Here is a 140,408-nt window from a genome sequence, read left to right on the forward strand (position 1 = left end):
TCCTGTACCTTGTATCATATTCTTTGCTTCAAACAGGCTGTTTGGCCAGCTGGCACAATTTCAGTTTTAAAATGCCAAAATCAATATTTTACAAGGAGAGTTCATTAAAGGCGGGTTCAGATCAGGGCTCACAGAAGTCCACCTAGCCAGTGACTCAGTGTTATTTAATAAAGTAAAATATATTGTATTTCAGCATGCCTTTGTAAACACAGGTTCAAATACCTGAATGGCCTATATTAGGTGTGAATTAATCCATCATGTATGTTTACTGTGTGCTGTGAGGAGTGAATAGGTCAGTTTATCACAGGCCTCACATCAAACGCCACACAGAAAGGCTCCTGTTGGAAGGTGGATTTGAAACCAGAACGCCACAAACATAAATGTTGCACAAATGTATATTTAAAGTGATATTTTCATTATTTCATTATTCATTTTACAACAAATTATAGAAATGTACTTTTCTTGTATTAGACCATAGAAAAAAAAATTAAATCCAGAAATGATATAAACACATATTAGTTGCATTTCATGTAGGGATGCTGCTTTTGGTTAAGTCCAGCTCAACGTCACAGAAAGCAGGATTAGTGCTGCCAAATTTCTTCTCTCTGTCCCTCGTCAGGTCAAGCTTTCCTGATCGTCTCATGACCTCAAAACGGGGAGAGCACAAAGCAGAAAGTCAGCAGCTGTTATCAGTCTGTAGCATTCAGTGTTGTTTCACTGCTGCGGCACTTACTCTGTCTTTGAAAAGTTTGACCAGATGATAAAGAGTTCAATTCAATTCAATTCAATTTGTATAGCGCCAATTCATAACAGAAGTTATCTCAGGACACTTTTCAAATAGAGCAGGTCTAGACCAAACTCCTTATAACAACAGTTGTGTCCTCTTTCATTAATGTGAGCTTTGATTCCACCTTCAGCTTCCAGCCTCCTGAAATACACATTACGTATACTCTACTGCTCTACTCTGACAGATCTCCTCTACCTGCAAGATCCCTCCCATGAGTGAAGCCAGTCCAGCCATTCCAATACATAAAACCCCATATATGAGACCTGCAAACAACACAGGGGAAGAATTTGAGGTTCTAATCATTAATTAACACCTAATAGTGTTAGTGTTCAACGATCAACTCATTCAGCTGAAATACTGAGGACAACCCACTCACTCAGTCCTTTTGAGGTCCAGGACCTTCTCAGACATGTTGATGTACGGTTTGATCAGGTCCTCTACTGTCACTGCAGCAAGTGCATTAATGCTGGAAGACCCTGTGCTGGAGTGGATATAACATCAAAATGATACACATTTTACTCAAAGAAGGACCATGATACACATGTTTTTTTCACATGTCAATCCCACTTTGTAGTAAATTACTGTATTAACCTTAGAGATCCACTGTAAGCAGCTGCAACAAACAGTCCAGGAAGGCCAGGATAGTCTCCCAAGATGTCCATCACCAAATATGGCATCAACTACAGAGGAAGGGTGACACTGAATTAACATAATGTGATCAGGAGGGTTGGGGTCTCAAAATGGATATGACACAGTACAACTGTATCTCTTCTACAGTGCACGAATGTCTGTATATTCCAAAAAATATACTATTATATAGAATACTGTCATGTCATTCTGACTTGAATAATGTTTCTTCCCAAGCTGGGAAATGTGACTGAAAACTGCTGGGAAAATCAGTGCAGAGCAGCTCCCACCTGAAATTCTCTGCCTTTGACCCTCCTGCACTATAAATTCTAACCACGAGATGGCGCTAATTTAATTCATATTATTGAATTCCATCCTCTGTTTTATGATACAATTCAAATACAACCTCAGAGCTGTTAATATGTGGTAACATTTAAACAAAATAGGACAACAAAGTGGCACAGACATACTCCAATTTATCATTACGGGTGGACACACTTTTTATCTGAATCCATATGGGGATATGAGTCCTTACAATCTTCTCTGGAGCTCATTTAGCATAGTTATTGTATTCATTTGATGTAGATTTTATTTGAGTTTCTCTATTTGTCTTCTTTTTAATTCAACTTACTATCATTACAATATTACTACCATGCCTAACGTTTGTGATTTCCTTTCTTATTTCTGTATTATTTTCATTCATTTAAATTATTTATTCATTATTTAATCAAATAAGCAATTTAGATAATTATTTTTGAACTTTTTATACAATTCTCTGTATTATGTTTTCTTTATTTGAACAATAATACTTGTTATTGTTGTATTAGCTCATTGGTATCATTGTAATGTAATAGTTCCCATTATAACAAACTTTCAATCTACAATACAGTATGTTTTGTATGTAACTGTACATATTCCTTGTAAATCAAATGTATTTTTCCTTTTGTTTCTTCCTTTAGTGCTCCTTGTATAAAATTTGTTTTATGGCATGAATTATTATTAATAATAATATTAATTAGTATTGTCATTATTTTAATATCTGTTTATACGTTTTCTGTGTGTGTGGTATGGAGTGGGCTACAACTGCATTTCACTGAAAATGACAAATCACAAATGGGGTTTGGTGGATTTGCAGTGACATGTTTCTCAGTAACTTGTTACTTCCACCAGATGGCAGTCTGGAGCCAAGAGTATGTGACTCTGGGCTTTTATTATTCTTTGAAGAGATTAAGTATGAAACATGGTATTATTATTTCTCTTGATATACCTCTGATTGAGACAAACACCTCTCTGATAAACTGATAAACTTTGGCTATTACATCACAGATTTGATTCATGTCTTTCACAATGTGGGCTAAGTGGTAATACAGGACACAGAGACCATGAAAACTGTGTGTCATGTTGCTTATTACTTTCAAGAGCAGAAGTCTGTTCACTGTTCAATGACAATAAAAACACTGTTTGTTGTTGTTTTTGTGCTCAAATGTTAAATGAAGTTCTATCAAGAGCTTGGTTAGAATGTTGAGAAGCTCGCACACGCCATGAGAATGTTCATTATTCTAGAATGCTGACACAATAATGAACATCTTGGTTGGAATCTGCAAAAACCTCATTTGCATCTGACGACCTGAACCGAGTACTATCTCTTTGTCTTGTGAGAACAAACCCTTCAAACTATTGCAAAATACAACATCAATCTACATCTACGGATTCAACTTCAACAACAACTATATCAGAAAGTGTTACAATTCTGAAACTCCAGTACAGTTTCAAGTTGAACTCCAACTGTAACAACTATCTTCTCTGCCACTGCTGTATCTTCACTGTGTCGACATGGACAGAAGATCTGGTACAAGAAACTTGGTAAGATTTTCTCATTTGACCCGGGCAGACTTTATTTAGCCCTCTCTAGCCCAGCAGACTTTTTCTTCTTGTTTTGTCAAAAGCATCAGTAAAACCTATTAAATCATTTGCTTGCAAGCAGATTTATATCCATACAGCTTGTTATGTTATGATATCCAGTAAGCCACACTGAGAAATACCTCTGATATCTTTTGAACATTAATAGCAAGGGATCATTTTATAATTGTAGTTGGGTTTCTTAGGCAAAAATGTGCCATATTTCTTCTCTCAGGATACCAAAACAGCTGCTATCAGTGTCGATTATAAATGGAAAAAAGTAGCCGTGCATGTGTGTAAGCCATGACCCAAACCTTACTTTAAGTTCCACCAAAATAATGTAAAAACACATTCACTAATTCACACTGAAAATAAATGTGGCAGCATGTCTTTGGTCTTTGGTAATAAGGTAATAAATTCATTTTTAATAGTCTATGGTCTAAGCAATGTTTAGTCTTCATAGAATATGTGTGTTGTTGCTCTCTGTTGAGGACTGCCCCAAGGAGTGTGGTCCTTACAGTAGATTTATCTGTGAGTTAGTGCACAGGTTGAGTTTCTTTGTGTCCAATGTGTCCATCACAAGACTGTACTCTGTGTAACACGCATGTTTCTGTCTTTCAGTCATTTGGCCCAGCGCATGTTGGTGCAGTCTCTTCCCAGCAGCACCCTGACTCCATCGTGCAGGGACTCAGAGAGGCCTTGTTCTCTGCTATCACTCAGATAAAGGCTCTTGAAGTCGAAAATAAAGCCCTGAAAGAGCAGGCTGGCCTTTTGGAAAGCAGGCAGGTGGAGGTGAGCCAGCTCCAAGAGGAGCTGAAACAAAAAGATGACCTCCTCAAAAGAGAAATCAAGAAAAGGCGGGCCAGAACCAGAGCCCATGTGGACACCTTGGTCCTGCTGACTCAGAAAGAGAAAGAGCTGAAGACGAGTGAAGAGGAGTGGAGGAGAACATGTGACGTTCTGGAGGCGAGCCTCATCTCTAAGACCAACCAGCTTCAGGTTCGCTGCCTCAGCTCATAATATTTCTTCAGAATGGTGACTTTGATTGTTAAAGCTGGTTTTAGATTGGTTCAGAAAAAAGAATAAATACTGTTTTTGTCTTTTCAGAATCTCACTTTGAACAAAAAGAAGCAGAAGCAGAAGCAGTGGGTGAAAAAAGTGAAGAAGGAGCAGGAAGAGGACATAATGAAAGAGGAGGAACAGGATGAGAATGAGAACAAGAATGAGAGCAAGAAAGAGAAAGGAACAATGGAAAAGGAACAGAAAGAAAAAGCCAAGCAATATGGGAAAGAAAGGGTGGAAAAGGAAAAGAAAGAAAAAACAAAGCAATATGGGAAAGAAAGGATGGAAAAGGAACAGAAAGAAAAAGCCAAGCAATATGGGAAAGAAAGGGTGGAAAAGGAAAAGAAAGAAAAAACAAAGCAATATGGGAAAGAAAGGATGGAAAAGGAACAGAAAGAAAAAACAAAGCAATATGGGAAAGAAAGGATGGAAAAGGAACAGAAAGAAAAAGCCAAGCAATATGGGAAAGAAAGGATGGAGAACAAACAAAATGAGACGGAGATGAAAAGGAGTGAAGAGAAAGAAATGAATGATAAAAAGAGTCAAAAAAGAGGAGGAGTAACAAACAGACGATGGGTGCAGACTGACAGGCACCAGTACAGAGGAAGAAACTGCTGGTTTAACTCCAGTCTGACACCAGCAGGAGATGCTTTCTACTGAACCCCCCCACCTTCTACTCCCTCCCTACCTTACCCTCTCCCCCTTTCCTACCCCATCCCTCTTCCCCTTTCCCCATCCCTCTTCCCCTTTCCCCTTCCCTATCCTTTACCCCTCTCCCCCCTTACCCTAGCCCCTCTCCCCCCTTACCCTACCCCCTCTACCCCCTAACCCTACCCCCTCTCCCCCTTTACCCTACCCCCTCCTCCCTTACCTAACACACACAGTCTTTTCTTGTGATTGTAGATGGTTCAATACATTTCTATCGAGCTGAATTACTTCTTTCGTTTGTTTCCATTTGTTTTTTTTGTTCGTCTTTGTCTGGTGACAGTCGGTCAGAAACAGCTGGATAGATCCAGTTCCTAAGGGCCTTAAATTGATACTTAACTCGCAGGAATCTTTAGAGACAAAGTCAGATAAATATTTCATATGCAACACCCACAGTCCATCACAACCCATCTCTCCACAAGATTTCTCCACTCCTCTGATGGTACCTACAGAATTGTTCATGTGCACATACACTCTCTGTTGTGATGTGGAGAGTTAGATAAATAAGTATGACGAGGATGGGCAAATGAACTTGAAATTGATAATAAGGTAACTCTGACAAAAATAAAACAAGTCAAAGTAAAATAAAGTTTTTGAAAATAAAAACTAAACAACGTTAATATGGAAACGACAGTTCAAACTGAAGGTTTACAGTATGGCATTGTCTGTCTATTGATCGGTCCACCAAAAACTACTGGATGGATAGACATTTGGTGCAGACATTTATAGCCCTGTAGGGATGTGCAGTTTATGACTAAATAACTGTATAACTATTAGGATTTTCTGTTAGTGATGGCGATGGAATAGGGTCAACATTATAACTGCTAAACATCAGCATGTTAGCATTGCCAATGATAGCATGCTGATGTTAGCATTTAGTTCAAAGCACCAGTGTGCCTACATACAGCCTCACAGTGCAGCATGGCTGTAGACTTTTAGTCTTGTTAGACAATATTGTAGGAACAGAATTTGTGATTTGCAGGGATGAAACAAAACAAGAAGCCAAACCTAAGCTTTTATCTGACAGTAAACGTGGAAAGAAGCTGTCAAATGTTACTTTCTTGGTTTTTATTTTTTCCAAGAGCCAGAAATACCTTTTTGACCACTCTTTACACATATGCCACCTTCACATCATATGGGATGGGTGGTAGAGATGGGAAAGGTTCTCATGTTAACAGTTGTATTATTACAGAGTTGGCTGTGTGAGGATTAAATATACTGTACGACGAAAACAACACCATATCCATAAAAAGGTTTAATTACATTGAAAAACATGAACTCCTTCTTAAACTGCATATTTCAGTCATTTACATATTTACTCATTCAGATTGCAGGTGAATGAAGCCAATGTATGTAAACAATTTTTGAAAATTCTAAATGCTATACAAGAAAATGAAACCCAATTTGTAACAACACTATATAAATATAATAGTGACGGTACATGTTAAAGGACAGTTGGTCAATCAAGCATTTTACAGAGCAGATCCTCTGCAGTTTACAGCAATTTCATGTTGATTAGCCATTTAAGGAAGACATACGAGCAGACTGACGGAAAATGGCAAGCAGTAACAGGGGGAAAAAGAAAAAGATGAAGGTGTGCAATTACTACACAATGTGAAGTCGGCCAGGAGAGAAGTCATTTCACACCCAGAGAGACGAGCTTTTGAAGTGTATGACTGAGAGAGAGTGTGCAAGAACTTGTGTGTGTGTCTGTGTGTTTGTTGTATCCACTGTGGTGTGTAGAAGAAAGTACCAGGTGAGTTGACATCCCAACTTCCTACATCACCAGTCTCAGAGGGTTAGGTTCACTGGCTGAGTCTAGCCGTTTGTGAAAAGTACGACAATGCAATAAAATGGAAAATGACATAATGATGGGTTAAGGTCAGGGATTATTATTCTTTGGCATAGGCAGTAATGGGTTCCTGAGTTAATTACTGGTTTAATGCACCACCCGGTGGGCACGCTAAGTGGTCTTAATCAAATGCACCCAAGATGATGCGTGACCAACAGGTGCACACTGGGTCTGGCTAAATGGTGAAATGCTCATGCTTGGATCCTCGTCAGCGTTCACGTTCATTGAAGAAATGGCTGACTGGTTATAGTGGGACAGAGAGACTGAGGGGACTGGTTATAGTGGGACAGAGAGACTGAGGGGACTGGTTATAGTGGGACGGAGAGACTGAGGGGACTGGTTATAGTGGGACAGAGAGACTGAGGGGACTGGTTATAGTGGGACAGAGAGACTGAGGGGACTGGTTATAGTGGGACAGAGAGACTGAGGGGGACAAAACCTGTGCATCTCTCTTTTAGCTTTAATATGTGTGTTTGTGGCAGTTTTTATTTTTTCTAAATATCCGTGTCGTCTGCCTTGGTGATGTTTTGTTCTGCTAAAGTGCCAGCTTATTTAATTTCTGTAGCCTAATAATGATTGTTTCCCCTTACTGCAGTGTCTGCAGCTCTTGTTTGGTCATTATTTTTTAATTTAGTTGTGTCCTCGTTTCTGGTTCATTTGAGTAAGGCTACACTAAGAAGGGCAGTTGTATAATTGATAATCAGTTGTATGCAGAGGCTGCTGAATGTGTTCTTTAATTTAATTAAGTCTATCATATAAAATTGTTCCTTATTCTTCCTCCACCCTCTTGAAAATGTAGGGTTTACTTATTAACTATTTTTACTTTAAATTAATCATTTCTTTAAAGTAACAGCACTTACTTCTATTTGTCTTCTTTTTAATTCAACTTACTATTATTACTATATTACTACTGCATAACGTTTGTGATTTCCTTTCTTATTTATGTATGATTTTAATTAATTTAAATTATTTATTCATTATTTAATCAAACAAGCAATTTAGATGAATTTTTGGGAACTTTTTATACAATTCTCTGTATTATGTTTTCTTTATTTGAACAATAATACTTCTTATTGTTCTATTAGCTCATTGGTTGTTTTCACTTTTCTAATTCAGGACAAGGCTGTTCAGCAGAGTGAAGGTCCTGTGTAGCTTGGGTTCATGTTTTCACCATGCCCTCAAAATCATTCTCAAAATATTTTGAAATGTATATCTTGATTAAAAATCTATCTTCACATTATAATGTAATAGTTCCGATTATAACAAACTTTCAATCTACAATACAGTATGTATTCTATGTAACTGTACATATTCCTTGTAAATCAAATGCATTTTTCCTTTTGTTTCTTCCTTTAGTGCTCCTTGTATATAATTTGTTTTAAGGCATTCATTATTATTATTAATAATAATATTAATTAGTATTGTTATTATTTTAATATCTGTTTATACATTTTCTGTGTATGTGGCATGGAGCGGACTACAACTGCATTTGGCTCTGGAGCCAAGAGTATGTGACTCTGGGCTTTTATTATTCTTTGAAGAGATTAAGTATAAAAACTTTTAAAATACAGGGACAGGCAGATTTCCCTGGAACATAATAGTGAATTCTGTAAGAATAAAAACCTTTATTATGCAAGACTTCTACTGTTCATACACACTTCATCATCCAGTTATATTGCACTGATGCAAATAGAGATTCATATTCATACTAAAGTTCCCCCATTTCATACTGTTATAAAAATGACCATTCTACTTTAGCTTACTGCTAACTTTTGTACTTGTAACATGCAGTCACTGTGGACGTTCTGATGACTGGTTTTACAGAACAGATCATATTAAATACCCTGGTTGGTTTCTCCATATGTCTATTAATGCAAACACACACTGTAACTTGTCCTGTGAATATTAGTTTATTAGAGTCCTTGAGAAAGACAAACCATGCTACAATGTAACTATCAAACATGACAAATGTAGCTGTAAGGCTGCTCATCTTCAGGACAGTAAACTGTCTTTGATGGTCCTGCTGGAGCTGATGAAGGGGACATCTGGGGCCGCTCGTCCACACTGGAAATGGATGAAGGCAGAAAAGGTGCAATAAGACTTAATTGCCCAACAAACGGAGTGTTCATCAATATATGAATTCTGATAATAACATGAAATAAATGTATATTTATCCTTTTAAATGAGAGGGTTCACAGTGCTCGCTGTCTCCTCTTCCCGTCTCCTCTAGACTCCTCTTCCTAAAGGACAAATGTCAAAGTTGTGTCAACTATCAATTAGTAAAGAAATCCTCATAAAACATATAATGAATGTATATTTACCTTTTTAGAGAAGAGGGTTCACAGTGCTCGCTGTCCTGTCTCCTCGCCTCTTGTCTCATCTGGTCTTTTTCTTGATTCCTCTTCCTGTTGTTTTCTCTTCTGTCTCTAAAAGACAGATGTCAGATAAGGAAGTTAATTATGAATAAAACAACATCAGCATTCAGAAGAACTGTCCATCTGTAGAGGATGAGAAAATAGATGATAATAAAATAGATAAAAATGTATACATATCTTTTTTAAAGGAGAAGGTTCACAATGTATGCCGTCTCCTTTCCCCATCTCTTCTGGATTCCTCTTCTCTTCCTGAAGGACAAATGACAGATAATAACTTCATCAAAATAAGAATTATTGATCAGTATAGAAAGAAACAACGTATGATTTGTCCTCTCTTTGTCTCGTCGGGTGTTGTTCTTGTTTCCTCTTCATGTCGCTTCCTCTCTTCTCTCTGAAAGATGTCTCTGTTCCTCGTCTCATCCAGACTCTCTTTCTGAAAGACAAACTGCAAAGAAGTGTGAACAACAGCTAATAACTTCAGATAAACAGAAGAAATATTGATCAGTCTGAAAATGAGATCAAATAAATGTAGAGTCATCAATTTCAATGGGAGAGCTGGTCGTGGGTGTTGTCTCCTCCACTCTTGTCTCCTCTCCTCTCGTCTCCGCCCCTCTCTTCACTTCTCCTCTCCTCTCCTCTCCCCTCATTTCCTCTCCTCTCCTCTGCTCTCCTCTCCTCTGCTTTCATCTCCTCTCTCCTTGTCTCCTCCTCTCCTCTCCCCTCATCTCCTCCCTTCTCCTCTCCTCTCCTCTCCCCTCGTCTCCTCCCTTCTCCTCTCCTCTCCTCTCGTCTCCGCCCCTCTCTTCCCCTCTCCTCTCCTCTCCTCTCCTCCCCTCTCCTCTCCTCTCTCCTCTCCTTTCTCTTGAAGGCTAAAAGCAGACAGGGAATGATAACAGTCAGTACCTTTGTTTTTATCTTTGATGTTTTCTGGTTACTGGATTACATTACAGCTACTGTCACATGTTTTCACTGGCTGACATTAACAGTAACATTAACTCTAGTTTATTATTGCTCCATACTGTAGGATTTAATAAGAGCTACTACACCAGAAACACATTTAGATTGATTGTAAAGAACAAATTACCTGTTTGTTCACTCTTGGTGACATTTCAGCCTTCCTTTAAAATAAAATCACAGCATTCTTCACAACACCCAAGTGTTTTCCTCTCTGTCCACCGCTGGCTGGTCTGGTTAACTGGGAGAGAGGCCCAGAATGGATTGATATCTTCACTGGCCTCTATCTGGCTGTTCTAGCCTGTTCTCCCTTGTCGACCTGCCTGCCTTTGGTGGATCAGCAGTGTTGTGACATCTGAAGCTTGCGATGGTAGTGATGAGTCATATTCATTATATAATGTGGGTGGGGTAAACCCTGGATAAAGAGAGCTCCTATCTCTAGAGATCCTCATAGCTCTCTCACAGTTGCCACCATGTCAGACACACAGGCCAGCACCAAGAAATAAAGAAAAGTGCAAGACGCACCAAAAACACTGACCTGTGTGCCACAACCATGGTGAAAGAAACTATTTACAAATGTACAATAACCCCTCAGTCAACCCTGCTCTTCATATGGGGCAGTATGTCTATATGGGCCCCCGGTGCAAGACGCTACCAGGGGCTGTCGCTATCCCTGCCAGACGCAAAGACCAGTTCTCAGGGGTCACAGTAATCCAGCTGGTTAACCTGCCAGATCCTGAATCCACAGAGGACCAAAAGCTGCAGCACAGCAAAGGACCATCACAGTCTTAAACATTTCTTTGGTGGTGACTGGCTGCTGCTCTCCTCTGTACGTTTCCTCTTCCCCTGTCTGACAGTCTGTGCATAGTCTTCATACATTTGGAAGAACTGACAATGGGCCGACATCAGAATGTTTCCATCTTTACTGTAATCCGTCACTCTCCAGAGGTTGGACACCTCAGTTTCCTCAGTGCTGTACACGGTGGAGATGACTCTGGTGATAGTTCTGCGATTAAGCTGCAAACTGAAGACGTGATTTCTGCGGTCGGCCTTCATAGTTCCGAGCTCCAACTTGTCAGGAATAACGGGAGTCAGAATATTTGGAGTAGGAGAGCGGGAACCCACAGTAAGTGCTAGTATCCCTGGTGCATCCGTTAAAGGAGATGGCACAGTGTTCTCCCTAGAGTTCTGCTTGATCCTGTCAAAGGAGGTCTGAATCAGTTCTCCACGGAAGAGTCCTCTGTATTCAATCAAAGGGAACTTCTTTGAACCTGTGATGAGGTCGTGGTACATGCTGATGATGGACTTGCTCATGGAGTCTACATTGCTCTTTTTCAGAGGACGGTTCCTCAAGTTTGTAAGAACCATCTCAAGGACACGTCCCGGCCTCGGCAGGTCGACTAAATGGAGAGAAAAAGAGTCACATTAGTCATGAGATATTTAAAGCCTGGAGACAGCTGCACTGTTATGACTTTAAAACACAGATCACATCACAGCAGGACTAAAAAAGCTTAAAGTAGGCCTACATGTATAAAAGACAACATGACTTTGACTAAAACCCTTTAGATCCAAAAAGTTTGTTAATTCATATTTTGTCGACACTAAACAGGTTCTGCTGATTGAGTTTGGCCCTTGGTACAAATATTCTTCAAATATCCTTCAGATTTGATATTTACATCGGAAAAATGTTACAAATAGTTTCAGAAATTATTCATTAGCTGCATTTGAATTAAAAACCTATGGGTAGCTTGAAACAAAATGTATATTTCTAGATATATGTTGACCTTTGTAGAGACTTCAGAGTGAATAATGTCTAAGCTTCATGTTTCCCGCTGTAAGAATTGTGACACATGATTTTAAATTTGGTCGCATTTATTGCAATTAGTCAAATTAATTTCAAAATAAAGGGGCTTTACTGGGAAACAGGCGTTTACATTGCTAGAGCAAGTGATGAGCTCCATATAGATTAGTAAAAGTATCATTTAAAATAAAATAATAGATTCTATATATTCTAGGTTGACCACACTGACGTCAGACGTCAATCCCACACTAGTTCCATTATCTTACGTCGTTTCCATGGCGCGTGCAATATAGACAACTTTTAGCATTTTCTAAAAAATGACCCAGTCGCCATCTTTGTCCTATAATTTACTGTTATCTCTAAGACACCTGTGCCCCCCCTCAAAATGGATGCGTTTCTCAATCACTACACTAATATTCAGACACTTTCCACCTGACATGTGCACATTTATAAAATGTTATCATCTGCAATCATTTTACTGTGAAATAACAGGTGAAACTCAGGTGTGAGGTGGCCTGGGGAAATAAGTTCACCCAAACACAATGGAATAACTCATATTTATAATATAATATATAATATTTAACCTGTATTATTACATAAGGCACAAGATAATATATATTTAGGCTTCATTTAATAATCAGCCTCTATAGAGAAATGAAGCTAATATGTGATGAACTGTATTTTACCATAGCGTGCATCCAGCAATCTGAAGATGAATGCAGTCAGCGCGTATTTCTCACGTCGAAACCTAGTGGAGACCATTTTTGACACTTGAAAGATGTTTCCTGTAGATTTCCACAGCTCTGCTCTGGTTTATTAATTCGCAGTTTTCACTGTCCAACAATTCCGCACTTGAAGAGTTTCACTTCTCAAGAGTTCAGCTGCTGTCTGTCTGTCTGTCTGTCTGTCAGCGCTCAGGTGCAGAAGGAAGGTAGAACTGTGGCCTCTGCTTTTATAGGAGCAGCTCAACACGTCAGTCCTCGTCGTCATGACCTCAGTGGCACGTTATCTGTGGCGTCAGGTGTCCTCGAGGAAAATATTAAACAATAGTTTTATTTAGGCATTTTATTTAATGCGAGCACTTGCCCAGTTATATTTTAAAGCATGCTTTTACTATTATCGTTATTTGTATTAGACTTAAAACAATCTGTCATTAATTGATTAGTCAATAAACGGAAAATTACTTTCATGTGTGATTAATTATTTGAACCACTTTTAATAAGGTCAATTTGCCTTTTTTGGGCTCTAAGAATAAGTGATTGACACTTTTTGACCATTTTTTAAGTAAATACACTAAATTATTAATTGACTAATCGAATCCCATTTTGCTCTTAATTTTTCCGATGAAAAGATTATTAAAATAATAGTTATTATTTAGTTATAAAGTTATTTAAGTACAGTTCTGTTGTTTTCACTCTTTTTAAATATTTACCTAAAGTATTTCTTTACAATGAACAGTTCATTCCATTCATGTTTAAATTATATGCTATTATTATTATTATTATTATTATTATTATTATTATTATTATTAAATGACTGTCCCTTTACATTTTTCCAGAGCGCATGCTGACGTCTTTCATGTTTTGTCCGAGTTATTCAGTTTGCAAATATAAAAAAAACTCTTGACAATCTTGACATTGGAACGGCTAATTATAAAAATGTCTGCTTCTTAATTTTCTGTAGACAGACAATCGACAATTCGTTTCAGCTCTAATTAGAATATGTTTTATCGCATCCAATCAAATTGTCTTATATGTAGAAACACTGAAGTTATTATGTGGAGTTGTAGAAATTAGGCATTTAAAGACATTGACGTATTTACTTTAAATTTAACTACCAATATTTATTTATGGGTTATTAACTGTCATTTTTCAACATGGGTTCATACAATGAATTGTAAGCTGTAGCCCTTTCATGCCACACATAAATAGAACATATATACATATATTTCAATTAGAATAAAATAAAAAATAATCTCAATAGTAATGTCCTAATTTAATAATTAAATGTCCTAATTTAAATATGTATTGAATTATTTTGTACGGAGCCCCTAAAGTCCCCAAAAGGAAATATTTTTGTCCGCACAAGTATAATTTACTTTAAATTCATATGCAAGTTTTATTTTAACCTCGGAATGTCATAACATGAAATTCTTGCTGCTCTTGCTGAAATCTGAATGTCCGCCAGATTCTGTTTAGAGGGGCATGGACACTTCGGTAAAACGGGTGAATAACAGAAAGCTATCTTTGTCAACTATCTTATCAACCAGCTCACCTCGCAATAACATAGCTAACTGACTGCTTAAATAAAGCAATGAACACAGCAATGTTTCAAACATAGTGGAGAAATCAGCAAACACATGCCTGTAAAGCCACAAGATAATAACTTGTGCCCACAAACCTTTTGAGACTTTAGGGACTCCGTAATTTTGTCCTGTTCATGTATTCTTTATTCTTTCTGGGTTTAAATGAGAGGCGGGGCTTGTCAAACAACCGGATAGATATTAGTGGCTGTGCGTAGGCTTTTTTAGTAATTTAGTCAACTGATGAGCCCTGACTAAGTGACTTATTTTATGGATATTTCATGTTATATTTAAAACTGTACAATAAACTCAAATCATAAACTCAGTAACTGTAAGAAGTGTGTGTAAAGTGAGTGATCTGGATGAATTTTGAGCAGATCATTTCCTGTTTAGGTAACATTTTATACAATTCAAGTCTGTGTTGTGTATTTTTGATCATTTTTAACAATCAAACCGACTTACTTGGGTTGTTTTTTGACAAATTAAGCGTTTTTTTGTCCCTGATGCTTGACCATTGTTCTATTAGACAATTTACATAATAATTTACTTTACATTTACTTTTCTTCACAAAACTGACCCAAATGCTGATATTTAAGCTTTGGCGACCCCTAGTGGGGGTCCCGAGCCCCAGAACACGGTTCACATTATGTATGAGATATGTTCAAGCTTTGTAACATATGATTACATCAACTATAGACTACAGACATCTTTAACACTTGAGTTAAATCCGTTTACCATACTGTATATCTCTGTAGCTAGTCTCTATCTCCTTTTAATCAGAGTTAAGATTGAACCAATAAAGCAGTAATGCATTAATTCTAATCACAATAATTATACAAATAATAATGAGACAGTAGTAGGCCTATAATGTTATTATCTATAATATTTTCTGCATTCAATGTAGTCTTCTTTCAGCCCACACAGTCTGTTTAAAACCACACCTCTTCTTTACTGATCAGAACTTAGGTATCTAATAATCATTAGACCTGAATTAGAATTGTTAATATAGTAATATTAAGTAATATAATAGTTAATATATTGCTAAATGCACTTTTTTTTAATTCAACAAAAATAAACTATTAAATACTATAAAGGATTTTAAGGGAGAACATGTATTTCAAAGTCTGATGTAACAAAATTATTATTATTAATTATTAAATTATTTGTCAAATAAACCTACGGGGCCCCTGGTAGCTCCTCTGGTAGAGTAGGTGCCCCATACAGGCTGAGTCCTTACCACAGCGGTCCAGGTTTGATTCCACCCTTCAGCCCTTTGCTGCATGTTATGCCCTCTTTCTTTCCCCCCTTTCCTGTCAATCTTCACCTTTCCTATAATAAAACCCCCAAAAAGCAGAGGCTAGTGTGTAACTTGTTATTCGAAAGTGAATATAATAAAGTAGCCGGTTGGACTTAAATGAGTAGTTGGCTGCTTGGCTGGCAGCTGGCATTTATGGAAGGCTCTGCATACTGTGCTTCAACTGGCCACTTGTTTTCTGTCATAGCTGCTTTAGTGCTTTGAAGTTCATTTCCTGCTGCACAGGACTCTCATCTGTATCAACGGGACGGAGGTTGAGCGTGTCGCCAGCTTTAAGTTTCTGGGTATCTCCAACACTTTGAAACCTGAGGAGACTGAAGAAAGTCCATCTGTCCCTTCAGATTCTGGTCAACTTCTGCCACGGCACCATCCAGAGCATCGAGACAGGTTATATGAAGTGAATGTCCTGAGAGCAGGCATTGTTTTCTTGCAACCACACACACATTAGGTACTCATTTTCTAGAATGTAACAGTATGTTTATTCATTTAAGACATGTATCATTTGTAGGACATTTCCTGTACCTTGTATCATATTCTTTGCTTCAAACAGGCTGTTTGGCCAGCTGGCACAATTTCAGTTTTAAAATGCCAAAATCAATATTTTACAAGGAGAGTTCATTAAAGGCGGGTTCAGATCAGGGCTCACAGAAGTCCACCTAGCCAGTGACTCAGTGTTATTTAATAAAGTAAAATATATTGTATTTCAGCATGCCTTTGTAAACACAGGTTCAAATACCTGAATGGCCTATATTAGGTGTGAATTAATCCATCATGTATGTTTACTGTGTGCTGTGAGGAGTGAATAGGTCAGTTTATCACAGGCCTATCACATAAAGACTCACAACTTACACAGACATGGAAAACATGCAAACGCCACACAGAAAGGCTCCTGTTGGAAGGTGGATTTGAAACCAGAACGCCACAAACATAAATGTTGCACAAATGTATATTTAAAGTGATATTTTCATTATTCCATTATCCATTTTACAACAAATTATAGAAATGTACTTGTCTTGTATTAGACCATAGGAAAAAAAATTAAATTCAGAAATGATATAAACACATATTAGTTGCATTTCATGTAGGGATGCTGCTTTTGGTTAAGTCCAGCTCAACGTCACAGAAAGCAGGATTAGCGCTGCCAAATTTCTTCTCTCTGTCCCTCGTCAGGTCAAGCTTTCCTGATCGTCTCATGACCTCAAAACGGGGAGAGCACACAGCAGAAAGTCAGCAGCTGTTATCAGTCTGTAGCATTCAGTGTTGTTTCACTGCTGCGGCACTTACTCTGTCTTTGAAAAGTTTGACCAGATGATAAAGAGTTGTGTCCTCTTTCATTAATGTGAGCTTTGATTCCACCTTCAGCTTCCAGCCTCCTGAAATGCACATTACGAGCACACCAACATTATAGTTCATTACAAAGCAGTACGGCAGTGAGATCTGAAGAAGTACTTATTTAGAAATGATCAATTATGCAGTGGAATATGTTACAGTACCTGTAAACAGGCTGACTAATAGTCCCACACTGATAGCTACTATGGTTCCAATAGGACTGAAGTAAAGGTAGGACAGAGAGTACCAGTTATCTGCCAGCAGAGGACTGGAGGTGGAGAAAATAGTGCATGAGGAGGGAAATCTTGCTCATAAAGACAACATTGTGACAAGAGATTTAGATATACAAGACATGTTTATTCTGAGTTGGGTAGTAATAGGATATTTGTAATAATAAGATCAATCAATCAATCAATCAATCACAGTCCGTTGCCAGTTGCACACTTACTTGCCGTCAATGTTGTGTAATGGGGCTGTGGTGATGGAGGCTGGTTCTGTTGGCAGAGCAGTGGAAGTCCAGTTGAGGCTGTCTGTAGTGGTGAAGTTACAGCCCTCAGTGGTCAGTGACAGAGGTCGGGTCATTTTGGGAGGGGGAGGGTATATCTGGGCTCCGATGCCCACCCACAGTGACACAACCAACCCTGACAGAAGGCCTGACAAAGCGCCCTAGAAAACATTTTAATCAATGTAAATGTGCTTTTCAGAGGAGCAGCATGTGTAAATATTATACAGACACTTGAAAGGGTGGAAAGTGAGAAAGTGATGTGATGTATAATTTGGGGAGCTGTACTGCTAATCTATACATGAAAAATGAAGCAATTTCCAAACTGTAGTCAGTGTATTTTATAGGATAAATACTTTATACGGTAAATTATTATCCCAGGAGTACAACACAGGATTAATGTGTGGGTTACTGTATTCCCAAAAATAACAAACAACCACAGTTAAATGAGAAGAGGCTTACTTTTGAGTTGGCAAATGGACACAGGATACCCAATGTAAACAGGCCGAGTAAAGGACCTCCAATGACCCCAAATATGCTGATGGCTGCCTGTATAAAGAAGCACATATCAGTAGCAGGGTTCATTCCTACTCATGAACCCCTGACAGGGTCTCTGCTAAAGCTTACAGAACATAGTGTAATTAACAATTATATACGTCCTTTAATACTTTAGTCTTTGTTTAAGCAGAGAGAAACAGACACAGATCTACTCTACCTGCAAGATCCCTCCCATGAGTGAAGCCAGTCCAGCCATTCCAATACATAAAACCCCATATATGAGACCTGCAAACGACACAGGGGAAGAATTTGAGGTTCTAATCATTAATTAACACCTAACGTTAATCGTGTTAGTGTTCAACAATCAACTCATTCAGCTGAAATACTGTGAGGACAACCCACTCACTCAGTCCTTTTGAGGTCCAGGACAGGTGTTTCTCAGACATGTTGATGTACGGTTTGATCAGGTCCTCTACTGTCACTGCAGCCAGCGCATTGATGCTGGAAGACACTGTGCTGGAGTGGAAATAACATCAAAATGATACACATTTTACTCAAAGAAGGACCATGATACACATGTTTTTTTCCTGTCAATCCCACTTTGTAGTAAATTACTGTATTAACCTTAGAGATCCACTGTAAGCAGCTGCAACAAACAGTCCAGGAAGGCCAGGATAGTCTCCCAAGATGTCCATCACCAAATATGGCATCAACTACAGAGGAAGGGTGACACTGAATTAACATAATGTGATCAGGAGGGTTGGAGTCTCAAAATGGATACATAAATATAACCCTATAAGGCTTATAAAGCTGGCTAAGGTGTCAGTGGGTGGATGTTGATTGGGAACCGAAAATAGATTTCAAATCACCTCAGTTGACAGACTGTTTAGCAGCTATGCCTCTCTCCATCGTACCTGATCGGGAGCAGAAACCAGACCGGCTGTCCATGGGTCACAGTTCTTATAGACTGAGTAGAGGCACATTCCTGCAAACACTGAGCACAGCAAGATGGACAACAGACCTAACAGGTTGATGTACAGAGATCTGGGAAAACACACATGGAGTAGGAAAGCAGATGGACAAAAACATGTAAAAACATTGAACATTTTAAATAGAGACATGGATTTATTAACATATATGTATGCATGTATGCATATTAAAAATCATAAATTACAAATTAATATATTCAGTTTAAATATGCATGTTTACCAGCTATTATAAGTAAGACACAGTACAACTTTGTCTGTTCTACAGTGCACAAATGTCTGTATATTCTAAAAAATATACTATTATATAGAATACTATCATGTAAACATCTCTCCCGGTAAAACAGGACTCACAGTCTGGCGTGAGTGAGACTCTTGCAGGAGATGTATCTCTGAACCTGGGCCTGGTTGATCCCATAGATACTGATCCAGACAAATGTCCCTCCAACGGTTATGGTCCAAAAGGTGTGTCTCCTCAGAGGGTTTGTGTCAAAGCTGATGAAAGAGGGCAGTTTGAATTTCAGTTAAAACATGAAAGTAAAAGCTTTCCTATTGTTGCCAGAAATTCATTCATTCAAATGTAAAGTTGAAACTGATGGATTAAACTGGGATCAAACCTTTCAGCACCATGGAGAGAGACACAGAGGAACGTGTTTGAATGTCTTAGCACCAGAAACACAGCAGATTGTTTTTCATGGAAGAGATAGCACTGTACTTTTAGAACATGTACTATTATATAAATATTATAGTGTATACTGGTTTGCATCTAGTCTCATGGGGGCTTGTAATATGCCTGTCACTGTAGCTGTGTAACAAGTTATCTCTTCTATTAAATACAGATAATCATCTCTGACACATACTCACTCCAAAAAGTTGAGCCTCCCTCCTTGTTGTGAATCTGAAATTATGGGGAAGACTCCACCTTGTAAGACCACAGACCTGATGATGACAGACAGGAAGCCTGCAAGCATGACACCAAGCTGGAAGGGAAAATATTGAAAATAAGTTCCCTGATTTTTGTTCTAGTAGTGGTTCCAATTTCTCAGTTTGTTGCACTTAATAATGCATTATTTTGGTGTTTTGAATCAAATGTGGTTAATATGTAATGACTTATTTTTTTGTATGAGTGGAGAGTAGTTTCTTGCTGTGGTAGCTTACAGCTGTTGTGTATGAAACACTGGTGGTGTCATTAGCAACCACAAAAAGGTCTGACACATGCACGGTAATCCTTGACTTGAGCACTCTGAATTCCTTCATGAATCTGTCGAATTAGTTCCAGTAATACCAACCTGGAACACATCAGTCCACACCACTGCCTTCAGACCACCCTGTAACAGTGTAGACCACAAACAGATAGGTACAGATTTACTGTACATTAAAATCTGGGAATTCAAAAAATACAGGTCCTGGGAAAAGCATTTGCACAGCAGAGTCCAGTTGAGCAGACTTTGTTGCGTACCATTGTGCAGTAAAAGGTGCAGACCACGCCTGTGGAGATCACTGCACCCCACAGATCCATACCAGTTACTGCAGAGAGAGGGAGGGTTTCAGACACACTCGACTGATCAACACCAAGCAGCTGTAAGTGCTCTCGTGCAGGAATGTGTCATGAATCTGGCCCGCTGTGGACTGAAACCGACCTACCTTGGTTTAAAGCAAGAGCTGGGGCATAAATGACGATTCCAGTGTAGAGGATCTGTGACAAAGAGAAATAATACACACACGTAAATGACCCTCAGGTGTCAGATTTGCTGTTTTGCCCTCAAGACGTCAAAGCCCCTCATTATGTGTTGACTGGCTTCTTACTCACGGTCTGAACAATGAAGAGCACAGTTCCCAGCAGACGTGTTGCTCTGTTGAAACGCAGCTCCAGATACTTGACAGACACAGAAAAGAACAGACGATACAAAAGGCCAGTATCAAGAAAAATAGCATGAGAATTCAAGACGTTATCATACACTATTATCACACTCAAAATTAGTGACAGTCCCCCTTACTTTGGATCCAAGGGTTCATTAAGTAGCAGTGCGTGATCCTACATTCATCACTCTTTATCCATCGCTGGAGAGGATGGGGAGGGTTACTTTAAAAATGTAATCTGATACAATTACTAATTACCTGTATGTGGTCAGTAACCTCATTTAAATGTCACAATAATAATGTACTTAATAATTAATCTAACTTGATAAACTGATATACTTTGTACTCCTTTAATTAATTCCTTTTTTTCTATAGCTGTAAGGGATCCAGTATCCTGGTTACATAACTCAGTTACATGTAACTCCCAGGCCTACTTCTGGACCACTTCACCTTAACTTTACTGCCCAGAAATTCCAATAATTTTTATAGAAATAAAAAAAAGGACAATAAATCAGGGCTAAAACACACCTGAGCATCAAAACCATTCTACAATGCAACTTACTTACTTAGAGAAAAACACAACAAAAGAGCTTCCAATAAGTGATCAACTGATATTACAAGAGAGGAGGCTAAATGGGAAACTTAAAGCCATCCTTCCCTAGCCCCTTACCTTTACCTGACTCTATTTCAACACACTTTTTGGAGCAGAGCCATATCAACCTCAAGCTGGGCCAAACGCATGCACCTCAGCGTTTTCATTGTCATTTTTAACCACTCTTACACCAACCTTTTTGTTTGCACAGTAAGACAACAGCAGTCAAATATCTGCTCCAGTTCAAAAACAAAACATTTTACTTACATATTTCATGGCTTTGTGAATGTAACGGAACAGGAAAACCACATGAACGCTATTCTAAAAACCAAACCGCACTCACCTCATACGTGCTGGTGATGGCCAGCCTGTAAAATACTGGGAGGAAGACTTCAGATGTGACCACCATCGTCATTACATAGGAGAGACCATAAAATCCAATATTGGCTCCGTAGCGGTAAACCTACAGATGGATGATATGAATTAATAATGTTCTTTAGGATTTTGGAATCAATGAGTTGCCATTAATTTTTATTGCATTGGTGTGATGAATAGCCCTGCTTTTAAGCTCATAAGTTTAAGTCCCATGTAGGTCTCATTGTCTACCATTGTGGCTCAGATTCACTTGAGAAATCAGGGAAAATTATGCATCTCACCCCTCTAAAAAAAGTTTTCTTGTATTGAAAAATTCAATCTACAGACAGAAAAAGACCCAAAATAACTTTTCAAGAGAGTTCTTGAATTTGTTCCTTTGAATCTGCTTTGATAACCTTACCTCAGCCGGGTTGGACAGCACGGTGATGGCTGACATGAAGCTGGCAGTCAGGGACAAGGAGACAGGCAGGGCCGTTAGTCTTCGGCCCCCCATTAGGAAGTCCCCCGAGCTTCGCTGGCCCCTGTCCGCCCAGGCGTAGTAGACCCCAACAGCGGCGGACACTACGAGCATGAGAGCAAACACCACATAGTCTGCCACCACAAAGGAGCCAGACATCAGAGAGTCCCCTGACATTTTAGTAGTAATCAGATCAAAACTAGAAATCAAACTAAGTTACTCAAACTGTCCAAAGTGTTTTGCACTCATAAAGGAAAAACAGATAGTCCTCGATGAATGAAGTCCTGATACATCAACTTCTCGCTCAACACTGAGCTGAGAGCAGGACTACAGACGGAAAGACCTTTTATGTGTGTGTATGTGGAAGAGAGAGAGAGAGAGAGAGGGAGAGAGAGAGAGAGAGAGAGAGAGAGAGAGAGAGAGAGAGAGAGAGAGAGCATTCCAGGCAGGTACATGTGAAGTCAACAGGCGAGGACAAGGAATTGTTCACCTGACCACAAGATAAAAGCTATCATCAGTCCAGACTCCAGACCTTTACACACACACACACACACACACACACACACACACACACACACACACACACACACACACACACACACACACAGAAAACACACTTTTCTACAAGCAAGATCTAATTTGTTGTTCACCCATGACCTACAGGCACTCCTATGTTAATTTGCTCCATATGTTTGTGATAGCCTTATGAAAGCCTTTTAGAGTCCCTATTTTCCAAGTGTACAGTATCTTTGCAATATTCACACTTTTAATTTTACTTTTACACTTACAAAAAAATGTATTCAGGTGGAGTGATTCTAGATTATATGAATACAGATTTTGAAATAAATAAATGAAACAACAGCAGAATCAAAGAAGATTGTCACATCCCTGTACATTTTTACGAACTCACCATTTTTGTTTATTTGCTGTTACCTTTTCTGTGCCAGGCAATTGTCTCTACCATCTTTTTTTTCAACTGTCGTGCACAATAGACCCCGTACTGCAGTGTTATTCACTGCTTTTGAAATGTGTGTAGGTACCGATAAGAGACAGACCTCTAAAATTTAAACAATTTAGTAAAGCTGGCAGGAAGGGGAGGCCGCACTTAAGTAAACTGTGGTTTTATTAATCATTTAGTGAATGGAGGAAAAGGATTGAGCGGTTGTGAGACTGGATTATCTGGATTTAGAAGGAATTGGACTGCAGTCTATCAGAATCCTATCAAACAATTTGCCCTCTCTGCAGACATGGGGTGTTTTAGCTCTCGTGTTGTATTCCCTTTCGAATCAATTAACAATTTTTTCTGGGTTAAACTAACCTGGAACATACAGCACTCTGCATTTTCTAAACATGTAAATACTTTATATTTTTTTTATGTTTTTCTTCATTTTAGTGAACATAATAGATAATTTACATTTTCTGACACAGGGTATTTTATTTTGTTTAGGTATATGTAGTCATTTCTGTATGAGGTGTTACTAGTGCCTTCCCTGACTCCTCTATAAATGTATTTTTTCTGGAGCTGTCCAAGGTGCAAACAAGACATCCAGGGTGTTGTAAAAGACCATTGTAATGTTTTTCCATCTCTGTGTGGTGTCTGTTTTGTTCCTACCATGGTCAACTTTGTTTCCAGTAGTTGATGATGAAATCGTCTCCGCATATTCTCAATACATGTATTCCTTTTTCTTCCACCATGGCGACGATGCCTTTTTCTACCTTCAAGAATTTAACTGTTGTGAAAACAATTCATTATTCTACCATTAGTGGGTGGTAGAATAATAAAAGGGCTCACAGGAGATGTACCATATCTATGAAATGCTAAGAAAATAAGTGTTGTTTTAAAGGACCAGTGTGTAGGATTTAGTGGCTTCTAGTGTTGAGATTGCAGACTGCAACCAAAGAAGGAGTCAACCAAGTATGTCGGAGAAACTATAGTGGCCTTCAAACTTGCGAAAAATGCATGAGGACATATCTAAAGCCAGTGTTTGGTTTGTCTGTTCTGGGCTACTGTAGAAACATGGCAGTCCAACATGGCGGATTCCGTAGGACCCGCTCCCTCTGTAGATAAATATGGCTCATTCTAAGGTTTCGAAAACACAAATGTTCTTATTTTAAGGTTTTTATACACTAATGAAAATATACCTAATTATAATTATTATAATTATTAGTAATATTTATATTATATATAATATATTATATTCAATTTCTGCCAATAGATCCTGTTCAGATCTCCTCCAGTGTATGGCATGCCCACTGGACCTTTAACTAGCCAAGTCTGCTCTGAACTGGTGGTCATAACCAGCAAAGTAATCTTGCCTTTAGTCCATAAATTATAGCCAGCTATAGTAACAGTGTGAAATGCTTCTTTTTTAACGTATTTAAACAAGGTCAGGTGCGTTATCTCTCGCTTAGCTTCATGCTCTTACACGGTCCGAGGTTATTTAAAACATTTTTTATCTGTAACTGTAAACGAAGGCGGAAGTAAGGAGGCGCGAAGCCTCAAACGAAGGCGGAAGTGGAGGGGCGATTTCTCTCTCGCCCTCTTTGCTTCTCTTCGCATACCACGCGGAGGAAAAAAAAAATTCCCACAATGCTTTGTTCAGCATGGCAGCGCCCTGGTGTCGGCGTGTGTGTAAACAGTTGTAGCCAAGAGCAGAAACAGTTTGTAGTTTTATTAATGAGTCGTTTAAACCGCGCGGCCACCATTGGAATACAATTCATCTCTTTTCAACCGAGGAGGCAAAGATGAAGATTAAATCAAAGTCTTCGTATCACAAATCTGAGAACACCTACAGGGTGAGAGCACAGAACCTTACTACAGCATGATGCTAGTAGAGACAGAGGGCTAGAGTGGAGATAAAAACATATACTGATATTTTAGATGTAACGTTTGGAAGCAAATAGATAGATTCACTGTTAATTTGACCTGAGATAGTTTATGCTCATAAGTTATTGAATAGAAATCCCATTATTAAAGTCCCATTAGTACAGTATGAGGGTTCAGTGGGTTGTCTCCCAGCTGTAGCAGGTTATAAACCCTTCTCGTGTGTCTCTTTCAGTTTCTCACTTTTGCTGAGAGACTTGCCAATGTCAACATTGATGTCATCCACCGTATCGACAGGACTGGATCTTACGCAGAGGTTGGTACAGTCAGTGATCTTACATATTACATAATCTTCCTCTTATTTATACGTTGAGCTGTACCCAGTGTTTCCATGGTTTGCATCTGATTGGTAATGACTTTGTTTGGCTCCTCGTGCAGGAAGTAGAAACATACTTCTCTGAAGGACTGACAAAATGGAGAGACCTCAACTTGACGTTGCATTTTAGTAAGTGTAAACTATAAACGCATCATAAGCTGTAATATCACCTTGTAGTAAGACTTAACTACCATTAATCCTGCAGAAAGCGGCTGTGTGTTTGGAGCCAATGTTAAATGAGTTCCTTTCCTCCACAGCTACATTTCTGAAAGAGGTTTCCAACAAGAGCCAGTCCTTCAACATGCTGGTGTTCCATCAGACGTCCATAGTGGAGAGTCTGAAAACACACCTGGCTGTCAAGGACAGTCTGGCCTACCAGCCACTGCTGGAGTGAGTTGTCTTTAATTTTTTGCATGTGGCTTGTGTTTACCAGAGGAACAACATTGCTGATATACTAGCTGTAGAGTAAGTGTGACACATCCATGAACTCTCCTCTCTTTCTCCCTCCAGCCTGGTGGTGCAGCTGGCCAGAGACCTGCAGACTGACTTCTACCCCCATTTCCCTGACTTCTTCATCCTCATCACCTCGCTGCTGGACACCAAGGACACAGAGGTCCTGGAGTGGGCTTTCACCTGTCTCTCCTACCTCTACAAGTACCTGTGGAGGGTTATGGTGAAGGACATGAGCAACATCTACAGGTGAGAATCAGACTGTGGAGGTTTTACAGGTGAATGTGTTTTCCAATGTGGCGGATGGTATTACACGAACCCGTGGGTGTAAATGAACGCCTCTTTCCCCCACAGTTTGTACAGCACACTGTTGGCACACAAGAAAGAGCACATCCGCAAGTTTGCAGCCGAGAGCTTCTCGTTTTTGATGAGAAAGGTGAGTTGTTTGCATGTGCGCAGATGGCAAACATGAGCTTGTGCCCGGAAGTTCATAATACAACGATGTCTCATTGTACCACGCAGGTTCCTGATCTTGATGCCCTGCTCGGTCACGTGTTCTCAGATCTGCAGCAGCACCCCGACAAGGCAGAAGGAGCCGGTCAGCTGCTGTTTGAAATGTGCAAAGGAGTCAGAAACATGTTCCATTCTTGTGCTACAAAGGTGAGTTTATTTTCCAGAGAGTGTGCTTTTCTTTAGCACAAATACATTTTGTAAATGTAATTGAGTTGAAGACTAAACAGATTTACTCTTTCTCCTCACCCCTCTCTCCAGGCTCTCCCTGTAGCTTTACGTAAGCTGGGACCCGCAACAAACCCAGGAGTCTCTCTGCCTTGGGACACCGTCAAGGACGCTCTGGATCAGATGGCTCAGGCTGCAGCCGAGCACGTTGAAAGGGAACACTTCCTTGTTTTGTGGGAGTCCTTACAGGTAGGCGAGATGTCCAACTTGTTTAGTTTCAGTCAGAACATCCAAAACCTTTTTGCACTTTCCCCGCCTTGTGTCTGATGGTGGTGTGTCCCGTGTACAGGTCAGTGTGGTGGAGGTCCTGGGAGTCATGGAGGCGAAAGGAGAAGAGGCGGAGCAGGCTACAGAGCAGCTAGAGAGGCTGCTGTTCATTTTCCACACCCTGGTGTCCCACAGGGACGGAGCCAAGATCACCAAGCCAGAGGCTATCTGCCAGGTAAGAGGAGAACACTAAATTCCCTGTTGAGGTCCAGTGTGTGACATTTGGGAGTATCTATCGGAAGCTATGGAATATAATATTTATAGATATGTTTTAATTAGTTTATAGAATAATAAAGATAAGAATAGTTGTCAAAATGGCGTGTCAGTGTCAGTGTTTTCATTGTTATTATATTTTCTGCCTGCAGACGGTGTTGCGGCTGATTCAGAGCTCGTCTCTGTCGGCTTCTTGTTCCCGTCTGCTCCTCCAGATCATCTCCTCTTTGCTCCTCGGGGAGAACGTCGCCCTGCCCAAAGCACTCATCCAGGAGACGGTCCAGAAGGTGTGTGTTTTTTGCATTAAAGAGGAAGAACAAACGCATCTGTATATTTATGCATGTTTGTGCAGGGTGTATTTACGTGCCTCTCTGTCTTCTTCACAAGGTGTTTGGCAGCACAATAGGGCAAGATCTGATACTGGAGTTCACCAAGGAGATGTTCACCATGAAACAGTTTGAACAGGTGAGTCGCCGCTGCAGTGATACATCCAGTATTTTCTTCTGCTTCTGCTTGTGTCTCCTTCCTCTCTACAACTCCCTGACTCTGACTTTTCTCTCGCCCCCATTCCTCCAGCTCTTCCTCCCCAGCCTCTTGCGCTTCGCCGCCGGGTTGCTCAGCTGCGGCGACGCCCTGTCTCGCCACTGTGGCCTGGATGTGTTGGTCAGTCTGATCCTCGCCAAAGCCCCACCCCCCACAGACGGCTCCATGGCCTTTGAAACCTACCCACTGCTCTTCACCGGACAGACCACGGGGTGAGATGCTACTGTATACATGAATGCTTACATTTTACTGTGTTATTTTCAGGGAGGTAAACGTGTTTGTCTCCTCCAGCAGAGTGTTCAGCAGTAAGGAGGCCAGCAGCACATCATCAGAGCAGCCTGCAGTCCCAGAGCTGGTGCTGTCGCTGATCAAATTTCCTGATGAGCAGGACCAGCCCATCACCAACCTGTCACTGCCTTGGGCCGCCCTGGTGCTTCTGCCACACCTCAGGTAACACACACACACACTATACACTGTTACAGTACTCAGGGGCTAATACTGGTCATGAGTTTTCTTTTCAGAGGGATGTATTCCAGACAGGGAGAGTTGGGAAAGTTGATATATATACAATATAGAAAATCATAAATATATATGATATATTTTTTGTGGTTTAGAGTAGTTTGCCTCATTAAAAAAAATGTTAATAAAATGGGAATTAATATACGTTAAGTTTCTTATATGGAATGTCAGAGAAGAATAATGTGACATTGCAGCAGGAGCCTCGACTGTTACTGTGATCCTTGCCTTTGTTGTATTTATAATACTGATCTACTGTATTTACGTTTTTCAGGCCTATTGCTCCAACTAGTGTTGTTCCAGCTGTGACTGCTCTCTTAAACCACCTCCTGTGCGAGATTGAGACAGAGAAACTGGGAAAAGGTTGGGGATTTCTTAGGGTTTTGTTTTTGTTTATGTTAACACCATATGAAAAGTGTCAGAAACATAAATATATTCATAAATATTCATAGCAACAATGGTTGACTGAAGCCCTTTTGTCCCGCTTCACTTCTCCACCCTGCAGCTGGTCTGTTTGTAGGCAGACAGGCCCTGAGCTGCCTCCTCACTCTGGACGGCTCTACTGAGCTTCTCTCACTGATCACTGTGGACAAGATAAACGCCATCCTACGGTACTTCCGGCTATTTTTGTTGCTGAATGTAATGCTCCTCCATTTATCGCAGCAGATAGTGAACATCACTTCCACTAAAGGGTGCAAACTTGACCATTCTGATTACAGGAAGTTTCCCACCGACCTGTCTGCCCTGCTGCTAGGAGACCTGTACTACACCCGCCTGTCGCTCAGCGGGGTTTCAGAGCACCTATCCCACAGTGCATTGCTGGAGCTCTACCAGATACTGCATGTCAACCTCTCCTCCAACATCTCCAAGGTATGTCTGCAGCCACCTAAACGCACATTTAATCCAGAGTTTCACAGAATGTCTGACCTGAACTGTTTTCTCCCTCAGATCCGCCTGCTGACTCTGAGGATTCTCTCTCAATTTGAGGCAGAGCTCCCTCCACAGACCGAGGTACGACTGTCAGTCCAGATTCTCATTCTTAACGGTAAGAAACTATAAGCTTGTGTGCTCATTTGTGCGAGTGTGTGCCCCTTCTGTCCAGGGTGAGGAGAACGTGGAGGTGCAGCCGGTGTTTGCAGTTTGCCTGCAGGCTGAGCTGGTGCCGGCTTCAGTGCAGGACTACAGAGACAAGCTGCTCCACCTCCGGAAGCTGAGACACGACCTGGTGCAGCGCAGTCTGCCGCAGGGGCCGCCCAACACCTTCCAACAGGTACAGAGGAGGTTCTAGCAACACCATGATATGGATAATTTATTCTTGTGATGTGATTTTTGATATTATTGTCTGCAGTAGAGTTTTGAATGTATGAGATTTCTGGAGTTTAAAACTCACTTCTCATGCCACATTCTGTTGTGAAATAGTAGTAAGTGTATTGAAAGCTACGTAATCACGTCTCGCTTGTTTCCCTTCAGGTGCCTCTGCGCTACCTCATTGCAATGCTGTTCGTCAACTTCAAGCCACTGTGGGACGCAGTCATCGAACTGCTTGTGTGAGTAGAAAGAATCCTGCCTCCTGTAACGCAGCATGGATTGTTGGCGTTTTACTGTAGCTTTGAACACATTGGTTTTAAATGAGGAATGCTAACAATGCTAACCTGTCCGAATTGACTGAACAAATATTGCAAATATTGAACATGTTGAGGCGTCCGCTGATTACATTTAGCATTAAATGGGTCTCTTTCCTCTTCACAGGACTCATGCCAAAGGGATGGACAACAAGGACTTCTGGAAGGTCTACCATGAAAATCTAGAAATGGTGGCAGGGCTGGCTGGTAAGGGCTGAATACAATGCTGCAGGTTTCTGGTGCCGCATTTTTTTGTGTAAATTCTTTGTTTGGTGTCAGGTTTAACATGGTGCGACCCACAGCCATGGTGCTTCTGCTAAAAAAAACAACAAATCATGTTCATAGTATATTCATTTAGCAGCAAATGTATTGAACCACGAGGGGAAATGTGACTGAAGTCGATCTTCCTCTCTGCAGAGAAAGAATTGCTGGAGGATGGCGAGGATGATGAAGAGGGAGAGTCGGGGCTGGAGGGCGAACCGGGCTGCGATGTCATTGAAAGCGGGGACGTGGGGGTGCTGTTCCTAGAGCGGCTGAAGTTGACCTCTAACCCCAACGAGAGGACGGACTTCCCCAACTTCCGCAGCCTGCTGTGGCGCTCCATGGCCCAGTTTCCCGACAGAGTGGAACCACGCAGCCGGGAACTGAGCCCTCTGCTGCTCAGGTTCATCAGGTCAGTGTTTACAGTGCTTTTAGGTGGATTCAGGGAAATGTAACAGGTTGCCATCAGAGTGCAAGTACTATCTAGTCCTGATCGGGTTTTTTTTGTTGTTGCCAGGAATGAGTTTTACCCCGCCGACCTACTGGTGGCTCCCACTCAGGACTTGAGGAAGAGGAATGATGCTGCCCTGGAGGAGTCTGTGATGGCTGCGGAGGACGAAGAGGAGAAAGACGAGGAGAAGCAAGAGGAGGACGAGGAGGGAGGCAGACAGCAGAGAAAGGCACTTCCGAGGAGAGCCGCGGCCAAGTAAGACATCAGAATCACACACTGATTAACAGATATTACACAAATTGTGTGTGCGGTGTGGAGGGTTTAGTGGAATCTAGCGTGGTAGTTGCAGATCTCAACTCGCTCGCTTCACCCTCCCTTTTTTTTAAGGCTTTTTTTGAGATATATTAACATTACAAAACCCACATTTATTTATTTAACAAAAGCAGCCAACCTTATCTTCTGTTACACCTTGTCTAAACATAAGCAGTTGTTCAAGAGCTTTGCCCAAATAAATAGTAAGTTTAAATAAAGGTTTTGGTGGTTTCTTTGTATACTGCTGATACAGTCTGGAAGTATAATTGTGAATCCTATGTGGGAATTGTCTTTTTTCTCACAGACAGCTGATTACCCATCTGAAGGTATTCGCCAAATTCACCAACCCTCGCTCTCTGTACATGGAGAGCAGCCTCAGTGGGCTCTATAACCAGGTAATCCTAACACACACACATTTAGCCATGAATACCTTGGAGCTTTGATGTTTTAATATATAAAGGTTGAGTATTTTCCTAGGCACCTAACCAGTATGATATATTTCCTCTCTGTGTCTCCCTGTTTTCAGTTACTCTGCCATCAGGACCAGCAGATCCAGCGAGTGGCACTAGAATGTGTGTGTGCATACAAAGACCCCAACATAGTACCATACAGGTAAGGAATCTATCGTAACCACCCTAATTCATGGACAGGAAAACAAATGTACAGTAACATTTCTCCCCATTTCTTCTCTTCCCTCAATGGGCTCATTGTGAGTGTCCACGATAAGAATCAGAGCTCTCGTCCTCAACCCTCTGTGGTTACAGGCGGAGGAATGTTAACTTCCACCTCAGTGCTGACTCTGCCTGACATCATGCCCTCTACTGTCTGTTATCGGGCTATCCCTTTACCGTGCCTGCAGCCTACCTGCAGACAGATGTGTATTTCCTGGGAAGTTTTGCATTACAGATGATTGTGTGTGACTCTTTGTTCAGAATCAGGCTGCCACACTGACCTGGTTTCAGCACAGTGGCAGACAGCAGTAATATCTTAGAATGTACAACATGGCTTTTCACATTCAGTTTATATTGTTATTAACTGGTTATTAAATAGATATAGCATCATTCTGAGGCTACATTATGGGCAATTAGGAGTTTCTGGAGGAAATAAGTCGTACAAGACATTGAAGCACTACACGCTGCAGGGGTGATGCTCTGTGTCCCAGTGTTTGACCTTTGTTTTTGTTTTGTTTTCAGGGAGAATCTTGAGAAGCTACTGGATGACAAACACTTCAAAGAGGAGATTGTTCATTTCAACATCTCTGAGGAGACAGAAGTGGTTGATGCTTCACACAGAGCCAAACTCATCCCACTGCTCATGAGGTACTGTGTGTGTGTTTTCATTAGTTTTTGACTTTTGGGGAAAAAAATGTATTTTTGTTTGCAGCAAGGAGCTGAAAGTGTACTTCCCAAAATGTAAAACTTTGACTTGAATTAAGAACCACTTTTGGGAGTATTTTTATGGAACTATAAAACAAAAGCTGTGAGTTACATATTAGCTTATAAGACAGTTCATAGTTGAACTGCTTTTATCTGCTAGAAAGCAACAGCAGGCTTTTAAAAAATAGGAATGTGCTTTTATATACTCTGTGTCCCCAGCCAGTCTGTCTCCTACACTTCCATTGTTGACTTTTATTTTCTAATATTGGTTCTGCATTTCTTTCATCCAGTGGTTTGCATAGTCAGCCTTTTCCTCTGCTGCTGGCTGCTTGACGCCAACGTTTTCTACTCCTTTAGTCATCATTAATTAAATGATACAAACAATGAAAGATTACTTTTAATTATGGAAGTCATTTTTTACTACCTGATTTTTAATTACTTTGCCCCCTAAGCTCCCATTTTTGTGTCTGTGTTGTATAAAAATAGGAGGCCATTTTGTTTGTTTTTCTATCTTCCCAGTTGATAATATACCACAGCTTTACCAGAAGTAACCAACAATTTGATTTGATCTGTTTGCTGTTTCTGACACAGGATCCTGTTTGGCCGTCTGCGCAGTAAAGCAGGAAGCAAGTTTCAGGGGAAGGCGAGTGCCGCCTCCCGGTCCTCCATCATCCTGCGCTTCCTGGCAGGTTGCCAGGCGGAGGAGCTGGGAATATTCATCGACCTGCTGCTGGAGCCCGTCTGCCATTACAGCCAAGGTAAGGACGAGTCTGTGGTAGACAATCAAAGACACAAAGCTGCGTTTTTCTACCACAGACAAACAAACCTTGTTGAAGAAGCTATGGAAAAACCAACCAAAAATTGTCTGACTTTTAACCCTAGTCAACATAAGTTAAATTGAGTTTTTTTTGTGGGTATCTAAAACTGTGATTTTCAAATATTTGGTCAGCTTAAAAACTATTCTGTCTTTTTTGAATTAGTTCTTAAATGTGAGAAGAACATTTAATTTCATAAGATAAGATATTTTTGGCAGGTTTTGCTGATTTTAAACAATAATAAAGTTAAATATTTAATATTTGGGTTTTTTGGTGGTAACACAAAAAAAATAAACCATTTTTTTCATCTGGTAACCTGTGATGGGCATTTGTCTTTGTCTACAATTTTATAGACTGATAAATACATTTTATAGACTTCATCAGCAACCTACATGTACTGTACTCATGAACTAATGCTCCCCAAATGTCAGAAACAGCATTTTGACAGTAGAAGTTCTCGTGTCAATCTTCTCTTCGTCTGTTTCCCCAGGTTCCTGCCTGTCAGCGGTGGAAGGAGCGATAGCTGAGACAGACGTGGGCGCCGTCCTGCCGCTGGGCCGTCAGCACAGCCTGCTGAACATCATCAATGTGGTGATACAGAAACTGGGCCACCTCATCCACATCTACCTGCCTAAAGTGCTGCAGATTCTGCTGTGCATCACCGCCTCAGTGTCCATTGTCCTGGACAACAGGGACCAGGTAATCAGGATAGTGGTTGATAAGAATATTTGTTTCCTAAACAGATTTCTAATGATTACATTATTTTTCCAATGTTTACCCAATCAGGTTTGCCCTAAAATAGAAGGTGTCTTTGTGTCTTTGCATAATGTGTCTACAAGCCAGAGAAGCAGGCTTGTGTCTATTTCACATATTTGTAGGAAAACCTATATAACACCCCCCCCCATTGCTGCAAACCTAAAAGACGACTCTATGTCCCTGTTTTCTGCAGCTGCGTGCAGGTTGCATCAGTCCTCTGAAGAACCTGAGGCGACTTGGCATCCTGAGGATCCAGGACTTTTTTGACAGCTTCGACTCCTACAGCTTCACTGCAGACGAGCTGGACGCTGTATTTCAGGCTGTGGTCTGGCCTCAGGTACGTTTTGCAGACAACTTTTGTGTTTTCATTATGTTTATCTTATGTCCATAGATTTCTGGCTCACCTAAGAGTGTCTTTTTGTGCAGGTTTGTCGTCTCCCAACAGAGAGCCCTTACTCCCCCACCCCTCTGCTGAAACTCATCCATGTGTGGTGCAAAAATGCCAGGTTAGAGTCTGCCTTTCTCCTCCATCTGTCTTACTCCCATCACATTGCTCATCTGTCTACCAGGACATCTGTACGTAAGTTAATAGATTTTTTTTGTCCGCCCGCCTGTCAGGTACTTCCCCCTCTTGGCCAAGCAGAGGCCAGACCACCCGGAGTGCGATGTCCTCCTGAACGTCTTTGCCCTCCTCTCAGCCAAAAACGCTTCCCTAGTGACTATCGCCATGGTAATGGACATAGCAGAGTCCCTAGCAACCACTGCAGACTTTGTTGCCTCAGAGGCTGAGACCGAGCTGAGTGTCAACGGCTGTGTGTTCCCACAACCAAAAGAGGGCGCCCTTGTCACTGCAGGTTAGCAGAGTTAGCTTTTTACAAAATAATTTAAATATGGAGTGTTAAGTATTTTTCTCCAAATTCTTTGTCTGCAGTTTGCCTTCTTCATCTTCTAACTCCAGAGTCTGGAGAATTGCTGCCAAGTCAAGTGTGCATGTTGTTGTATTTCCCACAGACTCTTTAACTCAGGGCTCCAGACTGCTGCTGCCTCACATCTCCACCCTGCTGCAGTACCTCAGCGGAGTTGTACGCAACACTGACAGACTCAGGAAGAAGAAGTTCAGGCCACAAGTGGCCAAAGAGCTCAACATCCTCTCCAAGTTAGTGTTTTATTTTGATGAGAACATGCAGTGCACATTCAGTTTTTAAGCTTAACTGGATGTAAAATGTGTTTTTCTCGCTTATGAATGCACTTTTTGTCTCATCAAACACATTTTTAAATGTTTCTCTGTCAGGGTCAGTCGATTTGTGAGCGACAAGGAGCAGAGCTCTGTGCTTATCAGCCTGTTGCTGCCCTACCTCCAGAAAGCCCACAATCCTCAAGTAAGACTAATAACTTATTATGTGTCCATTTTCCAAAAAAATAAATAAATAAACTGGTCCAGATGAGATGAACCTAAATGAGTTGCATTTCCTAATGATCACATATTTGATGAAAATATGTAAATCTTTCTGCATTGAACAAAGCCTCCAAGGCTATGTGTAACATCTTTATCTACTACTAATCAAATAAGTTATGAATGGTGAACCAGCCATGCTCAAGGATTTTGGTTTTACAATTCTAGTAAAGAAGGTTGGGTTTCGAAATAACCAGAGAAGCACGTGTGCCTTTCGAGGCTTAACTCAGGGCTAATGCTGTTTGTGCCAAGTTACAAGTGTTCATACATCTTCATGCTGCCCATGAATGACCTTGCTGTGTGTTTATTTCAGGAGACAGAAATCGACATCCTGGCTACGGTGCAGAACCTGCTGCGGCAGTGTGTGCAGCCCTCGGCCTTCCTGCGACCGCTCAGCAAACTTTTCTCCATCATCCACAACAAGCTGCCCAGGCAGGCCCTCACTAATGTATTCCAGGTACAGCAGAGAACTGAAGAAAATATGTTTACAGATATTTTGTATTTGTAATCAGACACTGTACTCAACTGGTTGAATCTCACCTGTGGTAGCAGCCTGATCCATCCAGATACAGTAAGCAGAGTGATATATGTAGCTTCTAGCCTGTTCCCAGTGTGTGATATCGCTAAATATTCTGTAGCCAAAAGCAGTGACAGTGATCAGTTACAGCATGCCTTGATAGGCCCTGATACTGATCTTTGAGATCGGATCGGGACATCCTTATAAATGAGTCTTCCTCACTCTCAATCTGTGTGTGCTGCTCTGCTTTCAGACTCTGTCAGATCTGGAGCCTTCACTCTCGTACATCACTGATTTAGCAACAAAGGTAAGCTCATTCATTACATTGACATTAAATATACTATTATTATTATTTGCACATTTGCCTGGAACATCAGAGGTCATTTTCTTAAATCATGAATCTAACTCCTCTAGTGGGTCCCATCAACACTGGATTGATTCACAATGTTACTCATTACATCACTCATTGTTTCCTGCTCGCCCTCTCCAGCTTAACGCGTTCGACAGTCGACACTTGGATGAGGTCTACTTTGACGTGCGTCTGACGGCTTTCCAAGATGCCACCAGGCGAGTCAGAGACATGACGACTCTGGACCTGGACTACATCAGCACCATAATACACAACTGCTTCCATACCTATGAGGTACACACATAAATGATACAGATATACAGTCTAAACTAATAGCTATAGCCTAAAAAGATTTAATTTAAAGGTTTAATATCCTCCCTCCTTCTGGTGCAGATTGGTGACATGTCGCTGGCAGACAACGCCACCTTGTGTATGTCAGCAGTAATCACCCAGCTGGCAGCGGTCGGGCCCGGAGAACAGATCTACAAAGACATCATACAACACACCATCCTGGACGCTGTACACAAGGGGCTCCGCAGCAAGACAGAGGTAGTAACACACACTTCTCCTCCCATAAACTCGCTAGCTCAAGAGTAACTCACACACTCAAGAGTAACACTATGGAGATACAGAACCCCTACATTCACATTTCATCCTCTACTCTCCCAGAGTGTGCAGCATGACTACACCACCGTACTGGCCTGCCTGGTCAAGACCTTCCCCTTCAAGAAGGAGTTCAGAGATCTGGTACAGCTCACCAACTACAATGACCTCGAGTCTGACTTCTTTGAGCACATGAAGCACATCCAGGTAAGAGAGAAAACCATGAAACCCCATCCTTCTATCTACTTTCTTCCTTGTTTTATGTGTTGTAGCCCCCACAAACTGACATATGTGTGTTCAGATCCACCGTCGGGGTCGAGCCCTGAGGAAGCTGGCCAAGCAGCTGACCGAGGGCCAGGTGGTGATGACGGCTCGCTCTCTCCAGAACTACATCATGCCATACGCCATGACCGCCCTGCTAGACGAAAAGATGCTCAAGGTGACTTATGCACACGCAAACTTGCAGAACAATTTCATTCAAAACTATTTGTTTGTGTGTCTGACCTCCCCTCTCCTCACATACTGCAGCATGAGAACATGATATCAGCATCGGTGGAGGTGGTAGGTGCAGTGTGTCGCAGGCTCACCTGGTCCAAGTACCTCTACTACCTGAAACACTTCATCCACATCCTGCAGACGGCGCAGGCTGAGCAGAAACTGGCTGTCAGGTGGGGTTGTCTGTGTAGAAATCATCTTTTTTAAAACTGTTTTTAACCATTTCATTGCTTTTTAGTGAGCTTTTTTATTTTAATTCATGATACTTACTTAAGCCTGATTTGTTGAAACGTTTTGTAGACTCTATACTAAGAGACTCTCCTCCTTCTTTCCTTTTCTCTCTTGTGTTGCACCTCCCTAACTCCAGTTTGCTGGTCACAGTCCTGGAGTCTTTCCATTTTGACCATCAGACCCTCAGCAGAGAAATGGAGGCTGCCAAGGCCAGAGAGGGTAAGGGACCAATCACATTTCAAATTCTGTTTTTGTTTGGTCTTCTAAACTCTAATTGACTCTAATTGAGTCTCTTAACATTCTTTCAAACAACAAGATCTGATAAATGAGAAAACCTAATGTGTCTACTAAATAAACTAATAAAGTAACAAATCATATATACTCAAGCTCGCAGCATCGCAGTCGACGCAGAGGATGAAGAGCAACCTGCAGCCGACGAATCAGATGCAAGCGATGATGAGGAGGCAATGGAGGTAGACGGCAACACTGCTCCGTCTGACATTCCCATGGAAACGGACACCACCATTGGACAAAAGAATGCCGTCGCTAAGGAAGCAGCCACCACTGGAGTCCAGGGCCCAGCAGCTCCTCAACACACAGCGATAGCCAGCGGGCTGCCGCAGAGCACAGAGGAGCTGGAGTCTCTGATCAGCGCCATCCACAAGACTGTTAATAACAGCGTGCTGCCTCGCCTGCACAAGTGTCTCACTGCAAAGGTACAGTGCGCACACTCACACACATACAGTGTCAATCTGTTCTGAAAACCTGAAAACAGCAGTATAATAGTGGAAGTGTGTGTGTGTGTCTGTGTGTGTGGTCTAGGTAAAGCGTGATGAGGAGCACAAGGCTGTGAAGTCAAAGGACGTGAAGGAAGAGGAGGTGGCGAGGATACCGATAGCCTTCGCCATGGTCAAACTGATGCAGACTCTGCCTCCACACATCATGGAGGCCAACCTACCTGGGTATGTATCTGTGTATACGTTTACAGATACTTCACCGTCTTTGTACTTGTTTTGTGTCCTTTTTTATTTGGTTCGTTCTTATTATATAGCACAATTTTGTTCCCTTGTATGTTTATCAAGAGAATGATACTGAATTCTATGTTTGAGATCCTAACTTATATATGGATACGTACTTAAGATGTTGGTGTAATGTTACAACAAAATAAAATTGTTGCCATCCAGGATCCTGATCAAGGTGTGTGTGCACCTGAGGAACCGTTTCCAGGAGATCCGTGACGTGGCGAGAAATACTCTGGTGAAGATCATCGAGACTTTGGGCTACAAGTACCTGCAGTACTTGCTCAAAGAGATGGTGTCAGTCCTGGTCAAGGGCTACCAGGTAGGAGCGCACACACGGAGAACACACACTCATTTTTGCCTATTTGTGCAGGCTAAGGTTGGACAGTAATTCAACTTCAAAATCATTTATTGTCATAATTGATATCACAATAAAACGTTGTTGAGCTAATAAACAATGTGAAATGAATATATATATAAATATATATATATATATATATAAAGAATATTATCTTTAAGATCCTTAACAAAGTGAGAGATAAATGCTGAATATTTTACTGAATGGACAGTTTTATAAGTGGTTGTAGTGAAGAGATGTGTCAGCATTGTCCTAATCCTAATGTGTCTGCCTGTCTGTTTCTCTGTCCAGGTCCACGTGCTAACATTCACAGTGTACCAGTTGCTGACAGTCCTCAGTCCAACCCTGAAGAGTGGTGACCTGGACCCATGTATGAATATGCTCATCGATGTAAGAACATTTTACACCACAAACCCACATAGACTCCACTATGTCCAATGATAAAGATGGCCTAGCAATATTTACAGCCGTAGTGATAAGAACTACCATAGAGAATGAATGGAAAAGGTCCTTGTGCGATCACGAATGGGCCCCTGACAGCTCCTGGACCCCGGTGCACCATTGATATTTGCACCAGGGCTTTTACTTAGTGTTACCTTACTTAAATACAGTTTTGCATTACTTACGTATTTCAGTCATTCCATTTTTACTTCTACAAATCAAACATTTTGTTATATATTTTGCCCCTAACCTCCCCTCTTCCTCTCCTCCTTCCTGTTGGTCAGATCTTCAACAACGAGTTGTTTGGGGCTGTGGCTGAGGAGAAGGAGGTGAAGGGGATCGTCTCCAAGCTGATGGAGGCTCGACACAGCAAGAGCATGGACTCCTACCAGCTGCTGGCCCAGTTTTGCAGCAAGGAGAGCGTCACCAAGTTCATATTGCCACTGAAGGAGGTGACTTTGATTTTATCTATGGTTTTAAAAGACTCTAGATGTATTCAAACTCAAATAATAGTGCAAAGGGCATTTAAAAAGCCTTCAGTAGAATGATCACATGTCTTAGCGATGATGATGACAACAGGTTTTACAGGTCTTTCTTGCAATAACTGCCTACGGCTCTCTCTCACTGCTGTCTTTTTCTGTTGTGGGAAAAATAAACTCCATGTTGTTTTGTTAAAATGTATGCTATCCAAAATATACATAAATAATAATAATAATAATTACATGAATAAATAATATTGTTAATTACCATAAATAAGTAAAATGCGGTGTAAAAATGATCCTTGAATAAGTTGGTAACTACGAACTATACACACTGAGCTAAAGCTAGCTTTCAAAATTAAACTAACTACACCGTCCAGTGAATGTTAATCGTCCGTACAGTATGTACTGCTTACTGCTATAGAATCACTGTATAAACTTTGGAACAGCTCTGATAATTTAGCTAATGCTTCTTAGAGGTTCACAGACACCTTACTTAAATCTTCATTTTCAAATGCATCTCTTTTGTCTTCACCAAGGACAACACGTTTTTCTTTGAGTAGTCGACCGTAGCTAACATTACTAAGTACATGTAGTTTAAGATACGTTGTTGTGTAACACTTGACAGTTTTCCTCATTCTCATGCTAATTTGTCCTTCTTTCAGATCCTGGAGACCTCATCCAGTCTGAAGGTGTGCACCCGGGTGGGTGCTGTGCTGCGGCGACTGGTCCTGGGTCTGCTTGACAACGGAGGCATGACCTCCCAGGATATCTTACTGCTGTGCCACGGCCTGGTCAGCCAGAGCCTGCCGCTGCTCACCAAAAGAGACCGGTACACACACACACACACACACACAAGCTGACATCAATATACCGTATACCGTTTATTTCTAAATGTGTATGACACTGTATCTATGTGTGTTTGTAGAGAGAAAGCCTCAGCTAAGCCTCCCCCAGACCCCAGACTGCCCCCTCCCAGCTGCCTGCTCCTGCCTCCAACTCCAAAGAGAGGGGGTCAGAAAGCTCCGGTCAGCAGCCGAACCAACATGCACATCCTGGTGGACGCTGGCCTCAAGGTGCACATTGAAACACTCCTCAAGCAATAATCCGATATAATGTTTAATTATCAATTACATGCATAACATTTTCTGCATTGAGGTGTCTTATCCTTTCCTCTAATTAAAATAGATATTGCACATTTCCTTTACCTAGAGAAGTCAGGAATGCCTTGTTGAAATAGATTTGTGTGTGTAACAGTGTTTCTGAAGTGATCTGTTTATTTTCTCAGCTGCTCCACCTGAGTCTGAAGAAATCCAAAGTGACGTCGTCTGAGGCTTCGGCCCTGGAGATGCTGGATCCTTTCATACTGCTGCTGCTCGACTGCCTCAACTCCATGCACGTTAAGGTACTTGCATTTTATGTATACATGGGTACTTTTTATCACCCAACTTTGAGCGTCGGTCAATCAAATCCATTCTGATTCCTCAAATAAATAAAATGGAGATTAAAACTTGTACTCCACCCTCCCAGGTGATCACAGAGGCTCTGGTGGCGTTTACCTGGCTGCTGAAGTTCCCTCTGCCAGCGGTGGCGCAGAACGCCGACCAGCTGACCAAGGAGCTCTTTGTCCTGCTGAAGGATTACTCCAAGGCCGGAGCCGCCCGCGGGGAGAACTACCACCTGGTCCAGAACTGCTTCAAGGTACCACAAACAATAAATATACATATATGCACACACCTGAAGATAAAGGATAATACCATGTGTCAGTTAATAGTTAGAGGAAATTTAATCAGTTATTTTTTAAGAAATTACATTATGAAAAGTCATGCAAATGTCTTGGGCCTCAGTTGGTGGTGGTTGATGTTCATTCTGTGTCTCTGTCTCTCAGGCCATCACCATACTGGTAAAGAATGTGAAAAGCAACAACATCTCAGAGACACAACTGCAGGTGCTGCTTGGATATGCAGAGGAGGACATTTACGACCAGTCTCGCCAGGCCACCGCCTTCGGCCTGCTAAAGGTAACCAGTCAGATGTTGGCTGTTTGTGGTGCAGTGCAGGACTAATCCAAAGCTTAATGGCAAATTCTTTCAAGGAAAAAAAAACTGCCCCCTTAAGCTACAGTATGTTTACATGCGTATCTGTCTCCTCCAGGCAATTCTGTCCAGGAAGCTCATTGTTCCAGAGATGGAGGAGGTGTTGAAAAAAGTGGCCAAGCTGTCTGTCACCGGCAGCAACGCTATGATCAGAATCCACTGCCGACAGGTACTCACACATACAGAAAAACGGTCCGCATTTTTCCTCTCTGCTGAACACTGAATGACACAAAAAAAAAAAAAAAATCTTGTGCTTAGCCAGGGTTGATGCTTTGTGTTTTGCAGATCTATCTGAAATACCTGCTGGACTACCCACTGGGGAGGAAGCTGAGAGAGCACCTGGACTTTGTGGTGTCCCAGCTGCACTACGAGCACGATACAGGCAGGGAGTCCGTGCTGGAGATGCTGGCCTACATCTTCCAGACGTTCCCTCAGGTGAGCAGAGTTTTCTCACAACTTCACCAATGCTAGTTGTTGTTTTGGCATGCATTATCATGGCCCCTCAGGATAGTCACACCAGATTGTTTTTCCACTCAGAACCTACTGTTGCAGCACAGTGGCCTGTTCTTCGCCCCACTGGCCCTGGTTGTGGTCAACGATGACTCAGCGCGCTGTAAGAAGATGGCCGCCATGGCCATCAAGGCCCTGCTGACCCAGCTGGACCTGAACCACCAGAACACCCTGTTCTCCCTCGTCAACACCTGGCTGAATGCAGAAAAGGTACGCACACATTTCTAGGGCAACGATTTTACCCAAAAAGTGAATTCTGAACAGCTGGTTTTTGTAATTGAGATTAAAGTTTTTAGTATTTTGTGTACTTGTGTGTGTTGTACAGTTCTGGTGACTTTGGTATGTTCTAATTTCAACCTCTGACCTTTCCCCTCTGCGCTTCCAGGCAAGTCTGCAGCGTCTCGGGGCTCAGATCTGTGGTCTGTTCGTGGAGGTGGAGGATGAGAAGTTCGCCCGCCGCCTAGACGATCTGCTGCCTCTGCTGGAGAAAGAGATAAACCCTGACAACTATGAGGATGTGAGGAGACACATTTGGCCTTTTGGCCACAAGATTGAAACCTTAGGGAAAGAAAGCATCTTAACTCTGTCTTTTCTTTCAGATCGAGGAGGAGCAGGATGAAAAAGGAGCAGACAGGCTGTTGTATAGTTTCCTGACTCTCATCACCAAATTGAGCAAACACTGCGGCCTGCTGGAGCTCCACAAGCCTCACGACACACTCTATAATATCTGGGGTAAAGGGCTGACACACACTTCCTCTCCATCACTTACACACACACACATTCCACACACACTCACTGAATTTATTCCTTTACATGTGCTCCTGCAGGTCACATTGAAGCCCACCTGCGGTACCCTCACTGCTGGGTGTGGCTGACTGCCTCGCAGCTTTTTGGTCAGCTGTTTGCAGCCCATCAGGCGGAGCAGCTGGTCGCTGTTTGGAGAGGAGAAGGAGGAGGAGGAGACGGGTCGCCACAGTCGACGGCCACAGACTTCATCACCAACAACCTGGACAAGAAGGTGAGGCCAGGGACAACTTTTCCTGCAGCGATGTCATTTCTCCATCTTGTTCTGACTGAATTTTCTTTTTTTGGCCTTCTTTATGACATTTAGATGAGAGAGCTGGCGTTATCTTTCTGCCATCAGCTACAATCAAAGTTCCTCGACACGGCATCAGGAGAGCAGGTGCCCATACTCACTAACACATTTCAGTCTAAGCCAAACTTAAATCACATATGAGATTTATTGACAGGCATGTCCCGCTCCGCCCGCAGGTGATCAAGAACCTGCTGTTCGTCGGCAAGGTGATCTACCTAATTTCCCCCGAGTCTGATGTCCCTTCCCCTGAAGAGGAAGTGAAAGAGGAGGAGGAGCAGAGGGAGAACGGAGATGAAGAGGACGAAAATGGAGAGGAGAGGGAAGAAAAAGAAAAGGAAGAGGAGGAGGAGGAGGAAGAAGAGGAAGATGACAAGGATGATCGGCCTCCTTCCCTGCTGTGGTTGATGAAGAAGCTGTCGCTGATGGCCAAGAGAGAGGCAGCATTCTCCCCCAAAGTTCCCCTGAAGGTACACATAGAAACTAGGAGTTATATGTTCAGCAGTATCTTATCCAGACACTCTCTCCGCCGACTGTAAACAAAAGAGCATGACCTCTTAAAGTCTAATCTCAAGGCAGGGTGCCAAAAATGTATTCATCACAGATCAAAGTTAGTGACTAACTGGTGAATGTTGTGGAGCAATTAGCAGCAACAGAAACCCTCAGGAGGTCGTGGAGACTGAAACAGAGCTATAAGGAGTCGAAATATTGACTTGAATGAATGCTAATGGTGTTCCAGATCATCTGTATGTGTAAATAGACAAGCAAAGCAAGAGAGAGCATGTCAGTGTTGTGTTCACAACAAAAACTCCATTTAGGGTTAAAGAATAACGTAAGACCAAGCTGAAAGCGTCGATGCTGGCTTCTTTTGTCAAAACTCACATTTCTAAGTCAGCCTTTGTCAGTTAGAAAAGATATTTTCGTTTTCTTCACCTCCGCAGAGAACATGTGTGTTTAAGTTCCTGGGAGCGATAGCCATGGACCTGGGGAAGGAACGACTCGGCCCCTATCTGACCACTATCATCATCCCTCTGTACAGGGAGCTGGACAGCACCTATGCAGACCAAGGTAACTGCTCTTAACCTACCTTGTGGGAAAATGGCTGAACAGTGAAAAAAAACCCTGAGACTTCCTACAAAAATTGATATTGATTCCACTGAGCCCCGCTCTGTCTTTATCCAGATCCCACACTGAAGAATCTGGCCCAGGAGCTGATCGAGCTGCTGAAGAGACAAGTGGGTCTGGAGAAATTCTCTCTGGCCTTCTCTGCTGTACAGAAGGAGTTTTCACAGAGGCGAGCGGCCCGCAAACGACACAGAGCTATGCAGGTATGATGGACACCAAACCGCATACACAATCAAGAGCAACTTATTCCTACCATTCAATTTACGTTTGTCTGTTTTCCCAGGCGGTGGCTAACCCGGACATCGCAGCCAAGAAGAAACTCAAGAAGCACAAGAACAAAATTGAAGCCAAGAAGAGGAAGATCGAGTTCCTCCGGCCCGGATATAAGGCCAAGAAGCATCGGAGCCATGCGCTTAAAGACCTGGCCATGGTGCAGTGAGCCACATGGGTGGCTACACCTGATTATTAGGACGTTATGTGTGAATGAAAGCTGGCCAGGTGCCCAATGGAAGTGGATGGGTTGGATTTCATGGGCAGGTACTAGTTGGACATGTCCAGGATCTTGTGGGCTAACTGGCTGCAGACTCCACAAGTCACACTTCATGTTACATAATGACTATCATACATATTGTAACTATTTTGTCAGTTGACAAAGCAAACATCATGTTGGGCCAGGAGAGAGTTTCTTCCTGGAATATGAGCTGATCTGTCTCTTCTGTTAGGCATCCAACATCGTTGTGTGTGTTTAAAGTAATGAGAATCATGTAACAGCCTGATTCTCAGCAGGATGTCTCTGTATCACTAATAACATCAGTTCATAAGAATTGAAGAATTATTTTCCTGCTGTGAACAAAGTGTAGAATTGTCTTCAGATTTATATCCCGTGCAGTTACATGTACAAGTTTTTGTAATTAAAAAAAGATCTGACATTTTTACAACTCATCCATCTTCTGGTATCACAATTTGAAAATCAAACAGCCTTAACACAACCTGGTACAATCACTGATAGCAATCTTTACTGAGAATAATTTTCACTGTACAAGCAGATATAAATATGGAACCACAGAACTTTGAGCATACAGTTAGTGTTCAGTAACTAAATGACTAATATGCCAAACCTGTACTCAAGGATTTCAATGGAAAAACGGCTTTAACCACTAGATTTAAAAAAAAAAAAAAAAAAGTGGGAACCACACAAATGAATGTAAGGGAACAAACAATATAAATCCATGACATTACATCTGCCTGAATCTATAGTACAAAAACAGCCTGGGCTGCAGTAACACTTGGCCAGAGGACATATAGTAGATGAATACTTTTTTTTTTTTTTTTTTTAACTGTTTGAGGCCAGATTTGCAATTTCCTAAAGTAAAACAGAACATTTCATGCAAGCCAGCAGAAAGGTATGTTATCCAAATTTGGATTTCATACTTGCTGCAATAAACAGAGATTCAGTACAGTATAGCTAGTCCAGCACACTATTAAAAAATGTCTAATGACTTGGCAATCAAGCAGCTGCTTCTCCATGGTGATGATGTGTCCTCGTCTCTGGTTGCTCAGGTCAGGCTCTGATGGGGAAAATGCGGCCTCCCGGCGGATCTTCATTGCTTCCTTTTGCTGACATGAGTGCCCATCACTTACTTACTGATCTTCAAGCTTTACTACATGCGAATGACTCCTCTGATTTCAGAAATGCTACAGAGGGTCAGAGTGGATGGGCTTTTCACAGTCTTATTTATTGATTCCTTCTAATCCATGATAAAGTGTGTGACACTGTTATATTAAATAGATTGGTAAAAATTGCATTTCCAAAACGCACAAAAATGTAGTTACTAACTTGTTGCACATCCATCACTGAAGTCATACGGCTCTCTAAAAGCTTCACTGGTAGAGATGGGACTTAGTGTGTTTGTGCCCAGTCCAGACGTTACTGCAGCCGTCGCTTCTAAGTCCCAGGCTTGAAAGGCGTTAGGCATTGGGAGGGCTTGGCCAAGGCTTCAGGTGGGTTGGAGGTGGGGAGGAGTGCAATCACTGGTCCAGTGAAAAGTGGGATGTGGGGAAGGGAGTCAGTCACAAGGCTTCATACAGAAGGGTCAAAGGTCAGGTGTATATACAGAATGGGTGGGGGCCTTTACTGTCGACTCTTCAGGGAATCCACCAGCCTGCAAGGACAGAGAGCAAATACAATTCAGCCTCGGTAAACAAAGAACAGAGAACACGTTGGGCAATATGAACCAATACTGGAGAGAATGAGTAATATAGTGTGGTCTCTACACTGTCTTCTGTTTTTAAAATGGCTGGGAGCTTTTGACAAATACAGATGTGAATCTGGATAAAAGTAAAAATCACATTATTTCTCTCCGTACAGAAGATATCTACTTTAATTAATGTCCTACCATTCCATTGCCTCATCCAAGCCTGTGCCCTTTGTGGCCGAGGTCTTAAAGATCTGCCATTTTCTGTCTTTGAGGGCGGGAAGGCCCAGGGCGTTGGCCACCTCAGTGGGCGTCATTGCCTGGTCCATGTCCTGCTTGTTTGCAAATACCACCAGGATAGCTTTCTTCAACTCCTCCTCCTGGATAAAACACAGGGTCGCAAAATGACATCATGAAAAGCTTACATTTTGGGACATTATTTCTAAAAAAATCCACCTAGTAAAGCCAGAGATTCAATCAATTCATTTAATTCAATCCAAAGAAGTGGCAGCTAAAAATATCTGTAATTATTTGCACCTAAATGATATTTAACCACTCAAAGACTTTTTTTAAATACCACTTAATTTACAGTTTTGAAATACCTTACTTTGAAAATCATCCTAATTTATTTAGTTTGAATTTTCCTCTTTTACACAAAGTCATTTCAAGTGGTGCAAAAACTTGGCACCATGGATTTACACATTTGAATTTTGGTGTCTGGATTCGACCAAACACAAGTTGTAGTTTAGAATGTATATAAAACGTTGAGCAACTAGAAAATACTTTTTTAAATACTGGACACTTGGATTTTAAAACTTTGTGATTTGTGAAACTGAAAAATAAAAATAAAAACAAAACAAGTCAGTTGCACCACTCGAAATGACCTACTATATATTTTAAAGAAGGGAATAAAAGGCCCATAATTTCAGACAATTGATTTTCAATTTAAAATATTTCAGTGCTATAAATTCAGTGGTATTTCAATTTCAACTGTGACCCTTAAAAATATGTTGTGAAGCACCAGTGTTGGACTAATACATAATGTGACCTTGTGGTGGCAGTAAGTGATTAAGATTGATCCTCTGCAGACAATTATTATCACAGAAATCTGTCTAATATTTGGGTTATTTCACTTTGGACAAGTGGAAGTGTTATACATCTCTACAGCTCTCCAGCTAGCATGATGCTTCGAGGCTATGAAATAATGATATATCCTCACGTCAGTTCAATGTTTTTAGGTTGGAGCTGAGAATAAACTAGCTTACCTCCAACATGGCCACCAGCTCAGACTTTGAGATGCCCATCCTGTCGCGGTCACTGCTGTCGACGACGTAGATGACTGCATCTGTGTTTGAGTAATAACACCGCCAGTAGGGCCTGTCGAGCAGAGCGCAAAGGTTGTGAGACAGCAGAGGAGACCGGGAGGCAGAAAAGAAGGTTCGTCGAAGACGCAAAACGTTCAAACATTTGTGAGGTTAAAATAATGTAAAAACAGGAAAATCAAATTATATGATGACGAGATAAGGAGGACACTTTAAGATGTGCGCGAACAAGAGATGAACTTGATTGTAGTTATGTACAGCAACAAAACTGTGACATCTACAAAAACTTGATTTCTCTGTTAACACCATCTCCAAGATGTCAGCTGAGGCCCAAGCTATTTACAGTTACGCCTGTGTTCCACATACACACATTCACTCTTGGGAGCTCCACAGCACAGCACCATTGGCCAATACACCTACCTGATACTCGTCTGTCCTCCCAGATCCCACACCTGGAACTTCAGATTCCTGTATGTGACTGTCTCGACGTTGAAGCCGATTGCTGTGCGGAAAGAAATCCAAATGTTGGTATAGTGAGGGCAGAGCACACAAGCCTTATTCTTACCACAGTCTAATCTGCATGTACAGTGTGATATTTCTGCTGACTACAAGTTCAATTTCGATTCTCAGCCTTTGTAATAACGAGGAACTGTGCAATCGCAATTTTGCACACATGTCCATAGATGACCGGCATAAATGAAATCCCCATGTCTTCATCAGCAGGGCATACAATTAGCACCGTTTACCAGCCAGATGCTGGTAGAATATACAAGTGGCTGTTTGATTTCCTTCACTCACCAGCAAAATAACAATAATGGCAAGCTATTAAGCGGCTGGTAAAATTTGACCCTGGCCCCGCCATTTGGCCAGTGGACAAAACAGTTTTGCACCCTGTTCATCAGGTTAAAGAAACAGCATGTGTGTCCATACTCACATTTCAGTGTGTTTCAAATTATCACTACACTGTATGAATCATTTTACATTCTGATGGCCTTTTAAATATTTGTTTTTCTCCTAGTATCACAGCTGTCCATGCTGACAGCCTTGCCAACTGCTGCTGTGTGCATACTCAGTACAAAATGTATTCACTCTAATGAATTCAATTATAGCCAGGGTAACTTGTTTTTTTTTCCCCTCACCAGCTTCCCTCTAGTCCCGTGGTTCTCAAACTTTTTCTGGCATTCAGACGCCAAAAAACTCCCACCCCACACAATTTTTTTTTTTTTTACCAATGATAGGGAACTAATAATGAAGGATCCAGGTTGAATTTTAGTGAAATAAAGGTTAGCACAATAGCACCAGCAAACTCTCTCATTTTGTTTAACCTACATAAATCATATTTATTTAACCCCATATTTTTCCCCTGGTCATCCACACCCCACCTGCAGTGGCTCTATGCCCCACCGTCTGAGAACATTTGCTCTAGTCAAACACTCGTGTCAAAGAAGAATGCTGATCAGACTAGTTACCCAGGTTTACCCATGTAGCAACAGTTCCCTGCAGGATTACTGGTCGATGCCATTCATAATCTAATTACCATAAAGAGGGTTGTTCTCGTCACACTATGTTATAATGGTGTCCCTGACAAGCTGAGTTTAACTGATGTGAAATCTAAGGATGTTCTCTGAGGGGGAATAAACAGTAGTACGGAAATAGAGAAAGAGCAAACCAGCACGTACTGGGGATTGTAGTGACCACCTCTCCGACCTGCAGCCGGTACAGAATGGTTGTTTTTCCAGCGCCGTCCAAACCAAGGATCAAAATCCTCATCTCCCTGGTGCCAAACAGGCCCGAGAAGAGACTGGAGAAGAAACCACCTGAGGGATGCACACACACACACACACACACACACACACACACACACACACACACACACACAGGAAGGAATTAGTGCTGAGAAAAGTGACTTTTATTTAGCAGATGGACAGAAAATGTACCCTCTGGGTTCTAGTGAGAAATCACAGGCCTTTCTCATTGTTATGTCTTTGTATTCATTTATTTATGAACTCAAACAATCAAACTACAATGGCTAAACAAATGCCAAAGTTGTAGTTCATTCGAGTCCTTGAAGAAGTACAGCAACAGAGAGAAATGTGACAGTAACCAAATACATGAAAGTGAAGCTTCTTCTACACCTGGAGCTATCTAAACCCAATCTGTTTTCCGGGTTTACAACAATGGCCTCATTAACTGTCAATAGCACTCAGGTGGTGGAGCAACTTAGCCACGGTTAGCTTAGCGACACATGGAATTGAATACGTGCTTCATATTTTAAAGTTCCTTGACGCCAATATATGAAGATGTTATAAAAGCAACTAACACGGATAGCTGGGGAGGACAACCGTTTGGAAACTGTGGCCCACTCAAACACCGCGGATGAAAAACATACGGCATTCACTGTCAACAGCTAACGTTAGCGAGCTAGCAGGTAACAGTCGGCGCCGCGCGTCAAATGGAGATACAAAAACATACAATAATGGGTTCTAATCATTCATACGCACGTAGGCTACAGGCACTCAAAGGATAAATATACACAGCATCGACCAACAATTAAAAAAAACTCACCCATTTCGATAAAACTACGGTCCTTGTGTCGGCAATGCTGCTCGGTTGGACAGAGATCTGCTTCCGTGTGGCTGACGTGTCGCTGGGAGACGTCACCAACTGTCGCCGATCAACAGTTAACGTTAGCTTCTTCACATTCGACACATTCAATGTTTCGCTATGTTTTATATGAAACGGACTAAGTTAAAATATGTTCAACAACACATTTGATATATTGATAGTCTTTTAGGGTTTATAAACATGAATTGTGGGTGTGTTGCTTTGTAAAAACGTAGATATTTGACTCGAAAGTGCGGCTCGTGAAAGGAAGCGCTATCCCGACGCTGTGGTACAGGGGGGCATTCAAGAGGCCAAAACGGATACGCGTTGCCAAACGTTCAGCAGCTATTCTTAGTGAAGGGAATGTGACAGTAACTGGTGGATTGTTTTGAATGCAGCTCACATCAGACGAAGGAGTTGCCCTCTCTGAACAGCATCAAATTTATGATCACCTCACACAAGAAAGATTATAAAGATAGATGTGGATGCTGCTACGCGATTCGTGTAATTTGATGCAAAATGCAACCGTTCTGCACAGTTTAAAATAACTTTACAATGCGGGAACTGCTCTGAGCTGTAATTATCTACGGATGGACCTGGTTCCCGTCGGCTGAGACATCGTTTACAATCCGCGGTGAGACTGACGAGGCGGGACCGCCGACAGGATGGTGGAGCGGTCGGACCGAGCCCCTCTGCTGGACTGGGAGGAGGTTCCGTCCGCGGAGAAGCCCGGCGGAGCGACACCGCCGGCAGCACACCCCAAAGACCGACTGTCGAGCCCCTCCAACAGTCGTGCCTCACCAGGATGCTCCGCGCCGGGCTTTGGGTGGAGCAGCGGTCCGGGGGGTCCCACTCCCAGCAGGTCTGTCTCCAACGCAGACGGCTGCAGCGCCCCACCCGCGACCTCCAACAGCACCCCGGCGGCCACGGATGAAGCCCTGTGTCCCGACAGCGAGGAGCATCCCTCGGATTCAGGATCGAGGGAGGTGTCCCTGGAAGACAGGATGGTGAAATGGGAGGAAAAGGACCAGATTGTGTCGGTCTTTGTGGTTACATTCAATACCAGATCAGGTGGGACATAAAATATGCAACATGGATTTATCACTGCTATGTTAGATCGAATACAAAATCTTTACAGAACAGGGAGAGGATACTGTTTATAGACAGCAAGGGGGGGGAAATACATGAAGCCTGCCTCGTCTTGTGCAAGCAATCCCTGTGTCTGACGCCCAAAACGAAGAGCGCATGTTTGTACGAAGTCTGCAGAACCTTCTCCTACAGGTGTGGCTCTGTCTGACCTGGCCATAAGTTTAGAGACACGATTAAAAACCATGACACCTTCTGTAGTCTAAGTACAGGAAAGAAAATGTCAGGACGAGCTCTGTGATGGAAATCAATCAGCTGGCTGCAGAGTAGGCCTATACATTTTTAATGAGGGGCATGTTGAAGACAGGATGAGCCCCCTGCAAAATAGTAGCCAGTCAGGTTACTTACCTAGAGGGCTAATCTATTTAAGCTTCAGAAGATTTAATGTTTCGAAATGATAGAGAAACCCTTGTGACACAGGAGTTTCCCTACAGGGTGGAGCTGGGCACTATGTGATGTTGCAGTATGTTTGATTGACAGGACACCAGGACAATAAATAGGGTGATGAACAGGTTATAACAATGCTTTTTTTTTTTTTTTTAAATATCTGCTCAGTGGAAGGGTCATTGGTATCAGTACTCATAGTCTGATAGGGGCTTTGCAGGAAAGACCTCCATTTGAAGCCGACAAATAGGACTCCAGGTAGATTAGCTGGATCGATTCCTGCTCCATACAGTCAATATTGCTACCCTGGACTCTCCACGTTTCCTTAACACCAGAGCCAGGATTCACAGGGTAACTCATGACAAGATAAAACACGACACAGGTCTGTTCGCAGTACACCGGTTTCAGGATATTAACAGAAAATACAACAAGTACATGTATGATATGAAATAATACAAGCCAGTTGTGCTATGGTACATCATTATATGTGTACCTATAGAGGAGAGCATACCCCTTTTATTCCGTATATTAATGTGTTTGCATATTTGCTCAATGTTACAAACAACCAAGATGAAACAGCGTGTAACAAACAGCACAGAGCCACAGTATTTGTAACGCTCACACCAAATTATCCACAGTTTGTACACCCTTATGTTAGAATATAAAGGAAAATATACCTCTGTCTCAGATTCAAGTGGAGACTATGATGACAGTTCTGTCAGTGATTTGGCAAGTTATCACAAAACATGTCAGATATTGCAGCATCAAACATTTGCTCCATCTCTACTAACAGATAGTCAGCTCCACTTCTGCTTACTTAAAGGAGCAATCCACCCTAATACACTTAAAAACAGGTGTTCTTTTAATTCCCCTGATTCATGTAGATACATGGTTTAGGTTTTCCATATACATATATATGTTGGTTTTTTTTTTTTTTGGGGGGTGGTATCTTTAAACTTTCATTTGGAGTGAAGCAGAAATTAGGTAAGAGAGCTTTACACTAACAAAGAAGATTTAAAAATGTAGAATTGAATATATCTGAGGATGAACTAGGAAAGGATTAGGGCTCATTTTAGTATTTCATCTATGATAGTGCTGTATAAGGCCGACAGAACACTTAGATACAATATCGATTTGAGGATAGTTTCTTACAGGATTTAGTCAAGCATCAGGAACCACATGATCCATCATAAATCAGAGCAAAGCTGATTTTGTGCATTTGTCCACAAATAAAACATGCAATGAAAAAACATTGTGTCTCTACTGTTTTAACCAGTAATGAGCTTTAAATACTGGTCTGTCAGTGCAGGAAATAGCTTCAATTGGCACTTCGCACTGCATGATACTTAAAGCTAAATACTTCATGTCAATAACAGCTGTCAAAGTGAAAATAGAGCATCTTTGGTGTTTGGTCGCAGGTGCATTTTAGTCTCTAGTGGATGATACAGACCTGTAAACTCAATCTGAGGATCAATCAGGTCATATTTCTGCAGCAGCTCCACTGACTGATACATGTAGCTACTGAATAGACTGAAAACCACAGTGTCTGAGTCACCTTCTCTGTCTCCCTGCTCCTATCAGGCTGTATTTGCTCAGCTGCCGCTCGAGCGTCAGCGCCCAACCGGCACATAATGAATTCCAAGGAACGCAGTCGGGCTGTGTCACTGCTGTTTCATGAGCATGAAATGAAACGGTGATAATATATTTACCGTCTGGTCTTGTATCAGCATTTGTCTGCTTTGCCTGTGTGTTTTAATATTGTCTCTCTGTGGTGTGGGTGCGATTAGGGAACATGCTGGAGTGGTGTCTGCCCAAAGACATGGACCTGGAGGGAGTGGAGTTCAAAGCCATCGCCAGCGGCTCCCACCGAGTCACCACAGACTTCATGTAAGTGTGTGTGTGTGTGTGATGATCAGTATGCACAATAGTGGAAGTTGTTCACCTTCTTCAGAACGTGAAGGACACAACCAAGTGGAGGAGGCTGATTTAGAGTATTAGGATGCGGCCCCATGTCTTCCTCCTGGCAGGACAGAACGACAGAAAGTGTTGCCCGGCAAAAAAAAAAAAAAAAAAAAAAAGCCCAGCCATCTGGCAGTGCCTTTGCTTTTCGTGACTCATGGCTTCGTGTCTGTCTCCCTCTTCTCTCTCCCTCTTCTCTCTCCCTCTCTCCCCTTCCATCCTCAGCTACTTCCGGAAGGGCTGCTACTTCGGCCTCGCCTGCTTTGCCAACATGCCGGTTGAGAGCACGGTGGAGAGGGGGGCGAGGATGAAGTCGGTAGGGATCCTGTCTCCTTCCTACACCCTGCTCTACCGCTACATGAGCTTCCTGGAGCACCAGGTCAGGTAAGAGGAGCTGGTTCTGTGCAACAGAGTGGTCTGCTGGCATACATGGCAGGGGTTGTTAATGTCACTGAACAACAGACTTCTAATCAGGGCTGCAACTTATGGTCATTTTCATTAGTTCACAGCCCAAGGTGACGACTTCTAGTTGCTTGTTTTGTCCAACCAACATCCCCAAAACCCAAAGATATTCAGTCACCACAATGTCACATTTGGTTGCTACTTCGGAGCTGTTGATTATATCACACAGTCTTCCACAGTTGTTTCTGAATGTTCAACTGTTTTTTTTCTGAGCACTTTAAAGAATTCCAATGTTGGCTTTAAAATTGAGATTGAAAGTCAAAAACATTAAAGTTTATAAAACAAAAACACAACCTCAACTTAAATAAGCTGGAATCAGAAACGTTTCTGCCTTCATAAATTGCTCAAAATGAGTAATTAATGATCTATATATTTTTCAATTAATCAGTCAATTAGTTTTTCATGCTGCTATATTAATTGACTAATCATTGTAGCACTGCTTAAAATGAGTTTGGGTTACTGGGCAAAAAATTACTCCATACAACACAGTGTTATAAATGTTTGTTCATGAGGTAGATTCTACATTTGTGAGTGGGGCTAGGATACTAAACACATCTGAGCAATAGTTATTATAGTTATTATAATAAAATAATCAATAATGTAAGTGGCCAAAGTGGTGGACCGACCAAGAGACCGACTGGCTGTTAACATGGTTGCTTACATGTGACTGCTGATCCACATGACCATACTAGTGGTAGACCGGGTTTTCCAATGGTTGATGCTGATATTCAGAGAGTATGAAAGCAAAGAATAGTCATGTATAATTCCATTATTCCACACACATTACAATCTAATCAGAAGCGGTGCTTACCAGTAACGGTTTTAGATTAGATTTTCCGGCATTTAGGATGGGAGAAAAGTAAAGTTCAGGCATATGTTCACAGCAGGATGCGTAAGAGTTATAATACAGGCCTGGAAACTAGCTACTAGTAAGAGGCTTCAAGTATGGCAACAATAGTCCACAGGTAAGTTCAAAAACGGCCTCCAGGGGCCGCTAGTGGGACCTACTTCCTCTTCTTCTTTCTTTCCTCTCATCTCAAATAGACCACTTTCACTCCTGAACACAACTCTCTATATTCTCTCCCTCTCTCTCTGCTTTCCCCGATCCTCCTCTCTTCCCTTTCCACAGTTCCCACACTCTGGCCTCCAGTCACACAGTGGTCATGCTCCTTACTCATCATTCCAGATACCTCATCTGCTGACTCCTATGGCAGTTATATAAAGGGCTCACTGTTGGTCACGAGGTGGTTAAGATAGTTAGGAATTTATGGATACTTTCATCCTTTTCCCACTCTCGGTCTTCCCACTGTTTCTGAGTTAGTGGAATACTGTGAGAGGGACTGTGGTTAGAGAATAACTAACAAAGCTTTAATACAGAAAAACATAGCCATAGTCAGGGTCTAGCTATGTTGGGCAGATACACTTTTTTCCTAGACTGACATCCAGCCCACTGCATATTAGTGGCAGTTCAATTCAGTCCAGTCTATTGTTACTGAATGAGGGTTTCCAGGCCAAATGAATTTGTATTACAAAGAGCTGCAGCTGATCATTTGTTTCTGCACTAATTAGTGACTGTTAACCACATGCATTTCACATTTTAGCACTCCATTTTAAAATCAAAATGGCTCTCTGTGCTGAACAATGGTCCCAGTCATTTTTAAAATATACTATTTGGAGGAAAAATCATGGTATGTTTATATACCTAAAAACACGTTGGTGGTGTTTGTACTGTGTGTTACAAGCACCATGCACTTTTTACCCATTGTTCATATCACTGTGCATCATTTATTTATTAAAATGTATACTGGGATTAATTTGAATAGTTTGGGTTGGGATCATTTTACTAGGATTTGAAGTGAAGCTACATCGTGGTTGTAGCTAATCAGCTATTCCTTCCTAAGAGAAGCTGAAGATAAGAAGAAAAATCTGCTTGTATATTTGTGAAGATATTTCATTTGAAGGTTTAGAATTTCAACAGTTTTAATGTCAATTTTCTGGCCCCTGCTCCAGGCTCCAGCTTCAGTCCCCTGGCCACTACTCTCCCCTGGAGGCCTTCTACGAGGACAAGAGAGCACTTCTGCCACCCAGTGGTGACGGTGTTGTTACTGCATGTCCAGCCAATGCCTGGGGAGCTGCAATCAACCACAGCATGCACCCTGAGATGAAGGTAGGAAGGACATTTCCGCTTCTACGGCTACGTCAGCTGGTGTTTTTTTTACACTTTATTACTCACTAACCTTGTGCACCTCTGTGTGTGCTTACAGATCACCCACCCTGCAGGCTGCATGTCCCAGTTCATCCGCTTCTTTGGGGAGCATATCATGGTGCTGTGGAAACTGGCCCTCCTCCGCAGACGCATCCTCATCTTCTCCCCTCCGCCTGTGGGTGTGGTCTGCTACAGAGGTGAAAAACATCTGGATTTAAGTGTTTCAATAGAAGTTTAAAGGAATAGTTAGACATTTTGGCAATTGCATGCAATCGCTTTCTTGCCTAGAGTCAGATGAGAAAATTGATAGCACTCTCATGTCTGAAGGTGTCAAAAACTTGTTTTCTCTGGATTGTGGACAAAAAATATAGTCTAAACTGACAATTTGTTGTTGTTGAACTTTAGCCTTTATGCTAAGCTAACAGTATTACGGGCACAACAGACATCTAACTTTTTGCAAGATAGGTAAAAAGTGCACTTCACTTTAAATATCAAAATAAAACAAGGATTTTCATGTTTTTAAAGGTGTATCTTTTTCAGCTGTGAAACCCATTAAACATATTCATAAAACACATTCAGAAAAAGTTATTTAAGTCTAATTTAATGTATGAGTTTGCAGAATTTATATCAGCGTACATGCAGTCCCTTTCCAGCTAGTGTTGGACAGCCTACACGTCATGCACACATTCATTCACATCCTGTGTCGCTCTCTTCCTCTCCCACACTCATGCATCATTTTTCTAATTTCACCCTCCACCCCCTCTTCCCTCTCAGTGTACTGCTGCTGTTGCCTGGCAAACATCTCCATCCCCGGGATCGGCGTGGCTGTGCCCGAGTTCAGGCCCTTCTTCTATGTTAATGTGGCCGATATCAGCGCCCTGGAGAACGAACTCTCCTACGTAGCATGTAAGTGGCAGCTCGAAACATGTTAACATTTGTAAAAAAAAAAAATAGTCGGGTCTAATATGCAACTTTTGCAGGTATGATCAGCATCTCCCGTATGTCAATTCTTGTTTGTATTCTTAGGTACTACTGAGAAGATCTTTGAGGAGAAGAAGGATCTGTATGATGTGTATGTAGACAATCAGAATGTAAAGACCTGCAGAGACGGCCTGAAGCCTCTGCTCCGCCTCAGCACCGCAGATAGGGATAAATATCGCAAACTCACTGAACAGAGGTAAGTTACACTGTAAAGAACACTGCTTACGCTTAACAGTAATTTCCACTGGGATTTAAAGGTTGAGGCTGGTGTTGTTTTAGATTTTTCTTATTGTCAACAAATCCTCTAAAGATACCAAAACTACCAAAGAACTGAATCTACTAAAATGTATTTCCTAGGTAACCAAAGTGTATATATATATATATATATATATATATATATATATCTTATCCTCAGTGCCATAGAGCTCCATTGTTGCCCAAAAATGATTAAAAAACCATCAATGAGCCACACTGTCACACGTACTGACATGTTCCTTCATTATTATGAACATGGGCACTGTAGTTTTTTTTAATTCAGTCAGACATACAGCGTGCTGCTTAGGGCTGACTGCCTCAGACAGGGTAAGAAAGGTGGAAAGTACTAAAAGATGGGATAGCATATAGTTTGTTTTTGGTTTTGGTTTCATTGGACCCTTTAAAAATATACAGTAGCACCAAAAATATAGAATAAGCCAGTCTTATCGGTAACAAAATTGGACAAATGCAGTCTCCTACATTGCAATGTTTCTTTCTAAAGGGTATGATTGAGTAAAATTGATTTCCATGAATATTGAATGGATTACCATGGCATATTATGTAGACATTTAAAGCCCCTAAAGGATGAATTGCAATAGGAATGATGAACCCTACAGTGTTGATCTGGTCAAAATTGTGTCCACTACTTCAGTTTATGTACCTGCAAAACTAATGACATTCCCATCAGCCTCAGCTGCACACTGTGTTTAGTGCTAATTAGCAGAAATTAACATGCAAATTTGCATTGCAAATACACTTAAACTAGCTTTGATGGTGACCAATAGTAACCATTATACCTGCCACCGTTAGTATGTTAACATTGTATTAGCATTTTGTCACACTAACATTAACAGCTGGAAGCACGAGTAAAGCCTAACAAAGCTGCTAGCATAAACCTAACTCTTCTATATGAAAATACATGATTATTCATAAATAAGTACACATTACATATCAAATAGTGCAGGTTTTTTAAAGGAAGAGTCAATTTAAAGTGTGTCTCTGTGTGTGCAGGCAGATGTTGCTGTACTCCCAGGAGGAGAATGGAGACTGTGTGTCCAGCGAAGAGGATCTCTTTATTCTGTAAGTGTATGATTCATTCAACCAGCCGGTGGAGTGGTAACTACTGATTAACCACTGTATGCAGAGCTGACCCAACTTGATCTTTTTATGAGGATCCTGGGAAGAAACGTAAAATTTTATCAAAGAGGTAATGAGCCTGACAGAATCCCCTGACCTTTCTCCTCCTCTCACACTCGCTGTACTTATTAAATCTCACAAAGTGCAGATTTGTGCTATTTTTTTTAATGCTTTTCCCATGTTATCACTGCTACTGTTTAGCTTAGAGACATGGAATGAAAACCAGAGAAATGTGGGAGGAAAGCATAAAGGACAATGGGGAACAGAACAAGGGGTGGGGGAACTTTGTAGATAATTTTTTTAATGATTAGAAAATACATTTATTCAAATATATTTCAGTTGTGAAGCTACCATCTTCCTACCTTCTTATCCAGGTTTTTCCTGGAGCAGAACAACAGGATTTTCCAGACCCTCAGTGAGGTGGCAGCAAGCCCAGATCCTACGCTGACCCAGGAGAGTGTGAGGGCCATGGGTCTGGATCCCCATGGAGACAGGCTCTTCCTGCTCCACCTGCTGGAGATCTACGGCTATGACACCCTGCTAGTGTCAGAGCAGCTGTGCTGCAGTTGAGAGACAACAGACGGGCTAGCTTTCCGCCTTTCATCACTGCTTGTTTTAAAAGGGGGTTGAGCTTTGAGTGCTGCACTACTGGCTTCTATGAGTCTTCAGGACGGTTTGAGCCACCAGAAATTTCTCTGGTATAACTTTTATTTTTGTTGTACATCTCCCCGTGCTTCTTTTGTTCACCGTTTCTGCTCCCTCACAACCTGATGGCAAGACCAACAATTACAGTCATGTAATTCGGTCAGTTCTACTTGATACAGCCTCTCGGAGATAAACTCACCCTTAAGATGGATTACTCACCCACGGCTGATTCTCTGGATTGGATATAGCAGCAGTATTTCAACACCGAGCCGTGTGTGTATTCAGTGGATGGCAGGTCCAAACGCAAGGTGAAGATAGCATCAAATTAATACTAAAGTGGCCTGAACTGTACTTGGACATCAAGTTGAATGACAGAGCAAGACAATTCTGAAATGAAGCCAGCAATTTAGGAGATTTTCAGTGAACAAAACGTGTACTGAGGATTAATGTATGTAAGTGTAATAGAGAGGCAGCCTTCCTGTAAATAGTATTGCTCTTTTCCTTTTATGTACAGTGTGTCAGCATATGTGTGATATGGGGTCCGCCTCTCTGCCAGTGTTGCTATCCTTGTATCAAGTGCTGGATTTTAAACATCTAATTTTTAAGCCTCTATGTCCAAATCAGGGCCTCCTTCCTTGAAATCTAACTTATGTCACTACAAGCAGGTCAAACCACCTTTGTCTTCAAGAGCCATGTCTGTAAGCACTGCTGTTTAAGTGGCACTTAAAGCCACAAATGAGCAGTTAATGTCAAGACTAATTATTTTTGGCCTGAGCTGAGACCAAATCAGATTTTCTAATGATGTCCAACAGGCAAGGGTGATGTCCACGAGGACATAGAGGCTATCTGAAAAGGCTTATTTGCACCCTGGCTGTCAGCTGGGCCTGCGGTTCAGAAGAATAAGCTGTTGCACAATGAGCACCGTTTAGTCTTTACTGCTGTTCTTAAATGTCCAGTTGTGTTTGCAGCTCTAGTGTCAAGTCAAAGACGGGCCTTTAGGGGGAGAGTTCACAACTTCAGATGATTCTCTCAATATAGAGACACTGAGTTGATCTTTTTTTAACAGCTACCATCTCTAGAATAGATCATAGAGAATCGGTTAAGACACAATTCTGTAACTTTTAGGCTCTGTACATTTTGAAGCGTACCATAGCAACATATACTTTCAGCTCCGTCAACAGCAAAAACAGAGAACTCGCACTTGTTGGTATGTTATGTTGCATATTGCTGTTGATGCAGGAGGTAGTGCGTAGGTGACATGAAAGAAACATTAGACCCTGAGGTTCGTTGTTATTGGGAAATTAAGCGAGAACCTTAAAGCTGCATTAATCAAATTTTGGCCACTAGAGGGCATAAGAACTGACTACTACATCACTAGCTTAAGTTTTCAAAGGCCAACATGTTAACAATAATGGCCTAAATTGGATATAGCTGCTAGCTGTTCAACGTTCTTCGCTAGTTAGCTGCTAACTTTGTATGTCTCCTGTTTAGTGCTGGATTAGTAGCGTATAGTCAGTCTATCAAAACATTTTGCCAAAAGCAACAGTCTGTTGATGCTGTAAATATGGTCGAGTGGTTTGACTGAACCATGCAGTTAAAATGGACCGTACAACCAGAACTAGCTAAGAGGCTAAAAAAAAAAAACTCAGAGCTACAGAAATTTAGCAAGAATTCTCTGCAAGTTTGTCAATAACAGCGACCTTGTTGTAATTTGACTCTGTTAATATAAAAATACTAATTAATGTAGCTTTAAGCAACTATTCCCTTTTATGGGACATTTTCAATTTCACCCTGCATACCTCCATAGATCACATATAGTCTAGCTATTCATGTGGAACACCAATGTCAGTGTTTTGAGGAATTTCCTTTAGAGGATCCAGAACTACATAATTGCTATATGAAAATACATGCACTAAAGAAGAAAAATTAGATTGAAATAACAATTTAAACCTACTACAAGGAGCTTTTAACTGGTTATGAAACTCTCACGTTTCTGATGCCTCTTTATGACCTATATAAAACAAGACCATCAGTGAAAAGATTGGCTATTTCTATATTTTGTTATTCTTAATGCCTGCCACTGGGTCAAATTCAGTCCAATTTCCCTTGAAATCAGACGAAACACGGCGCTACCGCTTTTGTCCACAGGGGCTGCCAGAATCAACACTAAACAAAAGTTCCTTGTAGCTGCTTTAAAGTCATTTTTATTTGATGTTTCTTTCTGTTTGAGACATGCTGCACACCAAGCTAACCTGGTGCTTTGGTTACTCTATGGGCTTTGTACTACAACAAACTAAAGGTTATTATTCTGTCAATTTCTGTTTAACACTGATTGCTTTTGTCCTTTTTTTAAAAATGTATTTCGTTTAAGAGTTTGTTTAGCTGTAAATCGTTTTTAAGTGTAGATATTCAATTACTGTAACATTATCTGTGAAGAAATGGGATCAGTTGAATGTGTTTTATAAAGGCAATTAAGATCCCACTGAGCCTCTGTGAAACCCTCATGCAATTATGTGTTCAATTGTTCGCTGTAAGAAAACATAGCATATTTTCACACCACATCGCATGGCACCTTAGACAACCTGTACAGAGCTGAAGCAACCATGTTTGTAGTTGAAGAGATAGTCCAAATCATGTTAAAACACCTTCACTTTATTTATTTTACTGTAAATCATTTCAGAAATAAAGTGCATTGCCACTTATAAGGAAAACACATTTCTCAGTCTGAATATTATTTATCAACAATCTTTACATTCCTGAATTTCATTTCTACATTTCATTCATTTTATCAAAATGTGCAGTTCAAAGCTACCGTCTTATAATTGTTGCTGTATGTTCGTGTACATGCTTGTATTTCTTCCTTTCCATCGTGGCTAATCTCAAACATTCAGGAGTAGTTTTCTATGTTGCCATTGATGATAAATTCCTCACCACTAGAGACTCTTCCTTCATTCACGTCACCATTAATTCCACATCTGGAGCCATTTGTGGTGATGTCATAGCCACTGAGTGGCATCCTGCCTGTCACAGCAACTTTGAGAACAGTCAGCCAGCTCTGTTTGAGGTCCAAGCTATCGCAGGAGAATGTGTGGGTTGCTCTGGATTGGCTTAAACAGAAACAAGGCTGACCCTGGAGCTGTTGAGGGGAATCCTCCACTCTGCAGCCTAGCAGAGGTATACAGGACAGGGGCTTTACATCCTGGAGATATGGGGGTGAATGAAAAGGGATAGAAAAGCATGTGATGGATGTGAAGCTTGAAGCTGTGCATGGCGAGATTTTGTATGGATCAACAACCTTCTTTTGTCATCAGCAGGGCTGCAACAGAAAAGTGTGTTCTCTCCTTTCTAATAGAGGATATGCAGCAATGTTACTTATTTCACAGGCCACCACTCATTGCCAAAAAAAAACAGTCAGTGGTATGTTGACATTAAAAACTGTTTGTTTTTGGAGAATAAGGATATTAAGGTTTTCTGTGGATACATAATTAGTTTTATTTGGTTTCATTCATAATAGAAGCAGGTAATACTCTGTAGCCTCCGGCTTTCAAACTTTCAAAATATGTTTGTGCAGTTGATTGCACAACAGCTCTTCACAATTTTAGCAGCGTTTCCCTTTTTTCCCCCAATGCGAGTGCATGATTAAAGATGCTGACTATTAATGTTGTGACTGCGGTGACATATGACAACATCACATGCATACCCTCTAGAAACAGTGAAATACAAAACACTAATGAGTACATGGCATCATTACTCAAAAAAATTAAATCTAATAGTCTCTTTCATAATAAACAATGATACATAATAATACAGTAATATTGTGGAGATGCCTACCTGTGGAGCAGTGTACAGACAGAGGGTCGGAGGTTCAGTTCTGGTGATAACCGACCACACCTGTTGCCAGGTCTTGGGGTTGTCACCGTACAGCAGGAAGCCACTCATCAAGCCGTCACTGGACACTGGAGATGCCTCCAGCTGACACACAGAAGAAAACACAATGCTGTTAAAGACTTCCATTCGTCATATTGTATTTTGTGCTCCTAAAAAGTAAAAAAAAAAAAAAAGACTTCCATTTTCTCTGCAGAAGATACCACACTAGAATTCTTAATGTCACTTTTAAAAATGTGGGTTTAGTTGGTTTTATTCACCACTGCCAGCTGTGTAAAATGGGAAAATGTATACATGTTCAAGAACCAATAACAGAAATGACTTAAGGGTATAACTGTCTTTGATTTGAAAGGTAACCCTTGTCATAACCATAATACAAGGCTCACCTCCACTATTCGTCTCTTCTTTCCCTCCACCCTCTCCCCTCTCTGACCGGTCAGGATGGAGTAGCAGGCTTTACACACTTTGTTCAGCTTGTTATTGTCATACTCTAAAGCCACTTTATTGTCTGAACACTTCCAGCACACCACCTGGGGAGCAGAGAAACCACCATTGCTATATTGTCAAAAAGAGGTTTGGTCTGCAGTGTGTTTAGCACAAAGCTATCGCATCTCGTCACTCACGCAGCCACAGGCTCTGCAGTGGTGTCTTCTCCTGGTGAGCGCGTTGAAGGGTTCCTGGCATTTCATACACATGGTCACCTCGTTGTCCCTGATCCAGCGAGGGGCACGTCGGCCAAGTTCTTCAATCTAGAAAACACAAAGGTCGCAGATGTAGAAGTCCTTTTGTTTTGTTTTTCAGAATAGATTATAAATGTATACAACCCGCTTCTGATATCATCAAACTTACCGGTTCTTCTACATTTAGCTCCTTAGAAGCCAACTTGAAGGTTTCATTTTTCTTCTGAAACACATCAATGGCTTCCTGAATTAACTGGAGAAAAAAAAATAAAAAAAGACCATGAGTCTTTTCCTAATCCATTTAATATTTAATGTGTTGCTCCAAACGCTACTGTAAATAAATACCCCTTTACCTTTATCCACTCATCTCTATCTTGTTCAGAGCTTGAAAAAAAAAGAAACAATGAAAATTACAATTTAATTTACAAAACATTTAATGCACTTCTGCAAATGTACTGATGTTTAATAACACATAATTATGTTCACATACTACAAATATGTTGAGTAATTTGAAATCAAATCAAATACATCTACTTTCCAACTAGAACAGCTTCTACCAAAGCTGCACAATCCTCTCAATTTGTTATATAAACCTACTTCAAGGAGTTCTGAACTGGTTATGAAACAGTCTAAATTTAATACTGATGCCTCTGTATGATCTACATAAGCAAACAAGACCATGAGCATTGGCTCTTTCTATGTAATTATTTTTAATGCCTGCCACTGAATCAGATTTGACTGAATTCCCTTTGAATATCAATCGAACAAGGCTGTGGAAACATTACCGCTTTCGTCCACAGCTGCCAGAATCAACAAAAAATGTAACTTCCTTGTTGTTGCTTTAACATATTTATCTATTTTATTTTAGACAGACAACTTTACAAGGTGACAAAATGAGATGTCAGATGCCAACCATAAAAAAAAAACGCAGGCAAACACTGAGCTCAACTTGTTTGAGACACCCCACTTTTACAACTCACACACACCTGGCCTGCAGTTCAAGGGTCCTCTCCTTTCCAGAGACCTGGAAGGTGTATGGATGGCCTTCATTGGTGGTCTGCTGCACATGCATGCCATCCACTCCGATTCTGCAGCGGACAGTAAAACGCTGCCCAACAAGGCTGAACTTAGGAGTGCAGCACAGCAGAAAGTTGTTGAACTGTGGAGAAAAGTTATATGACCTAATTTACAATTAGACTCTTAGCTAGAGTGAATTAGAAAAGTTGCAGTTCAAAAGAACTACAGCTTACTCCATGTTAATAAAGATACAACAAACTCATATTAGAGGGGTAGATATGCACGTACAAAATTGTCTCAAACAAAAAGATCTAATGAGTCTGCATCTGTTTGCGTATATATATCAGTGTTCTAACCAAGAATAGATGCCTCTCCATGGCGGATGTGTTCCTGGCAGCAAGCTTGAGCAGGCGTCCCTCCTTGAGGAACTCGTTGGTTGGGTTGACCACTTCCTCCTCTCCAACCATCTCATAGATCTCCAGCAGCCGCTTCAGGCTCTCCTACAGGGAGAGAAATGGAAACCCTGAAACAGATGTGTATGGGCGCAATCATAGCTGTATATGGCAATTTTTGTCTCCACAATATATACAAAATATTTTTTAAAAAGACATTAACAATACTGGCTTTTTATTTAATTGATGTCAAAAAATGTGGCAAAAGGTAAATAATGTGGTAGGTAATGGTAACATACGGCTTTGTGGATGGCGCTGTTTGAGTGGGTGGCTGCCATGGAAATGGTCTGGAAGGACTCTGCGGGAGAGAAGAAAGGAAGAGGTTCATTCTACTTATTAAAGATGTAATGATCTCTCAGGGAAAGAGAGCAACAATAAAAATCTAACACATGCACAAACACACTCCATAAGCCAGCACATGATGAAGAGGTCAATAGTGTGCGATAACAACAGCACACATACTGTGAGCCGGCTGATAATCTGGGTTGTCCTCGGGCAGTTTCTTCAGGTAATCCCTGAGCAGCATCTCGTAACGTGGAACCCTCTGGACTGGCTCCAGCATGTGGTGCTGTAGGGTCAGGCTGCCACACACCTCCTGACTCTAAAAACAAGGACAACACACACAGAACATCCTGCTCACACCTCCATACTTTGAATAAGTGCTGATATGTATCTTGGTGAGTATGTTGAAGGTTTGAGAGGGTTACTTTAAATATGTAATTTGATTAAATTACTAATTACCTGTTCATGTTAGTATATTGTTCTTTACTTTATGGGGATTGTTAGCAGGATAACAATTTTACTCAATGTAACTATATTCTGATTATGCCTTTCTGATTCTTTTTCTGTAACTTTAATGGATTACTATAATTGATCCTGATTACTCTGTTACATGCAATCTGTTATTCCCCAAGCCTGAGTATGTCTCACCTGTACATCTTGGATGATGTTTCTGAAGGCAGAGGAGCGTTCGGTCCAGGTCCTCACTAGCTCCATTGCCTGGTCAAAGTTCCTGATGTAGTCGGCGTACATCCTCAGGAACGGCGCATGTTGCAGCAGGACATTACCCAGGCCCGGGCTCTCGAGCCTAGATTTGGTGGAAGTGGGGAGGTCAAGGGTGTAAGGGTCTAGGCTTATAGTACAGGCTGTCTGTAAGTATTTGGACAGTGACACCCACCAGTGGCTGATGCAGTTTTCCAGGTCAGGTAGCAGAAACTGGCTATGGAAGGAGTAGATAGAGGATATGTTGGAGAAGATATTTTTTATGACCTCAGGAGGGAATGAGCCTCGACCGGCCTCTTCTGTTAGGCGTGAGCAGAACACCTGTGGTGGGAGTTAGAGAGGGGCAACATAAGGGGATTAATTTGGACAGTTATTGATCTTCTACATAATACATGTTGTATCCCTCAAGACCAAAAGTATCTAACACTGCAGTAGCACATACACTTGAATAGAAGAAGTCTGTTGAGAATGTGGCAATAAAGGACATCCATGCCATCCATGACCTGAAGAGGCATATAGCTGTATCTTTTAGCACTAATTGCATTGTTTTCATAGAAGGAGCCCCAAATAGAATACCTTGTCAAGCAGGTGTAGACGAGCCACGTAAGCCCTCTCTGTCTGCAGGAGTTCATTGGCTATCTTGTACAATTTCTGCTCCGGCTTCTCTTCATCCTTTGGCTCGCCTCCTCCTCTCTCCTTCCTCTTCTCGTCATCATTCTGTTCACCTTTAGACTCCTTATGAATCCTGCCATCTTCTGCTGTTGCTTCATTCCACTGGCAAGAAAACTTAGAGCCATATCCTATTGGTAACTTGCCATGTTCCATTTTGTCATTTCTTCCCTTCTCGTTTACTTTCCCCTGCACTTTGCCATTCATTAGTCCAGGGGAATGCTCTTTGCCATTGCTTGACAGATGGGCTTCATTAGCGGAGTGATTGAGTCTGTGGTTAACTGGTGCTTTGATGGTGATGGCTGGCCCGTTGCAGTTGGGTGATTGCAGCAGTTTCAGTGGAGAGCGTTCACCTTTTTCAGTGTGAATCCTGCAGAAATAAAGTTCACCATCATTAAAAATTAAACTAATATTCAGAAATGATTGGATTCTATATTATTGCTATACAGGCTCTGGGAAGGTATTCTGCGGATCAAGGTGTAGAAATTAAAAATCCAACCTGCTCTCATCCAAGTAAACAATCAAGTCAGGTACACTCAGAGATTTCCCCCTTTTCTTCTCTTGTCCTTCCGACTTGCCGGCTGGGATTCTGTGCAGTCCTAGCCAGGATTTAGAGTACTTGGCGGGGCTGTAGCTCCCCATTCTCCGCTGCACAGGACTGGGGGTGCGTAGTATTCCTGCGAGAGGGCTTCTGTTCCTTGGGGACAGCTTAGCAGGGCTGTGCCCACCTTCCCTCAGTGAGCTGCAGCTCTGAATGCCTCTTTTGCCTGGACTTGGAGACCCGAAAACTGGACTGCTCGTGAGATTTGGAATCCCTTGAGTGTGTCTGGCAGGGCTGATATGTGCTCCAAATAATCCATTCAAAAAACTGTTCCCTCCTCCTCTGACAGGACTAGGGGAGCCTAGACACTTCTGTGCTGGGCTGACACAGGAAATAGAAACTACACAACCTCTATTAGGACTCTGATCTTGTTCTGTGCCATTAACGCATTGAGGTATTAATTTTCCTGTGGTGGGACTGTGGGCTTGAGCTTGTCCTGTACTCAGAGGACTCAGGAGGTGAGCTGGTTTAGGAGGCACTGCAGAGAGATAGAAATAATGATAATACTAAAATGTCTTGCAGGTAGAATATGTCTGCTTTCTCTTTAATATAATAGAACTAGACGGCACTGGGCTTATGGTGCCAAAAAATACCTGGTTACTCCAAATAATCCACACACCCTGTTGTGAACAGTTTCACGTAGGAACTATTTTCTTTCTACCGACCTACACCCACCAATCGTATCATCACAGAGAAGGAAGTGCGCATTTTTGAGCTAACCAACGTTACAGCTCGGCATGAGAGGACAGTGTTAATATTTACATCCTGCGCTACTGGATGTCAGCCTACCTTGTGGTTTGAAAGGTGATCCTATAGCGGGGCTTCTTTTAATGTCTTCCTCTGCTCCAGGTTTAGAGTTTGGTTCCGATCCACAGACGCTGTCACAAGCACGCCCACAGCTGTACGAGCCTCGCACTCCACTGCTCACTACAAAAAGTAGTACAGTTACTATTTTGAACCATATATACATGTTTCCACACACACACACACACACACACACACACACACACACACACACAGTCATAATACTATATTATATAACCGTTTCCACGTTTGTGATCTTGACTACTATTAAAATAAAATGTACTGGTTTTGACCTTTGAACTATGCTTAGCTGCAGACCATGCATTTGTTAGAATGCCAATTGATGCGTGTGTTTTGAGAACCTATTTTGCTGAGTCCTGGGAAACTGTATACAACATTTCTTAAACTTTGAGCCATTTTGAGGGGATGACTCAGAGGTTCCTGCTGAGGCCACTAACAAATACAATACAGTGTTTCTTCGGCACTTATAGTAACATTGTCCTGTGTCTTTTACTTCTATAAGCGCTGCAGGTTTTTACAGTACAGTATTATGCCTAGTCTCTTGCTGTGCTCTTTCTTCTGCGTATGTGGTCAATGGGATAGAAGAACCAGTGTGTAAGATTAGAGGCATCTTGCAGTGAGATTGCAGATTGCAACCAACTCGCTTCAACCTCACCTTCAAGCATGTAGGAGAAACTTCATTGGCTGTGAAAAGCCCTATCTAGACCCAGTGTTTGGTTTGCCCGTTCTGGGCTGCCTGGCAGTTCAACATGGCGGACACCCTAAAAGAGGACCCTCTCTCTGATCTCCCACTCTGTAGATAAAAACTTTCTAAAAAGGTAACAAAAAACACAATTCTTGTGATTATAGACTAATGAAAATATTTAAGAATATTATATTCCATTTCTGCCAATAGATTGACTGTAAGAGTTAGTCAGAAATTGCATGTTAAACACATCATAGTATTCACTGCTGTTTCACTGCTCTTTGGAAACCTATGCACTGACATCCTTATACTTCAACACAACTTACTACATTCAAACTGTGTAACGGTGTGTTTGCTTACCTGCAGTTCTTTTCCAAACTTATGGACAGATTATCCATTACTTGTGTAACAAAGTGAAGCTTTCCTGTTCATTCCTGACTCCGCTCAAGTGTTAACAGATTTGCTGGTCATGTGTAGATGGCTAAAGCCTACTTTCTCAACAATGTAATACTTCTGCTTTCTCACTTCTCTCTTCTTTCCATCGTGTCTAACCTTTGCCAGTGACGTTCAGTTAAGTCAGCGTCTGAGAGGCAACGTTCAATGCTTGACAACACAAACAGAGCATCACTACCACAGAGTTCTGTAGTTTTAAGACAGCAACAATCTCTAGGTGGAGCACAAAAGCTTGAGAGAAAGATGCATGTTGAAGGCTATAAAGGCGACAGTTATTCAAAAGTATCATTCTTATAGAAATAGTTCAGCAACACGCTTATTGATATTTCTCTGCTGGTCAGAAGTAACAGCTTCCAGCCAAGAATTAGTCCTGCACATCACACCCCATAAAACTACAACATGTTTTTTAATAGGGATGTCCTGATCCAGAGACGGGGTCTGTTACAATAATTTTGCGTACTTCAATTTTGATTATCCGACACATTAAACAGCCGTAGCTACAAAATCTGACCGACTTGATTCAAATATGAGGTCCTGGTTCAAAAATTCATTTATAAGCTTCACTTATTCATATGATGAATGATAGGTTAACTGGGAAAATGTGATGTATCACTCTGATGTAACCAAAGAAAAACAATAAAACCATTCAGACGTCTCTAGTTTTTACACTTTGGGTTTAAAAAGAACATTTTATTAAGTGAGATTTAGAGCAGCTGGTAGGCAAATCTTTCTAGCAAATTTCTAGCTCTCTGGAAAAAAGGGTGAATACATCTCTTTAAACTTAAACATAAAACAATCCCTTTAATGTTTCAACTATTTTTGAACTGACTCCAAAAAGGCACTACCATGTGTATCAATTTCTAGCCTCTCAGTTGAGATTTTAGCAGTTTTAACAGCAAAAAAGTAAATGATGTATTCATCTTAAAAATGAATAACTATTTAAAAGCTATATTTTGCACGTGTGGTTGTTTCAACAAGCCTGACATCAAGCCAAGGAATCATTTGCATTATATAAAGGGATGGATGGCACTGTAGAATCCTGCATCTGACAGTACCATAGGCGCAAACGTTCTTCTCTATTTTAAACAGATAGTACGACCTTAATGGGGGAACAGAGTGGCTTTGTGTGTGTCTGTGTGTGTGTGTTTGTGTGTGTGTGAGGGATTGACAAATGCTGGTCTCAAGACACACAGGCAAAGTCCAGGCTGAATCAGGGGAAAGAGATTTCAGTGCAGTAATCCAACAATCTAAGAGGCCGCCAGCCAACTATGCCTAACAAATTGTGTACACACACACACACACACACACATACACACATAGTGCTGCCCTGGTCACCCTCTTCCTGGGTGTTTCCACTGTTGATTTTCCTGACATATTGAAAAATAATCAGATTATGTTTGAACAGTGTAACAGTAATTCACACCCATTCGTATGAACCACTAGCCTTATGGTGACTGGACACATTTAAAGCATTTTAGGCTACAATTGGGGTTCTGCATTTGCTATATAATCTACACTGAATGAAGAAAACATTGGAGCCAATAGGACTACTATCTTTCTGTAGATTTATTTACTTTGGAATTAATACATTATGGCCTTATTGGTTCATACCTTAATATATACCGACCCATATGGAGACACAGGCAACAGAGATAAACTGAACATGTATAATAAATGTGGACTAAAGCGTTGGTGTTAAATGAAAGGTAGCTCACCTGTCTGTGCGCTGTGGCAGTCCACCGCAGCACCTTTGACCTTCCGTCTGACCGCCACTCGTCTGAACTCCTCCGTGTCGCGGCTGTTCAGAGTCAAACTGTTCCTCTTCTTCAAGTCAAACATTGTTACAGAGTAGCCTCAGTTCCAGCCTCAGTTCCAGCCTCAGTTCCAGCCTCAGTCCGCTGTTTCTCCCAGAGACAGTAAACGGTACCGGGAGGAGAGGAGGACAGCGACGTGCCGGTGGCCCCTCTGATGTTCATTAGCCCACGCGCTCAATCACAGCCACTAATATCTATCCGGTTGTTTGACAAGCCCCGCCTCTCATTTCAATCTCATTCAACCCACAAGCGCCCCAACGAGCCCGCACTGACCAATCAACGGGCACACAACCACTGTGGAAAAATGAAAGTCAGTGAGACTTTGACAAGATGTGTGCAGTTCACATGTTTATCACCTAAAGCCCGAATATCTCCCCATGAGCATCTGTATTACAGCGGCAGTTATGTCCATGTTTACATTATTTTATGTTTAGACTTTTCGTGTCATTTTTACTTTGGTCGAGCGTGTAAAAATGTCTGTTTTAATGTTTGAAAAAGTAACAAGGTAGCCCAGAGGTGTAGAGAACGAAAAACGACTTACGGCTACAAATTCTGAAATTAATAAATAATGTAATGATTAATACAATTATTTAATTACCATTACTTCCTTTGGATTTTATTCTAATCTAATTAAAATATTTGTATTAAAAACATCAAAATTAACCACCGTACACTGGAATGAACTTAAATATTTGTAGCCTTTACATGTGTGTGTGTGTGTGTGTGTGTGTGTGTGTGTGTCTATGTGTGTAGCATAAAAAGACTTACAACTTACTGTGTTGTAAAATTACAAGAGAGAAACCTTTATACCTTGAAATAAATAAATATTGGTCGTTAAACGCAAAGTTAATACATAAATGTTTTTAAATAATTTATAATCAAAACTCCACATTTCAGTATTTCTACATAAGGCAACTGGACTGGACCCGATAGTAATAGCCTAAAGCTGAGACGATTGTCAGTCAACAGAAAATTAATCAGCAACTACTTTTACAATTAGATTTTCTGTTTTTTTATATTTGCAAACTGAATAACTTTATAGGATAAAGCTGGACATTTGAAGACGTTACCATGCGCTCTGGGGAAATGTGATGGGCGCTTTTTGTTATTTTCCAACATTTTATGAACCAAACCACTAATGGATTCAGATATTTGGGAAAATAATGTGCAGATGAATTGACAATAAAAATAATTCAGCCCTATAATAATAACAACAACAGTAAGTACTTATTATTTAAATAAGGGTGTAAAATACCTTATACAAAAAGCAATAATTTACAAAAGAGTGAAAATAATGGAACTATAACTGAACAGCGATTATTTTAAATATTATGTGCAGATTATTTCTTCGATTAGTTAATTAATAATTTGCTCTATTTGCACAAAGAATGGTGAAAAATTGTCCATCACAAATCCTCAGATCCCAACGGCTCAAAATGAATGGATTCAGTTTACATGTAAGAACAAGGTGTATGTTGTTTTAACAACGGGAAAGGCCTACTTTAAATATAAATTGGCAACTGCTCGAATTAAATAAAAACTATTAACGTGTCACTGAGGTCATGATGATGGGGACTGACGTGTTGAGTAAATTCTACCTTCATTCTGCACCTGAGCGCTGACAGACGGACAGCAGCTGAACTCTTGTAAAAGTGAAACTCTTCCAGTGCGGAACTGTTGGACAGTGAAATGGCCTCCACTAGGTTACGCCGTGAGAAATACGTGCTGACTGTAGGCATCGTCAGAGTGCTGGATGAACGCTATGGTAAAATATAGTTCATCACATATTAGCTTCATTTCTCTATAGAGGCTGATTATTAAATGAAGCCTAAATATATATTATCTTGTGCCTTATGTAATAATACAGGTTAAATATTATATATTATATTATAAATATGAGTTATTCCATTGTGTTTGGGTGAACTTATTTCCCCAGGCCACCTCACACCTGAGTTTCACCTGTTATTTCACAGTAAAATGATTGCAGATGATAACATTTTATAAATGTGCACATGTCAGGTGGAAAGTGTCTGAATATTAGTGTAGTGATTGAGAAACGCATCCATTTTGAGGGGGGGCACAGGTGTCTTAGAGATAACAGTAAATTATAGGACAAAGATGGCGACTGGGTCATTTTTTATAAAATGCTAAGTTGTCTATATTGCACGCGCCATGGAAACGACGTAAGATAATGGAACTAGTGTGGGATTGACGTCTGACGTCAGTATGGTCAACCTAGAATATATAGAATCTATTATTTTATTTTAAATGATAGTTTTACTAATCTATATATATATATAAGGGAGAGTGGGGTAAGTTGAGCCAAAGGGTAAGTTAGTTGTACGAGACCACTTTTTTTGGACATGCTATATTATCGAAACAGTTATGTTTACACTCATTCTGTTTGTTTGAAGGGATGCACAACATCCTGAAATATATGCAGATAATTTATTAGTTAGCGACAAAACTATGATTGCCTTGATGTAGTGATCCTAAATATGAAAAATGGCTCATCTTACCCCACTCTCCCCTATATGGAGCTCATCACTTGCTCTGGCAATGTAAACGCCTGTTTCCCTATGCCAGTAAAGCATGAATTGAACTGAATTTGACTAATTGCCTTGTTGGTCAATAAAGCCCCTCATACTGTCATGTTGTTCCATAAGTCAGAGATAAATATTGTAATTTGAAATAATGTATCACACGTTGTTCACTCTGAAGTCTCTACAGAAGTCAACATATATTTAGAAATATACATTTTGTTTCAAGCTACCCATAGGTTTTTAATTCAAATGCAGCTAATGAATAATTTCTGAAACTATTTGTAACATTTTTCCGATGCAAATATCAATGTCATATCTCATGGCTAATGTGACTCTTTTTCTCTCCATTTAGTCGACCTGCCGAGGCCGGGACGTGTCCTTCAGATGGTTCTTACAAACTTGAGGAACCGTCCTCTGAAAAAGAGCAATATGGACTCCATGAGCAAGTACATCATCAGCCTGTATCACAGCCTCATCACAGGTTCAAAGAAGTTCCCTTTGGTTCACTACAAAGGACTCTTCCGTGCAGAACAGACGTACAACCCCTTTGACGGGATCAAGCAGAACTCTAGGGAGAACACTGTGCCATCTCCTTTAACGGATGCACCAGGGATACTAGCACTTACTGTAGGCTCCCGCTCTCCTACTCCAAATATTCTGACTCCCGTTATTCCTGACAAGTTGGAGCTCAGAGCCATTAAGGCCGACCACAGAAATCATGTCTTCAGCTTGTGGCTTAATCACGGAACTATCACCAGAGTCATCTCCACCGTGTACAGCTCTGAGGGAACTGAGGTGTCCAACCTCTGGAGAGTGACGGATTACAGCAAAGATGGAAACATTGTCATGTCGGTCCTCTGTCGGTTCATCAAAAAGTATGCACAGTATGCAGAGACTGTCAGACAGGGGAAGAGGAAACGTACAGAGGAGAGCAGCAGCCAGTCACCACCAAAGAAATGTTTAAGACTGTGATGGTCCTTTGCTGTGCTGCAGCTTTTGGTCCTCTGTGGATTCAGGATCTGGCAGGTTAACCAGCTGGATTACTGTGACCCCTGAGAACTGGTCTTTGCGTCTGGCAGGGATAGCGACAGCCCCTGGTAGCGTCTTGCACCGGGGGCCCATATAGACATACTGCCCCATATGAAGAGCAGGGTTGACTGAGGGGTTATTGTACATTTGTAAATAGTTTCTTTCACCATGGTTGTGGCACACAGGTCAGTGTTTTTGGTGCGTCTTGCACTTTTCTTTATTTCTTGGTGCTGGCCTGTGTGTCTGACATGGTGGCAACTGTGAGAGAGCTATGAGGATCTCTAGAGATAGGAGCTCTCTTTATCCAGGGTTTACCCCACCCACATTATATAATGAATATGACTCATCACTACCATCGCAAGCTTCAGATGTCACAACACTGCTGATCCACCAAAGGCAGGCAGGTCGACAAGGGAGAACAGGCTAGAACAGCCAGATAGAGGCCAGTGAAGATATCAATCCATTCTGGGCCTCTCTCCCGGTTAACCAGACCAGCCAGCGGTGGACAGAGAGGAAAACACTTGGGTGTTGTGAAGAATGCTGTGATTTTATTTTAAAGGAAGGCTGAAACGTCACCAAGAGTGAACAAACAGGTCATTTGTTCTTTACAATCAATCTAAATGTGTTTCTGGTGTAGTAGCTCTTATTAAATCCTACAGTATGGAGCAATAATAAACTAGAGTTAATGTTACTGTTAATGTCAGCCAGTGAAAACATGTGACAGTAGCTGTAATGTAATCCAGTAACCAGAAAACATCAAAGATAAAAACAAAGGTACTGACTGTTATCATTCCCTGTCTGCTTTTAGCCTTCAAGAGAAAGGAGAGGAGAGGAGAGGGGAGGGGAAGAGAGCAGAGGAGACAACATTCATGACCAACTCTCCCATTAAAATCTATTTAAAATAATATTTTAGTTTACTATATTTATTTTATCTTATCAGAATTTCAGACTGATCAATATTTCTACTATTTATCTTATTGTTATTAGCTGTTGTTCACACTTCTCTGCAGTTTGTCTTTCAGAAAGAGAGTCTGGATGAGACGAGGAACGGAGACATCTTTCAGAGAGAAGAGAGGAAACGACATGAAGAGGAAACAAGAACAACACCAGACGAGACAAAGAGAGGACAAATCATACGTTGTTTCTTTCTATACTGATCAATAATTCTTATTTTGATGAAGTTATTATCTGTCATTTGTCCTTCAGGAAGAGAAGAGGAGTCCAGAAAAAGGAGATGGCATACAATACATTAGAACCTTCTCCTAAAAAAGGAGGAATACATTTTTTTTTTTTTTTTTTTTTTTTTTTTTTTCCCCCTCTACAGATGGACAGTTCTTCTGAATGCTGATGTTGTTTTATGAAAAATTAACCACGGACATCGTCTTTTAAGACAGAAGAGGAAAAAAGAAAGGATAAAAGACAGATGAGACAAGAGGGAGGAGACAGGACAGCAAGCACTGTGAACCCTCTTCTCTAAAAAGGTAAATATACATTCATTATATGTTTTATGAGGATTTCTTTACTAATTGATAGTTGACACAACTTTGACATTTGTCCTTCAGGAAGAGGAGTCTAGAGGAGACGGGAAGAGGAGACAGCGAGCACTGTGAACCCTCTCATTTAAAAGGATAAATATACATTTATTTCATGTTATTATCAGAACTCATATATTGATGAACACTCCGTTTGTTGGGCAATTAAGTCTTATTGCACCTTTTCTGCCTTCATCCATTTCCAGTGTGGACGAGCGGCCCCAGATGTCCCCTTCATCAGCTCCAGCAGGACCATCAAAGACAGTTTACTGTCCTGAAGATGAGCAGCCTTACAGCTACATTTGTCATGTTTGATAGTTACATTGTAGCATGGTTTGTCTTTCTCAAGGACTCTAATAAACTAATATTCACAGGACAAGTTACAGTGTGTGTGTCTGCATTAATAGACATGGAAGAAACTGATTTTTTTCTGCTTCTATCTTTATTTAAATTACTGATTATTTTAATAATAAATTATCATTCTTTAATAATAATATTTTTCTTCTTTTGACCACAAGGAAACTGCTCCAATGAAAAATTTCATGTCAGAAGTGGGATTCGAACCCACGCCTCCAGAGGAGACTGCGACCTGAACGCAGCGCCTTAGACCGCTCGGCCATCCTGACTGATAGGACATGACGTCATAGCCCCTAAGTTTTGTTTCATTGTTTTACCATGGTAGATAATGTTCTTAAGGGGACATTTTTCAAAAGTGGTTTGTATTAGAGTTGACACGATATGCCAGTATTAATGCTATGGTAAAAGCATACGTCATGACGTTGTCCCACCACTGTGTGGCAGAAGTGGTACGTGGTTCCACCAGCGTAATGAGCACTGTGACTCTGTTTACCGTACACACACATCTTTTCTTCGCCAATATCACGTTAAAGGCAAAGCTGTCAGGGGGATTCAAAGAGCTCCTCCAAGAGAGATTGCAACCTGAATGCAGACCCCCCTGCAGATTATGCTTGCTTCACATCATTTAATCAAAAAAGCTCCCATAACCTTAAAATAAGATCAATCAATATAATAGAAAATATAATATACACACTATATGCAGTATGCAGTAGCCAGAATGGTGTATAACTAAAACTAAACCGTATGTAAGGTAGTAGCCTAAATACTCCACAGGGTGACACTGTTGCGCCCTCTATTCTTCTGTGAATACAGCAAAGGTTGAAGTTTGTCCCTTACGTGACACCGTAGTTGGGTTATTCATGCTGTGCGGGACGCCGTCTTGGTTAAATGTTTTCATGCATTTACTGTAAGGTAAGCAGTGTTAGTGGCGGCCTGCATCCTTCTAAAATATCTCAACTAAAATCACCCATCCGGTCACTATGTTCATCTGATGTGTTCATTTATATGTTAGTTTACATTTCGGTGTGGGTAATTTCCACTTCCTGTAATTTATCATTTCCAGTTGTAGAGTGTTATTTTGACACCATATGTTTGTTTATTTGCACTAGAATATAGTTTTTAAGAAAAAATTATAAAAAATGTTTTCATTCATTGTCCTGTAAGGGTGACGGAGCCAGCAGCCAGTGTAGAGGACCAGAGGTGAAAGCTCTCAATGTGTGCCAATAAAGTGTCTCCAGGTCTCAGCCACAATCCAGAACTCCTGTCTCCAGTGCTTCTCTTCCCTCCCCGCGCATACACCCTATCACAACCATGAACACAACGCAGAGTCTCTGGGTGTGTAGGGAGGCTTCAGCACGTCCAGTGGGTTACATGTACATTGGTAGACATAGTCTGATTTGTATGAAACCAAATTGTTGGGGCTGCTGTTTTCAATACTTAACCAATCAGTAGAGTTACTAGATCATATCATAATTTGAAGACACCCTTCTTTATTAGTAGGCCTAGAAGGAATCGGTGTGGACAGTGTGGACGAGCGGCCCCAGATGTCCCCTTCATCAGCTCCAGCAGGACCATCAAAGACAGTTTACTGTCCTGAAGATGAGCAGCCTTACAGCTACATTTGTCATGTTTGATAGTTACATTGTAGCATGGTTTGTCTTTCTCAAGGACTCTAATAAACTAATATTCACAGGACAAGTTACAGTGTGTGTTTGCATTAATAGACATATGGAGAAACCAACCAGGGTATTTAATATGATCTGTTCTGTAAAACCAGTCATCAGAACGTCCACAGTGACTGCATGTTACAAGTACAAAAGTTAGCAGTAAGCTAAAGTAGAATGGTCATTTTTATAACAGTATGAAATGGGGGAACTTTAGTATGAATATGAATCTCTATTTGCATCAGTGCAATATAACTGGATGATGAAGTGTGTATGAACAGTAGAAGTCTTGCATAATAAAGGTTTTTATTCTTACAGAATTCACTATTATGTTCCAGGGAAATCTGCCTGTCTCTGTATTTTAAAAGTTTTTATACTTAATCTCTTCAAAGAATAATAAAAGCCCAGAGTCACATACTCTTGGCTCCAGAGCCAAATGCAGTTGTAGTCCGCTCCATGCCACATACACAGAAAATGTATAAACAGATATTAAAATAATAACAATACTAATTAATATTATTATTATTATTATTATTAATAATAATTAATGCCTTAAAACAAATTATATACAAGGAGCACTAAAGGAAGAAATAAAAGGAAAAATGCATTTGATTTACAAGGAATATGTACAGTTACATAGAATACATACTGTATTGTAGATTGAAAGTTTGTTATAATGGGAACTATTACATTATAATGTGAAGATAGATTTTTAATCAAGATATACATTTCAAAATATTTTGAGAATAAGGGCATGGTGAAAACATGAACCCAAGCTACACAGGACCTTCACTCTGCTAAACAGCCTTGTCCTGAATTAGAAAAGTGAAAACAACCAATGAGCTAATAGAACAATAACAGGTATTATTGTTCAAATAAAGAAAACATTATACAGAGAATTGTGTAAAAAGTTCCCAAAAATTCATCTAAATTGCTTGTTTCATTAAATAATGAATAAATAATTTAAATTAATGAAAATCATACATAAATAAGAAAGGAAATCACAAACGTTATGCAGTAGTAATATAGTAATAATAGTAAGTTGAATTAAAAAGAAGACAACTAGAAGTAAGTGCTGTTACTTTAAAGAAAATAATTTAAAGTAAAAATAGTTAATAAGTAAACCCTACATTTTCAAGAGGGTGGAGGAAGAATAAGGAACAATTTTATATGATAGACTTAATTAAATTAAAGAACATTCAGCAGCCTCTGCATACAACTGATTATCAATTATACAACTGCCCTTCTTAGTGTAGCCTTACTCAAATGAACCAGAAACGAGGACACAACTAAATTAAAAAATAATGACCAAACAAGAGCTGCAGACACTGCAGTAAAGGGAAACAATCATTATTAGGCTACAGAAATTAAATAAGCTGGCACTTTAGCAGAACAAAACATCACCAAGGCAGACAACACGGATATTTAGAAAAAATAAAAACTGCCACAAACACACATATTAAAGCTAAATATGTGAGCACAGGTTTCCGTCCCACTATAACCAGTCCCCTCAGTCTGTCTGTCCCACTATAACCAGTCCCCTCAGTCTGTCTGTCCCACTATAACCAGTCCCCTCAGTCTGTCTGTCCCACTATAACCAGTGCCCTCAGTCTCTCTGTCCCACTATAACCAGTCCCCTCAGTCTGTCTGTCCCACTGAACCAGTCCCCTCAGTCTCTTGTCCACTATAACCATTCCCCTCAGTCTCTGTCCCACTATAACCAGTCCCCTCAGTCTCTGCCACTATAACCAGTCCCCTCAGTCTCTCTGTCCCACTATAACCAGTGCCCTCAGTCTCTCCGTCCCACTATAACCAGTCCCCCAACCCTCTCTCCCCACTATAACCAGTCAGCCATTTCTTCAATGAACGTGAATGCTGACGAGGATCCAATCATGAGCATTTCACCATTTAGCCAGACCCAGTGTGCACCTGTTGGTCACGCATCATCTTGGGTGCATTGGATTTAGACCACTTAGCGTGCCCACCGGGTGGTGCATTAAACCAGTAATTAACTCAGGAACCCTTTACTGCCTATGCCAAAGAATAATAATCCCTGACCTTAACCCATCATTATGTCATTTTCCATTTTATTGCATTGTCGTACTTTTCACAAACGGCTAGACTCAGCCAGTGAACCTAACCCTCTGAGACTGGTGATGTAGGAAGTTGGGATGTCAACTCACCTGGTACTTTCTTCTACACACCACAGTGGATACAACAAACACACAGACACACACACAAGTTCTTGCACACTCTCTCTCAGTCATACACTTCAAAAGCTCGTCTCTCTGGGTGTGAAATGACTTCTCTCCTGGCCGACTTCACATTGTGTAGTAATTGCACACCTTCATCTTTTTCTTTTTCCCCCTGTTACTGCTTGCCATTTTCCGTCAGTCTGCTCGTATGTCTTCCTTAAATGGCTAATCAACATGAAATTGCTGTAAACTGCAGAGGATCTGCTCTGTAAAATGCTTCATTGACCAACTGTCCTTTAACATGTACCGTCACTATTATATTTATAAAGTGTTGTTACGAATTGGGTTTCATTTTCTTGTATAGCATTTAGAATTTTCAAAAATTGTTACATTGGTTTCATTCACCTGCAATCTGAATGAGTAAATATGTAAATGACTGAAATATGCAGTTTAAGAAGGAGTTCATGTTTTTCAATGTAATTAAACCTTTTTATGGATATGGTGTTGTTTTCGTCGTACAGTATATTTAATCCTCACACAGCCAACTCTGTAATAATACAACTGTTAACATGAGAACCTTTCCCATCTCTACCACCCATCCCATATGATGTGAAGGTGGCATATGTGTAAAGAGTGTCAAAGGTATTTCTGGCTCTTGGAAGAAATAAAACCAAGAAAGTAACATTTGACAGCTTCTTTCCACGTTTACTGTCAGATAAAAGCTTAGGTTTGGCTTCTTGTTTTGTTTCATCCCTGCAAATCACAAATTCGTTCCTACAATATTGTCAACAAGACTAAAAGTCTACAGCCATGCTGCACGTGAGGCTGTAGTAGGCACACTGGTGCTTGAACTAATGCAACATACATGCTATCATTGGCAATGCTAACATGCTGATGTTTAGCAGTTATAATGTTGACCCTATTCCACTAACAGAAAATCCTAATAGTTATACAGTTATTTAGTCATAAACTGCACATCCCTACAGGGCTATAAATGTCTGCACCAAATGTCTATCCATCCAGTAGTTTTTGGTGGACCGATCAATAGACAGACAATGCCATACTGTAAACCTTCAGTTTGAACTGTCGTTTCCATATTAACGTTGTTTAGTTTTTATTTTCAAAAACTTTATTTTACTTTGACTTGTTTTATTTTTGTCAGAGTTACCTTATTATCAATTTCAAGTTCATTTGCCCATCCTCGTCATACTGATTTATCTAACTCTCCACATCACAACAGAGAGTGTATGTGCACATGAACAATTCTGTAGGTACCATCAGAGGAGTGGAGAAATCTTGTGGAGAGATGGGTTGTGATGGACTGTGGGTGTTGCATATGAAATATTTATCTGACTTTGTCTCTAAAGATTCCTGCGAGTTAAGTATCAATTTAAGGCCCTTAGGAACTGGATCTATCCAGCTGTTTCTGACCGACTGTCACCAGACAAAGACGAAAAAAAAATGGAAACAAACGAAAGAAGTAGTTCAGCTCGATAGAAATGTATTGAACCATCTACAATCACAAGAAAAGACTGTGTGTGTTAGGTAAGGGAGGAGGGGGTAGGGTAAAGGGGGAGAGGGGGTAGGGTTAGGGGGTAGAGGGGGTAGGGTAAGGGGGGAGAGGGGTAAAGGATAGGGAAGGGGAAAGGGGAAGAGGGATGGGGAAAGGGGAAGAGGGATGGGGAAAGGGGAAGAGGGATGGGGTAGGAAAGGGGGAGAGGGTAAGGTAGGGAGGGAGTAGAAGGTGGGGGGGTTCAGTAGAAAGCATCTCCTGCTGGTGTCAGACTGGAGTTAAACCAGCAGTTTCTTCCTCTGTACTGGTGCCTGTCAGTCTGCACCCATCGTCTGCTTGTTACTCCACCTCTTTTTTGACTCTTTTTATCATTCATGTCTTTCTCTTCACTCCTTTTCATCTCCGTCTTTCTCCTTTCTTTCCATTTTGCTTTGTTTTTCTTCTTTCCTTTTTCCTTTCCATCCTTTCTTTCCCATATTGCTTGGCTTTTTCTTTCTGTTCCTTTTCCATCCTTTCTTTCCCATATTGCTTTGTTTTTTCTTTCTTTTCCTTTTCCATCCTTTCTTTCCCACACTTGCTTTTTCTTTCTGCCCCACCTTTCTTTCCCATATTGCTTTGCTTTTCCCCCTTTCTTTCCCATTGTTCTTTCTTTCCTTTTCCATCATTTCTTTCTCTTTCTTGCTCTCATTCTTGTTCTCATTCTCATCCTGTTCCTCCTCTTTCACTGTGTCCTCTTCCTGCTCCTTCTTCACTTTTTTCACCCACTGCTTCTGCTTCTGCTTCTTTTTGTTCAAAGTGAGATTCTGAAAAGACAAAAACAGTATTTATTCTTTTTTCTGAATCAATCTAAAACCAGCTTTAACAATCAAAGTCACCATTCTGAAGAAATATTATGAGATGAGGCAGCGAACCTGAAGCTGGTTGGTCTTAGAGATGAGGCTCGCCTCCAGAACGTCACATGTTCTCCTCCACTCCTCTTCACTCGTCTTCAGCTCTTTCTCTTTCTGAGTCAGCAGGACCAAGGTGTCCACATGGGCTCTGGTTCTGGCCCGCCTTTTCTTGATTTCTCTTTTGAGGAGGTCATCTTTTTGTTTCAGCTCCTCTTGGAGCTGGCTCACCTCCACCTGCCTGCTTTCCATCAGGCCAGCCTGCTCTTTCAGGGCTTTATTTTCGACTTCAAGACCCTTTATCTGAGTGATAGCAGAGAACAAGGCCTCTCTGAGTCCCTGCACGATGGAGTCAGGGTGCTGCTGGGAAGAGACTGCACCAACATGCGCTGGGCCAAATGACTGAAAGACAGAAACATGCGTGTTACACAGAGTAAAGTCTTGTGATGGCATTCACAGAGAAACTCAACCTGTGCACTAACTCACAGATAAATCTACTGTAAGGACCACACTCCTTGGGGCAGTCCTCAACAGAGAGCAACAACACACATATTCTATGAAGACTAAACATTGCTTAGACCATAGACTATTAAAAATGAATTTATTACCTTATTACCAAAGACCAAAGACATGCTGCCACATTTATTTTCAGTGTGAATTAGTGAATGTGTTTTTACATTATTTTGGTGGAACTTAAAGTAAGGTTTGGGTCATGGCTTACACACATGCACGGCTACTTTTTTCCATTTATAATCGACACTGATAGCAGCTGTTTTGGTATCCTGAGAGAAGAAATATGGCACATTTTTGCCTAAGAAACCCAACTACAATTATAAAATGATCCCTTGCTATTAATGTTCAAAAGATATCAGAGGTATTTCTCAGTGTGGCTTACTGGATATCATAACATAACAAGCTGTATGGATATTAATCTGCTTGCAAGCAAATGATTTAATAGGTTTTACTGATGCTTTTGACAAAACAAGAAGAAAAAGTCTGCTGGGCTAGAGAGGGCTAAATAAAGTCTGCCCGGGTCAAATGAGAAAATCTTACCAAGTTTCTTGTACCAGATCTTCTGTCCATGTCGACACAGTGAAGATACAGCAGTGGCAGAGAAGATAGTTGTACAGTTGGAGTTCAACTTGAAACTGTACTGGAGTTTCAGAATTGTAACACTTTCTGATATAGTTGTTGTTGAAGTTGAATCCGTAGATGTAGATTGATGTTGTATTTTGCAATAGTTTGAAGGGTTTGTTCTCACAAGACAAAGAGATAGTACTCGGTTCAGGTTGTCAGATGCAAATGAGGTTTTTGCAGATTCCAACCAAGATGTTCATTATTGTGTCAGCATTCTAGAATAATGAACATTCTCATGGCGTGTGCGAGCTTCTCAACATTCTAACCAAGCTCTTGATAGAACTTCATTTAACATTTGAGCACAAAAACAACAACAAACAGTGTTTTTATTGTCACTGAACAGTGAACAGACTTCTGCTCTTGAAAGTAATAAGCAACATGACACACAGTTTTCATGGTCTCTGTGTCCTGTATTACCACTTAACCCACATTATGAAAGACATGAATCAAATCTGTGATCTAATATCCAAAGTGTTTATCAGCTTATCAGAGAGGTGTTTGTCTCAATCAGAGGTATATTAAGAGAAATAATATACCAAGAATGCTAGGCTATCTGATCCTGTTTAGTGTTAGTGTTAGTGGATCACTATAGTCATTAGGACGCATCATCTGGGAACCATGAATGTCTGCAATAAATTTTGTCTCAATCCATAATGTAGATATTGAGATATAACACTGAATACGTGAAAATGTTGACCTGTTTGTGGAGTCGGGATCACCATATTCAGAAATATTTATCCTCTGGGGAACATGAATGTCCACGTGAAAATTGAATGGCAATCCATCCAATAGTTGTAGAACTATCTCAGTCTGGAAAGACCAATCAGCAGACCAGCATCGCTATCCCTAGAGCCACACTGCTATCCTCAATGAAATGCTGAGGAGCTGCATCCAAACATTAGTATGTGTATTGAGCCAAGGACTGGATTCACACAAGACTTGATTTGCACTACAATACTGTATTGATGTTATTATGAGTTACTGAAGAAATAATTGTTATGCTGTTTACTACAACAGGCATAAATGCCAATCAATGCTCGTCATTATCAAAATAGATATTTCCCTCTTTGATGTTGTGTAGCCGTGTTCTAGGAGAGACTAACAAGATAATACGGATTAATTGGGCTACTTATTTATATTGTATGATTTATTCATAAAGCAGGATCATTTGAGCCTAGCTCAAACATTGTTCAAATAATAACCCAGTCATGGCACAGATGAGATTATGTAGGTGTGAGGATGGACTTGAAGACTGCAGAGGGAATTGTCTTGATTGAATAAACGGTGAGGGAGTGTCCAAGAGAGGATAAGAAAATACATTGCCTGGAAAGGGAATAACCATGGGAAGAATGGTAACTGAACTGACTGGATTGTTGAAGCGGAAAAGAATACACATTACTCTCATTATCATTGCATAGCTAATACAAACATGTATTCAGTTTCAGTCAGTGGCTATATCACTGTTATATGTATAACTCAACCTGTGGCCACACATGTATAATATTATCAGATGATTCCGATGAAAATTCAATTCAAAATCAGAAGTTTATGGTTATGGCAAATAAACTGTGGCTCAGCTAACTGTGTCCAGTAAACCTTAAAACAATATGAAATTACATTCTAACTTTTAGAAGAAGTATGAGACATCAGACAGCAATAGTTATAACATTTATTTTAAAACATGTAATCAGAGCACCTAAATACATTGTGAAGTAGTAATTAATTCTCATTTTGATGAAGTTATTATTTTTCATTTGTCCTTCAGGAAGAGGAGTCCAGAAGAGACGAGGAAAGGAGAAAGCATACTTTGTAAACGCTCTCTTAAAAAAGATACATATACATTTTTATCTATTTTATTATCATCTGTTTTCTCATCCTCTACAGATGGACAGTTCTTCTGGCTGCTGATGTTGTTTTATTCATTATTAACTTCCTTATCTGACATTTGTCTTTTAGAGACAGAAGAGAAAACAACAGGAAGAGGAATCAAGAAAAAGACCAGATGAGACAAGAGGCGAGGAGACAGGACAGCCAGCACTGTGAACCCTCTTCTCTAAAAAGGTAAATATACATTCATTCTATGATGTCTTATTTATTCTCCTGTACAGCACTTTGGTCAACTTTGGTTGTTTTTAAAGTGCTTAACAAATAAAGTTGGATTGGATATGTTTTATGAGGATTTCTATACTATTTGATAGTTCACACATTGATAGTTGACACAACTTTGACATTTGTCCTTCAGGAAGAGGAGTCCAGAGGAGACGGGAAGAGGAGACAGTGAGCACTATGAACCCTCTCATTTAAAAGGATAAATATACATTTATTTCATGTTATTATCAGAATTCATATATTGATGAACACTCCGTTTGTTGGGCAATTAAGTCTTATTGCACCTTTTCTGCCTTCATCCATTTCCAGTGTGGATGAGCAGCCCCAGATGTCCCCTTCATCAGCTCCAGCAGGACCATCAAAGACAGTTTACTGTCCTGAAGATGAGCAGCCTTACAGCTACATTTGTCATGTTTGATAGTTACATTGTATTATGGTTTGTCTTTCTCAAGGACTCTAATAAACTAATATTCACAGGACAAGTTACAGTGTGTGTTTGCATTAATAGACATGGAAGAAACTTTTTTCTGCTTTTAACTTTATTTAAATTACTGATTATTTTAATAATAAATTATCATTCCATAATAATAATATTGTTCTTCTTTTGACCACAAGGAAACTGCTCCAATGAAAAAATATTTCATGTCAGAAGTGGGATTCGAACCCACGCCTCCAGAGGAGACTGCGACCTGAACGCAGCGCCTTAGACCGCTCGGCCATCCTGACTGATAGGATATGACGTCATAGCCCCTAACTTTTGTTTCATTGTTTTACCATGGTAGATAATGTTCTTAAGGGGACATTTTTCAAAAGTGGTTTGTATTAGAGTTGACACGATATGCCAGTATTAATGCTATGGTAAAAGCATACGTCATGACGTTGTCCCACCACTGTGTGGCAGAAGTGGTACGTGGTTCCACCAGCGTAATGAGCACTGTGACTCTGTTTACCGTACACACACATCTTTTCTTCGCCAATATCACGTTAAAGGCAAAGGCTGTCAGTGGGATTCGAAGAACTCCTCCAAGAGAGATTGCAACCTGAATGCAGACCCCCCTGCAGATTATGCTTGCTTCACATCATTTAATCAAAAAAGCTCCCATAACCTTAAAATAAGATCAATCAATATAATAGAAAATATAATATACACACTATATGCAGTATGCAGTAGCCAGAATGGTGTTCAAAATATTTTAAGCAGCGTATAACTAAAACTAAACTGTACATTGGTAGACATAGTCTGATTTGTATGAAACCAAATTGTTGGGGCTGCTGTTTTCAATACTTAACCAATCAGTAGAGTTACTAGATAATATCAGAATTTGAAGACACCCTTTATTATTAGTAGGCCTAGAAGGAATCGGTGCCCAGCACATGTGACGGTAAAGTGTGAGTAGTAATTACCTTAGTTTTGTTTAGACTTTTCCAAGTGCTTTCTGGGACATGTTATTGCCACCAGTGGTGTAGGTGATGGTTAGATTATTGTGATTCACATTGTTGCAATATTTGTGATTTATACTCTATATATTTTTACCTGTATGATTATTAACTAGAATAGAAATATGTTTACTCGTACTTACATTGATTATGCTTACATTGATAAAGGGCTGTTAAGGGAATATTAGATGTTTGCATGATGTGTTATAGAATTATAACTTATTAATGAATATGAATAGCAGGCACAGTATAAGGGAGAAGAGTGTGGGTAGTTGCAGATATAACATGACATTCTTTTGGAGAGATCGCGGTAAACACGACCTCTGAGGTCAGTATCAGACAAAACAATGATGGAGCCAGACGGACTCCTTCCAGTTCCAGGTTGTGGCTACCCCAACAACACCATCCTTGGAGTTGAGATACCAAGTGGACGAGGGATGGAGATTCTACCATCTGGTGCTATGTGTGTTATCTGCAAAAATATAAGAACTGATGTTAGGAACAAGAGGTTGCTCAGACTTCGTGAACTGGCAGACCTTGTGCATGTCAGGTTAATCGTTGTTGAACCCTCTGTAAACTTTGCACATTCTACTGGTGTTAAGAATAAAGCTGATTATTGAGGAAACTAAATCTTCTCCTATTGCTTCATTAAAACGAACACGCGAGGAATGAGTTTTTGAAATACAGAAATTCCTCAACAACATATTTAGAGGAAGGTAACTTATTTCTAAGTATTGACATATTAACTAAGCTATGAAGAACAAATCTGAACAAACTATAAACCTAACAGGCTCTGTAATCAGCTCCCAAGGACTAAATCCCTAATGTCAAACCTTACAGAAACACCATGGCTACTGTTCTAGATAATTAGTAACTATTGTCTTTGTGTGTGGCCAGAAAACAATACCTACTCTCTGGATATTCACTTCATGTACCTGTCTGGAATTCTGAGACAAGAACACAAACATAAACAGAGATAAATGGTGTCATGGCTGTTTTGTTTCATTTCCTGCAGTGTTTTGTTAGAAGGTGATCCACACTGAACAGTCTGGATAACTTTCTCAGTAGTTTTATTTATAGTTTGGGTCTAACTCTCACCAAAATGTCAGGGGACTCTCTGATGTCTGGCTCCCTTGTGGTAGCAGACTATGTGGTGTTTGCTCTCATGCTGGTGGTGTCCGCTGCCGTCGGGTTCTACTACGCTTGGGTCAGCAGGAGCCAAGAAAGCTCCACGGACTTTCTCATAGCCGGTCGAAGACTGACGGCCCTGCCTGTCTCCTTGTCCCTGACAGCCAGCTTCATGTCATCCATCACAGTGCTGTCCAATCCAGCTGAGGTAAGGCTGATACAGTGTTTTACATTAAAGTTCTACTTGTTCTCACTGCAGTTTCCCTGGTTGATGATTGAAGGTATTTCATTGCACATTCATATTCTTTCAGAATGAAAAGACATGATTCCTTCTGTTTTCGACAATTTCATATAAAACGTTCCTGGCTGACAATATCCCTGTGTTGTAGGTGTACTGCTATGGAGCCATATTTGTATATTTTGGTCTCGCCTATATATTGGCAATGGTGGTCATATCTGAGGTTTTTCTCCCAGTCTTCTACAGGCTGGCCCTCATCAGCACTTATGAGGTAAGTGTGGTTTTGGTCTGATGAGTGTTTGTATGTTATGGTTGTACAGTAATCATATTGTGCATTCTATGGTTTAAAATAGTCTGTTTACCTACTGAATACTAGTGAACTGATCTAGATATTTGACTGTTATTGTTTAAATACAAGGTGGCTGTGCTACTGTGAGAGTTGATAAATTCATCATTCAAAAAGAAAGTTATAATTCCAACTGGACTCAGATAAAGGTAAAGTAATGTGAGTTTTAGAAGAATATGTCAGAGCTTCTGCTTCTTTAAACATAATGGGACTGTGTGCAGGACTGTAAGCTACTCAAAACTTCACCTTTCATGAAATAAAAAAAATCAAGAAATATAAAAAATATAATAGTGGTGGGGGAAGTATTCATATCCTTTACATATGTACAGTAAATATAATACTGCAATATAAACATCCTCCATTACAATTAAAAGTTCTGCATTGAAAATGTCCCTTAAGTACGTAAGTATTACTACAGTAGCAATATGTGCTTGGAGCATCAATAATAAAAGTACTCAATGCTTAATTGTATACTGGTGGGTCGTTTAATCCATAATGTAACCCTGATTAGTTTTATAGTACTGTAATTTACAGGATATTTTGAATGCATCTAGTTGTTTCTCGTCTGGCAATGGAACTTGGGTGCTACGCGTTGTGTGTGTGTGTGTGTGTGTGTGTGTGTGTGTGTGTGTGTGTGTGTGTGTGTGCGAAGGTGAGCGACAAGAAAAAAAAGAGAAAAAACCTCGTGCAACCGGGGAGCAAAGCGTCCTCATTCGGCGGCCAACCGATGATATTTTGATGAATGTTGTGATAGAACTGTCGTTAGAAAGTGAGTGTGAAGAGATACTTACCTGGTGGAAGTGCAGTCTATCACGGGAGCGACTCCGAAAGAGTGTTTCCTCAAGTTTTTCTGAACTATTCTGGCTGGTTTTTTGAGGGACGAGTTCTTCAATTCAGCTGTGATCCATATCACCCGCCATGCTGCATGGAGGCTCTTGGTTCATCGGGACCGCAGTGTGGACATCAGTGTGGTAGGACAAGGCTCAGTCCTGAAGAGTGACACATTTAGTTGAGATCTCAGTGTTTTTGGTTTATTTTTTTTATCTTTTGCTAAAAAACAAATTGACAAGGGAACCTAAAGAACTATTTTTCCTTGGAGGACCCTGAAAGACAATAAATAAACTGAAACAGACAACGGAAACAGGGAAAATAAGGACAATTGAACCCATTACAGGAGGGAAAGAATTTTTTTCTATATCGGTACTTACCTGGGTCAGCTAATTTTATTTCATACTGTGAATTTAATTTATGTGGAAAGAACTGCATTTCATTTAATGAGCGTAAGGCTGAACATTTTATGTTTGAGAAAAAATTGAATATTCGAATATATATATATTTATACCACATTTTGTGTTGTGTGTTATGTGGGCTGGAGATCAATTGCTCTCATGCTTCAGTGCTACTGCCAATCTACTTACCCGAACCTAGTTGATCAGACGGAACCCGAGGAGACTGAGAAAAAGGTTACAATAACACTGCATTATATTTCATAAGCTCATACTTTTAGCATGCAAAATCTTAGTAAGTACAAGTTAGTAAGTAACTAGTAAGTACACCTGTCAAATGAATGCAGTGAGGTAAGTTAAGTACATCCATTTTAATACAGAACTTGAGTAAATGTACTTAGTTTCATTCTACTGCTACATAGAGCATGTGTGGTGATTTACAAACAGAACAAAGATCAGTTTTCTACAGTTGATTCGGCGGTAAAAGGTGATGAGTAACAGTTCTATTTAATGTTTGATGGGGAAATCCCAACCTGCATCCTGAGTGCAGCTTTTTTCCTCACAAGACATTGCAACTTTGGTCACAAATCTTGATTGAAAGCAGGGGAAATATCAAATGTCAAAATCCTCAGTGGCTTTGATTCACATAATATGACTGTCTGAAACCAAATGATATATAAATGAATGGGGTTCACTTGCATACAGTAACAAGTGACAACAACCCTTTACAATATGTTCTTCTGTCAAGTATCTGGAGCTGCGTTTCAACAGAGCGACACGTCTGCTGGGAACTGTGCTCTTCATTGTTCAGACTGTGAGTAAGAAGTCAGTCAACACATAATGAGGGGCTTTGACGTCTTGAGGGCAAAACAGCAAATCTGACACCTGAGGGTCATTTATGTGTGTATTATTTCTCTCTGTCTGTCACAGATCCTCTACACTGGAATCGTCATTTATGGCCCAGCACTAGCTTTAAGCCAAGGTAGGTCGGTTTTAGTCCACATTGGTCAGTCAGGTTCACAATGATTACACTTAAGGCTGATTGGTTTGGTGCCATTTAGTGACTGCTGTGTTAAATCCTGCTCTCTCTCTCTCTCTCTCTCTCTCTCTCTCTCTCTCTCAGTTACTGATCTGGATCTGTGGAGTGGAATTATTTCAACAGGCATTGTCTGTACTCTTTACTGCACATTGGTTAGTAAAGAAATAGTTTAAATGAGTCCTGCTCTGTACAGTTAGGTAACATAATTAAATGGCAACAGGCTCATTCAAAGCAAGTACTTTAGGAATTGAAATATTGGTGAGTACTGTAGACACGGAAAAACTTTGTATACCTGGATTTGAATGGCGATATCATTGCAGCATCTATCTGTGGTCTAAACTGTTACAGGGTGGACTGAAGGCAGTGGTGTGGACTGATGTGTTCCAGGTAAGCCTCTGGATGAAATTGGCTGGCTGATATGGTTTGTTTCACTTAGAGTGAATATACTGAACACTAGCGTGTCTTACACAGCAGCGTATCTTACTACGAGAAAAAGCAGGAAAAGTATCACTAGTATTCAAAAGTAATAACAACCATATTTTGGAATAATACAGTATATATACAGTACATTATATGTAACCCATGGAAAATAGCTGAAGTGCAACAAACTGGTATAACCAGATACAAAAATCCAGGTAGGTGTGGTAATCAAATCTCCTATTTTACCTTCTAGATTGGAGTAATGCTTGCAGGTTACCTTGCTGTCATCATCAGGTCTGTGATCTCACAAGGAGGAGTCGTAACCGTCATTTCAGATTCACAACAAGGAGGGAGACTCAACCTTTTGGAGTAGGTATCTTAAAGAATCTGAATATTAAGTCGAGAGAGGACTAGTTTCATTCAAACATTGCAACTCAATTTTGAGCAATAGATGCTATTCTGGACAGGCAAGAAAATTATTCTCTGACCATAAAAAGCAGGACTATAATATATATATTTATATATTTACTGAATTGGAAACCATGTTTTTATTGTGTTTCACCAGCTTTGACATAAACCCTCAGAGAAGACACACTTTTTGGACCACTGTCATTGGAGGGACATTTGGCTATATCACAGTCTATGGGACTAACCAATCGCAGGTTCAGAGATACGTCTCCTGCAAGAGCATCACTCATGCCAGAGTGTGAGTCACATTTTAATAATTTATCAGGACACTGGATCAAACAAAGAGTCTTGCACTTCATGGAAATTATAAATTATTTTGTTTTACATTTTCTTCTATTACCGAGTAATAAGTATTACTGAGTCATAGGTAATAGGTAATTAAAAATAGTTCAAATCTGCATGTAGTGGCTTCTTGAATGTATGCATGTGGTAGGAAGGAACTGAGGAATATCAATAAGAGTGTATCAGCTCAACCAGTCTGTACAATGAAATCTGAGGATTTGTGATGAATATGATTATATCATCAGTGTAAAGTGATATATATAGTGATCATAGATGCTCTTTATCCCCCTCTGGTAAATGTACTAAATCTCTGACTGCCACCGCCATGGGATTCAGTCACAATGCTGAAGAAGAGGGTTCAGTATTAGGGTTTTTTATCGAAATTTAATTTGCTGCAATAATATATAGGCTCATGGATCCTATCAAATGTTTTTCCGCAGCCACAACACCACAATCACTGCGTCAGGGCTAGATGCTGACAGTACTGAATCATTTTATCATGAATCATCATCATTTTCCCATACTATAAATGTTTGTGTACATGTCTTTTGCCTTTGATTGTATTAAGTTTGTGTTACTTTCTTTTTGCAGAGCACTGTACATCAACCTGTTAGGTCTGTTCTCCTTCTTGTTGGGCTCAGTGTTTGCAGGAATGTGCCTCTACTCAGTCTATAAGAACTGTGACCCATGGACAGCCGGACTGGTTTCTGCTCCCGATCAGGTACGATGGAGAGAAGCACAGCTGAGAGTTATGGTTGTCAGTGTTTTAACACAACACACACATATACTGTATATCTGTACACACAAGGAAATGAGTGTATTACAATATACATGCTATGGTGTCACCATTTCTTCAATGTGTCAGCTTCTTTATCATGTACATAAATCCCTGTCATCCCTTCTCTACAGCTAATGCCATATATGGTGATAGACATGTTGACAGACTATCCTGGCCTTCCCGGACTATTTTTTGCATCAGTATATAGCGGCTCTCTAAGGTTTATACTCAACATTAAAGTCATTCCACTCCTCAGATCCAACTCACACACACACACAGCATTTTAAGCTGTGCCATGTTGTTTACTGTTAACCTTTAGGCAGAAGGTATGTACAGGAATATTATTGCCTAGCTCCTTTCTCACCATTGCTTACAATCTTTTGATACAATATATTATTTGAAGTAATTGATTTGATCAGCAGTCTATATCAATTGATTATAAGTGTCCAGTACTCTAAACTGACATCAGCTGATAAATACTTAAGTGAATAAATATGATGGTTCTTGCTTGTTTTTGTGTTGTCATTTAACCCCAGCACAGTGTCTTCCAGCATCAATGCATTGGCTGCAGTGACACTAGAGGACTTTATCAAACCATACACTAACATGTCTGAGAAACACCTGTTCTGGATGTCCAAAGGACTGAGTAAGTGGATTGTCCTTGTTTGCAGGTTATAGTGTATGTCAGCTGAATGATTTGCCTGATGAGCACTATGTGAAGGTATAACTCTGGTAACTAAATTATTAATAGGTTATTTCTGATACAATTTGGTTGCAGGTTTCTTTTATGGAGTTTTATGCATTACCATGGGTAGACTGGCCTCAGTCATGGGAGGGATGATGCAGGTAGAGTGGATCTGTTACACAAGCATCACAATTTCTGGATAAACAAAAACAGTAACCATGTCTTCTTAAACAGGCAGGTGTCATTGTCAGTGGGGTCATTGGAGGTCCTTTACTTGGCCTGTTCACATTGGGTATCCTCTGTCCATTAGCCAATTCCAAAGTAAGTCTTTTTGCTTTTTCTAGTGTTATTCCTTTAACTCATGCAAATATTTAATAACTAATAATAAATAACTTTTGATTGTCCTGCTTTACTTCTATTGTTCTATGGTGCTCACTCATGGGTTGTAGTATGATATTAAAGAATACAGAAAAATAGCAAATGTTGGCACTTGTGATGCTACAACCAGAAATTAAAGTTTGACAAAAAATGATAATATAACCCCAGTTTTATAAGCATAGGGGAGTCCACAACTGGATTTCCTCCAATCACACGTATGCCCACGGCATACAGCGTTGGATTGGCGGTGCTCATCAGTAGAAGGCTCTGCCTAATAGAACTAGGGTTACAATATCGTAACCTTTGTTCTACCTGATACCTGTTTTGATCGTGAGGTTGTTTTTCTATAGGGAGCTTTGTCAGGCCTTGTGTCAGGGTTGGCTGCATCCTTGTGTGTGAGCCTTGAAGCCCTGATGTACCCTTCCCCTCCTACAATGACCCGACCTCTGTCACTGACCACTGAAGGTTGTAACTTCACCACGACACACAGCCTCAACTGGACCACCACTGCTCTGCCCACAGAATCAAGCTCCATCACCACAGCCCCATTACAGAACAGCGATAACAAGTATGTGTATAACTTCCTCTGATGAATGATTGAATGAAATAGCTATCGTGAGAGCAATGGAGCAGTTAAGTGTGAAATGAGATGGCATGAACAGTTCTGCTGGTTTTATATTATTTTCCTAGAAGAAATACGAGCATTGTTAACTTTGAAGGATACAAATTAAGATTGTAAATGACAGCACCATGAGACCACTTAGCCATGAAGAAGAAGAAGAAGAAGAAGAAGAAGAAGAAGACGACTCTGGGGATGGCAATGACGATTGGTCGGTCAACCGACGACCCCAAACTACGTGACTTTTATGGGTTTCATATTATTTTCAATGCATAGCAATAACAGTACAGAACAACTGATAAACTGTACAATGAACTTAACCATAACCAACCATAACTGCAGGAAGTTATTCATCCAACAATTTGGATGAATTTTGAGCTGGTTATTTCTTGTGAATATTGCATCAGAGATGATTTTAGGAACTTGTTATACAACTCTCTGGCTCTATCGTGTATTTTTATTATTTCTAACAATCATACATACTTAAACTGCTCCTTGTTTTGACAGATTCAGTTTTTCTTCTCATTGTTCTATTAGCTCTTTTCTAATGTAGGACGAGCCTCTCTGAATAAAGCTTGTATTCAGGAGGTTAGATCTCAAATAATGACTTAAACTTAATAAATAAATTTAATTTAGTTTTCATTACATGATATGCTTAGATATAGGCCTACTGTGCATCATTTTCAAGTTGTCTTACACCCCTTAAAATCAATAAGGCCTCACGACCCCTTCTGATGCTTTGGAGACCCCCAAGTTGGGAATCACTGACTTTGGTGATCCCTTGACCTTTCCTCACCATGACATTCCCATTTGTGGTTTTCTGTGGAAAGTTTATAACCAATTACCTGCCAAACTAATGACATTCTCATCAGCCTTAGGTGTAGGCTACTTTCTTTAGTGCTAGTTAGCAAATGTTAACATGCTAATATTTCAACTATGATGGTGAACATTCATTCAATTTACATGTAATGAGCATGCTGACGTTAGTATTCAGCTCAAAACAGCTGTTCCTGCATGAATCTTTGTCCCAGATTTCATGGCAATCCTTCAAGTATTTATCAAGATCTTTCAATCTGGACTAAAGTGGTCAACCCTGCTGTTTAGGAAACAGTTAAGAAACTCTTATCTAACTGAAAACATTTTTCAAACAGGTTTTCTACTATAATGTAATTATTATATATATTCCATCATGAGTCTAAATTTCTGCCGGAGAGCTCAAATTAAACAGAACATATATAAATGGAAATGTGCGAGATTTCACTCCGGTTATCTTTGATTGAATATGTAATATTTTCTCTCACCACCAGACAACTGGCAGAAAACTGGCACTCTCCTTCCTACCTTTACTTCTGTCTTATTGGAGCTGTAACTTCTGTCAGTGTAGGAGTGATAGTCAGCCTGTTTACAGGTAAAGAAATATATTCTGTTGGCATTAGTTAATTACACTGGATATGGAAATCCGATATCACATTCTTAGTTTGTAATGACCCTGTTTTCTGCATTTCAGGAGGCTGGAGGGCCAGGGAGGAATCAAGGCTTTCATTTATGAAAGAAGACACAACTACTTATCACATATTCTTGTTTTTTAAAAACAGAGTAAGCGCTGCAGCAGGGAAACAATATTATAATAAAGCTACAGACTGATAACAGCTGCTGACTTCTGCTTTGTACTTTTCCCTCTTCAGGTCATGAGACGAGCAGGAAAGCATCACCTGACAAAGAATGGAGAGAAGAAAGTTGGCAACATAAATGCTGCTTTCTGTGACACTGAGATGGCCTTTACAGGCAGCATTCCCACATTCATTCCCTCTAATGGAAACTATTTTTTGTAATTACAAAAAAACAGGATATCCCTGTTTAAAAATGTACATCTGCATGTTGTTCTCATTATATATTAGCTATTAATTATAGGTCTGATGTTTTAAGGAATTATTTTTTCCAGTTGGAAAATGTGTTTGATCTCTCTCTTAAATGCCTTTAAATATTGTGACATTTCTCTTAATTAGTATGTTTGTTGCCCTTACTGCTTTTAACACAAAATTGAACACCTGCACAATAGCTTAAATATATCTCACAGCCAGAGGGTGCTGCTGATTTGTTATATGAGGCACACGAGCTCTTCCTTTGGATACTTGGATTTGAAGGGAGGTACCATTACGACACCTGTTAGTGGTCTGCATTGGTACAGGGGGCAGACTGATGTTTTCCTTCTGGATAGAAACAATGACGCAGTAACACCAGTACTACAAAGACAGATTTATGAAGGAATGGTGTTGTTTGACCATTCATGTTCATTAATTAAACTGTGTCATACACAGCAGTTGTAGGCCACCACAGCAAGGAAACATGACATATTGTATCCCATCGCAAAGAGAAAAACTGTAATAAAAAACCCAAACAAACTCAGCCATTTAGGTTATTATATGTCCTGACTGCTATTCTATTTTGACATTTGCCATAAATAACACTGATCTGAAAGTTAGAACATACAAGCAAGTCATACATATGGTTTGGAAGTCTTTACTTTATGTAATACTGTAATACTGAAGTAAGGATTACAACCCTCTCTACTGAGGTGAATGAGAACAGAACATTCATTAAAGGAAATGTACATGCTCTGTACTACCTCTGCTTCAGTATCACTGGAACCATTACAATGGGAATACATATTTGCATTGCATTTTCCTACTGTTTTGTAATAAGCTTCAAGGTGTTATGATACACTCTTTTGTGCTCTTAATGCACATTTAAGAAAGCTTGAATCTCAAAGTGAAAGAAGACAACTCTCTATCACCAATTCAAAGAGAGAAAGTGATGCAGCGACAAAACAACATGAGTGCTGATCTCTGCTTTGAGCTTTTCCCTCTTCAGGTCATACAGACAAACAGGAAACCTTGCCCTTACAGAAATCAAGGAGAAAAACTCTGATAACTCCACTTTATTATGACAGAGGACATCAATGTTTTAAACTTTGCTCTCTATCAGATAGTGCATTGATACATAGTCATGTACATTCAATGAATTTGACCATGTATTTACAAATATATACATTGAAATACAAAATACATTGAACAATATGATTCAGTCAGTCCGGTATCTGCAGCTTGTTATAGACCAGGTGCAGACCTGCAGCTGTTTTACCTACGAACCCCGACAGCAGTCTTAATCTGAACACCCATTTTAAAACGGACATTAAATTAATTCATCTTGATTGAGGACATGTTGATTCCTATTTGTGGAGGAAAATGTATGTACAATACTTGTGATTTAAAACCTGGCATTTAAGGTACAACTTGTGTATAAAAAACAGTTTCATTATCATCCCTTTGTGGCACTTCTTACAGGTGGATGTTCCATTTCCCTTGTGAGGCAAGACTACTTCTTATACAGAGACAACTGTTTTTAATTTCTGCTCAGTATTGTGGACTGCATGTGATAAAGGCAAATACTGACACTGTACTTTCCACACAGACTGCGTTTCATTTCAGAAGGGTACATCAATGCTGATCTATGAGTGTCATTATTTTTCTGGTTCACAATACCTCTTCTTCATGGCTCGATACTTCCTGAGGAAATAGAGAGCCTCCAGTTCCTTGATGACAAAGTCGCCACGGGCCACCAGCTTTTTGATCTTCTCGGGGTCCGTCACGTCTTTATTCTTCATGAACGCCGACTTCAGGCGCTCTCTGAAATACGCTGCTCCCTGGGGGTACTCACGGCCAAGATAGAGCAGCTTTAGGAGGATGAGAAACATACTGAAACCATACTGCAGCGCCTGTGTGTGTGTGTGTGTGTGTGTGTGTGTGTGAGACTAATTCACTTACGGTTTTGTAAAGCTTGATGACCTCCCCCTTTAAAGGGTTGGCCATGTCAGAAACCAGATGGCCTTTTACACTTCTGAAACGAGAGGAGTATGACCGTTAACTGAGGTGACAACAAACAAACAACAACAACAACAAACCTCCAGTGGGCGTCAGTGTGAGGAGCCAGGCAAACAACGGCATTAGCCATAAGCTAGCTACAGCAGGGCAGCTATGGCGTTCGTTAGCAGGTAACTATATTAATTACAGACTCTACAAACAACCACATTAAACAGTGCTTTCATATTTACGCGTGTTTTTTTTCTTGAGTGGGTTTACACAAGCGCTACGATACTGAAGAAGCGTCTCCTTTTCTTTGTCCTTCCTTTGGCTAACAGTGGACAGCCGTACGTCGTTTCGTTACGTCGCAAATAAAAACAGATAACCACGCATGCGTACGCGTTTCTATGGTTACCTTGACGCTGTAGAGCTTTTTAGTTTTAGCATGGTGAGTTGTTACACTTTCTTTCGACTAAAATACTCATTTGTCATATTAAAATTGTGGGGTTTTAACTATAGTTAATATGGAAAGTAAGGCTTAAGATAACCTACAAACTTACAGGACAGTGAAAGTAATTAAAGGTAGTTAAACTGCGTAGCTTTCGCGTTAGCAGGAAGATGCTCTTTCTTTTCTTCATTTCCTCACCAGTTTCTTACCCTGTGCCTTGAATCCGTGTTTTAAACCTTTTGTCAACTTTCTCTCTGTGTTTTTTCCTCTGAGTGATAGCCGCCCAAGAAAGGAAAGGTATGAGCAAAAGTCAGTCAGCACATTTTTAATGTTAATTCTACAGGAATGTGATTGTCACAGGTATGTATCTGAAGATATATGCAGCCAGGCAAAGAGTATACCATCCTACTCCTGCAGTCACACACTTGTATGGTCACAGTGTGTGTGTGACCTCAGTAATGTGCCCTTTTCCAACTACACACACTGCCTCTGTTAAACACTGATTTGAAATGTTTTGCTGCTTTCAAGTCATCCAAAAAGGGAAGTAAGCTGAGCAAGGCTCAGGCGGCGAAGCTGCAGCAAGAGGAGGAGGAGAGGAGGCTGCAGGAGGAAGGTGATCAAGCTATCTGATCTAAACATGGGCTAAAATGATGTAGTTGTTGGAAGCATTAGAATGGGGCATTAGGGGATGTGTTGAGCTACTGCATGTACAGATCATATGTGCTTTTGCCTTACAGAGGAAGCACGGCTGCAAGCAGAGAAAGACGAGCTGGAAAAATTGGAAAGAGAGAGAAAAGAGAAGGAGCTAGAAAGGCTTGAGTTAAAGGTAAGTTGTCCCTATGTAATATAATACCATGTGAATCTTTTTTTCTTGTGCAGATAAATTCAATCTGAAACTAACTGACTAAAGACCAGAACTACAAGTTATACAAATAACAGTGAATTGAACATTGAATCTTTTTGTGCAGCACTTTGTGTTTGTTAAAATCGTGCTATATAAATAAATTGGAATTGGATTGGATACAAATACTAAACTTAATAGCTCTTAATGTAAATACACAGTGGACTGTCTTGTGTATGGGCATATGGGTGTCTTTTCCTGGCAGGATCAAGAGCGCAGAGAAGATGAGCTTAATGAACTCCGCCACCTACTGGAGGAGAATCATACTGCAGTAACCAAATGGAAAACTGCTGCTATGGAGATGACCAAGGTGTGTGTTTCTGTCTGTGTGAGTTATTTAGCGGGAAGGAGAAATTAAGTGATGTCTGACACATGTATTGTTACCAATCAGCCTCCTGAGCAAACAAGTTAATAATCATTATAATGCAATACGCTTTCGATCCATACTCAAGCAGACTCCAGCACGGAAAAAAGACTATGATGTTCATAAAATGTTTTTTTTTTTTTTAAATGTAAATAACGTGATCAGACATTCTTATCTTTCTTTCAAAGCACCAGTAGTTTCTGTCTGTTTATGTTTTTCCAGTGGGAGAGATACATGCGTTGTGATGGGTCCCCAGACCCAGCAGTGCATCAGGATATTAACACATATATCTGCTTATGGAGAGACGACCCAGAGGTCAACATCACACCCGTGCTCAAGCAATGTAACCTTGCTCTACAGGTGTGTATTTTGATGTGTAAATGTGTATGTGTCGCACACTTAGAGAACACATCAGCTCCAGTTTTAAGGATCACTTAACAAAGTTATCAGAAATAGACCCACTTGCATAGATACTTTATTTGTGCTATGTGACATGTGTTTGTCTCTCTAAGTCTGAGGCAGTAGAGAAGATAAGTTTCAACTATTTTGATATAATTAAGTATTAATAAACTACCACTTTATCCCACAATAAATAAAAGTTTCCTTTAATAGTTTCAGTGCCATTTCCCCCTGGGATTATTAAAGTATTTCTGATTCTGATTCTGATTGCCATACAGTCCTGACACCTTTTAAATAGATGGCCTACAAACCCAAATATGTAATTGTTAAAATATTTATGATATGTTCTAGCAAAACCAAATGACTGATTGAAAATAATATCATGACCATTGTGCATTATTCCAAAAACAAAGACCATTTACAGAAATTGCAACATAGTCATTGCATTATAAACTGTCCCTTTAGAAATGGGGGATCAGGAGTGAAGCCATGTCCTATAAAAGACAAAGTCTGTTAAATGTTTTCTCTTACAGCTGATTGAGGAGCTTGAAGTTCTGCTCAGAGATGCTACACATCCACAAGAGGGCCAGAAGTACCAGGAGGCTCTCATAAATTTGCAAGAGCTAATCCACTTGAAACTCCACCTCACCACAGAGGAGATCTTCAAGGTACAGGAATCATAGTCATACGTGTGAAAGGTGCTATAGAATAAAAATGATGCATTATTGTGTAACATTCAAGACACTGTGCGTGTGAACCATTCCTGCTCCTCCCTGTACATAGAGGGCCAGTGCGAACATCGACACTGAGACAGGCAACATGCAGACGGTGATCAAAGACGACAATGTCACACTGTGTTTCTGGGCCAACCTCAAGAAGAATCCAAGGTTTGTGGAGGAAAGTGCCACAAATGGATTATATGGGTTTAATGTGGCAATAAAAGAAAGAGTGAGGTTTGCAGCAGTGGCTTATAACGTGTAGGGGAACCAATCTTTTATATTGTATATATATGTTACATTTGAAAACTAGTATGAAAATTTAAAAACAGAATAATAATATAATATAAAATTGGAGCACAGCTAGCAACCCTTTCCACTGGCAATGTGTAATTTTTGTTACCTTAAATATCACAACACTGAAATTGGAACATTTATATTTAGCAGGAAAAACAATATCTAGCATTTCTCTTTGTTTCTAATGGGTCCACTCAGGTTTAAAGGGTTATGTTTTGAAGAGGCCGGCCTGGGCTTTGAGCTTCCCAAACAGCTGGCTGTGAGCGATATCGCTGTACGGATCCTCCACACACGGTATGACCACCTGTCCTTGCTGGCCAGGATTGCTCACCTCAGACTACACAGCCACAGGTACTCATCTGACAGTGCTCTAACCACAGTAAATACAGCTAATACTGGCAATACTTTCACAGGAGTAATAATGCTGATAATACTAACCCTGTTCTCTTTGGTCTGTGTTCTTGTCTTTCCTCATCTGTTTGCTCCAAGGTCTCTTGCAGGCGGTGACGAGGCTCCGGCAGACCTTGGGGTGTCTGAGCAGGAGCAGACTAAAGCAGAGGAGGAGGTAAAGGAAGACAACGAGACGCAGCAGCACAGAGTGGACGAGGATGTGCAGTCCATCCAAGGGTCCGAAGGGCGGAAGGTAAGATGAAAGAAAGACTTCCTGGGCTGGGTTGCGAAGTTGATTGTGATGTTTTCATGCTCATTGTGTGTGTGTGTGTGTGTGTGTGTGTGTGTGTGTGTGTGTGTGTGTGTGTGTATTTCAGAGTGCAGCCAGCGTACAGTCGAGGAAAAGTAGTGTCCAACCTGCAGAGGGACAAGGGAGCCAAGTACAGACACAGATAGAGGCGCTTGGTGAAACGATGGCCAGCCTGACACTTCCTGACACTCTGACAGGTCTTGTGTTTTCTAATGTAGATTAAGATCTGTCTATCCATTATTGTGTAAAAATAGAAGTAAATTAAGTTATAAAGCTCTTCCTCCATCTTTTTTTCCCCTTCTCTTCAGATGAGGGGGACTTGAGTTCTCCCCCAGTGGAGTTATCAATGATGGACTGCGTCCAGGTGGTAGATTTAATGCAGTACACACCTCTGGGTGGGGTCCTCTTCTATGATGTGTTTCACCTCCCGCCACAAGCCCACCAGGCCAATGGCTGGGAAATTAGACAGGTAAATAGAAGAGGGGTTTCAGCGTTCTCTGCTTACACCAGACTCAGTAGTTTAAGTCAACCCTCCACGTCCATGTTTTTCCAGCTGCTGGACAAAGGGCTGCAGGTGTTCCCCTACCCTGTGGAGAAGTCTAAGGTAGATGACAACGAAAGCCTTACGTGCCCTCCTGTTGGTGTGTCTGTGACACTGCCCGATTCTGTCGTCTTCTTGGAAACTCCCCAAGTGGCTCGCTGGGATGCTGCAGGTAGGCATACTATATAAAACCCTCTCCAGCATGGAGGGGTGTGAAATAGAGCTATTTAGAAAGGTCATGGACATTGGTTGTTTGTCCAGGGAAGCAGTGGAGGATGGACGGTATCACTGACATCTCTTATGAGGAGGCAGAAGCCAAGATCTCCTTCAAGATGGACTCCTTCCAGGCCTTTGTGCTGATGCAGGAAACGTATGCCAACCTTCCCTTCCAGAGCTGGGAGCTCAGGCCATTAGGGCAAGACTCCGCTCTGTTCACTGTCAACGGAGCGCTCATCGACCTCAGTATCACAATCCAGGTAAGGGACTGGAGGGCACTGTACCCGCATAACAGAAGAATTAATCAGAAGATGTTATAATTTGTGTTTGTGCCTATTTTACTAAACAGGGTAACCAGTGTATGTTGCAGTCAGAGCAAGAGAGAGGTCTCGCTCACCTCATAGGGAAGTGGATGAGTGGCCCCGCCCTGCAGAGAGCCATGCTCAGCGCTGGCATCAATATCTTTGTGAATGAGTACACGGACAAATACGTCAGCACTTGCAGCAAGGTCTGCTCTTTTACTTGTTGGCTTTTAGAATAGAAGACTAAGATACTAGATTTGAGCCAGGTTTGGCTTTATTTGGTCATGTCCATGTTGTGTTTCAGTGTCTGGCAATTAATCCACATATCAGTGACAGGAAGTGGGAGATGACATGTTATTCACTTTCTTCTAAGCATCATTATATTACAGTAAATTTTTTAGGCTGACAACGCACCGTCATCACAGTGCTTTCAACTTATATTACACAACATTCGCAGCAGCTGTTTTAAAGGTGGGGTCAGTCTTTATGGCAGAGCTTTGGCAAACTGTCGGTGTTTGACGACCTGGGAATAATAATAATAAGCCCAATAATTATAATAATAATAATATGAGATCAATAATAAACTATCTTTTTCCAGAAGGCCCGACTCCACCTTTGCATAAAGCAACAAGACTACTGCTGTGTCCCAAATCCATATTACATACTGATTCTAAGCAAAAATAGAAAAATATTTTTAACTGGCAGTAGCTTTCTGGTAACTGTCACATATTTTATCATTACTTGTTAGTGTAAAATGCTAAAGCATGTTATATTTTTATTTTTGTATACTAACCGCTGAACAGAACAGTATTCTTACAACTGGTATGTAGTACATACTATATAGAATTAGTATATAGTATGGTATTGGAACACAGCTTAAGTCTACAGCCATGCTAGCGACCATGTAAGGCTGCACTTAGGTACAGCAGTGCTTTGAGCTAAATGCTCACATGCTGAAGTTTACCAGGTATAATCTTTAATCTTATTATAGTGTGTTAGCATGCTAATATTTGATTATTTGGCTTAAAACAAAAGTAAAGCTTTAGTTAATGGGAATGTTATTACTATTATTAGTTGGTCATAAACCAAAGTATTAGTAAGTAAAGGTAAGGGATCACCAAACAAAATAATATTCATATTGAGTGCGATGTGAATGTCTATACTAGATTTCATGGTAATCCTTCCAGTAGTTGTAATTTTCGTCAAGACCACAAATGTCAACCTCATGGTAGCATTAGAGGAAAGATTAGAGGATCAGATAGGTCATTAGTGTATATATATATATATATATATATATATATTTTTTTTTTTTTTTTTTTTTTTTTTTTTTATTTTATTATTTTTTTTTTTTTTTTTTTTTTTTTTTTTTTTTTTTTTTTTTTAAATAAAAAAAAAAAAAAAAAAAAAAAAAAAAAAAAAAAAAAATATATATATAATAATATATATATATATAAATATATATATAATATATATATATATATATATATATATATATATATATATATATATATATATATATATATATATATATATATATATATCTGTGAATCATGAATGTCTGTACCATGGCAATCTAATAGTTGTCAAGGTATTTCAGTCCGGATTAAGTGATTGACAGACCGATCGGCATTGTGGAACCATGCTAAATGTGTACAGCGATCCAGAGATGCCTGGATAATAAAATAGAAACATAAATGTAAAACACTACTTCCTTCTAAAAAAAAAAAAAAAAAACTACTCACAATAAATGATGTAAAGCTTAAGGGACCATTGTACATATTAGAATAAGTAATTTACTTAGATCACTAGATTACACTCCAACATTTTCCAGTGTTATAAATGTTTTGTGTGGTTTTTTCTCCTCTTCAGGACCCACTCACTGAACATGCTGCCTACGAACAGATGGCCCTCTTCGCCTCTGCTTGTGCTTTCTCATGGAGCAAGTGGAATGCCAAATGTGGCGCTGAGCATCTGGTCATGCAGGTATTCTCACCAACACTACCCTCCCTGTGTTTGCCTGAGGAGGATGTGCACAGTCACAGTATCTCCTCCTGTACACATGGACTCCCAAGCCACATGCAAAGGTGTACCCCAACAACTTCCGCTCTGGCACTGAGACAAACAATTAGGGGTTGTCAATGTAGCATCAAGTTTCCTATGCCACCTGGGTGCCCTTAACACAAGCAGATTAGACATTTATACACCCACGCAAACACAGGCAAGAGATATAATCTCTTCAGAATGAGGAAGTTTTGTAGTGCCACACAAAAAATACCGTCTCTCAAATGGGGAACGCCTGGTTCTCTCTCTCTAGAACAGTGAGGCTGTGGTTGAGTGCACAGACAGGACATAAACTGCAGCAGTTTAAGAGAAAACACCCAATCCAAAATATCAAGTTTTAATTTCTGTTCTATTTTCTGTCTGCACTTCCCTTCTCCTCTGTCAGGTGTGTGAGCACCACGGCCCTGCCCCTGTGCCTAAGGGCTCGTGGAGTCTCTACCTGCTGGGCGCCCAGAGGAGTCAGAAGCTGGAAATCACAGAGAAGAGTGAGGTTTTCTCTCCAGACCATTATCCCGGCAGTGAGTTTCACTCCACCTTTATCCACATGCTCCAGGACAACATGAGCACTGACGGCATAGCTACGACCAGAGAATCCAATTATCTGTTTGTCGATACAGTACAGAGCCTGCTCTGTGCCACCAGACCCTTGATGTATTCATAACCTGTGTGAAATTAACTTGGGGTTGCACTTTTTAAATGAACAAAATAAAGACATTTTAAACAGCTGAATTTAAAATGTGCATTTGGATATACATAAAGAACCCACGTCTTCCATTGTAGAATTGGCTACTTTATTTGTGCAAAGTCTCACGCATCTTCTTTGGAACATACAAAAGTGTATGGAGTTGAAAACGGTGACAACCACAGCAAAAACTTAAAGACAAAAATAAAAAACCCTTTGGTGTTAAGACTGTAACAATGTAGAATTATAACTTAACAAAAATAAACATATTCACATTTCCCCACTCAAAACTAACAAACTCATAAATATAGATTTCAAAAATTTAAAAACACTTAAAATGAAAGGTTTATTACCAGTGTTTAGACTTCAAAAATATTAAATGTCCTTTGCAACCTGTAAGGAAAAAGGCTGGCAGTCCCGCTTCCTCACGTGCATGAAATGTGTTAAAAAAGCCATGTGGAACAATCGGAGCCATTGTCCATGATGCTCGTCAATGGAAAACTGCACAGCGGCCCATTACATGACTTGTTGGATCAGTGTTGTCATTCTCATGAAGCTGTGACATGATTGGTCAACATTGTGCCAGCTCTGATGACTGATCAAGCCTGATTTGACAGATTGTGTTGGGTCCAAGTAGACAGTTGCATCATAATTTGTTGAGGGTGTTGAGCAGCCCACCGTGAACCACCTGGAACCGCTTCTTCTCTTAAAACACAGACACACACATAGACACAAACAGACCAACTAATTTAGCAAACGTGATGTGATATATAAAATCCTCCACAGGGTTAACTATTCTGAGGCCTGGCCTGTGCTGTCAATACAAAAGTCTTGTTTTAGGAATTTTCAGGCACCAGTAAACATCCCAACAACCTCTGCTCAGGAGTGGTACACTGTACTTTCCTTCATCACCACCACAGTGCACAGATCATTTCAGCAGAGGGCTGATGGGCCGTAACACCATCCAAGCCAGGTCTCTGGGGCTAGACAGGGGGCTGTCCGTTGTGCCGGAGCCCTGCGTAGGGCCACAGCAGCTGCTGGATGGTCATCCAGGAGTCCCCAGTCCCCACAGGGGCTGCATCTACCACTGGCTGCATCACCAGGCTGGCCAGCAGTGCCAGGAGACCTGCAGGGGAACCATGAATATTTACCAGCACTGGGAAAATGCCTATAGGCAACTGCTCTGTCATTGGATTTGGAACATGTAGAACACAGGCTGGGATTTAGAAGTGGTTTGAACACTGATTTAGAATTTGTTAATCAAAAACAAAAGAGGAAACTCAAATGACAAACTGAGAAATGAAAATGCTAATTTGTACATGCTTTCATCAGTACAGAGTGGGTCATTTGTTTCTACTGCCATCAAGTATCAAGTTACTCTATTCTTTATCTGTAAGATTAAAAAGACTAATCTTGAAGTAAGTACTACAAACAAACTGAGCGTACCTGCTAGCACTACCACCATCGCCAACCAAAGCCAAAGCCCCCTGCCACCTCTAGCGACTGCTGCTGCCGCTGTCCGGGAAGAGGTCAGGCCGTGGGACAGAGACTGGGCCATTCCTGGGTCTGTAGACGTCGGGCTAGACGAAGGGCTTGGACTGCAGGTGGGCAACAAAAGAGAATAAAATGTTACCACAGGATGGCCAGAAAATGAAGCATGAGAGAGGGAAACTTAAGAAATTAAAAATGGTTAAAGATGAAGCTAGATATTGAATAAGTTACCAAAAATGACACATAGGGAAGGAAATAAGTAATCATGAGTCTTTTTAGAGTCATTTGTGGTAACTGATGCAATAGATGGCAGGCAGTGAATTAGCTGCAGCTTGGTACAATCTGAAGTTGGCTTCAATAAAGCACATTTGACCACCTGTCTCAAACCGTGTCAAAGATGCAAAACCATTCACATAGTCTTCATCAGCATAATGAAAAAGCTGTCAATAGCACAGTTAATAGCGGCTGGCATGGAAGTGGATTTGAGCATCGACTGGTTAAGCAAAGGCAGCAGACAATTTGGGCCTAGAATCTTGTCAGCAGTAGGAGTGCTGCTTCAAATCACTTTACAGTCATTACGAGTCAGTGCAAGGTTGTAAGTGGCCTTTGATTGGCACTCCCACATGATAAATACAGGTCTGTTGCATGCACTTATTGTTTTTTTTGGATGGAGATAGAATCCAGAAGCACTTCCCACTTTGGACTCTACTCCCTACACACTTACAGCATTACAAACAGCTCATCCTGACTCCTGAGCAATGTGGAGGGAGGAAAAGAGGAAAGGACAGTTCAGAACACCACATGATTGCACAAAATACTCAGTTGCCCCACAAAAATAAAGACAATAGTCTAAGTGTAGTTGTTTGCACAGACAATTGTTAAGGTGGCTGAACAGGTTAGTAAATGACAGAAGACTGAGGCGGTAGAGATGCATTCGTTATCAGTTAGACGCTTTGTTAGCTGCACACTGAAAATCAGAACTTGAGATCCATGCATGAAACACAAATTATGAAGCTTCAAAAATCACTTGTCACACTGACATACACTGATCTCAAGTGAACAGCTGAAGGAAATGGTTCATTTGTGGCCCTTGTAGTAGAAAAACGCTCCGTTAACTTGATTAAAAGCCACTGAGCCCCTGGAGCAAAGAAGAAGCTAGTCCAGCACAAACCCATATAATGGAAGAGTTTCATCACTTAGGTTCCATGTACTCACACAGCATGTTGAACAGAACATGATAAGTAGCACATAAGTGATCATTTCATATTCAATAATTCAAAATGTATGATTTGCTGCTTGCCATTACGAGTACATACAGAACAATAATTCAGCCTGTGTGTAGCCCATGTAATCTTTTACATTTGTTGGTGTCTTATAAATGCTCTGGAGCACTAAAGGTGAACTCTCCAGCAGACCTAGCAGTAATGTTGTTAAAATAAACATTACAGGGACTGAGTAGTTGGCATGAACAGTGACAGCCACAATAGCCACCTACAGAGACCTTTGACAAATCTTGCTCACTAATAAGATGCATGGTGGCTGTGTGATCTTTGTAAACCACAGAAAAAACACCACAGAAATGACTGTTTAACATCAAAGATGGAGATGAACTAAACATCTAATATGTCAGAGATGACCTTTGACATCAGACATTTCAGTTTGCAGCTACTGGAACCTCAGCACAGCTAAATGATGAACTCTTCCACTATGCAGCTAGCCTCTTAGCTTTGCTGGCAGAAAGTGGTGCTGCAGTAGGCTATTGGTGGGTATTTGGTTAGACTAACGTCTTTAGGGGCAGAATGAGGGAGGTGAGTTTGTTGCCCAGCTCACTGAGACTGGACCTCCTCCTCTCTGCCACCGGCTCCTCCTTCTGCTCGTCCTCCGACTGGTAGTCGGTGTTGTCGCAGGCCGTCCTGTTGGCACGCGTGGGTCAGGCATTCACAAACACACTATTCAGTTGCACATTCAAATACAAGCATGGCTGCATAACTACACTGACTGTATGTGCTCATGCACACATGCACATTTCATGCATGTGCAGCCAACAGATATTGACTGTTTACCATTTATATGCAGTACACAAAGACAGATATCCCTGATCAAACGTTTAATGCACTATAACAATGCATGCCCAGCAATGTCAATTACATGCTCCAATATTATATCATGATCCCACAAAGCAATTTTACAACCTTTCAGATATTTGGAGAGAAATAAAATTGCTTCATTTGTATCATCTAAGCTTCAGTTTAGGCTTAGCTGGTCAAATAGAGCAAGTTCTACTCTCATCGTCCAAACATTTGAAAGCTATATGATGCCAATATAAAATTATAAAAGTCCACACTTCTCATTTTACAAATGACACAAAAGAAAAAATGTGCCAGATTTGAAAAATGTCACAAAAAGGAGGTTGGCTTCTGATAAACACTTCCCCATGCACGGAGGGACCAGATGCATGAAAGATGGCTGCTGTGCGGTTGGATTTCATCATCACTGATTTTTTTCCCCATCACCGAGTTTGTTCCAGCAATCTAAGCTTCACCCTTTCATTTACATTACTCCTGATGTTGGCAGTAGTGTGGTGTAGTTACGTATATTAGATATATGTACAGATAATTAATTTTGTGTTTTCTGTAAATCTTGCACATTAAAAATGCAGAAAACTATTTCCGTAAGATATCCTCTCCGAAGTGATTTTTAGAAGTGTATTCTTGACTACAATAGAAGTATATGGATTGTTTTCAAAGTCGAAGGCAGGGGGAGGTCCCAGTCTCAGACTTTGAAAACCCCAGTTTTCCTATTCTCCACTGTCAGACCAACAGTAGTGATGTCACACCAGAAAGTAGCCATCTTTATTCATCTGGGTCCATTGTAAAATAACTTGGGGGACGCAGCCAGCGCCTCTTCTTAACATGTCTTACCCCTTCATCATGAGAGAGGGCTCTTCAGTGTCAACCCAGGCCGCAGAGCTAACAAAGCGTTTTAGTGGGGGGCGCGCCATGCTCTTCCCTGCCACATTCCTGAAAACCACCGTTATCACATTGGGGCATAACAACAACAACCCTTTTGTTATAGTGTAACCTCTGTGGCCTGAGAGAAACAGCCAATGGCTTCCCACACAGAGATAATGCTGCTGCTGGGTTTTAAAAAAGGTAGAGTAATGTAAACAGTCCTCTTACTACTAATTTAAGCACACTTTCCCCTTCACATACAAAATAAATCTTGTTTGACTTCACTCGACATATTACAATCCAGGCAAATGTAACAAAAACATTAACACACATATGCAAATACCTACCATGGGGATCGCCTGGTCAGTCTCTCTGTTTCAGCCTCTGAGCCATCTTGTGTTTTGGACTGTGGTGGGAGAATCAAACTATTTGAGTCATGTAAACAAAAATGCTCTTTGGCACAATATAGAGCATGAAAACAGACATTTCAAACATGGATCAAATTTCCATCATACACAACTCAATTTCTATTTCCTAACAGCACCAAAGCCTGCCCTACATTTGACATACACTGACACTGTGGTATGAGACTTTAAATTTGTAGTTTAACCATCATCAATTTTCATGCTTTAGTCTGCACTGCAAGTTGGCACTGAAAGCAATACTAAGAAAATGGAAAATATATAATGAAAACTCTATGAAAAAAACATAACTTTTATCAACACCGTGGAAATAAACTTTATTATATTAATAGTGCAAATAGCCCACTTGCTGACTGTATAAAAACCAAGTTTGTGCTACATGATGTCCTCACCATGTCAAAATGCATATTGCCTCCACCAGTGCGGGGGATTGCCGCTATGCTGACCCGGCGGGCTGATGACTGTTCGGGGGGGGAAAAAAACAACAAAAAAAACACACATGAACATTACTAACACATGAAGGCAACTTCAGTCCTGAATGAAGAATGATGAGATCATATGTAACCTAGCTGCAGCTGACCTTGTAGTACTGTGGCGGCTGCTTCTTGCCACGGAAGTCATCTGGAAAGAAGGAACAGTTCAGTTACCTGCTATAGATGTGGTTTCATGTGCAATCACTGACCGACCCCACACACCCACACCCCCACACACAGATTAAACAGGGTTGTCACTATATTGAGCGAGTATTATATGGACCTGTATTTAAATATAGTTACCAAACATAACATTTCTAGTAAATACTGAATAGATAGCAACTATAACAATAATCACTTTTAAATTTAGGATATTTAACATCAGAACAAAATAGTAGCTAACTGGTAATATCAGTTATTGTTACAAGTGAATTGTAAATTGATAGTATGTTTCAATCCCCCTACCTCTTTCGGTTTGTGATCCAAACGACCTCTCGTTCTGCATGAGCGTCTCTCTCAGCTCCAACAGCTCAGCATGCTCCTTGGTGTACATCCTCCTCAGGTTCTCCACATGCTGGATCATCACCTCCACAGCCTTACCAATACGACTCTCCTGACATTCACATGCACAAGGCTCCATTAAATTATCAAAATCAAAGGCACAATACAATATGTCATTTTAGCTCAGTTCATACTTTCATCACACCAAAACAAACACACACATTATCCCACCTGGTGAATAGCTCCTAGCATCTCAGAGCGACTGGACACTCTGGTCATGGACTGGATGAGGATATCCAGGTTCTTCTGAAGCCTCTGGATGATCTCCATGGACTGGTTGTCGTCCTCACACAGAGGAGTCAGGGCCTTGGGAGAGGACAAAAAAAGGAAAAGAAAGAACAAGGAGAGTTGAGAAAAGACAAAGAACAATATTTTACACTCTTTATAAAATGTTACACACTAACCGATTCACTTAAGGTGAATTCATTAATTCTTATAATAATCTTTCTTGATGTAATGCAAATGTCCACATTTTTCCAGTTGACTGAAACTTGTTCCAACGTGAATCTCACTCACATGAAGCCACAACATTTATCACAGAAAAGAAGGCTACTATCTACCATAGTTACAAAAATTTAAAAATTGGAAAGTGTGCAGGACAAATAATAGTATTATAAACTAGAGGTGCACTCCAAATATTCAGTGGGTAATTATCATAAAGTGTGAGGGTCCACATTCCTAAGACTGAGAATATAAATAAAGGTATACTTCGTCAATTCTTTTGCCAGATGATGGAGAAAAACTTAAGCAAGTGCTTCATCCACAAAAAGCTGCAAAATTGCACACATACACAGACTAACCTGCAGTAAGCCCTGACAGCTGGACACCTCCCTGCGGACGTTCTCTTCAGCCAGGTCACGTGACCTCTCCTCCAGCCGGAGTCTCTTCTCCAGGGTGAACATGTCGCACTTGAAGCCCAATGCCAGACGCTGGAACTCTGTCTGAAAACATGAAAAAGTTGACACTTGACTTTAAAATTACTGCAGTCATTGCTCAACACATACTGTATGTGGCATTATATCATATATCAGCCAACTGCAGACACAATGACTATTTTTTAAAGTTTCGTTGATTGATTAAGATAAGAGTTTTTCGCCTATCAAAGACACCACTATTGTGCTGGCAGATGAGTTACACCAGATAAATTATGAAACTTCCCCGTAAAAAGCCACAGATTTGAAGAAACTCATCAGTTTGCATTAGCAAAGTGTAGTGCAAACTCACTTAAATGTTAACTGTCTCCAAGATCTAAATGGCATACATACCTCAATTTCCTTATCACTAGGTGACAGGCTGCACATAAAGAGACAACAATTAGAACACTGTGACAAATTTTATTGCATGTACACATGGATGATAAAGTGTTGACTTGTGTTATGGTCACTTGCTGTCTCACCTGTTCCTGTCTTTCAATGTGTCACTGGTGTCAGAGATCATTGACGTCTCAGCTAGAGAAGGAAATGATAAGTAGGTGTATCATGGCATGACAAAATGGTGCAATCACCACTTAAATTTTCAAACAGTAAACGTACAAGCACTCATTAAAAAAATTTACTTAAATTTGATATTAAAAGACAGTTGGTAAATATTATATATCATATCTAGTATACAACAGTGTACAATGAATATATTACACATACATTCCTTCTCAGTGGCCATGCTGGTCTCACTTTGGTCCTCCTGAACTTTGTGTTCCTTGATGGCCTCCATGTTGCGCGTCAGCTCCTGCAGGATCCGAACAAACGTTACTGCCTTGCTCTGCTCTTTTCCCCCCTCCTGCTCTCCTTTTAACTCTGATCCCCCCCTGCTCCCATTTTCCTCAACATCCATATTTTATCTTTTACTCACTTCCTCACTAGTCTCCCCTATCCTTTATTAGTCTTTACATAATAAAAGGTAAAATGAAAAGATTCAAAGCAGCTGGCAGTGTAGCTGGCTCTTGATTCTGAATGATCTAATCCTGAGTAGAGCTAAAATGAAACCTCTCTCTCTCCTCTCTCCTCTCTCTCTCTCTCTCTCTCTCTCTCTACTCGCATAGCTGGAAAGACAGCATTTCTCTTCAACGTCATGCTGAATGAAGATACTCGTAATAAACTCATCACTAACAGATACACATTATCTTAATGACAACAGCTCCATTCAACATGATCCTTGGTGTTTAATTAAATCTCCTCTGAGGTTGTTTCAAGCTGAGCTTAAACAAAAAAATATAAAAATTCAGTGTTAAAAAAAAACATATACAAAACAGAACAAGAAATCACAAATAAAAATTATGCACTATGAAAAAAATACTTAAATACAGCTGAAAAAAAGGTTCATGATTTATTGTTTGTATTAGATAACACCTGCTGAAAAAGGTAGTAAACCATATCTACTACCAGACCCTAAATAAAAACTAAATTAACTATAAAGTTTATTAACTATAAAGATTTTTGAGTAACTTTATACAAAAAGAAAAAACAAACTACAGTATAATGACCCTGATCTACACAAACTCCAAAAGTAGTCCGTTACATGACTTTAAATCATTGTCACCACCAATATGTGGAAGTACGAATCCAACAGTCAATTGAGAAGAAAGTGGGTGTAGAGCAGGTCTTACCAGTTCCCTCTTATTTTTGCCACAGAGGGGGAGGGAGTCCTTTTTGGCAGCGCTATCCTCCGAATGGCTGGGGTCAGAGGTCACGCTGCCCATGCCGTTCCCTGATTGGCTGGCATGTGTGACGGACGACCGTGTCTGAGGAGAGCTGCTGTCAGAGAAGGTGGTCACTCCACTACTGTCGAGCTGGTCTGTCCCTGGAAGGAAGAGTTGGTGTGTGGGTGGTCAAAGTTACACGCAGATGCCAGAAGGCGTAAACAAACAGTCGGCTTAGAAATATCAGGTTCTCCGTTTCTCTCCTTCATGCACAAAGATTTGAAGGTTTTTCTTCCTACCCTCCATGCTGGCGGCTACTGTTGGAATCTCGGTTGTACTGTCCTGCACGCTCTCCTCCTCTTCCACCAACACAGGTAGCAGACACGTGCTGAAACACATGTACAGTGCACCTTTATATAAAATTATAGCATTTGCAAAAAACAAATCTAAACCTTAATGTCACTACCAAAAGACATTCTCTCTTGGCAAAAATTGCTAAAATCTTCAGATTTATTGCTGCTGTTGGAAAGTGGAGCAATTTGAAAACTAGGCAAGTTCAAAAGGTTTCCTGAGCTGAACAGTTGACAGTGACTCACCTGTCCTCTGCTGTTGATCTGTCTGCCGACTTGTCCTGGCTCGGGCTCTGTGATGGACAAAAGTAAAGGAAGAGAAGGACGGAGAGGGTGAGAAAAATACAGGCGATGGTGCAGCACAGTTTTATGTCCTACGTTACCAGAAATGGTCAGTGATTAAAAGAAATGCGTACATTCACATACATGTAGCGTACCTGTCCCATGGCAGTGAAATACTATCTAACCTGTACAGAGTGTGGAAGAGAAAGATTGGGCTGTTTCCTTATATAATGTGGAGCTTCATGGAGTGCCCAGCAGCTCTCTGAGTGTGTGTTGCTGAGAGGGGTGCTCAGAAAACACGCTAACACTGGCACAGTGCTAAGTAGTGGAGGCGGACTGCGTGCACACACCACACACACACACACACAAGGTGAGCGCTCAGAGTAATGCAATGGGATATTGTGTAATGAGTCTGCATAATATCCGTTCTGACAAGGCTCAGAATAGGAGAGAGCTGCCTTACCATTTCAATACAAAACACACTTCAATGTCATTTTACAGTCAAAGAAACTGTGAAGCAAAATAAAACTGCTCAGTTACCTCTTAACAAGCATCATTACCTGGTATCACATCCAAATGCAACATCTTTTTTTATATAATTAACTTAACATTCTTCCTGGGGAGCTTGATTTCAAAAGTTGAAATCATCCAATCCTCCAAATGTTGAAGGCTTGCATGTCAAGATTTTTTCTTCAATAATAATCAGTTTTGTCATTGCTGCCTAATCTCAACTACCTACTACACTACAGGTGTGGCATAACACTAGATGTGTGTGACGACATGTGTGAGAAGTGACTGTCTAATAATAACAATGGCGGCTGTTAAAGATGTTAGCATAGATGCTGCTAGCATCAATTATATCAGCGCTGCAGAGTATTTCTTCACTGGAGAAGAAGTGTAACTAACTGAAGGCTTTTCTCAGTGAAAAAGATGTGTTCATCCAATCACCAGCCAAGTATTATATTGTTTGGCTGTCCTGTGTTTCCAACAATGACTTGCCAGATGTTTCTGTGTAACAAACTATCTTGCATAGTCAGGTTAACCTTCAAAATATCTTACATTTACAAGTAAAACTACTATTTGAATATAACCAAATGATTTTGTCCAAAGAAACTCAACTCCTTTTTGTTGGCAGATTAAAACCAGGAGCTGATTCTTAATCATCAAAACACTTTCTTGACCAGGGTTCTGTTAGTGTAAAGTAAGTATTTTATTGACAGGCTGAACACACCCACAGCTTCAAAAGCCTGTCTTTCTTGGCTCCCCTCGCACTCTCTCTCAGTGGGGAGGCAGTCCAGCATGCCACCAGCAGGCAGGAGACTAAATAAACCAAGCTCATCGATCTCTCAGCAGGATGCAAAGCAGACTGTGGTGAAACAGCATCACAACACAAGTGAGCCTTGCCTCAAACATGAAAACACTGAAAGCCTGTGTGAGGCTGGGCATACCATGAAGCATTCTTACTGTGTAGACCATACATCAAAGCAGCTCATTGTAAACACTAATTGGTCCAGACAGACAGAAGATACAGTGATGATCCATTGTGTTATTGGGGTTTAGAACAGCACCGTCATCTTTTTAAATCAATTCTTCTCCCCTTACAAAACTGATTATAAATTACATTTGTTTAATTGAAAGACAACAATTAAATGTAGTTTATCACACAAAATGTCAAACATTTACTGTTTCAGCTTCTAAAATGTAAAGATTTCTCTGATCATTCTAACTGGAATAGCTTTGGTTTTTATTACAATATTACATTATCCAATTTCAACCATCAATTCATGATCTGCTCTGAATTTATATCTTCCTTTTTTATTGTCTTTTGTGAAGCTCTATGTCCAACTGTCAGGAAATATGAAGCATTTCAAGTACTTACAATAACGAAAGCATTTTAACTCTAACAACTTAGTAAGCCACATTAAGTATTTTTTACTTGCCTCCTTTGGCAACAGGGTTCAGGGAAGCTGATAGCCCATCCTGTTACTCCCAAAGTCATTGGCTCCAGCAATCAGTAGATCGATGGCCAACTATGATCTTTCCCTTAATTTCATATCCCTCTCCTCTCCTCCTCCCTCTCATCCTCCCTCAAGGAAAGCCAGCCCCCTGCCCTGCCCACTGATCCCCCCCCCCTCACTCCAAAACACACCTACTCCCCCTCAGCTAAGACACACAAAGTAGCAGAGAGAAGGAGAGAGGGTGAAAAAGAGGAAGGGGAAGCAGTGGGGAGCTAGTGCTGAAGAGAATAGAGGAAGTTGTATTCCCTCATGCATTAACACACTTCCTCTCTGGTACTAACCTTAGTACGACTCATGGCTTCTGTGCTTGAGTCTGCGTCGCCTTTTGTCTCCTCTCCTCCCCTGTGGTCCTCACTGGTCAACTGGGTGCTAACCACAGGTCAAAGGTCAACTGTCAAGAACTATTCATCTTTATTTATACTTTTTACTTCAAATACACTTCCTATCTATCTATCTAATGAGGCACAACTGTTGACTATAAAAGGATAAGAGAGATGAGGAACAGCCTTCGTCTCTTTGTAGGTGGACTGTGCCTATGCAAAGCATGGCTGCAGAGATACTAATTAGCCTGCAAACTCCTCCCACAGCGAAGAAAACCCCCATTTGACTAGCAAATGTGGACCAAGTCATAGGGAAATTACTAAACTCAACGAAAAAATGGTGACTTCAACTGTGACTGCTAAGGCTATTGATAATACCAATCTACTTAGGGATAGTTTACACTGCTATGAAAATTAGTCAGGATGCTGGATGAGGCTGTGTGGTAATGTCAATTTCCTGACTATGGAAGATTCTTTTTTGTACCCCTTATTTGGGATTCTCCAATCCAAACACCAACTTAACAAGTGTGTCATTGGATAAAGTTTCTGTTAAGGTGGGATGGAAAAAATAAACTTAAGAACACAGAAGCTTGCTTTGCAGCTTGGGTTTTGCATGCTCTTTTTCTTGTCTACTTCAATCATCTCAGTGGGCAATTCTCGCAGCAGAATACCAGCTGATGCATTGTCTGTGGTGAGCCAACTTCCTGTGCGGGTTTTTACCCGCATTCTTTGTTGTGGAAAATCCTGTTTTGTCAGTTGTTATGTCAGATGTCCCATATGATTGATTCAGATTGAGAAAGACTGCTGTGTCAGCTTTGAAAAAACTACTGCCCTGCATGCAGTGCTTCCCTCACTATCACTCCCTCAGCAGGAATGAAGGGACATATTTGTTTAATTGCTCAATGCCTATATTTTTACATTCTTTTGAAGTGACTGGAACAAACTAGTTTTGAAATATGCTAAAACCACAAATAAATAACCTAGATAAGATTCATAACTTTGGCGTCCCCTAGAGGTAGTACCGAAAAATACACTCTGGCAGACAGGAATGCAATTGTTTTTTTTAATATTTTAAAGTAATACTTAATTTGGCATTATAATTTACAACGGAGAAAGGCAGTCCAATACTTATTAGGTGCTCAATCTATCAAATACAATACTTATTTCTTCATTCACCTCTTACTCTGGGTAACAGTCTCATCTGGTCCAGGTGATGTGCCCGGTATGTGTTCTGGAGGAACCATCTCGGCTGCTGTAGGAGTGGTATCATTAAGTGTGACCGTATGGTCCCTTTCAGGTGAGTTGTTCAGATTTTGGGCTGGACCACATGAGTGAGTTTCTGCAGTCTCAGGAGCCTCTGCATCTGCTGAGACACGAGGAAAATGGTTTAATCTATAAATAAACTTTCAGTATTAAGTAAGGCCAATAAAATTACTCTTTAATTATGCACACGCAAAGCGAGTATTTGCAGTGCACAGGTTTTTGAAAGTGTCTGAAATGGTTGCTATTTGGCTGCTACTTGACGCTCAGCATCGGTCATGTAAGGAGGAGTTCTTATTTTGCCCAGTGAATGTGTACATTTTGAAAACCAGTGGGCCATCAGCATGTCTTCCTCCACGAAGTTCATATGGAAAATGTAAAAAGTAAAATCAACAGTATTCAATAAACACAAAAAGGATATTAATTGATTTACCAAGTCCAAAACTGTGTCTGTTATATGATGCATGTGATACTACAAGCACTAATGCAGCAACTAAGTACATGATTTTACAAAGCAGTCATGGAGTTCTGGATTATCAAAAAAACAATGAAAAACAGTATTCATACTGTGGTATTTAGTAGAGTTTGACCTTTATCTTGCAACATTTAGTAAAGTTTTCTCTCCTCTAAACAAAAAATAGCGAACATACCAAGTGAGTCAGGAAATGACTCATTCTTTGGTTATGTTGTAAATACATGCAGTAGACTAGCTGACAGTAGAGGGAGAAGAAAGTAAAACAAAGATAGTGTGATCCACACAGAGAGTGAATTACACAGAGAGTGGGGAGGCAGAGATCTTACTGATGTTCTCTGAGTGGGACAGATCAGGGAGAGCATCCGCCTCTGGGTGTCTAATGCTGACAGCTTGTGAGTGGGCGCTCAATGGCACTGCTGCCTCTTCCTGAAACACACACACACACACACACACACACACACACACACACACACACACACACACACACACACACACACAAAACACACACACACAAAAACACACACACACACACACACACACACACACAAAATTATAAATATTCAAAAAGGAAAGGGGTGAAAAGATCAAATAAGCAACACACATTAACCATGTAGCAAACAGCAGGCCCACAATCAGCCAACAGAAACAAATCTCTGTCAGATTAGAAGACACTGCATAAGAAGTCAACACAATCTAACAGCTGACAGACAGCACAAAGCATCTGTTCCATCAGTGATGGATTTTTGGAAAGACCCCCAATTACTGTCATCTTCATAGGAATTCAAAAGCAAACATCACTTTCACACTGACTGCAGCGTGTTTAAATTAGTTTTAAAAACCTTGCAGGCATGAATTAAGCATTGAGGACTGCGAGTAGAGTACATATCCTCCAAGATCAGAGTGTGTGACAAGGAATTGGGATTATAGTGACATAATGTGTAGTTTAGTGTATAGCATGTATGGTTAATTGGAATCTTTTCTTTTGCCAATAACATCAGCAGGTTATTTTTAATCTTACCGACCTTTCATCACTGTCATTCTATGTAAGGAAGTGGAAAGCTTCAACACAAGCATGAAGACTGCTGCTTGTGAACAGAGGCTATGAGCAATGATATGTGAAGAGCTATTTGGTAGGCAAATAGCAGAAAGAGATAGAGAGAGTACATAAGCTTGGAGAGAGGGAGGAAAAATAACATATAATAAAATTGTTAGATATTTGGCAACACTGCCAACCAGTATTTTAGATAATTTCCTACCTTCAAGGCAGTCATTGCTTTCCATTAATTTCAGAGTAGAAGGAAAATCATTATAGCAACTTAAGACTTCAGATTGGTCCATCACAGTGACAGGGTTTTTATAGCCTCCTTGTTGATGGTGTGTTTAAGGGCAGTCCCATATATGACATGAAATTTAATATGTCAGAGCATCCTTGAATGCACCAACTGGAAGAGTGTGCAAAAGAGTCCGTACTTGTAACTGTATTATCACATCACAAGTGTGACAAAAAGTGTGATTGATTGGATGGAACAGAACACAGATTAAATGTGCACTGAGATGAATTACACATCCCAACTTTAGAAATTTCCTACTTCCTTCCCACCACTGCAATGGAAAAATATAGTTTTGAAAAAACGCAAAGATCTCCATGCCAAATATTTTAAAATGTATTAATTTAATCCAAGGAAGGTAAACTGAGCACCAAATCTGTTTTGTTACCGTCATGCTTCCTGCTGACATACAGTAAGACACCTGGCAGCTGCCCAGTACAACTACAGTCATCTATTGTTGGCCTCTGAACAGGCTGGGATTCTTGCTCAAAAGCACCTCAAGAGTAGGTGTTTGGGGGGGGGAGAACGCACATTTTCCCAGCAAGTGTGGAAATTCAAACCAGCAAACTGTCAGTGACTTTCACAATCTTTACCAAATCAGAGTCCATCTGATATTAATCCAACTTCAGAGTTTTGAAGATGTGTGTGTGTAGTTCAGTTGAAATCCTTAATTCTAAACATTGTTTTTAGCTTGTCAAACAAATTATCAGCCCATTTAACATAGTGTACAAAGCTTAAAATACCATGTGGCGTGTGTGAGGTGGAAATGTAAGGGGCATTTTTACAGTCCTGAAATCACTGCACTAAGCTACAAGCACATGTGCTTCCACAAGGTCAAAACTGATGTTTTCCTCTGATAACCACATACTCATTTAGACATATGGTTTCCAGAGATTGAAAGATGGTTAGAAGTTAAAGTCAGTTTGGCTATATTTTTACAGATCTGTTTCAAGGAAGGAAGTACTGATCTTTAGCCTGTCATGAAGTTACACAGTTATACAACATTCCACTGGGAGGAGACTTACGATGTTCAAGATGAGCTTTCAATTTCATGTTATATCCTGCAATCGAAAGCAATTAGGTTTTCTGAAGTTTACTAGTCAAAGGTGTAATGGATAATAATCATCATAATTTGTAGGTTACAAATTGAAGTAATTTATTGTTGAATTACTTAGGTAATTGCCATTGAATTTGAGTCATTTTAAGAAAGATATTTAGGGAAAAATTAAGTAAAATACAGAGGTTAAGGGGAATACACAAAAGGTCACAGGCACAATCCCAAAAATGGTGAGCATCTAGTACAATGCACCTAATCCCAAAACAATTCAGTTTACCTGCAAAGACTGACAGTTCACCTCTGGCTCTGACTCAGTGCAGGCCCCAGAGTCTGTAACAGATACAGAGAAAGGAAAGAAAAATATAATATAAATCATGAAAAAATGACGTCAGGAAATAGGAGACTGAAAAAAAGGACAAAACAAGGACGCTGTTCATTAAAAACCCAAACCCTTGTCCAATTCATCATCCATTAACCATCCAAAAGTACAACCCCACCTTTTACTATAAAAGGTCAGACTGTCTATTATGCAAGGCATTGAGCTGAGGGAGGGGCAGAGAGGTTAAAATACCATGCATGACTAAGGTGGCATTAATGACCACATTTACACTCTCATTTTATGTCTCTGTGCCTGCCAGCCGCTCATGCGAGCAAAGGAATTGGGGATTACTGAGCTCACTCGTGGCCTCAGACCCGTCGTACACCTGGCCATACAAGGACCTTGGGGAAGAGAGGATTTCACATACTGTGGAGACACACACACACACACACACACACACACACAATTCTCACACACAACCTTTATAAGACCAGGGCCACAACAACCATAGAAGGCAGGGGTCTACTTCCAGGGGCCTCAGACTGTGTGTATCCTTACAGTGAGTGTGTGTGTGTGTGTGTGTGTGTGTGTGTGTGTATACACTGTACTGGTGCTTCAAGGGTGGCTGAGTGCCCTGTGACTCCCATGGATTACAGGGGGATAATCCAGACACTCTTGCTTTGTCTCACACACACAAATCAACACTCAAAGACAATAACTGTAATCCGTTCTTCACCTTTAGAGTTTATCCTGTGAAGCACTTTGTAAGACACAGTGAAACCTGCAAATTGGTGCACCAGATGGATGTGTGAGTGAATTTAAAGTCATAACAATGTTTATTTAGTTGGTCTGAGACTAAAGACTGGGCTGTTTTGCTTCACAATAGGTACTTGAGAGTAAGAAAGACTGCTAGTGATAGTAATGGATGCCAATAACAAGCATATTCTCTTGTCTCCATTGATGGCAGTCTTATTTAACATTAGCTGTGGATTAGAAAAGACAAATGTTCAATCTAAGCATGAACAAATACATGTCTAATCTAGAGCAAAGAATGTGGATAAGCTTGCTTTTGTATTGGCATGTACTACATCTACAACATTTCAATAACCATTAAATTACAGTTTTCACAGTTCAAACTATAGTTTCAGTCGTCTCACGTTAAGACGACGCAGGATATATTAGCTCAAATTCTTGCTGCATGAGGTTTATTTCTACTGTTAATCCTACTGAGATGGATTCAGAGCTAGGAACAAGCTGAGTAGGGGTCAGATTGTGGCTACAAAAATATTAAACTACATTTAGCCTTATTTGGCGTGGCTTCAGGAGGTTTCAGTTAGCCTTGAGCTAATTTGGGTGTAAACTGGATTTTAAAGGCTCAAGGAAGACTCAGCTTTTACTGAGATAAAATCAAAATATTTAATATGCTGACAGGCAATTCAACATAAATAGCTACATGGAAGTATACCAGTATTATTACATTTAGCTGTTCTCTATGAATACATCCAAATCTACATTATATAATCCATTAAGCTTTTACATTAAATTAAGTTATTTAGTTAGAGATGTATTTTTATCATATTCGTCAGACTTTTTCCAAGTTATACAACATTGGCGATAAAAAGTGAAGTGTTGAGTTGTTGGCCTGTAGTCGTTCTGTCAAGCTTGGTGCCCACACTCACCTCGACCCTCTCCTGCTGCACCGTGACCAGGCTGGGCCTCCCCAGAGAGGGCAGACAGAGGAGTGGATGTGTCCCTAACTTCTCCTTCTCCTGCCGTGTCTACCACCGTCCACTTCTCCTCCCCGTCCTCCTCTTCCCCTCTGTCTGTTAATTTATCTACCGTCTCCACAGGTCTGCTGTCCGTTTGCCCACCCTGTTCTCTGCAATTCCTCTCTGCTAACTCGTTCTTCAGGAAGTCTTGAAGGGCGAACTCCTCATCCCAGTCCAAGTCATCTCCAGGCTGAAAAAAGAAACAGAAAGACAGAATGCAATTAACTTTCCAACACATACCCCTGAAAAAAAGATGACACAATACTAGACACATGATTGACAAGTGGATTTTCTGTACTGTTCTTTCCAGAAATCACTCATTAACAAATCTGTCAGCAAAAAATAACAGATTATAGACGTTTCTTTTTAATACTGTTCTATTTGTTGATTAACAAATCCAAGGGAATTACAATTTTAGTGGGTGGTCCCTGATCTATACTAAATAAATGATTACAAAGTGAGAACTGCATTTTTTGTCAAAGCACTTGTTTACTGTATGCAAATCTATCCTGTGCTCATTATGTTTTGCAGTGACAACAATGGTGCTGTAATGGAAATGTTCAAGTTTGCCTCAGTGCATTTTGTGCGAGGAGCAATGCGTAGGTGTGTGGCCACATTTGATTCTCTCTCTCTGTGTGTGTGTGTGTGTGTGTGTGTGTGTGTGTGTGTGTGTGTGTGTGTGTGTGTGTGTGTGTGTGTGTGTACACATGTCCACTTCTGCCGCCAACTCGCACTCAGCTCCCTTCTACCAGATACTCCATCTGTCTGAATACAGTATGAGATCTGTCACTGCTCTCCAAGCAAGCCCTGTAATATCCTTCTATTGTGGGAACTGAATGTTAATACATACAAAAACACATACATGGAAATTAACTTTCATGTATTTTTAACCCAATATGACTTTCATGCCAGTGAACATTTAGTCAGTGTAAGTCAATCCTGCTCATCTCCCAGACAGACATTTATTAAGTATTCTAAAACAATGTATACTGGCAGATTAAGATTAAAATATTACTGCAGAGAATGTGTAAGGAAGTAGGTGCTGCTATATAGTTTTAAAGATTTAAGCCCCTTGATCAGCCCACCCGTCATCCCTTCCTCTCTGACCTCTTCCTCTGGTGCAGGTGTCTGGCATGAGGCCTCTCTGCTGTCCTGAGGAGTCTTTAGCTGCTCCAGCTCCTCACACAGCTGCCGCTTCTGGTTCTCCTGCTCCTGCACCCTGCGTGCAACAATAGGAAATTCATTTGAAAACAAAGCTGAGGAGTTGTTCGTTTTCTAAGATACTTGTGGTAAAAACGCAAAGTACTCTAAACTGTCCCAAAAGATAGAAAATCTTAGCCTAGAAGACAGTACAGTGGACATACTGTACCCAATCCGCAGGCCCATGCAGTGTCCCATTCTGTTGCCCAGGGTGACCAGCGCCAGTTCTCCGACTGGCCCAGTAACGGTTTCTTCACTTCACGGTTTTGTATATCCAGTCCCAGCCTGACCCCCTAGTCTCTGACTACACACAAAATTTCAAATGTGTCCTACAACACAACCCTGATCCTTGCACTTACAGTCCAGTCTTTCTCTGAACATCCCAAACACTCCAGGGCAGGAGGCAGAACTATACTTACAATGAACCCTCTTCAGCTTTCTTTTCTCCCAAACAATAATACAGTTCCTGAGTTTACCCTGGCAACTGAGCACCAGTAAATCCCAGCTGGACAGCCTGACCAGTTTCCCCTCTCTGGTCTGATACTGTACCACACTCACTCAGTTATATATCTGAAGGGGATGGCCGTCTCCATGAACACGCATACAAACAGACACATACACACACAGCACAAGGCAAACCCATCCACAGAGAGTCAGAGTGAAGTCCTAACCCAGACCTAGTGAGGCGGGCCCTTTGGGGTCAGTGAGGTCAGGATGATTGACAGGTCCTTCCTCCACTCAGCACAACTAACTGGCCAACTGAGACAGAACAATGAAGAGCAGAACCCACATTGCAAGGGTCTGATATTAAGTAATGTAAGGTGTTATTCATGTAGAAGTTCTGTAAGTTTAGAAATGTTCTCCAACAGGCAGATCTCCTCTCATGGAAATAATTTCATTGGTTGCATAAAATCCTCTCAAGCTCTTCCCAGTAACTTCTTTTTTTTATTCATTCAGGACCACGTGGCATTTAAGATCCTGGAAACTCTGCAAGCACCCAAACAAGCTTATAGCTATGGGCTTATATGGACTTGGAATGGAAGCTAAACTAACCAGCTAAACTTGATAGTTCATTATGCCTAGCCTGCATTTTTTCCCCCGTAAGTAATTACACTGCTAGATTTAATTGGCTTCTAGCTCTCTTAATGTCTTCTTCAGTAGAATCAATATAACATTACTTAGGCAGAAAATTAAAAAAAACTTTAGCTCTGCCTTCTAGCATTTAATTCAACCACTGAGATCACTGCTGCACAAGAGCAACTCCACTTCAAAGAAATGTTTTCCTACCTTACAGTCAAGTTGTTTTATATTAGCTAGCACAAGATCCACATCAAATCTATCTTTCCCCCCCCATCTTTCTCTGGTATTTCTCTTTCACCTGCCTCTGCTCTCATACCAAATTCTCAAAACAACATCACCCACTTCAGCATTCAGCAGCTCACACGTTTCTGACTGCCCACTGATTTTCACATACATCCACAAAATGTACAGGCAGTACAGACAACTAAGATTTGCTCACCTGACTGAAAGGTGAAGAATTTCAGTGCGGGACCTCCTCATGTTACTGGCCATTTTGATCAGCTCCTTCTCCAACGAGTCTGTATACTGGGCCAGCTGGTCCAGGCTGATGGCCCAGTCTGCCCTTCTCGTGTCCAGCTCGGCCTGCACCGCCTGTGGAAAAACAAGGCCGAGGGGTGAAAGGCCGCAGGGTGATGCACAGCCTGAGTAGCTGCTCGTCTTTTACGCCTTCAAAAAGTTCTGACACCTAACTGACACACAATCTTTTCATGTCAGCCAGCATGCTGAACAACCAACAGAAAACTGACTTGTACTGGTACAGCTCTGCTCCACTAATTTCTGTCTCATTTGGTATGTTTACTGCTGTATGGCAGTACGTGGCTAATGAATGCAGAGTGGCAACAATGCAGGAGGAGGGGGAAAGAGAGAAAGAGAGATGGAGAGATACAGAAAGTTGGAGTGAGGGAGGAGGGGAGTGGGTTGTGTTCATGGTACAACACACTGACTAAATAGCACTGCTTGGATGGGGCCTGTGTGAGTTATATAAGTGAGAGATCTCTAGAGAGGAGAGATAGTGGGTGGGAAGGAGAGAAAGAGCAGATAGGCAATGATAGATAGAAAAAGAGTGCAACAGGTGGAGGGAGAGGAAGATAGAAATCACATTACATAATGTCATGATTCATATATATTTAAGTACTAAAACTGCCATTTTCAGCCTGAAATCAACCCATATGCATATTCTCTCAAAAAGGCTCTTACCCTGCAGTACACTGTGAATCTGCAACGTTTCTTAAGCTTAGGGTCGCAGGTAGGCTGACACTGAACAAAAAACTGAATTGTGTCTGTGAAAGTGTGTGAGTGGGTCTGACCTGGAGACTGGTGTCTTTGTTGCACCCTGACTGTGCGTGGTTGTCCAGCAAGCCTCTAACTGCAGACAAGACAGAGTCGGTTTCTTCTGTGAAATCCCTTTTCTGAGAGACATAAAGGGGAAGCAGGTCATGAGAGCAAAATAGTTTAGGTTATATATTGACAACAATTTGCACAACATTAGACACAATTGCTTGAGACAGAAACAATGTTGACATGCATTCATAAACATAACATCACACTATTCTAATTGTTCTGAGCTCATGTGAGGGCCTAAGCAATCTTAACCTGGTTAACTGTAAGGTTGCCTTTTTTAGCTTTTACTAGGCTGCACCTGAAGCTACAGATGGGAACTACTGAAAAATGAATATGCCTTACATAAAAAGGTACAATTAATATTTTTTTGCATGTGCTATAGCTGATGCTATACTAGTTTTGTGTTGTGTATAAATGACTGACATTTACAGTCACAGCAACCATTTGCAAGTCAAACATAACATAATTCCACATTTTATGGAATAGGACAATGGGATTGTGATACAGATGCAAATTGTCCACTAGTCACCGATCTAAAGTCTGAAGTCAATTTTAGACCAACTGCAGGTCTTCACACACACTTAATCAGACTTGGTTACCAGTTTGTTTAGGAGGCTCTTGAACTCCTGAGCCATGTGTTCAGGGTTAGGCCCCTGCAGCATCAGCAACACCTCCCTGTCCAGTGTTTCATCCAGCGAGCTGGCAAAGCTCATAGTGGTGGACAAATGGTCAACTGCATTAGGGGCCTGCAGGAGATTCCAATATATAGAAATGATCAAAGAGACTTAAGACAGTTACCATCAGTCCAATCATTAGAGACAGGAAGTTCAGAGCACATGAAGAACTGCCTCTAACATTCAGACAGTGCTTTGCATTGTGTGTGAAGTATGTGAGAAGCCCTACAGTCTATGGAAGAAAAAGCTGCAGATGAATCACCTGCCTGTAGGCATAAAACTTCTCAGAACTGCAGCTGGGATCACAGGCACTATAAACTCAGATTACATAACATTGCCAAAACCAGCTGTGTCTATTGAAGTGGTTGGTTAGTGTGAATGTTGTATCTATGTATGGTGCATATGTGTTGCAGCCAACAGTTTGGCTGCTACAAGGGAGATGTCAAGAGGTGCAACAGCCATGAATTCTCTGTCAATTAAATGCCAGAATGTAAAACATAATGAGAGAAGGAATAGGTGAATAAAAAAATATGAGAATGAGAACAGGAACAAGGAGAGAGAAAAAAATAGCATAAAAGAAAAGGTTAGCAAATGAAAAAGACTAACAGAGTAAGGGAGTGCTGACCTCCAGTGGCGACTGTGCCAGAGCCAGTTCTGTCTGCAGGGATCCTGAGCTGCTCTGGTTCAACCTGTAAGCCACCGACAGAGACAGACCAGCCCTGTGAGAGACCAGAGGACAGGGTGAACAGGTGATTACAAACAAAGACCGATTACCACCTTTTCTAATTAAAGAGCTGAACATGCAGAACTCAAAAAGGTTTAATTATAAAAGATACAGTTTGTGGATTCGAGGGTTTCTCTAGTATACATTAATAGTGTGGAAAAATAAAAGGTGACCAGTGTCTACTTTCATTAGTATTCCCTCAACCTTTCAAATATCTCAAACCCCATCACTCGGTCACCCCCAGGATACTCTTGGTTCACTTACCCAGCAAGGTCCGGGTGCATCATCTGCATCTGGGTCTCCAGCTTGCTCTTGTCTGCCCTCAGCAGCTAGAATCAACAGAGACACCAGCATGACTCAGTCTATGACATCAGTTATTTAGAGGGCAACTACATTGCCTACCCTTTCCCCCACTAGAACAAACCTGTTGACCACCAGACCTGTGTGTGGAAGGACAGCAGGTGATTTAATTCCCAGAGTCGGTAAGTCAACTGCTGATAATTGTACCACACTGGACCTAACAGAATTGTCTGTATGCTAAAATGCTGACATTTGTGTGCAAGAATATTACATTTACGTATTTATTCATATACATTTCGGAAAATAACTACTTTAACTTTATGGTCAATATTTATAATCTATTTGTTACTATTTGGTTTTCAAGACTTAAGACATTGGATATGCTTTTAAAATGACCAATTTATTTGGTGACTCTTTTCAAATCTTACTGATCAAATCACTATTTGATTTTCTACCAACTAATTTCAGCTTAAAAAGTGGTGGAAGTAGACAAAATGGTTTGTAAGGAGCATATAAAATGGCTGCACTGGCATGAGGAAATAGCAAGCAAAGAGATCTGCTACATGTGAAAGCAGTAAAAGAGCATCTTAGAGAAAGAAGATGGGGTTGATACGTAGAAACTAAAAAATATTTTAATTCACTGACCTCTGTGATGGACGAGTATTCCTCCACTGCTGACTTGAGCTCATTTATCAGTCTGCTTTTCTGTAAAAGGAGGTAAAAGACACAAGACCAGTTTGAGTTTTTTAGTGTAACAGAAAAGAGGACAAGAATAAGTTGCCCTTACCGTTAATTTATCATCAGCAAAACGATTGCTAGACTGTACATGTTTTTGCATTGAAGTGTTGGATTCAAGCTATTTAATGTATAGAATGATCATAACTGCCACAAATAGCTTTATAGTGATAGTAACATGGATATATGTATATAATAAGGTACTGACCTCCAGTATCACAGCTTCCTTTTCATTGACGACAGCATCAAAAGAGTGAATTTGCACCTGAGGACGGGGAAAGGGCAGTTACATAATACAAAGAAAGCACAGTACAATGGGAATACAGTAGACACAGTATTTCTAATGTGCCTGAGACAGATTTACAATACTAAGGTTATTTTATGAGGAAGTAGGCCAGATATACACTCAAAAATGGCTGAGGGTGAGGAAGAAAGAATTAGAGAAAGACACTGTGTGAGGGTAGTCTGGAAAGGCAGAGATGGGATGTAATAATGCAGAACAAGATATAAAAATGATAATGGCCAGATATTAAAAAGGTACCTGAAGGTCAGCGTTAATGTCACACAGCTCTGCTATTCTCCTCTGAAGCTCGTCTGTCTCCATGGTGACCTTGAAGTTCTGGGGAGCAAAGGGGAGTTGGGGCAGCTGGTCACATCCTTTTATGAGAAAACTTGTAACAATATACTCTCTGTAAGCTGTATGAGTGGGTGAGTACTGCTGGTTCACTGTGAAGTCAAGTCATTGATTTTACTGTCAACTCCTCCGACCACAGTCCTCTTTGGAAAGTGAAGTACCTCTTCCTGAAGAGAAGCAATCTTGGCAATGAGACTCTGGTTTTCTCTCTCCTGAAAAGAAGAAAAACAATCAATAGCAACTATGGAAATGAATGCTCAGTCCTAAAATTTCTGCTCTATCACAACCTGACAATGTGACTGCACTGACTGCAAAACAAATTCCTTAAAATAATGTAAAATTTGTTGTTACACGCAACCACATTTACCTTTATACATAATTGCTGCATGCTGCAAAATCCTATGTACAAAAACTTAAGGCAGAAACACATGAAAATAAATTACACAAGATTTTCCAAAACATTTTGCTTTGGAATAGCGTGCGATTGTCTAATCAAATCCCTGCAATGCAATACAAAAGAAAAAAAGACATGGCTCTATTTTCCAGCCACAAGAAGTAATGAAAGTGGCACAGTTTTGCAAGGCTATATTGAGTGCCAAGCATTTTAAATCTTATTTCAAATGTGGTCAGCAATAGTTGAATGCTTTGACTGACTGCAATACAATACATTTCAGCTACAATGTCTAAACATTGTGTAAGAAGCCCTTATAAGAAAACAACAGATGCATGTTATTTGTATGCACCTCAACATGCAAGCCAAATGCATTTTTATATATCATCTTTGTGCTGTCTGAGTTTGACTGACCACATATTTGCTGTGTGCGGAGGCGCGAGCTCTGCCTTCCTCCGTACAGCTCAGAGTGGCCTTCATCTCCTCCACTTCATCCTTCAGCATCTTCTCCTTCTGAGCCAGCTGCTGGTTACTGTGCAAGGGGATTAACAGACATGGAAATCTACAAACCACTGCTACAATAAATCTGTGCTGTGTATTTGCATGCAAGTGTATCTTACACCCTGGTCTGATTGCGTAGGTCCTCATTTTCCTCTGCCAGCTTCTGGTTGCTGTCTTCCATACCCTCCACCACCTGTTTCAGCTTCTTCACCTCCTCCTGGAGCTTTTGGTTGCTCATCTGAAGGTCAGCAACACAATACACCAGCTCTGATGTCTCACTAAGGAGAGAAACAGATAAACACATATGTGCGAGGTTTAAAATGTGCCGGAGTGCCACCTCCTAACATCCAAATGGCATCATCAGAGCTCAGCTCCATCTCAGTATCAAAGCTTTGCCAACTCTCCCCCTTTTGGCTTGAACGATCTGCTTTCAGAAAGTGTCTCACACTGACCAAACAAATATACGCTGCTTTTCTTTGACTTTATTTAATAGCAGTGGCCATAACATAGTAGCAGGATCACTGTGTGTTTCAAAATTGAAAGAGGGGCTGTGCACAATTTACATATCTGGCACAGCAATAATAACTTGTTGTTGTTGCGGCATTGTGATGTTACGGTATACTTATTAAAAGCTAAATGCTTTTCTGCACAGCAAACAGGAAAACTGTTGCATACAGAGATTCTAACTTATCCAACTAAACAGTGAAATTATTGGGTCCAGCACCATCAAAGCAGAAGATTTATGTCCAAATTTTGTTTCCTCTGGAGAATCATAATCTTTTTTGTCAAGTGGATTATTACCAGGGGTTTTTAGTTTTGCAGCTTAAAAGTATTATGATTTGCAGCAGTGGCATTACTGCAACCATGGAACCTATCTAATCACCTAAGTTACTAAAAAGAAGGCAACAGATAGTTGGCCTAATAATAAAAACACTATTTATTGTACTAAGCTAATGAGAAGATACTGTAGTTGTCAGTGTAAACATATTCTTAGTCTTCCCCCTTCAAAAATAAAAGTGTTGTATTTCCTATTTACACAAACATAGACACTCACACTAATTCACACATGTCACTTACAATTCTGCTCTGGATGCCTCCCCTCCAAAGGCCTCGAGGCTTCCTGAGGTCATATTGAGCAGCATGGACCTCTTGGCTAAAACACACAGATCCAAGAGTATTAAAGCTCCAGAGGGCTGTACTATGAAGCAAGATAACTGGCTTATCCAGGTATATTCAGGAGTAACTCTGATGTCAGGTGTAACTTCCAGCTTAACTCCTACTACAGAAAGGTGGATACGTTTTCGTTAAGTTACCACATCCATCTAGGAAATTTACTGCTGACGTATTCAATCATAGCACTAATTAAAGAAGAGTCTGTAAGAGAAAAATAGAGAACCTACACCAGGAGCACTGTAATTTTACTTATGAATTTACTCTGTCTACAATGCACTGCCAACAATCCTCCCTGTCTTTGTTGGCCCCTACTACGGTAAGATTATTCTGTTAACTTTTAAACTGCTCATATCCCGATATTATCTTAGTACACTCTTCTGGGAACAAATTTGAGCCATTATGAAAAAAATGCACTGCAGAACACATCCTTTTAGCGAATGCGCACAATCTCAGATTAAGTTGACATCAACTTTAATAACTAACATCATAATCCCTGTTGTAGTACCGTGTACACCAGCGTGGGCAATCAGTTTGTCAACTTGGACTTTCCTGATAACCCTGTGTTATCTGAGTAGGTTCCTTTATAGTACAGCCACAGGTGTCATCTAAATTAGATGTGGGTACAGTACAAGGAAATGAAAAGCAAACACATGAGTGAATCTGTGAACACTCACCACACAGACTTTCTCTGAGTTTGACTGAGTCCTGAATGATGTCTTCAGTTGGCTCTTCCCTGAGATACAACAGAGATATCAAACATCAAAATGTGCAAAATCAATTACTCTCATGACCTTTTTCTAGGATTTGGCAGTCATGCACTATGCTGTTGCTCCTGAAAACATGTTTGAAATGATGAAACTGTTTCAAGTGTTTATTTTTTGGTGCCTGGCACACCAAGCACTGCAAGAGGTCAGCTCTCAGTCTGAAACTCATTTCTCAGTTATAATAGAGTGTGTGGTTAGCCCCTTCATATATATAAGCACATATTCACCCACAGTTGACGCAGGGACCCTTTGGTTTACTCAGTTAGCTTTATTTAAAGCCCAAACATAACGCCAAGATGCATCATCTCTCACAGATTTGTCAAAATGACCACTTGCATAAGAGATAAATAATATGGCATGAAGATTAAACATTTAGACTTTCAATTTTAATCCTCTATGTGAGTCACATCAAATTAAACCATAGGTGTAAAATTCACATTTGATATAGACCTGACAGAGTGTACTTGGTGATTCACAACTGCCTCCAAGACAAGAGACAAGATGCACACAGCTTAAACTAAGAGGGAAAAAAATTCTCACCATCTCTCATCTGATGCGTAACCCGCCTACACAATATCTACTTGCGTAATTCAAAAACAGTATATGAAAGGCTAAAAAGCAAGCACAGGACTGGTAAAGACGGTGCAACTGCAACTACAACTTTGTAGAAGGAAACAGCACATATGTGCAGCCAAATTACTAATTATTATTTGGTCTCACACAAAAAAGACAGCAACAACCATTTGTCAAAAATCTGGTCATAATTCTATTTTAAAAGATGCAAAAAAGAAGGCCTTCTGTCCTTTTGTCCCTCTCACTTTCACAAAAAAAGAAACAAATGACTGCACAAACTGTTACAGTTTCAGGGCTCCACCAAGAAACCTTCTTCAACTTTCACACCTTTAATTTAAAATACTCTCTCTCTTGCAAGACAAAAACATGAACAGACGAAAACGGTGCCAGCAGAAATCTTATCTTATCCAAAAATGAATTCACTATTGATTTATAATTCCCTACTGACAGCCTAAATGATTAAAATGTTATCTTTCATCCACACATAGGAAGGACACAGCATGAACAGCACAGCTAGACCTGGATTCTTGCTGGATTCATCTTGCTTAAGGCCAAGAGTTTGACCTCAGATGTTCCAGGATGATCGCTCACCAAGCTACCCACCCTTAACCTCAAAGTCTCATTTTAAACCACATGTGCATAACATTTAAATATTTTCCTCTCAAAAACTAGACACCTGAACTTAAAAACGTTGAAAATTCTAAATTCTAAATAAAGGCTCATATACATATATGAACAAAACAAGAATTCAGAATGTCTGCTTTTCAGTACCCGTTGTTGCGGCAATCATCAATCCACTCCCTCATGACGGCGTGATATGTGTCCAGGTCTATGGAAACGTCTTTGTGCTCTGGATCGAGCATGTTGCAAAGTTCCTCCAGTCCACTGTCTTCTGAGCTGCGACTGGTGGTGTGCCGCAAATAGTCTACAATGTGAGACACGTACACTTTACCTGGAAGATGACAGTAACAGACACTTTTAATATAAAAAGTATACCCTGCTAGAACTGCGTTGTCAATACATTACAAGATTTATTTTGTGTAGGCAGCAAAATCATTAACTATAGTGATAGTAAGAATCACGCTTACATTTTTTTGTGGTTAGTTTCACTTCAATATTTTATTTATTTATTTATTTTTTATTCTTCAGACTTCACACAGTTATCACAGCAGGAGTCAAAACTGTGGACTAGTTTTCTTTCCTCTGACAGGAATGCATTCAATGGCAGCAGCTTTACAAATTGAATGAATAATTTCTTCGCCCCAATAACTGGAAAAGTTCCACATACTGTATCTACTACCATTTTCACATGTTTACATATGGTACTGTTACCCAAAACTGTTCAGTTTCCACAGAAATAGTTCCATTAAACACATTCAAAATCTAATGAAGTTAGATCAGACCTATCAGGTCTGAATCCCATTTTAGCTGAAGACTTAAGTCATTTTTTATTTTTTTGCAATCAAATCCTGAGGTGAAGGTAAAAGAACAAAAATGGTTATGGTCTTCTCTTCTTCCGCTACCCTGCCACACAAGATGCATGACTCCAGAAAAGCATTAAAAATGTATCTGAACAGATGAGAAAACTTGAATGATACAGAGATAAAAGGAGCAGATTTGTGTCATCATTGCTAGGAGGCACAAGAGACAACGCTGATATTGTGTGACTCTCTGCGCCGAAAAACAGTCATACTATATTGACAAGTTAAAATTTATCATTAGGCTGCCATATTTAGCTTGTTGGAAGACTGAAATGCATGACCCAACCATTAGTGACCATGTGACTGGTGTGTGTGGGCGTACCTCGGCGTTGTGTATCACAGGCATGGAAGATGGTATCAAGCAGATTCTCCTCACAGATGAGGCTGATTTCTGCCATATTCTCCTTCCTGTTTTCAGAGGCCAGTGAGGATCCTGAGCATGAATATGCAACACAAGCATACCAAATACACAGTGTATTCAGTTGCAGAGCAAAGCAAGCACATGATACATTTTCCTTTAGGCACAGCAACTAATAACATCATGATAGCCTGAGTCTAGGGCTTGAAATTAACCTTTTTCTTCAGTGTCCTGCAACGATCCCAAGTTCTACTTTCAACTGACCCAAGATTAAAAACCAATTGTCCCAAATTGACGATAATAAGTATAGTTTAATAACTTTGTTTCAGTCATTTGCATCACTTCAGTGACTCACTCTGGACTGCCATAGAAGTTCTGCTAGTTGTCCCCTGCACTTATATCTGAATAAAAATTCAAAATCATCCTAGGTGTTTAGCCACAATCAGTTTTTCATTATTCGTTTTTTAGTTTTTTACAACAACATTTAAGTTGTTACAGTCAGAAAGGAAGGAACATCTGTGTTAGAACTGTAATGATATATATCAGTACACAGCCTATAATATTTTTTAAAAGTGCATTTTAATCGCAAAAAAACATCCCTGCAAACTGTTCCTGATAGGTATACAGTGATGGTAATTAATCACAAACTCACTACAGGGACATCGTATGTTTGAAATGAGTAAAAAGGTAAAAAAAGGTTAATAAATACTAAAACTGTTTAAAGCTCCTACAAGGAACTTTCATTGGATTCTGGTTGCCACAAAAGTAGTAGTGTTTCTACCGCCTTGTTTCATTGATTTCAATGGAAAATCAGACCAAATGCGACCCAGTGGTGAGGATTAGGAATAACTGTATAGAAATAGCCAATCCTGTCCCTGATGGTCTTGTTTGTTTATGTAGGTCATATGGAGGCATCAGTATTAAATTCATTAACAGACTGTTTCAAAAAACTCCTTGTAGTACGTTTAAATATTTACAAGCTCAAATTAACTATTTACAAATAAGCTAAAGGATCACCCTAATCCAGAAAGAGAGTGAACGAGAAGGTCAAACAAACTATTTACATATAGGATAAGGATCATCAAAACAGACTTTAAGACATGACAGAACTCATCTTAAGGCCCTTATCAACTCTGAATTTGGAGCTTTTGTGGCCCCTGGAGTTTTGAAGCCTATGATTTTTATATTTGTAACCTTTTCAGCACCAATGTTGTTTCTCTGGAAGTAAACATAGACTGGAATTTGGAATTTTCATGTTTTTGTTTGTAGTAAGTCTGTTCATTCTTCCATTTCCATTCCACTGCAATTTCCCAGCTTGGGATCATTAAAGTATATCTATCTATCTATTTTATAAAGTAAATGCATTCTCCATCCTCCTTTAGATCTTCAACCTAAACTTTCTGTCCAGGAATCAGCATGTCAAGCATTTCTTGCTGGTTCCAATATTAAGTAGGTAAGTTTTATAAAAATAACTTAAATTGAATTAACCTTAATTATATTCTGCCATTACTACATGAGACAGATAATACACAAAAGGTTCCTCTGGCTTGTTCTAGCACTTCTAATGGCATTTGCAAGAACCCACTAGGCCTGCACGAAAACAACCAATCAGAGCCAAGAAAGATAGTTGATTGTTGAGTCTCATTCCCAGCATCAGTATCTGACAACCTGGGAATGAGACTCAACAAAGCCACCAACCCAGAGTGTCTTTCTTTCTTTCGTCTGATTGGTTATTTTTGTTCAGGCACGGTGGATCCTTGCAAATGCCATTAGAAGTGCTAGAACAAGTCAATGGAATCAGATTTTTGCAGCTTTAAATTATAAACTGAAGTTAAGACCAAATAATCAATTTTGTTTATGCAAAAAAAATGTTAACTTGAGGTCCACTTTTTCCAGAGCTTGCACCTGCATCTCACACCTTATTAGTGGATGGACAACAAGGAAAAACTATCAGCTGCTGAAGGCCATGAAATCTCCCTAAAAGCTCTGAAAAAAGATAGTAAGTGGGCCTTTAGTTAGGTTTTTTTTCCCCCCAAGGTCATGAATGAACTTTCACACTCAATCCATCTTGTGTTCGCTGAAAGTACGCTGCTACAAAAACTTGCACATCCCCAGCTGACCAGCAGACATTTCTCCATACCTCCATCTCCCATGGACAGTCTTTTCACAACCAGAGCGGGGTAGGGCAGCTCACAATCCAAGTTCCCCGTATCGGCTGAGCAGAAGTTGAGGTTGTAGGAGAGCGTGCTGTGGTTTGGGGTGAAGGTACGAGACAGAGGCGGGCTCCTGCTCGGCCTCTCACTCTCAGGCTGCGCCGACTGGGGTCCTCGTGTAAATGTAAAGTAAGGGGAGTCTTTGGACTGGCCCGTGGGTGTAGAACAGGACCTCTGCCATGTCTTAACTTGTCTTAAATCACTCCCATCAGCACCTCTCCTCTCCCCCAGAGTGCTAGTGATAGTGTATGTGACGTTAGCTGGCATGGAGGGATTGCATGCAGGGGTGGAAGGGGTGGACAGAGGGACCGAGGGACCCAGGCTGATCCTCTGGGAGGCTGCAGAGCTCGGCATTCCCATCCCTTTCCCTTTCCCTTTCCCCTTCTCCTTTGCTCTCTCCTTCCCCCTCTCCCCCTCGTCTCTGTGGATGGCCCCTTTCTTCAGGATGGCTTCCAGGTTGTGCCTGAGGCCACACTGTGGGCTGTCGTAACTGCTGGAGGAGAGTTTGGGAATCTGGAACGGTGAATTGGGCTCTCGATCACCACGCCACTGAATGGTCTGCAGTTTGCGGCAGATGCTGTCCACGGGGTTGTGGCGACGATTCGGCTGCGGCGTGTAATATTCCATGCTGCTGAAGGCAGAGCTGCAGTGCTGGCTTCCTGGCTAGAGGAGAGGCTGAAGTCTGAGGAGAGAGAATCAGAAAATATTTAGTTTATTTAAAAGAATATAGAAATATAAAACACTGAGGGGCCATGGTTATTTTGCATAGTGGAACCCCAACACTGCATAGCATAGTGTAACACTATGATGTACTGTATAACTGGCAGATTCAGTCTGTATAGGACCCTTGGCATGGATTCAGTAGATATCATAGACATGAGGTCTTGTGTTAAGAACTCTAAAACAAGCAGGCAAGAAAGGACTGAAGACAGAAAGAAGATGGAGAGGAAAGAAAAGAGATAAAGACAAATGTTAACCTCCCTAATCACACAAACAGCTTAATAAAAAAAGGACCAAACACTACATGATAGGAGTCTATACAAGTTAGTATACATGAAAACCAGTCCACAAGGTTTCAGATTTTAAATCGTGACTTCTGAAAGACTAAAGCAA

At 40.6% G+C, this 140,408-nt stretch overlaps 9 protein-coding genes, 1 long non-coding RNA gene and 2 other non-coding genes across 26 annotated transcripts in view; 5 read left to right on the forward strand and 7 right to left on the reverse strand.

The window, feature by feature from the left end:
- Positions 1-16,611: 16,611 nt before the first annotated feature.
- LOC127359237 (sodium-coupled monocarboxylate transporter 1-like) lies at positions 16,612-22,575 on the reverse strand. The gene is made up of 17 exons (XM_051393125.1): positions 22,222-22,575; positions 21,790-21,909; positions 20,805-20,870; positions 20,639-20,690; positions 20,454-20,521; positions 20,284-20,322; positions 19,859-19,974; positions 19,349-19,489; positions 18,923-19,052; positions 18,633-18,721; positions 18,415-18,524; positions 18,226-18,293; positions 17,973-18,059; positions 17,457-17,674; positions 17,173-17,276; positions 16,964-17,052; positions 16,612-16,876 (listed from the first exon to the last, which is right to left on the reverse strand). Exons 1-17 carry the CDS (start codon positions 22,453-22,455, stop codon positions 16,757-16,759), a joined length of 1,851 nt encoding a protein of 616 aa, XP_051249085.1. The 5' UTR covers positions 22,456-22,575; the 3' UTR covers positions 16,612-16,756.
- A 2,312-nt stretch (positions 22,576-24,887) lies between these two features.
- Positions 24,888-45,508, forward strand: utp20 (UTP20 small subunit processome component). Of its 2 annotated transcripts, none has more exons than XM_051392004.1 (61): positions 24,888-25,074; positions 25,338-25,418; positions 25,541-25,607; positions 25,736-25,868; positions 25,989-26,177; positions 26,283-26,364; positions 26,451-26,588; positions 26,700-26,855; positions 26,956-27,108; positions 27,299-27,433; positions 27,534-27,611; positions 27,723-27,901; positions 27,981-28,139; positions 28,480-28,568; positions 28,711-28,816; positions 28,925-29,075; positions 29,154-29,216; positions 29,308-29,475; positions 29,676-29,752; positions 29,955-30,034; positions 30,245-30,500; positions 30,606-30,794; positions 31,156-31,246; positions 31,378-31,463; positions 32,045-32,170; positions 32,819-32,985; positions 33,533-33,741; positions 33,992-34,135; positions 34,225-34,304; positions 34,417-34,652; positions 34,810-34,954; positions 35,090-35,177; positions 35,565-35,708; positions 36,022-36,075; positions 36,259-36,411; positions 36,511-36,666; positions 36,787-36,927; positions 37,022-37,159; positions 37,249-37,388; positions 37,583-37,665; positions 37,834-38,162; positions 38,269-38,408; positions 38,631-38,787; positions 39,115-39,213; positions 39,549-39,716; positions 40,409-40,575; positions 40,672-40,819; positions 41,032-41,148; positions 41,274-41,444; positions 41,632-41,763; positions 41,897-42,007; positions 42,124-42,273; positions 42,376-42,558; positions 42,734-42,865; positions 42,948-43,080; positions 43,176-43,366; positions 43,460-43,531; positions 43,621-43,911; positions 44,383-44,509; positions 44,624-44,769; positions 44,850-45,508. In XM_051392004.1, the coding sequence occupies exons 1-61, from the start codon at positions 25,024-25,026 to the stop codon at positions 45,003-45,005; spliced, it is 8,481 nt and encodes a 2,826-aa protein (XP_051247964.1). In that variant the 5' UTR covers positions 24,888-25,023; the 3' UTR covers positions 45,006-45,508. The 2 variants fall into 2 exon arrangements, with proteins under 2 accessions (XP_051247964.1, XP_051247965.1); XM_051392005.1 differs by having other exon boundaries at positions 27,984-28,139.
- Positions 45,509-45,560: 52 nt separating this feature from the next.
- On the reverse strand, positions 45,561-50,848 carry arl1 (ADP-ribosylation factor-like 1). The gene is made up of 6 exons (XM_051392009.1): positions 50,649-50,848; positions 49,763-49,900; positions 48,504-48,585; positions 48,027-48,138; positions 46,963-47,141; positions 45,561-46,728 (listed from the first exon to the last, which is right to left on the reverse strand). The coding sequence occupies exons 1-6, from the start codon at positions 50,650-50,652 to the stop codon at positions 46,698-46,700; spliced, it is 546 nt and encodes a 181-aa protein (XP_051247969.1). The 5' UTR covers positions 50,653-50,848; the 3' UTR covers positions 45,561-46,697.
- A 130-nt stretch (positions 50,849-50,978) lies between these two features.
- LOC127358711 (DENN domain-containing protein 11-like) lies at positions 50,979-62,573 on the forward strand. Its single transcript, XM_051392008.1, has 9 exons — positions 50,979-51,758; positions 54,005-54,104; positions 54,402-54,560; positions 56,649-56,805; positions 56,903-57,041; positions 57,619-57,750; positions 57,871-58,021; positions 59,092-59,160; positions 59,592-62,573. Exons 1-9 carry the CDS (start codon positions 51,353-51,355, stop codon positions 59,785-59,787), a joined length of 1,509 nt encoding a protein of 502 aa, XP_051247968.1. The 5' UTR covers positions 50,979-51,352; the 3' UTR covers positions 59,788-62,573.
- LOC127358710 (FYVE, RhoGEF and PH domain-containing protein 4-like) lies at positions 62,494-72,115 on the reverse strand. Of its 2 annotated transcripts, none has more exons than XM_051392006.1 (16): positions 71,847-72,115; positions 68,958-69,095; positions 68,067-68,646; positions 67,475-67,937; positions 67,074-67,219; positions 66,827-66,983; positions 66,359-66,497; positions 66,136-66,194; positions 65,801-65,944; positions 65,414-65,586; positions 64,781-64,811; positions 64,597-64,680; positions 64,371-64,496; positions 64,134-64,277; positions 63,694-63,834; positions 62,494-63,061 (listed from the first exon to the last, which is right to left on the reverse strand). In XM_051392006.1, the coding sequence occupies exons 1-16, from the start codon at positions 71,968-71,970 to the stop codon at positions 62,750-62,752; spliced, it is 2,961 nt and encodes a 986-aa protein (XP_051247966.1). In that variant the 5' UTR covers positions 71,971-72,115; the 3' UTR covers positions 62,494-62,749. The 2 variants fall into 2 exon arrangements, with proteins under 2 accessions (XP_051247966.1, XP_051247967.1); XM_051392007.1 differs by lacking the exon at positions 71,847-72,115 and adding an exon at positions 69,649-69,779.
- Positions 72,116-77,592: 5,477 nt separating this feature from the next.
- On the reverse strand, positions 77,593-77,675 carry trnal-cag (transfer RNA leucine (anticodon CAG)). Its single transcript has one exon. It is a non-coding gene; the product is annotated as a tRNA-Leu (tRNA).
- A 551-nt stretch (positions 77,676-78,226) lies between these two features.
- LOC127358982 (uncharacterized) lies at positions 78,227-79,104 on the forward strand. Its single transcript, XR_007882575.1, has 2 exons — positions 78,227-78,318; positions 78,571-79,104. It is a non-coding gene; the product is annotated as an uncharacterized LOC127358982 (long non-coding RNA).
- An 8,450-nt stretch (positions 79,105-87,554) lies between these two features.
- Positions 87,555-87,637, reverse strand: trnal-cag (transfer RNA leucine (anticodon CAG)). The gene has a single exon. It is a non-coding gene; the product is annotated as a tRNA-Leu (tRNA).
- Positions 87,638-89,441: 1,804 nt separating this feature from the next.
- LOC127358938 (sodium-coupled monocarboxylate transporter 1-like) lies at positions 89,442-98,348 on the forward strand. 3 transcript variants are annotated; one of them, XM_051392524.1, is made up of 17 exons: positions 89,442-89,684; positions 89,866-89,985; positions 92,035-92,100; positions 92,217-92,268; positions 92,410-92,477; positions 92,674-92,712; positions 92,999-93,114; positions 93,311-93,451; positions 94,087-94,216; positions 94,405-94,493; positions 94,810-94,919; positions 95,052-95,119; positions 95,193-95,279; positions 95,687-95,904; positions 97,263-97,363; positions 97,463-97,551; positions 97,641-98,348. In XM_051392524.1, exons 1-17 carry the CDS (start codon positions 89,451-89,453, stop codon positions 97,785-97,787), a joined length of 1,875 nt encoding a protein of 624 aa, XP_051248484.1. In that variant the 5' UTR covers positions 89,442-89,450; the 3' UTR covers positions 97,788-98,348. The 3 variants fall into 3 exon arrangements, with proteins under 3 accessions (XP_051248484.1, XP_051248485.1, XP_051248486.1); XM_051392525.1 differs by lacking the exon at positions 97,263-97,363 and having other exon boundaries at positions 97,641-97,733; XM_051392526.1 differs by lacking the exons at positions 89,442-89,684; positions 89,866-89,985 and adding an exon at positions 90,660-91,523.
- Positions 98,349-98,878: 530 nt separating this feature from the next.
- On the reverse strand, positions 98,879-100,052 carry lyrm5a (LYR motif containing 5a). Its single transcript, XM_051392528.1, has 3 exons — positions 99,917-100,052; positions 99,780-99,852; positions 98,879-99,688 (listed from the first exon to the last, which is right to left on the reverse strand). Exons 1-3 carry the CDS (start codon positions 99,964-99,966, stop codon positions 99,476-99,478), a joined length of 336 nt encoding a protein of 111 aa, XP_051248488.1. The 5' UTR covers positions 99,967-100,052; the 3' UTR covers positions 98,879-99,475.
- dnai7 (dynein axonemal intermediate chain 7) lies at positions 99,862-107,496 on the forward strand. 5 transcript variants are annotated; one of them, XM_051392519.1, is made up of 17 exons: positions 100,160-100,263; positions 100,543-100,560; positions 100,792-100,876; positions 101,001-101,089; positions 101,370-101,474; positions 101,751-101,888; positions 102,461-102,595; positions 102,711-102,814; positions 103,139-103,291; positions 103,430-103,583; positions 103,708-103,837; positions 103,949-104,109; positions 104,194-104,353; positions 104,443-104,657; positions 104,747-104,905; positions 106,569-106,682; positions 107,146-107,496. In XM_051392519.1, exons 1-17 carry the CDS (start codon positions 100,207-100,209, stop codon positions 107,419-107,421), a joined length of 2,253 nt encoding a protein of 750 aa, XP_051248479.1. In that variant the 5' UTR covers positions 100,160-100,206; the 3' UTR covers positions 107,422-107,496. The 5 variants fall into 5 exon arrangements, with proteins under 5 accessions (XP_051248482.1, XP_051248483.1, XP_051248479.1 ...); XM_051392522.1 differs by lacking the exons at positions 100,160-100,263; positions 100,543-100,560 and adding an exon at positions 99,862-100,006; XM_051392521.1 differs by lacking the exon at positions 104,747-104,905.
- A 33-nt stretch (positions 107,497-107,529) lies between these two features.
- lrmp (lymphoid-restricted membrane protein) overlaps positions 107,530-140,408 on the reverse strand; it is a 35,707-nt gene continuing 2,828 nt past the window's right edge. For 2 of the 7 annotated variants that reach the window (XM_051392512.1, XM_051392511.1), the window contains exons 2-39: positions 139,223-139,977; positions 137,047-137,157; positions 136,015-136,195; positions 134,581-134,639; positions 133,811-133,886; positions 132,853-133,011; positions 132,647-132,764; positions 132,003-132,053; positions 131,749-131,826; positions 131,416-131,472; positions 131,118-131,177; positions 130,437-130,501; positions 130,074-130,167; positions 129,374-129,520; positions 128,741-128,842; positions 127,873-128,024; positions 126,261-126,372; positions 125,064-125,343; positions 123,343-123,395; positions 121,007-121,106; positions 120,122-120,311; positions 118,907-118,994; positions 116,572-116,618; positions 116,275-116,363; positions 115,943-116,136; positions 114,981-115,065; positions 114,737-114,788; positions 114,606-114,633; positions 114,141-114,281; positions 113,512-113,646; positions 113,245-113,392; positions 112,887-112,927; positions 112,699-112,767; positions 112,232-112,290; positions 111,855-111,953; positions 110,718-110,846; positions 108,889-109,040; positions 107,530-108,568 (exon numbers count right to left, since the gene is read on the reverse strand). In XM_051392512.1, the coding sequence (XP_051248472.1) occupies positions 108,426-108,568; positions 108,889-109,040; positions 110,718-110,846; positions 111,855-111,953; positions 112,232-112,290; positions 112,699-112,767; positions 112,887-112,927; positions 113,245-113,392; positions 113,512-113,646; positions 114,141-114,281; positions 114,606-114,633; positions 114,737-114,788; positions 114,981-115,065; positions 115,943-116,136; positions 116,275-116,363; positions 116,572-116,618; positions 118,907-118,994; positions 120,122-120,311; positions 121,007-121,106; positions 123,343-123,395; positions 125,064-125,343; positions 126,261-126,372; positions 127,873-128,024; positions 128,741-128,842; positions 129,374-129,520; positions 130,074-130,167; positions 130,437-130,501; positions 131,118-131,177; positions 131,416-131,472; positions 131,749-131,826; positions 132,003-132,053; positions 132,647-132,764; positions 132,853-133,011; positions 133,811-133,886; positions 134,581-134,639; positions 136,015-136,195; positions 137,047-137,157; positions 139,223-139,922 (4,644 nt within the window). In that variant the 5' untranslated portion in view covers positions 139,923-139,977 and the 3' untranslated portion in view covers positions 107,530-108,425. Of the gene's footprint in view, positions 108,569-108,888; positions 109,041-109,657; positions 109,685-110,717; positions 110,847-111,854; positions 111,954-112,231; positions 112,291-112,698; positions 112,768-112,886; positions 112,928-113,244; positions 113,393-113,511; positions 113,647-114,140; positions 114,282-114,605; positions 114,634-114,736; positions 114,789-114,980; positions 115,066-115,942; positions 116,137-116,274; positions 116,364-116,571; positions 116,619-118,906; positions 118,995-120,121; positions 120,312-121,006; positions 121,107-123,342; positions 123,396-125,063; positions 125,344-126,260; positions 126,373-127,872; positions 128,025-128,740; positions 128,843-129,373; positions 129,521-130,073; positions 130,168-130,436; positions 130,502-131,117; positions 131,178-131,415; positions 131,473-131,748; positions 131,827-132,002; positions 132,054-132,646; positions 132,765-132,852; positions 133,012-133,810; positions 133,887-134,580; positions 134,640-136,014; positions 136,196-137,046; positions 137,158-139,222; positions 139,978-140,408 lie in introns of all 7 variants that reach the window. The other 5 variants (XM_051392515.1, XM_051392513.1, XM_051392516.1 and 2 more) reach the window with 5 other exon arrangements.

The sequence above is a fragment of the Dicentrarchus labrax genome, unplaced genomic scaffold (assembly GCF_905237075.1).
Source record: "Dicentrarchus labrax unplaced genomic scaffold, dlabrax2021, whole genome shotgun sequence".
Classification (NCBI taxonomy): domain Eukaryota; kingdom Metazoa; phylum Chordata; class Actinopteri; family Moronidae; genus Dicentrarchus; species Dicentrarchus labrax.

What these genes read in the sequence shown, in the direction of transcription:
- LOC127359237 (XM_051393125.1), bottom strand. Translation starts at nt 22,455, where the DNA reads ATGTCAGGGGACTCTCTGATGTCTGGCTCCTTTGTGGTGGCAGACTAT. An exon ending in TGCTCTTCATTGTTCAGACC is followed by an intron (nt 20,691 to 20,804) that starts GTGAGTAAGAAG and finishes TCTTTGTCACAG; the next exon opens with ATCCTCTACACTGGAATCGT. An exon ending in TGTGGACTGATGTGTTCCAG is followed by an intron (nt 19,975 to 20,283) that starts GTTGGTATTACT and finishes TTTCCCTTCCAG; the next exon opens with CTTGGTGTCATGCTTGCAGG.
- utp20 (XM_051392004.1), top strand. Translation starts at nt 25,024, where the DNA reads ATGAAGATTAAATCAAAGTCTTCGTATCACAAATCTGAGAACACCTAC. An exon ending in AAGATAAACGCCATCCTACG is followed by an intron (nt 28,817 to 28,924) that starts GTACTTCCGGCT and finishes TTCTGATTACAG; the next exon opens with GAAGTTTCCCACCGACCTGT. An exon ending in GGGCGCCCTTGTCACTGCAG is followed by an intron (nt 34,653 to 34,809) that starts GTTAGCAGAGTT and finishes TATTTCCCACAG; the next exon opens with ACTCTTTAACTCAGGGCTCC.
- arl1 (XM_051392009.1), bottom strand. An exon ending in GGTGGTCACTACAATCCCCA is followed by an intron (nt 48,586 to 49,762) that starts GTACGTGCTGGT and finishes CTTTCCGCACAG; the next exon opens with CAATCGGCTTCAACGTCGAG. An exon ending in GGAGGACAGACGAGTATCAG is followed by an intron (nt 48,139 to 48,503) that starts GTAGGTGTATTG and finishes TCTGCTCGACAG; the next exon opens with GCCCTACTGGCGGTGTTATT.
- LOC127358711 (XM_051392008.1), top strand. Translation starts at nt 51,353, where the DNA reads ATGGTGGAGCGGTCGGACCGAGCCCCTCTGCTGGACTGGGAGGAGGTT. An exon ending in TACATTCAATACCAGATCAG is followed by an intron (nt 51,759 to 54,004) that starts GTGGGACATAAA and finishes GGGTGCGATTAG; the next exon opens with GGAACATGCTGGAGTGGTGT. An exon ending in GCATGCACCCTGAGATGAAG is followed by an intron (nt 56,806 to 56,902) that starts GTAGGAAGGACA and finishes GTGTGCTTACAG; the next exon opens with ATCACCCACCCTGCAGGCTG.
- LOC127358710 (XM_051392006.1), bottom strand. Translation starts at nt 71,970, where the DNA reads ATGTTTGACTTGAAGAAGAGGAACAGTTTGACTCTGAACAGCCGCGAC. An exon ending in GAAAACTGCATCAGCCACTG is followed by an intron (nt 66,984 to 67,073) that starts GTGGGTGTCACT and finishes CACCAAATCTAG; the next exon opens with GCTCGAGAGCCCGGGCCTGG. An exon ending in ACATCATCCAAGATGTACAG is followed by an intron (nt 66,498 to 66,826) that starts GTGAGACATACT and finishes CCTTGTTTTTAG; the next exon opens with AGTCAGGAGGTGTGTGGCAG.
- LOC127358938 (XM_051392524.1), top strand. Translation starts at nt 89,451, where the DNA reads ATGTCAGGGGACTCTCTGATGTCTGGCTCCCTTGTGGTAGCAGACTAT. An exon ending in AGCATCACTCATGCCAGAGT is followed by an intron (nt 93,452 to 94,086) that starts GTGAGTCACATT and finishes TTCTTTTTGCAG; the next exon opens with AGCACTGTACATCAACCTGT. An exon ending in GTATATAGCGGCTCTCTAAG is followed by an intron (nt 94,494 to 94,809) that starts GTTTATACTCAA and finishes ATTTAACCCCAG; the next exon opens with CACAGTGTCTTCCAGCATCA.
- lyrm5a (XM_051392528.1), bottom strand. Translation starts at nt 99,966, where the DNA reads ATGGCTAATGCCGTTGTTTGCCTGGCTCCTCACACTGACGCCCACTGG. An exon ending in CACACTGACGCCCACTGGAG is followed by an intron (nt 99,853 to 99,916) that starts GTTTGTTGTTGT and finishes CTCTCGTTTCAG; the next exon opens with AAGTGTAAAAGGCCATCTGG. An exon ending in TCATCAAGCTTTACAAAACC is followed by an intron (nt 99,689 to 99,779) that starts GTAAGTGAATTA and finishes ATCCTCCTAAAG; the next exon opens with CTGCTCTATCTTGGCCGTGA.
- dnai7 (XM_051392519.1), top strand. Translation starts at nt 100,207, where the DNA reads ATGCGTACGCGTTTCTATGGTTACCTTGACGCTGTAGAGCTTTTTAGT. An exon ending in TAGAAAGGCTTGAGTTAAAG is followed by an intron (nt 101,090 to 101,369) that starts GTAAGTTGTCCC and finishes TTTTCCTGGCAG; the next exon opens with GATCAAGAGCGCAGAGAAGA. An exon ending in ATGGCTGGGAAATTAGACAG is followed by an intron (nt 104,110 to 104,193) that starts GTAAATAGAAGA and finishes ATGTTTTTCCAG; the next exon opens with CTGCTGGACAAAGGGCTGCA.